General features: G+C 49.8%; 1 protein-coding gene and 2 long non-coding RNA genes across 3 annotated transcripts; 2 read left to right on the top strand and 1 right to left on the bottom strand.

The window, feature by feature from the left end:
• The first annotated feature begins 63,368 nt into the window (after nucleotides 1-63,368).
• LOC122385400 lies at nucleotides 63,369-65,908 on the top strand. The gene is made up of 2 exons (XR_006257197.1): nucleotides 63,369-63,657; nucleotides 65,604-65,908. It is a non-coding gene; the product is annotated as an uncharacterized LOC122385400 (long non-coding RNA).
• Nucleotides 65,909-69,143: 3,235 nt separating this feature from the next.
• On the top strand, nucleotides 69,144-71,504 carry LOC122385401. The gene is made up of 2 exons (XR_006257198.1): nucleotides 69,144-69,181; nucleotides 70,603-71,504. It is a non-coding gene; the product is annotated as an uncharacterized LOC122385401 (long non-coding RNA).
• A 31,131-nt stretch (nucleotides 71,505-102,635) lies between these two features.
• Nucleotides 102,636-124,072, bottom strand: LOC122385398. The gene is made up of 5 exons (XM_043373641.1): nucleotides 123,470-124,072; nucleotides 120,810-120,941; nucleotides 120,283-120,430; nucleotides 119,927-120,071; nucleotides 102,636-104,544 (listed from the first exon to the last, which is right to left on the bottom strand). Exons 1-5 carry the CDS (start codon nucleotides 123,822-123,824, stop codon nucleotides 104,431-104,433), a joined length of 894 nt encoding a protein of 297 aa, XP_043229576.1. The 5' UTR covers nucleotides 123,825-124,072; the 3' UTR covers nucleotides 102,636-104,430.
• Between the last annotated feature and the right edge of the window lie 20,107 nt (nucleotides 124,073-144,179).

Genomic DNA, 144,179 nt, shown 5'->3' with positions numbered 1-144,179 from the left:
CCCAATTACGGCCTTTGTGGCCACGCCGCCGGCGCACAAAGAGCTAGTTAGTAGTGACCGCACCGAGCTGGTGTTATTGTCGTGTGACGCATTGGCGCCGATCACCGGCTGATTGGACCGGGGCCCGATTAAATCGTCCGCCCCTCCCTCCCCCTGATTGGGTGCTGGGGGTCGCCGGCCGGGCGTCTTTGATGACCTATGTATTACCAGCAGACCCGCGCCGGTTGCTGGTGGGAATAAGTCCAGATAATCGCATCGGGGCAGTATGGAGTTTGTGCGTGTTCCAGTGCGCGGTGATTATGACGTGGTCGCTGATTAGGATCGCCGTACTCAAACCAAAGCACCTTCCTGACTTGCACAATGCACACCGCACAGTGGTATACCTGTCCCTCCTTTCTCACGCTCTGTGCCACTCGTGACCGTGTCATGACCCTCGCCCGGGGGTCGCCAGCCTGGAGTGGTCATCCATTTGCTCACATTATCACCGTCACCATCTACGGGGTGCTGTCATTCCCTCCATCGCGGGAGGCAGCGCGGCCGGCCCGGCGTGAGCCGCTTCGTAAGACAGTGACTGAAAGCAGCACCAGCGCCATGTCTTGAGAGAGTCGTGAACACTTCTGGGCTCTGGCCTAGGATAGAATACCTTATATGCCTGCAAAAAAGGCATGACTCGGGCGTGTGTTTGTTTGTTTGTTTGTTTGTTTGTTCGTTTGTTTGTTTGTTTGTTTTTTGCTACAACAGTTTAAATATTGCTTTAACCCTCGCCGGCACAGGCCATTTTGCGTCCTTCGACGGCACAAGGGGGGGGGTTGGTACGACCCCCCTCGCGTTTGGCCCCTGATCGAGCTAGAGCTTCGCGGAAAAAAACGAGCGTGTTGCCCGTCACGAGAGGAAGCCGATGATACCCAATTTTAAGGTCCTAGGTCATCGGGTGACCTTCCAGGTCAGGTCAATGACCCAAAAACCGGGAAAATCGGGACCTGTTAGAAAGTCGTAAAGTGTGGCTGCTATGTGGTTTTCCGGGGTGCTGATCACGAATATCGTGTTGGATTTGATCAGAGATGATGTTTTTAAGCATTTAGACCAGGTCGGGTCATGTCAGGTCAGGTCAACCGGTAGGGGTTGTGACGGGTATTCGTAATACGTGTCAACCGCCTCTGACAGCTTCGTAACATGTTACGAAGGCACCAAAACTACTTCGTAAATGTTCAAATGGTTGCTAAATTCGAATTCAGCTCCAAAAACTAGCCTAGAAACATGTAAAATTCGAAAAAGTGAATCGAGGTCACCCGAGGTCACCAAAGGTCAATGACCTGACCTGACCTTCAGGTGACCTTGACACCCACCCTAATGTATGGGAGCAACATCAAATCACATGTTTGAACGTTTGAAACCATGAAAAGCTTGCAAACGCGCGGCTAATGCGAGCCGACATATGCCGAATCGCGATTTCGGCCAAACATGGTCACGGAAAAGAGGTCACAGGTCAAAGGTCATTGGGGTCAGGGTCATGAAATTTTCAGGGAACGTGTAAAATTGATCAATGCGAGGGTGCTGAAAGTTTCGTCGCGATCGGCCGCTTTTTACGCGAGTTATTCGCGAAAAACCTTAGGGGGGTTGCATCAACCCCCCCCCCCCCCCCTGTGCCAGCGAGGGTTACAATGCGTAAACAGGTTTTTTGCTTGTATTCCTATTTTGCGTCGTATTACGTATACCTATTTGACGGCAATTTAGACTGTCGTTTGCACTAAATCTTTTGTGAGAAGAAAAATGAGAGAAATAACACTATACCCATTACCCACTGATAATTTTCCGGCCACAGCTCGCACGAGGACAGTTTTCATCCAGAGCGCCGGGCTCGTCCACCGCTGTACTACATATATTTTGTGTGCCGATACGGACGGACATAGGACGGTGCGGGTGAGGGAGCGGCACGACTGGCGGAGCGGTGCGCGGTGAGGGACCGCGGCACGTGGCCGTCCATCGGCCGTGATTTGGCGCCGCCCTATCGGCCGCTCACACGCACCTCACGGCACATTGGCTGGCCTAATCTGTCGGAAACAGCGGGCGGCGACACCCGCCTGAGGAACCACGCACTGACGACGAGCAAGGCTATCGGGTTTGTTAAAGTTATAGGGGCGAAATAACGCCAAAAACGTTTAGGAGGACCGAATTTCAGTGGAAAGGATCGACAACAGAAAATGAAGGACTTGCGTTATTTAGTATGTTTTGCCAATCATTATTCATGCAAACAATGACAGCGTCCGAGTGAAAATCATGACTCACCTTACAGCGAAAGCACCCATATATCAAGTCACAGCCTTTGCTGGAGCGGCTCCTGCGACCACGGTTTACATGGTGTCAGTTTATCCAAACACATGGGTTCACCCTTGAAGACCGACCGACACTACACCTCAGCTGAGTTCAGTCACAAGCTGCCGCAGCAACGAAATTGGGCTCTATTTAGCTTCGACTCAAATTAGCTTCATCTTTCGCAAACCTTTTCTGAAATCACATTCACCGCACTCTATTGCCGCAGCCCTAAAAACGGGCCTCGGCAGCGGCTCGTCACTGGACCCCACAAAACCTGCCCCCGGTCCCGGCCGGCTGCGCCCCTAGTTTGTCACGGCGCCGGCCTCTGAAACCCGACACCGGGATCTGTTTTCCCAGCCAAGTAGACCGTCGCCGCCCCCGTCGGCCGTCGGTAGCCGCGCGGGGCAGACAGCGTATCCACGGGGAGGGGCGGCGGGCCATCCGACCCCGCCCGGCCTGGGCTCAGATCGCGCCTCGCCGGCTCAGGTGTCCTTGCTGCTGCAGGAGGACCTCGTGTTCTACGGACTGCGGCACATGAAACCGCAGTCCGTGCTCGGCGCATGGCCGTTGAGGAGAGGATAGAATCACGGGTGCCTTTGATTAGCTTGATAATGATCCATGGATCTGCTGTTTTGGGTGATACCTCATGTTGTGTTTGTTGTGCTAAAATTTCTGGGAGTAAAAATTATCAATGCGGCTTAAAATCAACTCAACTTCAGCCCCACTATTAAGTTTTTCAGTTTGGGCGAAAGCGAGTGATAAGGCCTTACACGAGATCAAAGTGCAATGTACCTATATACTAGTGGTGTCAATTTCAGAAAACCTTTGTCCAAAGTCCGTCCAATGTCCAATGCTTACGTCGACTGTCCGTCCAAAAAATGTCCAAGCCAGCCATTTGTCCAAAGATGTCCGACACCTACGCAATAGTTAACACTCAACACTGTTATTTAATTTGCTTTTCATGTACCGTTACCAGCTCAAAAGTGCTAATCATATGGAAAGCTGAGCTTTCTAATAGCCAATCAATGTTAAACACGATTACTTTTTAAAAATGTTGAGGTGTAGCAAGCGATTGTCCAAAGTTGTCCAAAGCCTGCTGCCACTGTCCAACCGAATTCCGAATTGGACATTGGACAAAATCGGAATTCCGAAGATTCAAGTTCCGATTGACACCACTACTATATACGTCAAATTGGTATCTTTATATGGTAGAAGTTTCAAAAAGCATTCAGAGAAAACTTTGAAATGAAAATATTGTTTTATGTAGATATTTTAGTTAAGATAGATTGCATCTCTACCGGCAGTTCTCAACCCTGCAATGCCAAACTCTTCCTTGAAGGCGCCCACAATCCCTTTTCGGGACAGACGCCGTAAGCATTCTGGGTCATCCCTCTCTCCTCGCTGAAGGCAAGCAAATGATATGCTACTGCTAGAAAGCTTGGCATGTTTTATGCTCGCGCCGAGAACAATAGCTTGTAGGGACATCGGTTTTTGCCTCTGTTCCGTCTTTCCCCGTTCTGTTCCGCAGACACGAGTCTCCTCCATTTCCGTATCGGTCTCTTCATATTTATAACTACGCATCCGTTCCGGTTTCGTTTCCGCCTCCACCTCAGTCTTCTTCTCCGTTCCGTACCCATCTTTGTTTCTGTTGTCACTTTCTTCTTGGTCTTCACCTCTGTTTCCGTTTATGTCTCTCGCCTCCGTCTCCGTTTCCGTCTCCGTTTCCGTCTCCCCTTCGTCTTACACTGTCTCCCGAGAGGCACCAGCTTGATCGTGCTCCGCAAGATGCTGGGAAAAAATGGATACATGCGCCACAATTGTCGGGATTCCGAATATCCCAACTGCGCCGGGTGTGCAAAGGCCTTCTCGCGATGAGAGTCGGTCGTCGCTGAGACCAGCGACGTCCACCGGTCAACGCCAGCGGCGCACACAGCCGCTATCTGGGTTCGGAAGTGGCCAATACCCTAATTTTAGACAAATTTTAAAGCGTGATTTTCTCACATTTTCTGGTCGTAAATTGATCAGACTGTATAAAATATCATCCAGAAAAAAATATTACTCATTCTGGCACAGATTGGTGGGCTCCCATAGTACACCGTTTTGTTTTGCTCCGTGAGACCGAACTTGTGCTGCGATTTTCATGTAAATGTTGACGAGTCTCCTCATAATTCTTTGCTTGAAAATGCGTAAGTAAGATATCAGCTGAAAGGGGAAAAGGTGCGGAATCCATTGGTAACAAAAGTGCATCTAAAAAACTTCCCACTCAGTTATTGCTAATTGTTGCACACTTGCACAAAGCAGAAGGGCTTGAGGATTTCAATATTTACATAGGCCTACCAAAAAACGCACAGCGTGCTTCACATCGAGGCAACGTCCATAACATATACCGTACAATTGTGATTCATTTGCTGAAAAAATTAGGTCGGCATCACACTGCCGGCAAAAGTTATTGCAGTTCTAGTGACGCTAGGTCGCCGCCCGGCCGACCCCGGTCAGGTCGGCCGGGCGGCCGCCGTGCAGCTGACGTCCGTGCGGTTCGGCAGCTGACAAATCAGCTGCGAGAGAGGAGCGCGGTCCGTCTAATCGCCCCCGGCAGTTGCTTGTGCTGAGGGGTGCTCGACGCTCGTGTCGATTGCAATTGTTGGTTGTCGATTGTCGATTGACTTGTGGGTATACTTTCTGGTGACCAATAAATGTACGTCGTCTTAACTGAATGTAGTCAGATCAAATTCAATAAAGGAAAAAGACATCCAGCCAACAGAACATCGTAAGAATGTCCGATATGGTTGATAACATTCATCAGAGTTTTTGGGAGCAGCCATCGACCAGAATGAACCTTATTGGCTTTTGTATGTAACATTTGCATTGCTTTTGGAAAGTTTCAGTCAGATATCTTCAGAAATGGCAATGTTATCGGCTTTTGCATTTTACTATAGTCGGTTAATCACAATTTTCGATATTGCAAAAGCAATTTCAGTACGTTCTTGACATCGAAAACCAAAACGAATAGCATCATCGTGTTCCAAAGCTCAAATTGCATCCGATGCACATCTTTTTTGTTGAGAATGTTTAACTTCAAAATTTGACCTTTTTGACCTCGCCGTGACCTGACCTGCAATTGTCTGAACGCATGTTTCGCTAGAAAGTTTTGTGACCCCGTGTCGACGCACTGCCTATTCCGCCGGAGCTGAACGCTCCTGGACTGGACGAGTTCACTGTCCCACGAGGGCGGATAGCTACGCTCCTGCGAGAGCTGAGCTCACACAAGGCGTGCGGCCCCGATGGGCTCAGTGCTAGAATTTTGCACGAGTGTGCGATGGAATTGGCAACCCCTCTGGAGATCATTTGTTCTGTTTCTGTCAGGTCAGGGGTATTTCCTGCGGCCTGGAAACAGGCTAACGTGATTCCCGTCTATAAGAAGGGCTCCAGAAAGAGTCCCGACAACTATAGGCCTGTGTCGCTGTTACCGATCTGTGAAAAGATTTTGGAAAAGGTGGTTTCGGAGAGCTTGTTACCCGCCTGCTTACCTGCCCTGCCATCCTCCCAACACGGCTTCCTTCCAAACCGATCCTGCGTCTCCAACCTATCCTGTTTCCTTGATCACTGCTGGTCCTCGATTGCGAGAGGAAAGCAGACTGACGCAGTCTATACTGACTACTCTTCAGCTTTCACAAGCGTGAACCACACCCTACTCCTGCACAAGCTGCATCACTCCTTTGGCATATCTGGTGTCGCCTATGACTGGCTCTGCTCCTATCTCAGGAACCGGACACAGCGAGTAGTCCTCAATGGGAAACGCTCACAGTGGATTCCTGTCCAGTCGGGCGTCCCAGAGGGCAGCATCCTGGGCCCCTTACTGTTTGCGTGCTATGTGGCCGATATACCTAACCACATTGAGACCAACTGCATTGCTTATGCTGATGATCTCAAGCTTTACCACCGCATCAGCAGTCCCGCCGATGTCCTTTCCCTGCAGGCTGACCTTGACCGCCTCCACCTCTGGTCGAACACGTGGAGACTTCGTCTTAACCCATCTAAGTGTAAATTCATTTCTTTTACCCTTCGTACGTCACCTGTTGACGCTGTGTACAACTTGGATGGCCATTCGCTTGAAAGGTGTAGTCAGATCCGTGATCTAGGCGTAATATTAGACTCCAAGCTCACGTTTTGTCATCATGTCGATTACACCATGTCAAAGGCTAATCGGATGCTTGGGCTTCTCATGAGGAGCATGCAGATGCCGGACTGTCCTCGTGCGGCACGCTTCGAGTACACAGCGATGTTGAGCGTTTTTAACGCGCGTGTCAGGTCCGTCCTCCAGTACGGTAGCGTGGTTTGGAGTGGGGCCGCCGTAACCCATCTTGCACGATTGGAACGGCTACAGCACCGCTTCCTTATGTGGCTAGCGGCGAAGACCCAGAGACGCTGTCCCTCTCTAGACTATCGTGCCTTACTGCAGCATTTTAACACTGATTCCATTAAAGCTCATGATGATATCATTTTTAGATGCTTTTGCCGAAATGGACCATTAAAGATATATCGCATGACCTTAAAAATGTATACATTTCCTTCCATGACCTTTTCCATGACCTTTTGTGACCCATGACCTTTCCATGATCTTTTGTGACAGAGTTAGGTTTCGTTTGTCAGCTATTCCTATCAGAAGCCGTTTGAACTTTTAGTATTGAACGAGTTACCCGTCATCCGCGGATTACAATCAAAAATATTTTTTACGGCAATGATGCATGGATAAGCATGGATGCTCATACGTTCCCATATGTGACCTTACTGTTGACTGTACATACAATAAAAATTCCTTGTCAAAATGTCAACTGGTTAACGAGTTATCGCATTTTGGCCACTTCCGAACTCAAATAGCGGCTGTGTGCGGCGGCTCGGCGAGCACGGCGAGTTATAAGGCAGGCCCAGCTCCCAGCCGGCTCCACGAGACCAGAACACCAAACTGGCAGCCGGACCTAGATGGTAATGGGTAAGTGCTATACCGGTAACTGGATTATAGCACTTTCCAAATTTGCCAAACAGTTTGGTGTTCTGCTGATGGATTGCTGAACGACTTTGTCTCCTGTTGGCTCTCATCTACTCTCACCTCTGTCCAACACGTCCTTTCGATGTTCGCGTCCGCAGTGACACCGCTACCTCTGTTCCGCTCGGCCAAACAAGTCTCTCAGCTCGCCTGTCATCGTCGGCGCCCGAGTCCCCAGGCTCTGATGACGACCGCCACGCCATCACGTCATCAGGACACCGCCGCGGGACCGTCATCGGCGCCACCCTCCCCAGCCGCGGCGCAAAAACTCCCTCTCTGAGAGGATGGTGCCGGCCGCGACAGCCCGTGTCCGCTGCACGCACCGCGCCGAAACTATACTAGCTAAACTAAATAGTGCGACGAAAAAAATGGGGGCGTAAAACAACCTCCCCCCCCCCGCAACTCCGGGGTAATGGAGCTCGGCAGTTACTGACACTTGACGATCTATCGACTATTTATTGAGATTTTCCGATAAACCGTGTGATGTATCCCGACATCACATCATCATCTGTCAAACGCTAAAACACGCACCAAGTGAACATGTGATTTTCCCCAATCAAACGCCTTACCTAATTGTATATTAAATGCTATAAACATATTGGTCTCGTTATCTTCTGGTATAACTATAACAACATCCAATGAACTCCGAAACCAACTGTGCTCCAATTCCAGCTTCAACAACGCACGCAGGGCACAATCTCTTATTCCGACCGATTATTTCATCTCCCACCTCCGTCTTACACCAGTTTCTCCCGTTCTGAGGGACGGGGCGAAGGTGCAACAGTCGGCGCCTGTGCGCCAGGGTTCGTCGCCTGTGCGCCAGGGTTGGCCGCCTCGTGCGGTCACGGTGGCTAACCGACGGTCACGGCCGCTGGTCGGCGCGACTGTGAGTCGGGCAGCTCGGTAATTAATGGCCGCCGGGGAGCCCTCAGCCCGCAGAGCTGTCTGCTCAGAGAGCTATGTGGACTGGGAGAGGGAAGGGACAGAAGGGTGGCGGCATGGTCTGTCCAACTGATGATACATTGGGTCATCTTGCAGTGGTAGGTTACGGTCAGGTATGCTGCATAAAGGCTGTCCGATTCGTAGATCTGAGACATCAAAGTGGCCAGGTGTTGTCATGATATCTTTTAAGCCGTTAGACCAAAACACACACACAAAAGATGAGTATTTTTCATGGTAACTGGCGTTGCAAGCGTTGTAATTTGTTTGCTTTTTATTACCACAATTTATCTTAATTGATGACAACCTTGCCAAACATTTCCCCACACTCAAAGTGGGCGGGTGACCGTGGCACATCAGTTATCGGTGACGTGTTCCGTCTCTGACGCCAGCAACGCACCGTTAGCCGCACTCAGAAACAGAGCTGGTGCTCGGTTTCGGCTGCGGTTTTGGGGGCGGTTCGGTGGTTAATGGTCACCCACATCACCGCGCGAGCGCAGCGCATCGTGCGTCAGCTGACAGGACAGGAGACCAGCGAGACACCAGCAAACCCCCACTAGAAAACTACATCTGCGTCAGTTTTGTGTCCGCAATCAGAGCCACCGTCTGACTGCGTCCATGTCCCAAAATCTCGCCGCACTCTGCCCTCCCCGGACCTAGCCTCGTGTCCAGTTCCGATCGACTGGTGCCTGGTATTGAGCTGTGCTACCAGCGGCTATTAGCCACCGTCACCGCCGCCGCCGACCGGTTCGCCCGCGCTTCCTTAGGTCATCGGCCGGCCACGCCGAGAGGAGAAAAATGACCGCCCGGATGGGGGCCCGCCGCGTTTATCCGCAAGATCTGTCACCGACGTTTGAAAAAGGAAAAAGACGTCGGGAGAAACTGCTGCCGCGCTCCCCGCCGCGCCTGTTTGTGGGCGGCCACAAAGGCGGGGGCGGCTCAATGCGGTCCGCGCCGCGCCGGATGATTGTTGTATTGTCCGGGCGGCACGGGCCGGACGGGGGCCGGCCGATCCGAACGGACACGGGCGACACAGATAGACGCAGAGAAATAACCCCCTGTGTAACGGGTGACAGAGAAAAATGAACAGGGCTCTGAGGGATTCAAAGACGCGGGGCAGCGGCGCATCCCTTTATTGGAGTTTAGTGGCACCGGGAATGTTTTCCCATAGAGCTCGCGCAGTTGCTGGGAACTGAGCCCGTTCTAAATTGCTGGATAGATGTGGTATTCTATACGCACTTATGCAGGCATCTCGATTCAAACAACGTTACCCAAAGGCGAACGAAGCCTTCATTGTATAATAGTTCAGCAATGGAAAAGGCTACTTTCAAAAATACTACTTTATATATTACAAAATTGAATTATTTTCGTCGTGCTATTCCGACAAAGGAAGCAGAGACAGTGTGGCGCAACATCCACTCATAACGCTAAGTTCAGTCCTGTCGTGCCCACCTGACGTCGCCGCCGATAGTCAGAGACATGTCACCAGACTGACATGCGCAGCGTCGTATTGAATGCATCATAATCGACTAATCCAGGCGCCCTAATGCGGTGCGAGCGACTTTATCGAGTGTCATTTGAGCGAACGTCATTTGAGCGAACCATTTTCAGCGACTGGCAGCTTAGCGAATATCAAATTGAGCGATTATCAAATATAGCGATTACCAATTTAAGCGAAAGCTATGTTTCAGCGACATCTTTTTCGTCGACTACAGTTTGAGCGACTGTCATTTCAGCGAAACACTTCATCGTCCCGTAACGGTGTATTTTTTTGCGAACGTACGTACAACGAATGTTTCCGGAACTTTCATGGTTATCCGGAACTGGATGGCGGATGTCACGTTCAAAGTTCAGACATTAACCCGCGCCCGGCTGGGGGTCCTGGATTTCCACGCCCTGCTGGGGGGGGGTTGAACACCCCCCTTCTAACTCGGCTCCTGGGCCACGTAGCGATACGCGGAAGGCGGCGTTCGAATGAGCGTCAAAAATAATGAGGAAATCACTTTGGTCAATTTTTAGGGCAGGTCAAAGGTCAGGTCACCAGAGGTCATTGAAGGCAAAATTTCGCCGATTTCCAGGTCGAATGTCGACAATTTCCAAGAAGCCAACGCATAACTCGGGAACCAATAGAGCTACAGCGCCGCGGAAAAGCGCATTCGATAGCCCTATTAGCGCCCTTTCTGAGTAATTTCTCATATTTGACCTAACGTCAACGGTTTTGCCTGCAGGGGGCAAAAACTGCAAAAATAGCCGATTTTTTCGGAAACAGTTTTTCTGCAATAACTTTTGACCCAAGCCTTGTACGAGCTTACTTTTACCGGCATCGTGTTCCTCTCGTCAAGACGCATCGAATGAACTATAATTTGACCTTGAAAGGTCAAGTTGAAAATTTGACCTCAGGTCAAGGTCATGACCTGACCGGAAAGGGTCATGTTGCATATCAGTCGATCCGTATCGTCGAGCTGAACACATCTAAGGCGTTTTCATCGCTCTAGCATGCCTATCAAAAGTTATTTTCGAAAAACTGTTAGATACCATTCGTGACCTAGGATGACCTCAGGGCATAAACAGGGTTCACGGACACCATTTTCATGTTCAATGTGTCTAAACCACTTGTAATTCAGTGTTTGGGAGTGTTTATAATGTCTTTCGTCCAAAAGAGGCGCATTTCAATTTTCTCCCATTGACTTGTAATTGGGGAGGTCGCAAAATTGACCTGACCTTAGGTTATCGATATCAAAATTTTGAGATATACATTTTGTACATGCTATTGCTCTTAGCAATCGCTGAAAGTTTCAAAGCGATCGGTCACTCGGTGTAGCTATGACAGGCATTGAAACTTTTTATGAGGTGAAGTCACTTCGAGTGACCTGGTGACCTGACCTTGAATGACTTTGGTCTGAAATTTTCACAACATGTGTAGAATTGATGTATGATAAGGTGTACCAAAAACGGCGGCGCTCCGCGCCTCCGTTTTTGAGATATTCGCGAAAAACCACAAGGGGGTGTGTTCAAACACCCTCCCCCCAGCAGGGCGCGGGTTAAGCTCCAAATTTAATGCCACATTTCTAAAAAAAATTCCAGCGGTTCGATTTAACCCCCCCCCCTGCTGTTTGCCAAAAATGATGACCAAACGTATGTTCAGAGATTCATATTGCTTGTCCTGTTTTTTCGCGAAATTCCCCCGCTTGAATTTGGAGCAGTTCCCCATGTTGTACAATTTGTTCTTGCCCCAAGCAGCGTATACGAATTTCCAGATATTTGGTGAGGTCCCTGAAACATAGACTAGATCCCCTGTGCCGTCCCTCGAGTTTATTATTGGTCCTTGGCATTCCTTCCATCGTCCTATCACGTTCCACATTTCCAGATCAAGGTTGCAGAATGAGGCCAGATATTTTTGTGGTTTCCATTCTTAAAAGCAAATTTTTAATTTCCCGCGCGCAGCTTGAAACATGACACATACCAAGCGGGTATTCCAAGGGCAAGAATTTCCGAAAAGTAGCAAATGATTGACTTCCGTCGCGTTCTGTTTCGCTGTAACTGTGATCGCTCAATTGGTCCCCCATTGACCTCCACATATTCGCTCAATCTGGTTTCGCTGATTCTGGTCCTCGCTTAAGTTGATAATCGCTGTGATTGAATTCGCCGACTTGGCAATCGCTGAAAGAGTCAATCGCTTAAATTGATAATCGCTGAAAAGGATTCGCTCAAATGTCGTTCGCTGAAATGACGCTCGCTCAGGTGTCGCAGAACCGCCCTAATGCTTGCAGCATTGCATGACGTTTTCGCTGCTGACACGTGTCTTCTTCACAGTTACTGATATCGATTTGCTTGGAGGCATTCAGTTGCACGCTGTCAAGTGCCTTAGCCGGATGTTTCGAGACATATCAGTAAGCTATGCTTTTTATTTATGGAAAAAAATAAAAATGTACTTTTTTAATAGAAGGGCGTGCTAAACCATGTGGTCCTGCTGAAGTAGCCGCACTTATAACTAGATAAAAGTGCTTGCTGGCCACGTGGGCCCAGTCACCCTTCATCCCCCTGCCCGGTGCCCGTCACATGAGAGCCGTGCTAACTGCCGCCATCCACTGAAAAATCGCAGCAATTTCCTCCGATCGCGAGCCATGGCCGGACAATGCGGCTGTCCATTTTGATATATGGCCGGGAAAGAGGACAGGGGTGATATATGAATTTGGCGAGGTGCTGCCCGTTTGCCGGCCTCCGCCATTTGACCACGACTGGGCAATGGGCGGCACTGGACTTCTCATTAGGTAGTGACTTGTAAGTCACGATGTCGTATTCGTTCCTATAGCAGTAAGCAGTGTTGGTTTGGAAAAGTAAAAAAAAAACATCTTCTGTTCTTCTTATGCTGAAAACTCTCGTAGATAACATAAAACTCCCTGGTTGTGGTTTTGCTTTCGACGAACGGGTGGATGGGAAAACATAAACGATATCACCATTTACCTAACTTTACATAGCATTATCAGCCATCATTATATATTCGCATTTATTGTCACCGAAGCATGGTTGGCTAACCCCGTAAACTAGCAAAAGATAGGGTGAGTTGATGTAAATAGCAGGCAGCCCCCGTCCCTGTCCGCAGCTACCGAGCCAGTGATGGTTCTGCGAACACGCGTATGGAGCCCATCACTCACCGAACCTACATCAATGAGACCATTCTGTACCGCGGTCCCGGCTTTCCCAGACGCCCAGTTCATCTCTCGTCTGCCGGCTGTCATCGCTGTGTCTGACGGACCAGGAGACGGTGTCAGTAAATGTGATGTGGCACAGGGGACGCGTCAGACGCTCGACCCACCAGTATCGTCTGTTCTGCCGCAGGGGGAGAGGGAGACGGGGCGACGTGAGGGATATTCAGACTGCCCTGTCACAGACAAAACACTTGGTAATGTCGTGTCACAGACTGGAAACCCGCTAACTGGGCGCACAGTCTGTCTTATCACACACTAGGAATATTATTCTCCCCGTCACATGCTCTGCGCTCGCCGCTCAGACTGTCACGTCCAGTGGCGTATCCAGGATCTTGAAAAGGGGGAGGCCAAACCTGTTCAAGGGGCCCCACCCTTACCTTAGGGGCCCCAGTAGTGACGCACTTAACCCACGCCCAGGTGCGGTTCTTTGTCACTTTTACCATGTGAGAGAGCCTTTTTAAGCACACTCGGCAATCTAAAAAAGAAAAGAAAAACATGAAAAAGCCATCGACATCGACAGCTCTGTATGAAGTGTTGGTACAATTTATTTCAGCAGTAGGCATACAGTTTTTTTCTTTGGTCGGTGCCGGGGCCACTAAAGATTATCAAAAACAAAATGTTTTGTCAATTTTTTTACGATTGTAACATTTTTCAAAGGGCAGATGTCAATCTCTTAGTGTCTTGCGCTGGTTGAGGGCTGATACCCTTAACTTTAGCAGGGTCCGACTCGGGTTGAGCTCTGATCTAGACTCTGATGGCTCTATGTCGCCCACATTGGCTTCATTCCGGCATCTGAAGGCTCATTCTGGCCTCGGAAAGCCCAACACCGGCAACAGAGTGAACCACGCTGGCCTGCGGGCCCCATAATGGCCTCAGTAGACCCATGCTATGGCTGACCTCATACCCCCCCCCCGGCTCTTCGGAGTCTTTGAGTCAGTCTGAGGACCCTATACCGCTCTCGAACGCACGCCGGTCCCTAGAACCCCATGATGCCTCCCGAGGGTCCCACGCCGGCCTTTATAAGGGCCACTCCTACCTCAAGGGGCCCAAACATGCATAAGATCTGAAAAGTGGTTGCCGAGGCCCTCGAGGTGGCCTCTAATGGCCCGACGCCAGCCTATGAAGGCCCGCGCTGGCTTCTGAGGGCCCAGCACCAGTCTCTGAAGTCTGAAGTCAGATGACAGATGGCCCCACGCTGGCCGCAGATGGTTCACGCTGGTCACAGAGTGCCCAACACTGGCCTAAAAGGGCTCCGCATTGTCTTCGGAGGGCCCCAAGCTAGTCTCGGTGGCCAATGGGCCTCAATCTGACCTAAGAAAGCCCCATGTCGCTGGGCTACCCCACGCTGGACATAGACGGCCCCATGCTGGACATAGAGGGCAAACACTGGCCTTACAAGGCCTCACACTGGCCTTAGAAGGCCCCACATTGGCCTTAGAAGACCCCACAATGGCCTTAGAGGGCCCCACGCTGGCCTTAGAGGGCTGAGCGCTGGCTCCTTAAGGCTCTACACCAGCCTCAAAGGATCCCACGCTCAAGTATATGTAAGCTTCTTTATGGCCGCCAAAGCGACCTCTGAGGGCCCACGCCAGCCTCTGGGGGCTCGGCCTTGGCCTCTGAGGGCCTATGAGCGCCATCAAATGGCATTTCAAGATAGTTTGACGCAGTTTGACTTTAGTTATGCTTGGGCCAGTACTTTGGATGAGGCCCTGAAGATATCGTTTCTCTTGGGACACTCAAGCAGGCACGTAGTACGTACCCAGGATTTCGCCCAGGAGGGGGCCGCCTGCTCTCAAAGGGGCCCACGGGTCACCCGGATGCCGCTGTCAACCCAGGCAGGGGCGTTTCCAGAACCTTTCGATGAGGGGATTGGGCACAGTGGGTCCGGTCTCCCCTTGCAGACGGGCCTCTCTGTCCGTCTGTCTGCCTGTCTGTCTAAGTCCTGAGAAAATGTGCAAAATTGGCAGGTAAAAATATCATTTCTTGCTTGAGAAGTATGCATAAAATGCACGGTATTTTATGAGGAAGTGAAACGAGCGAGCGCCTCAGAGTCACCTGTGTTAGTCCCTCAGAGGTGTCGGTAAAAGGCTATCAGATGCGCTGGTGTGGGGTCCTCACAGGCGCCGTTGTGAGGGCCTTAGGGCTTAGAGACACTGGTGGGGGCCATCACTTAGGCGTGTGTGGGGCCCTGAAAGTTACTGGTGGCCCTTCATAGGCCGGCAAGGGACCCTCAGAGGTCGGTAAGAGGCCCTCAGAGTCGCTGGTAAGTGACCGTCAGATGCGCTGCATAGGGCCCTCGGAGGCGCCGGTGTGGGGCTCTCAGAGCCGCCGACGTAGGCCCTTAAAAGGCACTGGTGAGTGGTGTGGGGCCCTTAGAGGTGGCAGTGGAGGCCTCGCAGGCGCCGTTGTGAGGGCCCTCAGAAACACCGGTGTGGGCCGTGGGGCCATAGCAAACGGGTATGAGGCCCTTACAGCTGATCTCTCATTAGCCTTCAAGGACCCTCAGAGGCCGGCAAGGTCCCTCAGAACCTGGCGTGAGGCCCCTCTGGAGATAAGTGTGGCTACAGAAAAGCCCATGGGGTGTTCTCACAAGCCCTGTGGTCTCCTTTCCAGTTGAAGCGTTGCCAGCGCGGGCCCTCTGCCGCCAATTGGCACCGCAGGTCCTCTCGGGCCCGAGGGGACCCTAAACCCTATAACGGACACGTGCCCCCTCGCCCCTGGCCATACCATTGAATCCAAGTGATCACGGGCCGTTCAGGTAATCAGAGGCCTCTCAGATGACCAGGGGCCTTTCAATTGACCAGGGCCTTTCAATTGACCAGGGGTCTTTCAATTGACCAGGGGACCCTCTGAAAACCAGGGGACGGTTATACCAGGGGCTTCACGGGTAACTAAGGGCCTTAATGTGACTGCAGGGGCCCTTCATATAACCAGGTACTCCCCGGGTAAACATGGGCCCTTCAGGTGACCAGGGTTTCTTCAGACCACTGGCCAGGGGTCACCCAGGGGATCAGGGGCCCCTCAGGTAGCTAGGGGCCCTTTACATAACTAGGGGACCCTCAGGTAACCAGGGACCCCTCAGATAACCAGGGGTCCTTCATATACCAAGAGGCCCCACTGGTAACCAGGGGCCTCTCAGAAAATCAGGGGCTCTCAGGCAATCACGAGCCCCTTAGGTAATCAGGGGCCCCTCAGGTAAGCAGGGGCACCTCAGGAAACCAGGGGCCCCTCAAGTAACCATGGGCCCCTCAGATAACAAGGGCCACTCAGGTTATCAGGGCCCCCGTAGCCAGGGGCCCCTCAGGTAACCAGGAGTCCTTCAGATAACCAGGGACCAATCAGGTAGCCAGGGTCCCCTCAGATAACCAGGGGCCCCTCAGATAACCATGGGCCCCTCAGATAACCAGGGGCCACTCAGGTAACCAGGGGCCCCTCAGCTAATCAGGGACCCCTCAGGTGACCAGGGGGACCCTCAGGTAACCAGGGCGCCCCTCAGGGCCCCCATGGCCCCCCTTGGGTACGTCACTGCACTCAAGTGACCCAAAGGGCCCACTTGCATGTTTGATGCCAAAGGGGGAGGCCATGGCCTCTTGGCCTCCCCCCTGGATACGCCACTGGTCACGTCGCAGACTGGATAATCAACAACTGAGCACACAGCCTCCATGAAAAAAGATGGGGACATATACAGGTAGTTTTTCCTGTCACAAAATCTGTTCAGATGGCCCTGTCAGACTAGAAACACATACTGTCCCGTCACGGATTAACCACCACAGACTTCCCCGCGATAGACTACCCTGACACGGACTACCCCGTCACAGATTGGGGACACAGACTGTCCCGCCACAGACTGCCCGGTCACCGACTGCCCCGTCACAGACCGGTGACATAGACTACTTTATCACATACTGGGAGTGGGGACACAGACTGCCCCGCCACTGTCGGCGGCTGTCGGCTGCTCGATGATCATGTTTGCTCGTCGTTTGTTATTGCCGACACCCGCTCAGTCGCCGCCGACGCCTCCCGGGGCCGCCGGTGAGCCAGAGTCGCCACCGGCGCGACATGTCATCGCCGCTCGTCCCCAAACAGACACAGCGGGTCCGACGGGTGCAACTGGGGGCGGAGTGGGCCCCAGAGGCCGGCCCGACGCCCCGGCTGAGGACATCTGCGCCGAACACTTATCAAAACGACAGCTCCCAGGCGCCGCGCCCGTCTGGGGTGCCCTGCGGAGACGCACTGTGGGGAATATCGATGGAAACAAGGCTGACAAACGCACTTCAAAGGCACGGCGCCGCTTATGTAGCGAAATAAGAATTTGTGTGAGTTGGACAGAATGAATCATATGTAGAATACATGCATTGAATAAATATACAGGATTGTATGTGCATCAGAAAATTTCCTCCTAAGAGTTAACCCTCGCCCTGGCAGGGCATTTTTCATAACACGGCCTGGCAGGGGGGGGGGGTCGATGCGACCCCCCCCCTCGCGATTGGCTCCTATGGCACCTAGAAACACCAAATTTGGTAGGTAGGTGGGCCCTCTGGAGTTCTCGCCCCTGTGCAAATTTGGTTGCTCTAGGTCAATATTTAGGGGGGTTTTGGGGGGTATAAATGTAAAAATTTCGCTAAAAACAGGTCAAAAGTTTTTCGCTTATAACTTTTGATCTAATTAAGATAGAGCAAAAAGAAAAGCACCAGTGAACTCAGCACGTCAAGGCGCGTCGAATGGTATAGTTTTTAGCTTGCTTAAGTGTACTTAAAGTTTTTCTTAACCCTCGCCGGCCGAGGGGGGGGGGCGGGTGCCGCCCCCCATAGGGTTTTTTCGCGATAGCTCCGAACACGCTGGCGATAGAGAGCTGAAACTTGGCATACCTGACCTTTGATCCAAGCCGCATCTTTTGACACCAACCGCATTTTTGGGTCAGGTCAGGTCACTGACCTATGACGTCATAAGTGAACCTCTGCACGGTCTTCAGATGTCGCAACTTCGCAACGCCCTCACTGCCAGAGGAGATGTCACAGGGAAATGAAACTTGCAGGATCTAGTATCCATTATGAGTCTCACAACTTGTATATCTCAGATTTTTCCTAAAGGTCATATGAGGTCAGGTCATTTTCGTGACCTCACCATTATAAGTCAATGGGGAAAAATTCAAACTGCTATTCTGGCGCCGGGAACGATCTCCAACTATCTCAAGCACACAGAATCGTGATTTGATGCACTCCTTGCAAGGTTAGATGAGTCACGTTTGCAATGTTGACCTTCCGTGACGTCATTTATGACGTCATCAAGGTCATATTAGTTTTTCGTCAATAACTCCCGATCAAATTGAGCTAGCGAGTCGGGAAAGCCACCAATGGACTCAGGAAGACCTGCCGAATCGAATGATATGCGACATGACCTCTTTCGACCAACTTCGTGACCTGGGGGTGCTGACCTGACCTTGACCTGAGGTCAACACCCCAAGTTGACCTGACCCGGACAAAAAGTATATCATTCGACGCGCCTGATCAAGGCGAACACGATGCTGCCAAAATCGCGGCTCTGCGGCCGTTTTTTGCGAAGTTATTCACCAAAAACTGAACCGTACCCTGGGGCACTTGACCTGACCTCAGAGGTCACCGGTTGACCTAGGACCTTAAAATCGGGTACCAATCTCTGCGTCTCGTAACGGCGCACACGCTCGTTTTTTTCCGCGACGCGCTAGCTCCACCAGGGGCGAAACGGCGAGGGGGGGGGGTCGTACCCGCCCCCCCCCCTCGGCCGGCGCGTATGTAGAAAACCAATAGGTCCGGCGAGGGTTAAATTTTAAGTAAACTTAACTTAATAAATTAAGTTCAAGTTAACCAAATTGCATCATATTGCATATCATTCGATTCGGCTGATCACCAGGAACACAATGATACCATTTTTAAGCTCTAGCGTCATTATGTGCCAAGTTATTGGCAAAAACGTCATTTGACCTCAGTTGACCTCATTTGACCTGACCCATGGATAAGTACACCAAACAAAGAAGCACCATGTGACCTGCTGTTAAGTACTGTGGTTTCAAAGCACAAAAGTGATAAAACGAAGCGGATATCTCCAGTATTTTCCGAATTTAGTATTTTCCCATAGGCTTAACATTACGACGTAATGACCTCTAACTGACCTCAGGTCAGTGACCTCAAAAAACCCGAACTATATGTTATACAACTCGGTGAACTTAGCACATCCTGAAAGTTTGAAGGAAATCAGTCAAAAACTGTGAGTTGGACAGGTGCAAAAAGAAAATTGAAATTTGACCATGACCTTGTACCGGTTTTTCTGACCTGGTGACCTGACCCAAGGTCACCCGGACCTGAAATTTTCAGGTCATATGTAAAAAGGTTGCCCCATAGGCTGTGCCAAATTTGGCGGCGCTGCGCGCCGCCGTTTTTACGCTATCTTCGAAAAACCTTAGGGGGGGGTCGCATCGACCCCCCCCCCCCTGCCAGGGCGAGGGTTAAGACGGACTTGTTTTGCCAAGCCAATCAGCCTAATGCTGCCCAGTGTTTTGCTTCTGTTCTCCTTTATCTCTTCCTCCATGGTAACAGCCCTTGTTGATGTAAATGTGGACCGCGATAAGGGAGCAGTGACCAGGGTGGAGCACCGTCCCCTGTCAGCGGTCGGCACAGTTAGCGTGTATCTCACTAGCAGTCCACCAAGCCGTAATGGAGAGCGGTGGCGACGGTAGCGGGCTAGAGATTAGCGGCGGCAGTGAATATACTATGGACACTTTTTATTCCCTTGAAATGTGAATAAAGGAAGGCTGGTGAAACAAAGCAAGTGATAAATTGATCAAAATAATGAGAACAAAATGAAACTTTTTGACAACCTTCCTAGCATCTCATGCTGATCCTCGTTACGTGACCTCCAGGGAGCGAAGAGAAGGGGATGAGAGTGATTCACTCGTCTTACATCAGGGCTTAGAAAACCGCTACCCTCAGTTGGCCACCGGAGTGCCAGTCTCTTGTGCCTTGTGCCATTGCCACTGCGTTGACACACACCATCAACCAGCAGCGGCTCAATCCCCGGCCCTCTGTGCCCCGGCTGTACACGCGGCTGACCCACTGAACGCCAATCGTTCCCCGCAGGCCGGCCCGGCTCTACAGGCCGGCCCGGCTCGGTGGACGCTCTGAACTGAGCGCAGCCGAGCCGACACCCATCTGCCATAACGCTAATTGACGCCGCCAAATGTGTTCCGGCGGCGCCCTGACGAACTGCCTCTGATGGATGGGCGCCGGAATTAACTGCGCCGGGATTAAAGGTAGTGTGCCAGCTTTCTTGGACCATATGGAGTTAATGACCCGGATAAGGAGAACCGGATTTTTAGAACTTATCCATACCTTCAAAACTTATGGAAACGTCTTAAATTCTTCAAATTTTGAGTACCCCAGTGCGAAATTCGCCCCGACGGGTTGTCGGTCGTACCCCAACCACATTTCACACCACTATGAACAATAAATGCACACACTAAAATCGCTATTACCGATAGGCTCATCCAATCAAGTTTCGATAAACCCGTTCATCATCATCTCCTGCGGTTTCGAACACGCCTGTTAGGTGGCTTCTGATGCTCGTCGAGGTCGGAATTTCCAAATACGCGTGGTGCGTCGGGCCGCGCGCTCTGACTTCGGCCAAGAAAAATGCGTCAGCTGATCATTGTCATTTCTGCCACTTGCGTGTGGTGTAATGGGGTCATAACTTAAGAGACGGCTGTTTCATATCAATTATTTTACATAAAATCATATTTCAAACCACAAATTAATGTTCGACAGCCAAATTTAAGAAACAATACCAATACAGGCTTACAGTTTAAGGCTCGACATTGTGTTGTCTACGATTAGACACATAGGCGTAGGAACAGGGGGGGCCAGGTGGGCAAGTGCCCACCCACTTTTCGAGGTGGGGGGGCCAACCATGTGTTTTGGCCCACCCACTTTTTACTCGAGGCCCCTCTTCTCGATTTGAGAGGACGTCGTCACCTTCCAGAATAAACAAACTCGGTAAAAATAAGTTCCACGAATCCCCACGCACGGACTCCAAGGGGCCGTGATGGATCCAAGGAGGCCCTCTGTTCATACTTGTCAGTCGAAGCCCCTGAGACTGATGGCCTGAGAGGCCCTAGTGGATCTGAGGAGGCCCCAATATCCACGCTGGTCTGGGGAGGCCCCTAACACTGGCGGTCTGGGAGGCCTCTCTATCCACACTAGTCAGAGGTCTGAGACTGGTGGTCTGGGAGACCCCTCCATCCACACTAGTCAGAATAAATTTAGGCCCCTGACACTGGCGGTCTAGCCGAGGCCCCCTACCCTCACTAGTCAGAGGAGGCCCCTCTATCCTCAATAGTCATAAGAGGCCCCTGGGACTGATGGTCTGGGAGGCCTATCCATCTACACAGTAGTCAGAGGAGGCCCCTGAGACTGATGACCTGAGAGGCCCTTATAATCACACCAGGCAGAAGAGGCCCATGATACTGATGGACTGAGAGGCCCTTCTATTTATACTGGCCACAGGAGACCCCCAAAACTTTCGGTCTGGGAGGTCCCTCAATCCGGCACCAGTCAGAAGAGTCCCCTGAGACTGATGGCCTGGGAAGCCCTTATATTCACACTAGGCAGAGGAGGCCCCTGAGACTGATGGTATGAGAGGCCCTCATATTCACACCAGTCAGAAGAGGCCCCCGAGGCTGATGGCTGTGAGGCCCTTCTGTTCATATAACTGGCCACTGGAGGCCCCTGAAACCGGTGGTCTGGGAGGGCCCTCTATCCACACTAGTCAGAAGAGGCCCCTGAGACCGATGGTCTGAGAGGCTCTTATATTCATACTGGCCACAAGAGGCCCCTGAGACTGATAGTCAGAGAGGTCCACTCCTAATGAATCTGAGGGGGCCCTCTATCCACATTTACACTTTTCTAGGGAGGCCCCCGAGACTGATGGTCTGAGAGGCCCTTTTATTTATACGGTCCACAGGAGCCCCCTATGATTAATGGTCTGAGAGGCTCTTCTATTTATACTAACCAGAGGAGGCCCCTAGGATTGATGGTCTAACAGGCCCTTCTATTTATACTAGCCAGAGGAGGCCCATGAGACTGATGGTCTGAGAGTCCCTTCTATTCAAACTAGGCAGATGAGGCCCCTGAGAATGATAGTCCGAAGAGCCATGCGGCGGCAACTGGCCGTGGCCATATTTCGGCTCGGTAGGGCCCCACAGAGCTCATGAGAGCACCTCAAGGGCTCCTAAGTAGACACGCTTATCCCCACGTGCCACGCCGGCTTCTGAAGGCTCCTTGTAGGCATCTAAGGGCCCTTTCCGGCCTCTAACGGCTCCACCCGCCTGTGATGGCTCAACACCAGTGTTTATGAGCGCCACACAGCGGCGCCTTTGAGGGTCATACTAGTGTCTCTTAGGGCCCTATATCGGTGGCTCTGGGGGCCCCACCACTGGCGGATCCAGACTTGCGCTTTGGGGGGGGGGGCCAACTCATGCAGGAGCCAAACCTAGGGTACCCCCAAATCCTGTTTTCTCATCGGATTTAGGCCACTTATTTTTCGTCACAGCCCTGACACTATGAATATTTTTTTAAACTAAAAATAAAAATATATAAATGGTAGCCCACCCGACCCATGCCTTTATATTACTTTGTAAACACTTTCCATTGCTTTTGTCGACCAGTTAACCCGCTTCGAGTCAGTGCTTGGGTCCCTTTGCGGGCCGGGAGGTGGTAAAACGGGAGGTGGTCTAACTCGGCTCCTGGGCCAGGCACTGATTGAACTGTGCTTCATTATCGCTTGGGGGAGGGGGCAAACGGGCCACTTTAGGCCTCTGGGAAGGGGGCATGGCCCTAAATGCCCCCTCCCTGGATCCGCCAGTGTAAGAGACCATTGGAGCTGCAGTTGAGTACCTCAGACGTCAGGGTACGTCCTCAGATGTATAGGACTCGCATGGAGACCTCTTATGCTATAGTGGACTGAAAGGACCCAAAGGAGCCTGTCTAGGGCTCCCGGAGATAGACGTGGGCCCTCAGAAGCCCGCCAGAGCCCCCAATGAGGGATAAGTGAGGGATACCAAGTGCCTGCAATTGCATATTGCATAAGCCATAGCGCCATTACAAATCAATATAATATGTACCAGTGGCAGATCCAAGGGGGGCCACATGGGTCATGACCCCCCTTAGTGCCCGGGGGCACCACAGGCCTGTCAGGGGCACCACCGGCCTAGCAGGGGCACCACCAGCCCGCCAGGGGCACCACAGGCCTAACAAGGGCACCACGGGCCTGTGAGGGGCCCCACAGGCTTGTCAGGGGCACTCCAGGTCTGTCAGGGACACCAGAGACCTGCCAGGGGCGCCGCCGGCCTCGCAGGGGCACCATGGGCCTGTCAGGGGCACCACAGTCCTGTCAGGGCCCAGGGGCACCAGCGGCCTAGCAGGGGCACCACAGGCCTGCCAGGGGCACCACCGGTCTAGCAGGGGCACCACCGGCCTCGCAGGGGCACCATGGGCCTGTCAGGGGCCCCACCGACCTCGCAGGGGTACCACCGGCCTCGCAGGCATCACGGCATCACGCAGGGGCACCTTGGGCCTGTCGGGGGCATCACGGGCCTGTTGGGGGCACTTTAGGCTTGTCAGGGGCACCACAGTCCTGCCAGGTCCCAGGGGCATCAGCAGCCTAGCAGGGGCACCCTAGGCCCGCCAGAGGCACCACAGGCCTGCCAGGGTCCAGGGGCACCACAGACCTACCAAGGGCACCACGGGTCTGTCAGGGGCACCTCAGGCTCCCGTGCCCCCCCCCCCGGATCCGCCAGTGATGCCACACCACGCGAAACACCGCCAACTCCCAGCTACCACGCCTTAAACACGTGCCAACAAGTCTTTTTTGAAGGTCGACTCCACTCGCGCAACTTTTGACTGACCCTCACTGCTACCATATTGCTTCCATATACTGCTGTGGAAAGCTTTACTTCACCAAGTGGCTAAAAACCTCCATCAAGGTATATTTTCTTAGCAATTTTTCTTACGTTTTGGGGGGGGGCCAAACAGGCCACTTTAGGCCTTTGGGGGGGGGCATGGCCCCCGTGGCCCCCCCCCTGGATCCGCCAGTGGGCCCCACACCGGCGCCTCTGTGGGCCACCACACCTGTGCAGTGTGCATCTCAAGGCTCTATAGGTACATCTGAAGGACCCACATCGACACCTCTGAGGGCCCCAGACCAGTATCTCGGAGCTCGGAAGGCCCCACACCGGTGACTCTGAGGACTCACCGGCTCCTGAGAGCACCATGTTGATGTCTAACGGCTCCACAAGGCCACTGAAGGCGCCACACAAGCTCTCACTGAGCTCTTATGTCCATGTACCGGCCTCTGAGGGATTTAAGCCAGCGCATTCATAGCTCCACACCAGCAATTGTAAGGGCTTCACACTGAAGTATCTGAGGGTTCCACACCGGTGTCTCTAAGGGCCACATACTGGCATCTCTGAGGGCCCCATACCGGCGTCTCCGAGGGTCCACATCTGGCGGGCACCCATCAGCGACTGAAGGTCCCACACTGTCGACTCCGAGAGCCCCATCTGCGTCTGGGAGCACCATGCCGTCTCTAAGAACCACAGCGGCTCCTCCGTACGAAAGATGGGCGTCTCCATGCCAAAGGGGAGCGGTTCTGAGACAGTGGGGCACCTACGTGCAATAGAGGGGCGCCTATGAAGCCCATAGGGACGCCTCAATGCGAAAGAGGGGCGCCTCTGAGGCCTACATATATGGGCGTCCACATGCAATAGAGGTCTGCAAATTGCAATTGATCAATGCCATGGGGGTGCATTCATAAGAAACAGGGGCGCCGGCATGGCAAAGAGAGGTGCCTTCAAGTGTCCATAAAAGAGAGACGCCTATGATAAGCGCACATTGTATGCGACAATGGGGCGACTGTGGGACATATATGGGATGTCTCTGATGACTATACATAGGGCGCTGATATGCCAAAGAGGGCGCCTATGAAGCTAATGGGGGCACCTGGGGAACGAGGAAGACATTTGTGTAAGGGTTTTCAGGGGTCATGCGCCGTTTGCGGCAAATACATTCTAAAAAAAATCGGAGGGGAATAAGTTTTAAAAATGGTGCGGACTTTCTGCACTGTTCGCTTAAGCGGTTACGCCCCTAGGTATATCTGCCCGATCTCAGAAGCTAGATTTGGAGGTCATACTTGAAAGCAGCCAGCAGGACGAGGCAAAAGTTGGAGGCCCCTGAAAATAGGAGGCCCCCTGGAAAAGGAGGCCCCTTGATAGGGTGGCCCACCCACTTTTCATGACGTTCCTACGCCCATGATTAGACAGCTGATAACTCATTCCCGTACGTCGTATGGTCGTAACACGGCACTATTCCAGGCCCATTTTTGATTTTTTTTTTGCGATATTAGGTAAAAACAGAAGCTTCTTATCCTAGGAAAAATAAAACGGGAAATCTTTCAAAGGTGGCACACTACCTTTAATGGTCTCCTATCGACGGCCAATCGACCGGGAATGCCGCGGTGTGGGCTACTGAACTGACACCGGGCTGGACAGCTGTAACAGGGCGCTGTAGCTCGAAATTGTCGTTAGTTGTTCGTTGTTTGCCTACTTATATTGAATTCATGTATTAGGTATTATCTCACTCGTAGTGCAAAAATACACTGTTTATCGTTAATGTATCGTTCAAGACCGAATTTAAAGCGTAGTCGACGCTTAACAACTATGGAATTGTTTTATGCATAGTGTAACATAGCCAAATAGTGGTGAGATCGCCCTTCCGAATCCAACTCGTTTACGATACAGCCTCCCCTCGGCTCACGCTCGGTCCGTCAGACCGTCTGCAGAGTCGGGGGCTAAACCCCAGGAGACAGTGCGCAGCCCTGTGTAACACCGGAGGCAGACGCGCCCCACGACGGCTGCGCAACCCGGCCAGCCAGCTCCGGCGGAGTAAAACTCCCCTCCGCGTGCCCCAGGGACCCGCCTCATCTCGACAGGCAGGGGCTCCGGAGAGCGGAGAGGAGCACATGTTTGGTGCTCCGGTGCGGTGGGACGCAGCGGAGGCAGCGGCCGCGCAGGAGCCGCCAAAACCCATATACTCTCAGTGAGCTCCCGCATGCCCAAAATGATTCAAACAGCCGCTCGAGTCAGCTCCGGAAGGCATTTCGAATCCCCAACTAGGTAACTTTATCAGTGTTTGTCGGACTTATGGTCATCTATAGCAGGGAATCATGTTTTGCAAATTGCACCGACCTAAAATACGCCTCTCGGACATTTTATCCTTAGCTTCCTTTGTGCCAAGCTTCCTTCTTAGCATCTGAAAAAAAAATAACCATAGTGGCATGATGGTTTACTGTCGTGAACCAGCCATGTACGCATATTCAGTCGTGGTTGGACAGCGTGATTGACTGGTGTGTGCCAATTTCCAATCGCGACTGAAGCTCCATCAATCATCCTACTGTCCGCGTGTGTATTAGCCCGCCCCAATTACCTCGACCGGGGATGAACTAAGCTGCCCCCCCCCCCCCCTCAGGCCACTGTCACTAAATGGACCAGCCGGACGATCAATTTTGGTGGATTTAGCACGAATACGTAATAACTGAGTCATATGTGCTCGGCCCCTCGTGAAGCAGTCCGAACTAGAAAATCCACTCACCGGAATATTAGACGCATTGACGTAATCCCTAATGAACGTGATTGACGACATAGCTACTTTCGTCGGTGAATCATAAGAAGTGACTGTTGGCTATTCGAGCCAACTTTTGAACACATAGGTAGTTGATAATTAGCATATGCTAGTTTTTGTAAGCGGGATGTGTTTTGGCCCAAAACGTTGATAAGCTGTTACTAAAAAAAATCAAAACGGCTCGATTTTGCTATGATGGTAACAATTCGAGTTGTCTTTAACAATAGGTACATAAAAATGATAATGTATTATCCACTACTTACCTATAATAGCTGTGCTCCGTCAGTTATCTATACTGCGTGACCCGCCTGGCCCATGACTAACCTATCCACTTTTACGCTTTACCTGATACTGAATTCGCAACGTCACAAGGCAAACAAAAACACCTTCACAATAGCAGTATCTTTATTTCTCTTTCGCCCAAAGACCTCTTTGACCCTCCACCCACGTCCCACACCTATCGGTATCACCCCTTCGCCGGGCCGGTCGGTACGCCTCCATGTGACAAGGTAGGTGATAAGAGGACAATCCCCTGTGTACCCCACCCAAACACGTCAGGCTGCTGGCCAGCGCCGCGGAAGAACCGTCACCCGCGCCACAATCGGCCCCCGCGCACCTGGTGTTTTTGCTGCACGCGCGCGCGCGCTATCTTTACAGGTGTGTGCCGTGGACGACGTTTGCTGGAAAGCACTCCCTCCACGCCCCCAAAACGAACACACTGACTGGAGCCGAAAACACGAGCTGAAAGGCTCTAGGGCCGCGCTGGGCGCGGTCACCGCCGGTAACTGAGCCGTCTTATATAGGTGTGTGTGAGCGGGGTACCGACGGCCTTTGTAGCGCCGAGCGAGTAGCTCTTCGCTTTTGACTTCCTCGGGCGCAGTAACAGCGGTCGCTGGGCAGTGGCGAGAAGGTGACAGCGGCGGCGGCGCCGCGTTTTTAGCGCTCCGTCTGCGGCCGCTGAGAGAACCGAGTGTTTGTGTTGGGAGGGCGCTGTTTAGCGCGCTGACAAGCTCGGATCATCCGGCGTTACTGCGTGAGCCCGGCGCCTGCCCTCCTCACTACCGACCCGAGAGGATTGCGCGGGCAGGATTGGAACGGCCTGGATGTGCGCCAATTGCCCCCACAGAAACACAATTTTCCTGGACACAGTAGTGTCACGGCGGTGGGAGTCGATCCAGATATGTTGCCCAGACGTAGGTATCGACGTAGGAAAATCACGGCATTAAAACCGCTTGTTAATACGATTCGAACACCCTTTGAACTCTTTGGTTGATCTGCCCCTCTAGCTCACCATTCACATATATTTGTCCTTAAACTGCTGAAATGTAAATACCGAGGCTGCGCGCCTGCCGTTGCTGCCCAGACGTTGCTCTCTCGATGACGTCATTGGTGCACTGGTGATCTGGAGGCGGCGACCTCTGATCAGTGGTCCCCGGGGGATGGGGGGGGTGAGGTGTGTGTCAGGACCACGGACCGCTACAGATATACATTACACTGGAGTCTGGACCTGCCCGCTCCCCGGGGAAAATGGTCCCGTTCGGTGGCCTGAGACAGCCGCTGGCGAGCGCATTTTCATGGACGACATGCGACGACCACTGTCCCAGAGTGTTTCCAGGTCACTCATTGGTCGCGATTGCCTGAGTTGTGTCGAGAATCAAAAGCTTTTAGGGTCGTGTGAGCACTGTTTGACAGCAATTATATAAAATGCCATGGCTTCTGTTAGCTGTCACGAAACAATGTCCCATAGACGATAAGAAGTTGTCAACATGGATTATTATTATTATTATTATTATATCGTTTATTCCACTAACCACGATCATCGGGTGGGCGTTACAGTGGAACATTGCCAATTCCAACACATCTGTTCATGCAGTAAACAATGATGGTTGGTACGTTTAACGGTACACTGCAGGGCACATACAAGTACATTCGCACACATATGGGTGAAACGTGGTCATCAGTTGTCAGTGTTTGCTTTTGCTAGGAGGTACTTTTTCAATTCAAATTTTGAGGCATTCCTCATTCTAGTGGGCAAACTATTCCACAATTTAGAGCCATGATATGACAGTGAATATTTCATAAAATCTGTTCGCGGAGCAACCAGATCTAGGTTCTCCGACTGTCTTGTCTCACGGTCAGATCTTCTAGTTATAAAGAGCGAGGATATCAATGGTGTTGTAATCTCCGGAAAAAGCAGACACTGACGAATTATATTCAATGCAGCAATGTCATGTTCGAAGGCTAAGTCTCTTCGCCATGCCACATTCGCACTCTCACGACCCGTGATACGCCGAGCAAATTTTACAATTTTAGTTAATAAAGCGTACGAAAGGCCATATTTACTTTAATGCGAAATATTACATTAAACTAAATGAAATTAAAGATAAGCTACCCGACGTTTCGCTTATATTTGCTTAGTCATGGGCGATCTAACACATTTCACAAATCATACATTTTTTGAATGCATTCGAAAAATATTACAAAGTATTAAACAGTTTATCAAAAACATCTCCCCGAAGGGAAATTCGGCGATCGATCGATAGAGTTTCTTTATGTCGTTTTCTTTTTAACTCGTTCTGCTATGCTCGTATGTAACTTGAAAAATCCTTGTGATACGTTCGTGGCTTTTTCAGTTCGGATGTATGCCGCCTCGATCAGCCACCTCTCGGTTTTCTTAAGGTCGCTGTGTAGGGCTTCGGCACCATTCCAGTTCGGTAAATGTCCCTCTTTATCAGCGTGCATCACGATAGCCTTCGTCTCCCTGTGGTTGCATAAATCGTTCCTATGTTCCCGAATTCTAGTTTTAAGACCCCTCCCCGTTTCACCATAATACGCCCTATCACATTTGCTACACGGAATTTTGTATACTATGCTGTCTTCGTTTGATGTCTTGATTTTCTTTTTCTTTAGCATTTGTCCTATCTTCTTGCCCCCTGATGTGACCATCCTGATTTCTGGAGACAGTTGCTGACTGACACTGTCTACCTGTTTGCTGTGAGGAACAACGAGCATTGTTCTTGTTTCATCTTTCTTCTCTTCGTTTGTCTCATTCTCATCTTTCCGTCTATCTGCCCTCTTCTTTATCTCCCACGCTTTGCGTTTCAGGTCGATTATCAGGGCCTCTGGAAATTTTAGCTTTATGAAAGTTCTTGTGATATATTCCAGTTCATCCTTGATGTACTCTGGTGAGCAAATTCGGTAAGCTCTCAAGAAGAATCCGATCACTATACCAGTCTTTGTTCTCTGGCTATGTCTTGAAAAATAATGCACAAAATCATCCTTGTTTGTGGGCTTTCGGTAGACTGAGAATTTTATATCATGATCATATCTCCTTATGATCACGTCCAAGAATGGAAGCATGCCTTCCCTCTCTTCTTCCACCGTCAGTTGTATGGCCGGCTCAACACCATTGAGCCGCTTCAGCAAGTCTTTGACATCACACTCTATCGGAACAAATGCTAATATATCATCTACGTATCTGTACATGTTGACGTTGTCACCAAGAATGGCTGAATAGTGCTCCTTTTCAATCAGCTCCATGTACAGATTTGCTAACACAGCACTTAATGGCGACCCCATTGCTAAGCCATTTATCTGTACATACTCCTCTCCTTGGAACTCGAAGTTACCGAACTTGATGCAGAGTTCGACCAGTTTAATGTAGTCATCTTTGGAGACGGGTAGCTGGATATCATCCGAAAGTTCTAAAACTTCCCTGAGGGCTCGCATAGCCCCATCAATAGAGACGTTCGTAAATAACGACTTCACGTCGAGGCTTATCATTTTCTTTCCAGTGAGGTCTATGGTTTTGAGTCTTTCCAAAAAATATCGGTCGAATTTCTCAGGTGTGTATCACTCAGTCTCCCCAGACATTGAGTGAGCGGCTTCGCCAGATGCTTGGCCAGCCTGTGCGGCGCGCTGCCTATGCCAGATGTTATCGGGCACATCGGTACGTCTTTTTTGTGTGTTTTGGGCTGACCTCGCATAGATGGGGGCGTCGGCTTCTCTTCCAAAAGATACTGTAGCTTTTTCCCCGAGTCTGTCTGTCGCATAACCTTCCTTGCTTGTTTGGTAAACGTGTCCGACTGTTTGTTACACGTTCCCTTTTGTACGTTCTTGTAAGTGTCACTATCTTGTAAAAGTAACTTCATTTTACTTTCGTAATCTTTAGTGTTCATCACTACTACACCGCCGCCCTTGTCTGCTGTTGTTATGATAATGTTGGGGTCGTTTCTGAGAACTTCTAGTGCCTTTGAAAATCTCTTTGGAATAGCTTGTTCTTGGTCGCTAGCTAGTGCTACCATGCAAGCCGTGACACCTTGCTTAAAACCCTTTTCTATATCTGACTCGTCATATCTATGATTCTTTATCACAAAATCTTGTAGGTTCTTGTTCGACCCTCCTGTGTCAAATTTTAGACCAAGTGATAGGACTGCGGTTTCCGTTTGGGTCAGTATACGGTCAGATAGATTAGTGATTAATGAGCTATTGCCAGCTTTATTCCAATCACTCGATGAACACAACGTGTTCAGTTTTCTTTCCAAATTGGCTTTATGTTCAATTGACTCTGTTTTCAGTTGACGTTTCAAGTGTTCTGGAAGCGTAATGCTTGAAACACTGTTTTTCAGCAGAATGATCTTGTCTTTTAAGCTTTTGATGGCATCCTCCAGGTATGCTCTGGCTGCGGCAGTGAATGGATGCTCCTTTGATCTCAGTTGAATCGGTGCCGATTTCGGGAGCACTTGTTCTTCTTTACATCTTTGTAAAAACTCTAGTCTTTCGATCGTTCGATTTCGTTTAGATTCAGAGTAAAATGTTCTACGTACTTCGAAAGGCTCTTCCGTAACACTTGACATGTTGAAGTTTTATTTGAGACAATTGTTAATAAAGCGTACGAAAGGCCATATTTACTTTAATGCGAAATATTACATTAAACTAAATGAAATTAAAGATAAGCTACCCGACGTTTCGCTTATATTTGCTTAGTCATGGGCGATCTAACACATTTCACAAATCATACATTTTTTGAATGCATTCGAAAAATATTACAAAGTATTAAACAGTTTATCAAAAACATCTCCCCGAAGGGAAATTCGGCGATCGATCGATAGAGTTTCTTTATGTCGTTTTCTTTTTAACTCGTTCTGCTATGCTCGTATGTAACTTGAAAAATCCTTGTGATACGTTCGTGGCTTTTTCAGTTCGGATGTATGCCGCCTCGATCAGCCACCTCTCGGTTTTCTTAAGGTCGCTGTGTAGGGCTTCGGCACCATTCCAGTTCGGTAAATGTCCCTCTTTATCAGCGTGCATCACGATAGCCTTCGTCTCCCTGTGGTTGCGTAAATCGTTCCTATGTTCCCGAATTCTAGTTTTAAGACCCCTCCCCGTTTCACCATAATACGCCCTATCACATTTGCTACACGGAATTTTGTATACTATGCTGTCTTCGTTTGATGTCTTGATTTTCTTTTTCTTTAGCATTTGTCCTATCTTCTTGCCCCCTGATATATATATAGTGGGCAAGTATAGTGATCGGATTCTTCTTGAGAGCTTACCGAATTTGCTCACCAGAGTACATCAAGGATGAACTGGAATATATCACAAGAACTTTCATAAAGCTAAAATTTCCAGAGGCCCTGATAATCGACCTGAAACGCAAAGCGTGGGAGATAAAGAAGAGGGCAGATAGACGGAAAGATGAGAATGAGACAAACGAAGAGAAGAAAGATGAAACAAGAACAATGCTCGTTGTTCCTCACAGCAAACAGGTAGACAGTGTCAGTCAGCAACTGTCTCCAGAAATCAGGATGGTCACTAGGGTGTGTCATACTAAGGGTTTTTCTCTTTGATCTTGAGGAGACAGCGATTTTTTATGGCCTATGGTATCATGAAATTGATTTATCAGCACCAGAACACTTTGCATGCGTTAATTGAGTGCCGCGAACGATTTTTAGCGGATGGGCCCGAATCGACCTAATCTACCCCAGCGACATCTGTAATGACGGTTTTTGTTGGTGGCGCCACCTAGGACAACCGCGTATTTGATGTGACTGATAGTTGACGTACTTCAGTTTTCCTACGACGGACATACAAATAAAATAAGAAAACAAGTTTCTTTTCCTAAAAATGAGTTCATGGGACATTTAATTCTTTTTACGTACATCATCTCTTGTCCAATTAAAAATAATGTTGTTTTACGAGTGTTTTGTTTAATGCGACTGGTAAATATCCTACTTTCTATTTTAATTACCTTCTTCTAAACGAATTTATTGCGTTAGCAGAAGCACGCAATAAACAAATATTGGATACAATATTCGTTCTGTGTGAGGGATATATGGGGAAAAAAGGTGTCGTTTTGCGTGTGTTATAGCATAAGTGCGGCACAGCTGATCTCCGATGCCGAAAACCAGATCTAAAACAGAACATTATGTGTTGGGTCCCAGGTCGGGAGAGGGACCCTGAGACTGACAGAGGCCCTCAAGTCGATAGAGGACCTCCCCAGGTGGGGAGACGCCCCCTCCCGATTGGTGTAGGGCCCTTTGGACGAACAAAGAGCCCCTCAGGCTGACGGAATGCCCTCTCGGTCCAAAAAGGGCCCCTCGCGCAAATAGCGGTTCCTTTACACTAACAGAGGACCCTTCAGATGTTAGTCAGAGAGCCCCATCATGAGCTCACCTCAGAGGGCAGCTTTGAGCGCCCGACAGCAAGCCTCGCTTCGTTGGGTGCTCCGGAAGCCCGGGCTACCTTGCTGCTGATATACGCTGAATTTGACCTGAGTTTGATGATGACTTGGCTATGACTGTGAATTCCCCTCTAACTAACCTGCCCCAGTGGACTTGGACACTTTCCCCAAGCGTGTATGAATGTTATGAACGTAATGGATGTGTGAGCGTGCTGATAAATTGGGTGGGCTTTCAGTAGTGGGCCGTCACCACTGATTGCAGTGTTGACTACTTTGCTTCTTTTTCGTTCCCCTAGTTCGTACCTATGGCTTTCTCCCTTCTGCTTTTGTGTGTGTTACATTTCATTTCCTAGCAGGGAGTGCCGCGACTTGCAGTTTTGAGTTATTCTGGTGTTAACGTAAGTTTCTGTGTGTCGCTGGGAAAGAGGGAGGGGGCACTCCTGGTCACCTGATAACGGGTGGCGGCATAGAAAAAAAAACTCGACGCGTTCAGAGGGCCCCTCAGTAGCTAAGAGGACCCCCGTCAAGCGATCAGGGGCCCTTTCATGCACTCAGAGGGTTTTACTGTAGCTCAGAAGGCCCACGTCAAGCAATCAGGATTCAGGGGTCCCTTCATGCGTTCAGAGGGCCCTATCGTCTAATCAGAGGGCCTTTCTGCAGTTTAGAGGACCCCTGGCAATAAGTCAGGGCCCCTTTATTCGCTCAGAGGGCTTTTCTGCAGTTCAAGGGGCCCCTGGCAAGCAATCAGGGTTTATGCGCTCAGGAGCTCTTCTGTTGCTCAGAGAGCCCCCGTCAAGTGATCAGCGGTCCCTTCGTGCGTTCAGAGGGCCTTTCTGTGGTTCAGAGGGCCCCTGCCAAGCGATCAGGGGGCCCTTAATGCAATCAGAGGGTTTTTCTGTAGCTCAGAGGGCACCCGTCAAGCGATCAGGCGGCCCCTTCATACTTTCAGAGGACCCTTCCGTGTACTCAGAGGGCCTTTCTTTAGTTTAGAGGGCACCCGTCAAGCTATCAGGGGCCTCTTCACTAGCTCTGAAGAGTGTCCCTCGGACTTCAACCAAACTATAAGAAATAAATATTAAATAAAAATTTAAAAAGAGGCCGATCAAAAAGTCATCACTACACGCTGCAGCGCCAAGGCCTACCGTATCCCACCATTCAACTGTGCTATTGTCAAACTGCATTATATTGCGCAAATTTGCATTTGATTTATCTGTTAAATAACCCGCTAAGCTGACTGTGCAACGTGCGTATTTGACAAACTTTCGTAGTGCCCATTCCACCACACGCGTCTTACACTGTTACATCGCTTCTAGCAACAAACAAATCAGCATCCTGTCAGAATCGTTCGTGTGGGGTTACGGACAAAAGTACGTATCGCTAAAGTACGTAGGACAAAAGTACGTAAGCAAAAGTACGTAGGATTAAAGTACGTATCGCAGAAGTACGTACAGTATAAAGTACGTATGGACAAAAGTACGTCAGGGACAAAAGTACGTATCGCAGAAGTACGTACAGTATAAAGTACATATGGACAAAAGTACGTCAGGGACAAAAGTACGTATCGCAGAAGTACGTACAGTATAAAGTACGTATGGACAAAAGTACGTCAGGGACAAAAGAACGTATCGCAGAAGTACGTACAGTATAAAGTACGTATGGACAAAAGTACGTCAGGGACAAAAGTACGTATAGCTAATGTACGTAGGGTAAAAAGTACGTATGGACAAAAGTACGTCAGGGACAAAAGTACGTATCGCAGAAGTACGTAGGGTATAAAGTACGTATGGACAAAAGTACGTCACGGACTTTTGTACGTATAGCTAATGTACGTAGGGTAAAAAGTACGTATGGACAAAAGTACGTCACGGACAAAAGTACGTATGGCAGAAGTACGTAAGGGTATAAAGTACGTAAACGTATGGACAAAAGTACGTCACGTACAAAAGTACATATAGCAAATGTACGTAGGGTATAATGAAGGATAAAGACGCAAGGTAAAGACCTTGGGCAAGACGCCCCAGATAATCTATTTTGCTACATAGGCCTACCAGGCCTACCTAAATTTTGTGCTACATCACCTGGAAGGCCAAATTTGTGCTCAATGTGTTCTTTGGACATTTTACTTTAAATTCCACCCCTCAAATTCATTCACTTATGATCGGACTCCCAGCTAGGAAGTGATTTGTGAAGCAACTGCAAATGGGACATTTTGCCCCAACCCCAGGGCAAAACGCCCCACGGCCTGAGGCAAGAAGCCCCATGCTCTAGAGTCTAGCTTAAAGATTAAACATGGTAGTTGGCTAAATCTTATATGAGAGATCCGTTAGACCGCTGGAGGCACGGCACTGAACTTGAAGTTAGCACCTTCCATCCTATCAGGTGTTCAGCTATGACACTATTGTATGAGCAGGTTTTTCACGAGCCTCATAAGGCCAAATAATAAATTATTGCAATGCAAATCAGTTAACACTTAACAATACACTTCCTTTGCCATACAGTTGCTGAGAAAAATACATATAAATGCATAGAAACTTGCTGTTCGCCAGCTACCGAACATTAGGAAGTGGGTAGTCCGAACAACACATGAGGTAAAACGCCCCATGGGGCTTTTTGCCCCGCGACCTACTGGGGCGTTTTACCCCATCATGTAGTTCGGTCAGCGAACAACGCCTTGCGCTCCAGCAAGACATAATTTAACACGAACCAACCCGGCATTATAAGCGTTAGACAATTTAGTTGTTCAAAATACATAAAAGTCGTTAACCTGATGTGGACTACAAAAGAACGCGAGGATGCATAATCAGATGACCAAACATAAAAATCACTAAAAAACAACACATTTTTGGCTATATCTCCCTAGAGAGTTATCACAATTTCTTTCCAGCTCATATAATGATCATATAGTGCACGTTTAACAGAAGAGAGGAGTGAGGACCTTTCCCCAGAACCCTGTCAGTTCCGAGAGATATCGGTGAGGCCGCCAGGCGTTTTACCTCGGCGGGGCGACTTGCCCCGGTCTACCGTACGTGTGGACCAAGTACGTCACGAACAAAAGTACGTATAGCAAATGTACGTAGGGTATAAAGTACGTACCCCACCCATGGGGTAAGTTGATCAATGTGTAATACCTTTCTTATTCTTTATTTAATGAGCATTTGTTACAAGGCATAGCAAAATTTCTCGATGAGTAAATGGGCGAAAGGAACAAAGCTATATTATTTGGTACCTATATGAATTTATCATGAGTTCCCTATAGTATGGCAACAGGGCAGCAATAAAGAAAAAGCGGCTCAACTTACACTACTATACCCTACTTCTAGCATACGTAGTTATATACACTACGTACTTTGGCATACGAACCGTACGTACTTTTGGCATACGTACTTTTTACACTACGTACTTTTTCATACGAACTTTTGCGTACGAACATTTGCGTACGTACTTTTGGCATACGTACTTTATACACTACGTACTTTTGCAAACGTACTTTTGCGTACGAACATTTGCGTACGTACTTTTGGCATACGTACTTTATACACTACGTACTTTTGCATACGAACTGTTCATGAGAAACGTTCAGTTCACCCGTTCGATGCGGAAATGTTCGTGCGTGCTCGTGATCGTTCACTCGTTTTCGTACTCGTTCTCTCTCGTCACCCGGAGGACCATAAAGTTATTGTTCATATATGAAAAAGTCTATTCTTGATTGAAACGGAAACGGTTAAAATGCACAAAATACGGCGGTCACAAATGCGGTTCACTGAATCGTTCTCGTAGGGCCACGTTGGCCGCGTTGTACGTAAGGCCACGTCGGCCACGTCGTGCACCGGGCCGTCGCGCACCGGTGGAGTCCCGTCGAAGACTGTCAGGCCCCCGTCCCGTCTCAGCCCTCGTGGTACGCACAACACGTGGGCATGAGAACCAGGACAGGGGCCAGATGACACATATGTGAGCGGCGTGGCGCGGCGGACCGACCGCCGCGCTCCGAGCGCCGGCCGTCTTTGCGAAGATATCAAAAATGCCTATTTGCTCGCTAACACGAACTTTTGCGTACGAACATTTGCGTACGTACTTTTGGCATACGTACTTTTTACACTACGTACTTTTGCATACGTACTTTTGCGTACGCACATTTGCGTACGTACTTTTGGCATACGTACTTTATGCACTACGTACTTTTTCATACGTACTTTTGCGTACGAACATTTGCGTACGTACTTTTGACATACGTACTTTATGCACTACGTACTTTTGCATACGTACTTTTACGTACGAACATTTGCGTACGTACTTTTGGCATACGAACTTTAGCGCCTACGTATATTTGCGTACGAACATTTGCATACGTACTTTTGTCCTACGTACTTTAGCGATACGTACTTTAGTCCTAAAATCGTTCGTGTGCGACTGCATTGCCTAATGTCAGGTCGACTATGGCGCCACCTATGTAACTAAAGCTTTCAGAACGGCCGCTACTGTATAAGCTGAGGGCGCTAGTATCGCCAGAAAGGGACCAAGTCGGCGAACAATTTTGCCTCGCGGGACTCAGTTTTTCATTTTTGACTGGTAATTTTCGAAGCAATCGTCTTGCCATGCTATTGGGCCATAAAATATAACTGTCTCCACTTGATTCTTTGTGGTCGACACACCCTAATGGTCACATCAGGGGGCAAGAAGATAGGACAAATGCTAAAGAAAAAGAAAATCAAGACATCAAACGAAGACAGCATAGTATACAAAATTCCGTGTAGCAAATGTGATAGGGCGTATTATGGTGAAACGGGGAGGGGTCTTAAAACTAGAATTCGGGAACATAGGAACGATTTACGCAACCACAGGGAGACGAAGGCTATCGTGATGCACGCTGATAAAGAGGGACATTTACCGAACTGGAATGGTGCCGAAGCCCTACACAGCGACCTTAAGAAAACCGAGAGGTGGCTGATCGAGGCGGCATACATCCGAACTGAAAAAGCCACGAACGTATCACAAGGATTTTTCAAGTTACATACTAGCATAGCAGAACGAGTTAAAAAGAAAACGACATAAAGAAACTCTATCGATCGATCGCCGAATTTCCCTTCGGGGAGATGTTTTTGATAAACTGTTCAATACTTTGTAATATTTTTCGAATGCATTCAAAAAATGTATGATTTGTGAAATGTGTTAGATCGCCCATGACTAAGCAAATATAAGCGAAACGTCGGGTAGCTTATCTTTAATTTCATTTAGTTTAATGTAATATTTCGCATTAAAGTAAATATGGCCTTTCGTACGCTTTATTAACAATTGTCTCAAATAAAACTTCAACATGTCAAGTGTTACGGAAGAGCCTTTCGAAGTACGTAGAACATTTTACTCTGAATCTAAACGAAATCGAACGATCGAAAGACTAGAGTTTTTACAAAGATGTAAAGAAGAACAAGTGCTCCCGAAATCGGCACCGATTCAACTGAGATCAAAGGAGCATCCATTCACTGCCGCAGCCAGAGCATACCTGGAGGATGCCATCAAAAGCTTAAAAGACAAGATCATTCTGCTGAAAAACAGTGTTTCAAGCATTACGCTTCCAGAACACTTGAAACGTCAACTGAAAACAGAGTCAATTGAACATAAAGCCAATTTGGAAAGAAAACTGAACACGTTGTGTTCATCGAGTGATTGGAATAAAGCTGGCAATAGCTCATTAATCACTAATCTATCTGACCGTATACTGACCCAAACGGAAACCGCAGTCCTATCACTTGGTCTAAAATTTGACACAGGAGGGTCGAACAAGAACCTACAAGATTTTGTGATAAAGAATCATAGATATGACGAGTCAGATATAGAAAAGGGTTTTAAGCAAGGTGTCACGGCTTGCATGGTAGCACTAGCTAGCGACCAAGAACAAGCTATTCCAAAGAGATTTTCAAAGGCACTAGAAGTTCTCAGAAACGACCCCAACATTATCATAACAACAGCAGACAAGGGCGGCGGTGTAGTAGTGATGAACACTAAAGATTACGAAAGTAAAATGAAGTTACTTTTACAAGATAGTGACACTTACAAGAACGTACAAAAGGGAACGTGTAACAAACAGTCGGACACGTTTACCAAACAAGCAAGGAAGGTTATGCGACAGACAGACTCGGGGAAAAAGCTACAGTATCTTTTGGAAGAGAAGCCGACGCCCCCATCTATGCGAGGTCAGCCCAAAACACACAAAAAAGACGTACCGATGCGCCCGATAACATCTGGCATAGGCAGCGCGCCGCACAGGCTGGCCAAGCATCTGGCGAAGCCGCTCACTCAATGTCTGGGGAGACTGAGTGATACACACCTGAGAAATTCGACCGATCTTTTGGAAAGACTCAAAACCATAGACCTCACTGGAAAGAAAATGATAAGCCTCGACGTGAAGTCGTTATTTACGAACGTCTCTATTGATGGGGCTATGCGAGCCCTCAGGGAAGTTTTAGAACTTTCGGATGATATCCAGCTACCCGTCTCCAAAGATGACTACATTAAACTGGTCGAACTCTGCATCAAGTTCGGTAACTTCGAGTTCCAAGGAGAGGAGTATGTACAGATAAATGGCTTAGCAATGGGGTCGCCATTAAGTGCTGTGTTAGCAAATCTGTACATGGAGCTGATTGAAAAGGAGCACTATTCAGCCATTCTTGGTGACAACGTCAACATGTACAGATACGTAGATGATATATTAGCATTTGTTCCGATAGAGTGTGATGTCAAAGACTTGCTGAAGCGGCTCAATGGTGTTGAGCCGGCCATACAACTGACGGTGGAAGAAGAGAGGGAAGGCATGCTTCCATTCTTGGACGTGATCATAAGGAGATATGATCATGATATAAAATTCTCAGTATACCGAAAGCCCACAAACAAGGATGATTTTGTGCATTATTTTTCAAGACATAGCCAGAGAACAAAGACTGGTATAGTGATCGGATTCTTCTTGAGAGCTTACCGAATTTGCTCACCAGAGTACATCAAGGATGAACTGGAATATATCACAAGAACTTTCATAAAGCTAAAATTTCCAGAGGCCCTGATAATCGACCTGAAACGCAAAGCGTGGGAGATAAAGAAGAGGGCAGATAGACGGAAAGATGAGAATGAGACAAACGAAGAGAAGAAAGATGAAACAAGAACAATGCTCGTTGTTCCTCACAGCAAACAGGTAGACAGTGTCAGTCAGCAACTGTCTCCAGAAATCAGGATGGTCACATCAGGGGGCAAGAAGATAGGACAAATGCTAAAGAAAAAGAAAATCAAGACATCAAACGAAGACAGCATAGTATACAAAATTCCGTGTAGCAAATGTGATAGGGCGTATTATGGTGAAACGGGGAGGGGTCTTAAAACTAGAATTCGGGAACATAGGAACGATTTACGCAACCACAGGGAGACGAAGGCTATCGTGATGCACGCTGATAAAGAGGGACATTTACCGAACTGGAATGGTGCCGAAGCCCTACACAGCGACCTTAAGAAAACCGAGAGGTGGCTGATCGAGGCGGCATACATCCGAACTGAAAAAGCCACGAACGTATCACAAGGATTTTTCAAGTTACATACGAGCATAGCAGAACGAGTTAAAAAGAAAACGACATAAAGAAACTCTATCGATCGATCGCCGAATTTCCCTTCGGGGAGATGTTTTTGATAAACTGTTTAATACTTTGTAATATTTTTCGAATGCATTCAAAAAATGTATGATTTGTGAAATGTGTTAGATCGCCCATGACTAAGCAAATATAAGCGAAACGTCGGGTAGCTTATCTTTAATTTCATTTAGTTTAATGTAATATTTCGCATTAAAGTAAATATGGCCTTTCGTACGCTTTATTAACAATTGTCTCAAATAATTACAATTTTAGATATCCTTTTCCCCTGTGTCAAGCCACAATTTCCCCATACAGAAATACAGAAACGGATATGTGGAAGAACTAACGAATTAACAAGCAGTGCAATAGTTTTCAAGGGCATAATGTGACGCAAGTGACTCAGGCGTATCAGCATGCCTATGCATTTGCCAACGACAGTGTCGATATGGCTACTCCACGTAAGACAGCTGTCTAAAGTAACGCCCAAACTAATTAGAGACGGCTTAACTTGTACCACAGTATCAAATACATGTACACTCTTCAAATTAATCTTTTTCAAAACACATCTAGTGCCAAAAACAGTGACTTGTGATTTGGCAGCATTTACAGAAAGGCGGTTCCGGGAGAACCACACCCCAAGCCTTTGAAGAAGGGTCTGAAGGCGACCTATCACAGCATCTAGTTCGTTTGGTGGTCCCGTAACCATCACCTGAGTGTCATCGGCGTATTGAATTATTGATCCTGATTCAGACGCAACGGTGGGTAAATCATTCATGTACAAGTTAAACAACATCGGACCCAACACACTTCCCTGTGGAACACCTGACAGCACATCACCCTTCGCATCATTACAACCCCTCACATACTGGCGCCTACCAGAAAGATAGCTTTTGAACCATGGGTGTTCAATGCCATAGTGTGAGAGTTTCGCTAGCAATATACGATGATCTACACAATCAAACGCCTTGCTCAGATCTAGCGATACCAGAATGCAAATGTTCCCCTTATCAATAGAAGCCCTGATGGATTCCGTCAATGCAATCAGGGCATGTTCAACGGAATAGCGTGGTCGGAAACCAAACTGATTTTCTGACAACACATCGCAGTCATCTAGGTACGTACTTAGCTGAAGAGAGACAAGTCTCTCGAGAATTTTGGAAGCGACGCTTAAAAGGGATATAGGTCTAAAGCTAGACGCCTCCTTTGGGTCACCTTTTCCCTTGTAAATGGGAACTACTTCCGCTATTTTCCAACAGGATGGCAAAGTACCGCTGGTGATGGATGAGTTAAACACTCGTAGAAGCGATCCAAGAAGCCTGGAAGAGAAAGACTTGAATAAAAAAGCAGGGAGTCTATCTGGCCCACATGACGTGTGTGATTTTAAGGATCTAATAACTAAGCGTAATTCGTCCAATGTTGCTGGGCGAAGGTCGAATCTAGTTGATAGTACTCTTAGGGGACCAAAAAACACCTCACCTGTACATGCACTGATATTTACTTTGCTAGCGAGGTTTCCACCTACTGAGCAGAAGAAATCATTGAATGAACGTGCCGTGTTTTCGTCCAATGGCTGGGCGACTTTAGATTTGCCAAGCGTTGCATTTATTAGATTCCAGGTGTCTCTGCTGGACCTATGCGATCTGATACTAGACTCAAATTTTGCTCGTCGTTCAAAGCAAATGACTTTTTTAACCTCACGGCGCATATCCTTATAGAGGGTGATATCGGACTGAGCGTTGGTGCGTCTCGAAACACGTAACTGGGCCGTCGTTAGGCGGATAAGTTGCCTGGCGGCAGCTGAAATTCCAAATCCGGATTTGTGCTTAAGTGATACAGTTACAAACGGAGCATGACGATCAATGACTGGAATGACTGCTTCTGTCCAGCATTTCCAACCCTCGCCGGGATCAGAAACATCAACCCCGGGGGCCCAGGGTATCGCGTCATGCAGGTCTCTGCAGAAGGATTGGAAATCAATATTTTTCCATCTGCGGAACGTTATTGGAAACGGTTTCAACTTTTTCCTCTTAACTTTCATTTTGACTATTACTAAGTTATGATCAGATACGATACAATCTTCGGAAGTGCACCCTGTTACAAAAGAAAAATCACTTACAAGAACAATGTCAATGAGAGTCGATGAAGAACTAGCAATACGGGTCGGCAGTTGCACACACTGATGCATTCCAGTATTGCCAATGAGAGTTAGTAGTTGTCGAACATGTGGGAGGCTCGGTCGCAAGAGGTCACAATTCAAGTCTCCGCATAAAACGACCTGCTTGCCCTCCGACAGCAAGGTCTGGACTGACAGCTCTAGTGCTTCGAGATCCTGTTTTATACAGTCATATATAGGTGGTCTATACACACAACCAACAACCAATGTCCGGTTGTGTCCACATTGTACGCTTACCCAAATTAATTCAAGACGCCCAGATTGTGACATTTTAGGGCCGGTGATTTTACTGAAAGTCAGATCACTGCGACAGTAAATGGCCACACCGCCACCTTTGCGTCCCCGATCAGCTCTGCCAGCTATCGTTAACCCTCGCCCGTATTGGTGTTTTTCCAGCCGAGAACGTATAAAGGGGGGTCCGTTGGACCCCCCCCCCCTTGCCGTTTCGCCCCTGATCGAGCTAGAGCTTCGCAGAAAAAACGAGCGTGTTGCCCGTGACGAGAGGAAGCCGATGATACCTAATTTTAAGGTCCTAGGTCATTGGTTGACCTTGCAGGTCAGGTCAATGACCCAAAAGTCGGGAAAATCGGGACCTGTTAGAACGTCGTAAAGTGTGGCTGCTACGGGGTTTTTCGGGGTGCTGATCACGAATATCATGTTAGTTTTGATCACAGATGATGTCTTCATGCATTTAGTCCGGGTCGGGTCAGGTCAGGTCAGGTCAACCAGTAGGGGTCCTGCCGGGTATTCCTAGTAGGTGTCAACCGCCTCTGATAGCTTCGTAACATGTTAGGAAGGCACCAAAACTACTTCGTAAATGTTCAAATGGTTGCTAAATTCGAATTCAGCTGCAAAAACTGACCTAGAAACATGTAAAACTCGAAAAAGTGTACCGAGGTCATCAAAGGTCAATGACCTGACTTGACCTTCAGGTGACCTTGACACCCACTCTAACGCATGGGGGCAACATCATATCACATGTTTGAACGCTTGAAACCACGAAAAGACTGCAAACGCGCGGCTAATGCGAGCCGACATACGCCGAATCGCGATTCCGGCCAAACATGGTCTCGAAAAGTAGGTCACAGGTCAAAGGTCATTGGGGTCAGGGTCATGAAATTTTCAGAGTAGATGTAAAATTGATTAACGCGAGGGTACTGAAAGTTTCGTCGCGATCGGCCGCTTTTTACGCGAGTTATTCGCGAAAAACCATGGGGGGGGGTCCGTTCGACCCCCCCCCCCTATACGGGCGAGGGGGGGGGGGTCGCGATGGGGACATTTGGCTCACCCTTCCTTAGCCATGTCTCAGTAAAGCACATGACATCGATTTGGTGACGTTTAACATAGTCAGACACAAGGTCGGCTGAGGGTGTCAGTGACCTGACATTCAGATTGCCGATCGATAGCCCATATTTGGAAGTAGGTATGTACATGGTGCGAGACGTTAAAATTAGCTGAGCAGGTGTCGCTACAATCAGTCACACTATTGGAAGGCCTCAGTCTAAAAAACCGTTTACCTCGCTCGACAGCATCTGCCAGACGTTTCTACACCCTGCTCTGTTCAAATTCAATCTGGACCTGTCTAAACCATTGTGGGCACACTCATTGAGTCTTGGTCGCAGGTCAATAAAACGAACACCTTCGCTGACGCACATTCTTTCGAGTTCATCATTCAAATGACTGCGTTTCATGGTGAGAAAGTTCTCTGTCGCATTTATGTCCTGAGGCACCGAGCATATCACAATGTCTCTTACCTTTTTGACTTGTTTGGCGGCCCTGATTACCTCGACTATGCAGTCAAGCGTATACTCCACGCTGTGCCGCGACAGATCATTTCCTCCCAGATGAAGGACGAGGTCAGCGGTTATCGCTCTGCAGCCGGCCACAGCGCCGTGAAGAGCAGACAGGGCGCTGCGAGCAGTTCCTCCCCGGATGCTGTCGAACACTACCTGAGCTCCAAGAAGAAACTCGTCTCTGGCCGCCGCGGCAATACGGCGCACGTTTTGACAGCCGAGCATGACTGCACCAACGCGCGGGACCGTATTGGTTCTGGTGTCCATGCCTCTTTTCCGCAGACTGGAAACTGGTCGGGTCTTTCGATCATCAGCAGAGGGTGATTGCGAAGCTGTTTTGACCACCGGCTTCTTCGTTTCTTTCGTTGCGCTGGATGCCGGTCTCGCAGACGATCGGTCGGGGGGAGTCGTCTGGGTTCGGTGAGGAGTCGAATAGGGACACACATTCGAAGTCATCGACGCAGGTGCTACATGCTTGCCATCTCCTGACGTGCCTGCTAGCATCATCATCATGCTGTTCACTTGTTTTGTAAGCTGATCAATTTGGAGCTGGCTGAGTCGAATTGCTTCCATTACGTCCATTAACCCTCGCCCGTATAGGGGGGGGTCGAACGGACCCCCCCCCATGGTTTTTCGCGAATAACTCGCGTAAAAAGCGGCCGATCGTGACGAAACTTTCAGTACCCTCGCGTTCATCAATTTTACATCTACCCTGAAAATTTCATGACCCTGACCCAAATGACCTTTGACCTGTGACCTACTTTTCGAGACCATGTTTGGCCGGAATCGCGATTCGGCGTATGTCGGCTCGCATTAGCCGCGCGTTTGCAGTCTTTTCGTGGTTTCAAGCGTTCAAACATGTGATATGATGTTGCCCCCATGCATTAGGGTGGGTGTCAAGGTCACCTGAAGGTCAGGTCAGGTCATTGACCTTTGATGACCTCGGTTCACTTTTTCGAGTTTTACATGTTTCTAGGCCAGTTTTTAGAGCTGAATTCGAATTTAGCAACCATATGAACATTTACGAAGTAGTTTTGGTGCCTTCGTAACATGTTACGAAGCTGTCAGAGGCGGTTGCCACCTACTACGAACACCCTTACTGGTTGACCTGACCTGACCTGACCCGACCCGGCCTAAATGCATGAAGACATCATTTGTGATCAAAACTAACATGATATTCGTGATCAGCACCCCGAAAAACCCCATAGCAGCCACACTTTACGACGTTCTAACAGGTCCCGATTTTCCCGACTTTTGGGTCATTGACCTGACCTGCAAGGTCAACCAATGACCTAGGACCTTAAAATTGGGTATCAGCGGCTTCCTCTCGTCACGGGCAACACGCTCGTTTTTTCCGCGAAGCTCTAGCTCGATCAGGGGCGAAACGGCAAGTGGGGGGGTCCAACGGACCCCCCCCCCCCCCCCTTATACGTTCGCGGCTGGAAAAACACCAATACGGGCGAGGGTTAACGTTACGCCAGAGAAGGATGGGCCAGCAGGATGTTCATTCGAGGAATCAGGGCCCGGGTTCTGCTCCACACCTCCTATGACGAGAAGGGTGAGGATCAAGGCTATCCCCAGTGCAATGGAATTATGTTGAAATGATCTTGTTGATTTTGGTTTTAACCTTGCACGAATGTAGAACATTCCGATTCTCAGTCGGTAAGCTTGGTTGTCAATCATTGGCTTGATTTGAATACTTCAGTTCACAATGGACGATATCGAAGTAGAGGATCACAGTGTCGGGCGTCACGATTGCCGCGCGAAAAATCGACTAAAATTCCGAGTGGCGCTGGAGCTATCAAAAAGCGAAAATTGTGGAAAAATAGGTTTTTATAATTCACCTATATCTTCTAGTTCCTTCTAGTTCACAAGTTTTCCACTTGGCCACTGGTAGAAAGATTACTTATCTTTCAAATGAATGCACTTTCAAGCTTAAGCGACGCTAAATATCATAATGTTTAGCATAAATCACGGAGCCTTCAGGGCACTGGTCGTCCCAACCGACGATGTTGATATGTGATATGTGATACATACCTACTCAACCTGTCTCACGTCACATATTACTAAACTATTTAACATTTAGCTAATATTGGCCGCAACCAAATTCAAAAGTGTGTGAAGCAAATGCTTCCTCGAGAAGCTCGCCATAAATTACACGCATCGTTGTCTGCAGCGTGCATTTGTTCGTTTGAGTTATTAGCAGCATTCCATGGCCACATAAGCGTAGGAACCATGGGTGCAAGGGTGCAGCTGCACCCACAATATTTATCCAGTGGGTGCAGACAATGTATTCTGCACCCACAATAATCTGAACCAAAAACCCCTTTTTCATCAACACTACTTCCCATGCAGCACGGCAAATTCAGGATATGTTGCCTACTATCCATCTTTCGAAGCATTTGCTACTGTGATCAGTGATGGTCTTCAAAACTTACATTTGTGCTGAAAAAAGGGAAATGGAGCATGTGATTGAACACATACCGAACCGATGACCCACTGTCAAAAATTTTAGCCCGATATCTTCGAAAATGGCTAAGTTGGCCGCTTTTACTTTTTGCGGTAGTCAATATTGACAATATTAGCCCTCGAATGTGTGCAGCGTTTTCCAGCTTCTAATGTGTAGGGGGAGGGGGAGGGGGGTCGGTCGGACCCCCTGCCGTTCGGCCCCTGATCAAGCTAGAGCTTCGCGGAAAAAACGAGGGTGTTGTTCGCAGGGCTGCGGAGTCGATGGATTTTCGGCGACTCCGACTCCGACTCAGACTCCGGCTTTCAAAAACCAGCTCCGACTCCGACTCCGACTCCGGGCAGAATTGTCGACTCCGACCGACTCCAACTCCCGACTCCGACTCCGCAGACCTAGCAGGGCTGCGTAGTCGACAGATTTTCGGTGACTCCGACTCCGACTCCGGCTCGGGTTTCTAAAATCGACTCCGACTCCGACTCCGACTCCGGGCACAACTGTCGACTCCGACCGACTCCGACTCCGACTCCGACTCCGACTCCGCAGCCCTGGTTGTTCGTGACGAGAGGAAGCCGATGATACCCAATTTTAAGGTCCTAGGTCATTGGTTGACCTTCCAGGTCAGGTCAATATTCCAAAAGTCGGGAAAATCGGGACCTGCTAGAACTGCGTAAAGTGAAGCTGTTATCGGGTTTTTCGGGGTGCTGATCACGAATATCTGATGTTAGTTTTGATCACAGATGATTTCTTCATGCATTTAGGCCAGATCGGGTCAGGTCAGGTCAGGTCAACCATTAGGCGTCCTACCGGCTATCCATAGTAGGTGTCAACTACCAGTGACTGACGGCGTCGTAGCATGTCACGAAAGCACTAAAACTACTTCGTAAACGTTCAAATGGATGCTTAATTCGAAATCAGCCCGAAAAACTACCCTATAAACATGTAAAACTCGAAAAAGTGATCCGAGGTCATCAAAAGTTCAATGACCTGACCTGACCTTCAGGTGACCTTCACACCCACCGTGATGCATGATGGGACGAACATCATTTCACATGTTTCGACGTCTACAATCACAAAAAGACTGGAAACGCGCGGATAATGTGAGCTGACATACGCCAAATCGCGATTCCGGCCGAACATGGTCTCGAGAATCAGGTCACAGGTCAAAGGTCTTTTGGGTCAGGGTCATAAAATTTTTAGAGTAGGTGTAAAACTGATCAACTCGAGGGTACTAAAAGTTTCGTCGCGATCGGCCGCTTTTTGCGCGAGTTATTTGCGAACAACCATGGGGGGGGTTCGTCCGACCCCCTACACATGCGAGGGTCAATGCTTCTAAATACACTTATCGGTTGGTACCTTTTCGACATGGTACACCCTCAAAGCTCGCAACGAGCCTTCGCTCGGGTGTCGCCCCCCCCCCCCGCTTCACCGGCCATGGCTGGATTTCTGCACCCATGCACCCACAATGTTCCAGCCGTTCCTACGCCCATGCATGGCCAGCGCGACGCTGGCTCTGTTACTAAATTATCGTCGCCGAGGCCTCTGGCGGGAGCGTTCACCGGTCCGTGTTTATTCTCTGGGCGTCATTCATCATCTGTGACGTCATAAATCGCACCGAACAATCCACATGTGTCTGCGCAGTCGACAAACACAGGGACACGCAGGGCGGTGGCCCCCTCCCCGCCTAAAGAGACAGTAGGCGGGGTGGGCGGCGGTCTCTCCCTCCCCGCCTAGAGAGAGTAGGTGGGGTGGGAGGCGGCCCCTCCCTCCCCGCCTAAAGAGACAGCAGACGGGTGGGCGGCGGCCCCTCCCTCCCCGCCTAAAGAGACAGCAGACGGTTGGGCGGCGGCCCCTCCCTCCCCGCCTAAAGAGTCAGTGGACGGTTGGGCGGCGGCCCCTCCCTCCCCGCCTAAAGAGTCAGTAGACGGTTGGGCGGCGGCCCCTCCCTCCCCGCCTAAAGAGACATTGGACGGTTGGGCGGCGGCCCCTCCCTCCCCGCCTAAAGAGTCAGTAGACGGTTGGGCGGCGGCCCCTCCCTCCCCGCCTAAAGAGACATTGGACGGTTGGGTGGCGGTCCCTACCTTCCCGTCTATAGAGACAGTAAGAGGCGGGGTGGGCGGCGGTCGCTCTCTGCCTGGGTGGTAGGCGGGGCCATGGCGGGGTGGCCCACCCCTGAGTTCAGCTGTGTCGGTCACCAGCCTGTCTCCGTCAGGACGAGTCCATCAGGCCCTGTGTCTCCCCCCGGTCCCGCCCTGAGCCCTCTGAACGCACCACCGCGCCGCTCTCAGACCGGTGAGAAATGACTGCACCAGGACTTATGTTCGGCGACGTGTCGCGACTTGTTTATTTGACCGCAACGGTGCGGAGGTCAGCTGGCTTTGTAATCGATTACCGTCTTAGGGTATACAATAAACACAGTGGCTCTGGCCCCGCGATGGGTCAAAATCAACAAAACATGACTTTGAAGGTGAAATAGTAATTTTTGGTCCCGTTGTAAAACGATGTAAATATCACATGTAGGTATTGAGTTGACTGTAAGTGAAATCCGACCTCGTATCCCTAGCCCTTGCGTAGATGATTTCGACATCCATGGGAACATGTCACGCTTCTTATAGATAGGTGATCGGAATGATTTTATTGAGAACATTGTTCAGCTTGTCAATTTCTGTTCCACATTTGCGGTTTTTCGCAGATATCTCAAAAATGGCATCGCGGAGCGCCGCCATTAGGCGGCACACCCGTTGATGCATTTTTTGCACATATTGTAAAAAATAATATTTAAGTCGCTCAAGGTCAGACCTCCAGGTCATCCCTACTGACCTCACCAGTCACCTCAGAAAAAGTTAGAATGTTCGTCATATAGCTACGCCGAGTGAACGATCACTTTGACTAGCTTTTAGCGAATGATGAGAAAAACAGTATGTATGTATGAAATGTACATCTCGGTAATTTTTTATCTGTGACCTAGCGTAAGGTCAATTTTGCGACCTCTCCATCATGAGTAAATGGGAGAAAATTGGAAGGCACCCATTTTGGACGAATGTCATTCTAAACACTCTCAAAGGCTACAGGTAGAAATGACACCCTGAATTGGAAAATTGCACCCTTGACCCCTCCTGATGTCCACATATTTTTTCGCTATAACCTGGTCACGAAAAGAGGCATCGATCTAAAATTTGGTATGTGAATAGAAGTTGTAGGGGATATCACATATATTCCGGTTTTTCGAATATCGATTTTTTTGGCTATTAAATTAACCCGCGCACCGACGGGGGTCTGCGCCAACTTCGCACCGACGGGGGGGGCGGATGACCGCTCCCCCTGAGATCTCCCCCCCCCCCCGTGATCCTCTCGTCAATCCGCATCGAATGATATATATGTTGACCTCGAAAGGTCAAGGTCAAAGGTTGACCTCAGGTCACGTGACCTCGAGGTCATCATGTATATCATTCGATGCGTCTTGAAGAGCTGAACACAATGAGACCATCCGCGCGGCTGTATCTTGTTCCTGTACGGAGTTATTGGCAAAAAAACCTTTGGCGACCTTTGATGACGTCACATGACCTTACAGCTGCCCAACAGCAAAACAGACCTCAAGGTAGTGAAGGTTGATCGTATATGAAGTCATGTATGGTATATGGGGCCATTCCGACCCGTTTTAGTGGTAAAAACAGGGAGTTGATTTTTCCCCCATTGACTTATAATGGGGAGGTCGCCAAATTGACCTGACCTTAGGTCACCGACATCAAATTTCCGAGATATACAAATTGTAGCTACTAATGACCTTATAACATCCTGCGACTTTCAAAGGCCTCCGACATCTACTGTAGCTCTGGCACGGTGACAAAGTTGCAAGAAAGTGACTTGAGGTTGGGTCATTCAAAGTGACCTGGTGACCTGACCTTAAAAGTTAGGAGGTTCAAACTTGCACACCATGTGTAAAATTGATGAGAGAATAGTCGTACCAAATTTCGCGGCGGTAACGCCGCGGTTTTCCCGCTATCCGCGAAAAACCTCAGGGGGGGGGGGCAGATATCCGCCCCCCGTCGGTGCGCGGGTTAAAAAAGATGTTTTTTTTTTGGAGGGGGGTTAAAATTCCTAAACCTCGAATTTTAGAGATAGCAGTTTTGTAGGCCCTATAGTAATTTTACACCTTTCATGTCTTGAACGTTTTGCTGTACCTATCTTCAAAGCTGTAAGCGTGATAGGTCTTCCCGCGAAACCTGTTTGGTAAATTATTTATTTAGCATTGCTCTCATATGTGTAACCTGTAGTGTAACATTCCCGAATATATTCGCACTCCATACGTAGCATTGGCATCTAACATTTTACGGTAGTTCTTCCCCGAATCACTCCGCCGTCAGGGGGTAGTGACCCGATGACATGACTCATTTGCCGCCCGGGTCTGAAATGGGTCCCGGAGGACGACGGGAGCGACGGGGGTCGCGGTGACGCTCCGACACAGACTCTCTATTATCAGCACCCCTGCACGGGGAGCCGCCGGGGCCGCCGCCTTTTTCCATTGTAATTGGATGAAGTGAAACATCGTAATTTACTGTCGCACCTCCCCTGCTCCAGGTCTCGTTTTACAATGGTGCAATCAGTTGGGCGACTCTACATCTCTACAGAGATGTCTGTGCGCCGGGCCGGAAAGGGCTTCAGTGGCTGACACCGCGACTGAGATCGACGGGTGCACCGTTAGCGGCGGTTATGGATTCAGCTTCTGAACTCCCCATATATCCACGCACTGGTAGAGATGTAGTTTGACGATTGATATCAGCAACGAAAGTGTGGCAACCGTTCGTGTCATATTGATAATGCGTAATGAAGACCCAATCCTGCGACCGGTTACACCAGGCCTGATTTACCTACGTCTTTCGTGGCAAAGGAGAGCTGTCTCACAGTTCAGACGACCCCTGACTCGGACCCCTCGGCGCTCGGCGGGCGACTCCCCAACATACGACCACATGCAGCGAACCGTGCCCGTGCGGGGCAGTCTCCGCTGCAGGAGAAGCGGCGCTCACCATAGGTCATGGGGAGGGAGAGGGGATGTAGACGGAGTGCAGCGGCAGAGAGGAGAGCTGACTGGAAACTCCTGACAGAGAGGACAACTTGTCCGAGCGTCTCTGGTGACCAATGGAGGGGAAATTATTGATTGGGGGAGTCGGGTGACATGACCGGACGACTGTGTGTGGGTTTAGCCTTTACGCATTTCATGCTCTTTTATGTAGTCGACCGCGGGTCTCCGAATCCCTGCTTTCAGTAGAAAACAAGCTCGTTCCATAGTGCGCTGGCCTTGTATTAGAGCTGACGCTAAACGGAGCAATGCAGAGCGGTTTCCGAAAATACGGCCTAACTACGAGATGCCGAAAACCACCAATCTAATAAATAGACAGGCAACCAATATACATTCCATAAATAATCAGAAAATAGCTGCACGGATAACTAGTTCCGCAATAATAGCTCACTGACCTACACGGTGCGGCTTGCGGCCCTCCAAATGTCGGGCGGTTGAATCGCTGCTGCAGTACCGTTACCGGGCAGAGTGTGCTGCGCACGGCCAACTGGCCACCTTTACCAGCGGCTCTGGAGCCGAGTGCCGACTCCAGAGCCGCCTGGCCGAGTGGCAGCAGCGTTCAGGCGGGTGTCGGGCACGCCGTCTCCTGCGCCTGCTGAAACTGAGACATGATCATGTAGGACGTGTACACGATGTTGAGCACGGCAAGCGCCAGCGGCCGGTGCAGTCGGAACAGGCCCAGGTCGCCGGCCGTGGCCAGGTCGCGCTCCAGCTCGGCCAGGTAGCGGCGCCGCTGCCGGTCGGCCGGGCCGGCCGGGCGCGTCTCCAGGCGCAGCAGGCGGCGCTGCGCGTCACCCAGCGGCTGCAGGAGCTGCTGGCCGGCCTCGGCGGGCGCCAGCAGCACCATGACTGCAGCCAGCGCCTGCAGAGCCGGCGGCGCGACACGCAGCAGCGGCTGGCCGCGGCCGCTGGTCACGGTGTACGTCACGCCCCAGAGCAGCAGACAGGTGGAGGTGATGGCCGTGAGAAGGGCCGCCGTCATGACGGAGGTGACGGCCGCGCCGCCGGCCGAGAGCAGCTGGCGGTGCGCGTCCACCAGCCGCTGGTGCTGCGCGCGCAGCTGCCGCAGCCGCTCGGCCAGCTGCGGCTGCTCGGGGTGCAGCTGGCGCAGCTGCTCGTGCACGCAGCGCAGACCGGCGGCGCAGAGGAGGCTGATCAGCAGCAGCTGCCCGGATACCATGACGTAGCTGACGCTCATGACGAACCGGCCGGGCGCCAGCAGCAGGTGCCAACCGCAGTGACGCAGACCCAGCACCGCCGGACAGCCCGTCCCGCGCCTCAGCAGGTCCAGGGCCGCCTCCACAGCAGCGAGCAGAGACAGCAGCGCCAGCAGGCCGACCAACAGACGGCGGAAACGGCGCATCCGCGACGCAAATGTGGCCGATTCCACGGCGATCGCTGCAGAGACGGATTGCAGCTGACTGAGAACGTCCCTGACCTTCCGTCCTGTGACACCGGCGTTCAGGAAAACGGCCGTGACGCGGAGGAGCGTGCCCAGGCCGTACCCCTCGGTCTGTACGAAAGCCTTGAACGGACCGCGCTTCTGGGAGAGCTCCGACAGAACGGAGAGGTACGGAATCGTGTGGGCGATCACACTGACCAGGAGGGCGGCGTTCAGAAGGACAGCGTACGCCCGCCAGAGCCTGCCGGCCCAGGCCGCCCTCCCCGACTCCGTGCTGACGTTCAGCTGTCCCAGGAGGCGCTGGAAGCCGACCAGTGGCGAGATGGCGCTGAGAAACACCTGGTCCGACTGCTTGGACTGACCTGACTGGACTGGCAGGACGGACATGCTGGAGCTGAGCTGGAGATCTCTCAAAGATACCTCCCTAGGACGGCTGTCCACTGCACACGGACCTGCGGTGACGTCTAGTGACTGGCTCAGAGCCAGTGCAGCTTTCAGCTCGGATATGTCAGTGGGAGAGCTGTGGTCGGCCTAGTGAGCTCGCGGTCCTTCAGCGGCCGCGTCAGACGGCGTCTGAGGCTGCCCGGCGATCGTAAGGTAAGGAGCTTCGGTCGCACGGCGCCTCTGGGAAGGCCAACATTGACCGGCCAAAGTGTATGTAAACGGACGTCACTGATCATTAGTGCCATACGTAAGGCATCCTTTTGAAAGGCTCCATAGTGGTGATGCTGCCAGCCGTAGCTGGGCGTAGAATGGAAGTAACGAGGCATGTTTCCTGGACAGGCATTACCTTTTCATCAATAGACTGGTATCAACTACCTTCATGTTGTGGTGCATTAATGATAGGCGAATAGAATGAAGTGCACGGTATATGCTCATGTCTATGGAAACGTGGTGTAGCGCTATGTCCGTCAATGTTGGTATATTATAGTACCTCTGGCCAAAAAAATGTTAAATGTACAGAGCATTGATTGCCTAAGGACGACAAGTTATTGGCAGGCCAAGGAATGATGCTATCGACTGTGTTCCATACATTTACTGTGTAGGGGCTCAACTTTGAATTGATGCGAGCTGCTGTAATTTTCTCATGGCTTTTATTCATGTGTCGTGCTGCTGGACTGGGCCCCATCTGTAGGGCCCTGCCAATTCACTCACCTTCATCAATATATCAATAGAAAAACAATTCTAACGAATAGGTAGTGTTTGTCTTTTCACACAACCTGCCGTTACCTTTATGATAGGACATGCTACTATTCAGTCGTTTATTCAGACTATATATTTAGTTAGTTAGTTAGTAGTTAGTTAGTAGTTAGTTAACCCGTGCCCCGCTGGGGGTCATGGATTTCTACCTGGGGAGGGGAGGGGGTATTTGAACGCCACCCCCTTCTAACTCGGCTCCTGAGCCACGTAGCGATACGGGGAAGGCAGCTTCGAAAGAGTGTAAAAAATAATGAGGAAATTACTTTGATCACTTTTTTGGTCAGGCCAAAGATTAAGTCATCAGATTGAAGACCAATTTTCGCCGATTTCCAGGTCGAATGTCAACAATTTTCAACAAGCCGACGCATAGCTCGGAAACTGATAGAGCTACACCGCCTTTGAAAGGCACATTTCATAGCCCTTTAACGGAGCTTCTCTAAATATTTTTCTCAGATTTACTTACATTATTTATTTACTTCTCAGAATCGCCGACGGGATGGCCCATTTATTGACGAAATCATTTTTTAAAATCTGTACATAAATGCACAGTAACACTCGAACGCAAATCATACACATCGTTTACACACTAACATTAAAATCCTGACACAAGCTAAAGGGAATGTAGGCATGCAAAATCGATGTAAAGGTAAAATGACTGTTAACCTTCCAGGCAGTGGGGGGGGGACATTTTTTGCCCCCCCCCCCCTCCTTTAGTTTTTCGATATATCTCGAGAACCGCTGCGCCGATCGTCACCAAACTTTCAGTACCCTCCCGTGAATAGCTATTGAACATTTTGACCAATTTTTTTTCCAAAGGCTAAGATAGGTTGGACGCTAATGACGTCAGAGTGACGTCATTTCTGCCATTTTCGACCCAAAAAAAGGTTTCTCAAGAAGAGGTGTCAGGCCTACAGCTTTAGAGATACAGAAAAATGTTTCAACGTAAAAGGTGCAAAATTTAAAGGGCTACAAAGCTGCTATCTCGGATTTTTCAATTTGTTGGATTTTGACCCCAAAAAAACAAAAATAGATTTTTTGAGTAAAATAACCGAAAAATCCAAAACAAATTTTAAAATTCCAAAAGAAAACGGAATAAAAGTGATAGTCCCTACCGCCTTCTATCTAAATACCAAATTTGAGATCGATACCTCTTTTTTTTGGCCAAGTTATAGCGAAAAAAACTGTTCAAAATTTATGACGTCAAATTTGCAAACTCAATTTTTAGCCATTTTAGACCTCGGAGCGCAAAACAAAGACCACCATTAGACTCCCCGTAACCAGCTGCGTCGAATCAATACCCATTTTATGCAAAAATATCAACTTTGAAATTTGACCTTTTTTGACCTGACCTTGACCTGACCACCAGAAAGTGACCTAAACCGTACCTGATGGTCTTATAACCAACACCATTGAGTTGGAAATGAAAATTGGCCATTAAAACAGGCATCGCACAACCTTAGTAAAGTTGGGTTCATGTGGTGACCCTTGGTGACCTTTGGTGACCTGACCTGTAACCTGACCTGGTATGACCAGTGACCTCTAATAGCAACATATGTACTAGACAACTGACGCCCTATCGCTGATTTTCAACAAAATGCGTTTTACTCGGTGTTATAGCGCGAAGCCCCGTGAACGGTGAAACATTTTATCTTTGACCTGACCTGTGACGTCATCGGTGACGCCGAGGTCAATGAAAGTTGGTTTCCTTCGACAAATTTGACAGGGCTATCGAACGCCGTTTGAATTTTCCGCATCCGTCTAGTGGTTTCGGATATATGGGGGGGGCAAAAAATGCCCCCCCCCCCCCACACCGCGCGGAAGGTGGCCGGGAGGCCCATCGCCTGCCGGGTTAAGAGGAATATGTAGGGGAGAGTGGGGTAAGATGCCCAGGGTGGGAAAGACGCCCCACCCCCTCTAGCGGCGAAACAAAGAATCGAACCGGGAAATTAATGCTCTTAGCGTAAAGCGGAAGCCTGCCTTGTTAACTGCACAAAAATTTGCGAAGCTCAGTTGGGCAACGGCTGACTGGTGATTGCATGTTTTTTATTTGCTGCTTTCAAAAAATAATTTGGTGTCCAAACATTGTAAATATCAAAGAAAGTAGATAATTTTTGCGTCCCTTGCTATAGTCGTGATACATTAGCATGCGTATTGCGTATACTGTGTCCCAAACAGTTTGTTTCAGGTTGTAGTTTTATGGCTAACAAATTGTACTGATTTGATGTTACTTCGGTACCTTGGGGTAAGATGCCCCCTGTCCTGATGGGGAAAGACGCCCCCCTAAATCCGTAGGCTGTCCTTCAAGCAGCCCGTCAAATCATTTATCACATACTTGTGATGAGACACAAAAGCCGATCTGGGACTATTGAGAGTCCAGTACGGTCGGGTGCTCCCCATGCCGGTCTCTCGGCACACACAGCGACTTTTTGGGCGGCATCTAACTCTGAGAGCCCTCACGACGGCCTCTGTGGGCCCCATTATTGGCTCCAGGGTCCCTCACGACATCCTTTGAGGGCTCCCACGTTGGCTCCACGGGCCACGCTGGCATCTGAGGTCCCCACGATGGGCTCGAGGGCCCTCAAGCATCATGAAGACCTATAAGGGCCCCACAGTGGTCTCCGAACGCCACCACGGAGGCTTGTTTGGCTGCGCTGGACTATGATAGCCCTAACGATGACCTCTGAAGCCCCTTACGACTACTTTTGAGGGCCCTTACGATGACGTTTGGTGTCTTTTGCAGGCTCGAAGGGACTACTGATTCGTTCAGGCAATTCACGTGCCCATTTATGTCACTTATAGTGCAGGGGGCATCTTCCCCAACGCCAGGGGGCGTCTTTCCCACCCTGTGGGGTAAGATGCCCCATTTCACTTCTTCAGGAAAATGCTTAATAGCAAAAAGAGTTATAATATTTCAGGCACGAAAGAGTGATATTTTTGGAGAAAAATGATGTCGGCTTCCGTTGAAACTCCAAGTTTTTGCTTTCCGATCGTCATTTTCGAATAATATATGACATAGTAAAACCCTGGGCATCTTTCTTCACTCTCCCCTACTAAAAAGTTATTAAAAATTTACTCAAGAACAATGGAAGGAGTAGATGATGGATATAGGACTCAACCTACCGTCAACGGTTTTGCCTTCAGGGTGCAAACATTGCAAAAAAAATGCTATTTTTGCGGAAATATTTTTTCTGCAATAACTTTTGAATCAAATCCTGCACGAGCTTACTTTTACCGGCATCGTTTTACTCTTGTCAAGGCGCATCGAACGAGCTATAATTTGACCTCGAAACAATTATATGAAAGAAAAACATTGACCTTTTTCCTCGAATCTATAGCAAAATTAATGAAAAATCACCTTTTTATTTACGTGATATTTCGGCCAACAGACCATTATCAAACGAAAGAAAGAACAATGTAGAAGACAAAAACGGTTACAGCAGACAAACGGCAGCCTATTTTCATATTTCGAAATTCATCTCGCGGTATTTGTTTACATAAGACTTCAATGGAAGAACATCCTTGGTTATGCTAAGATGTTTCCGATGTACCGTACACACATACATAAAACGAGCGATAAAAAAACGAGACAAAATCAGGACATATAACTCATCATAACACTTTTTGAATATTCGATACGATCGATGACTCGAATTCACACGCTGCATACGCTATCTTACACACTTATATCCCGCGCCCTGCTGGGGGGGGGGTGTTTGAACACCCCCCCCCCTTGTGGTTTTTCGCGAATATCTCAAAAACGGCGGCGCGGAGCGCCGCCGTTTTTGGTACACCTTATCACACATCAATTCTACACATGTTGTGAAAATTTCAGACCAAGGTCATTCAAGGTCAGGTCACCAGGTCACTTGAAGTGACCTCACCTCATAAAAAGTTTCAATGTCTGTCATAGCTACGCCGAGTGACCGATTGCTTTGAAACTTTCAGCGATTGCTAAGAGCAATAGCATGTACAAAATGTATATCTCAGAATTTTGATATCGGTGACCTAAGGTCAGGTCAATTTTGCGACCTCCCCATTATAAGTCAATGGGAGAAAATTGAAATGCGCCGCTTTTGGACAAAAGACATTATAAACACTCCCAAACACCGAATTACAAGTGGTTTAGACACACTGAACATGAAAATGGTGTCCATGACCCTTGTTTATGCCCTGAGGTCATCTTAGGTCACGAATGGTATCTAACAGTTTTTCGCAAATAACTTTTGATAGAGGCATGCTAGAGCGATGAAAACGCCTTAGATGTGTTCAGCTCGACGATACGGATCGACTGATATGCAACATGACCCTTTCCGGTCAGGTCATGACCTTGACCTGAGGTCAAATTTTCAAGTTGACCTTTCAAGGTCAATTTATAGTTCATTCGATGCGTCTTGACGAGAGGAACACAATGCCGGTAAAAGTAAGCTCGTACAAGGCTTGGGTCAAAAGTTATTGCAGAAAAACTGTTTCCGAAAAAATCGGCTATTTTTGCAATTTTTGCCCCCTGCAGGCAAAACCGTTGACGTTAGGTCAAATCTGAGAGAATTACTCAGAAAGGGCTTTAATAGGGCTATCGAATGCGCTTTTCCGCGGCGCTGTAGCTCTATTGGTTCTCGAGTTATGCGTTGGCTTCTTGGAAATTTTCGACATTCGACCTGGAAATCGGCGACATTTTGCCTTCAATGACCTCTGGTGACCTGACCTTTGACCTGACCAAAAAATTGACCGAAGTGATTTCGTCATTATTTTTGACGCTCTTTCGAACGCCGCCTTCCGCGTATCGCTACGTGGCCCAGGAGCCGAGTTACAAGGGGGGGTGTTCAAACACCCCCCCCCCAGCAGGGCGTGGAAATCCAGGACCCCCAGCCGGGCGCGGGATATGATAGGCCAAGACACAAGACGTTCGTTCAGGGAGGGCTCCGAATCTCTGATAGTGATGGACTCTGATATCTTTCTGTCTGGGTAGTCCAGAGCCTGGTGCAGTATCTCCACCGTAAGTGGTAGATCCGCCCCTCTGTCTAATGACAGCTGACCGTGAGCCACTCTAAAGTGGTCTCCGAGGGGGGTGTCGGGAGTCGCACTCAGCATGCTCCTCACATGCTCGTTAAAACGCAGTCTGACAGGACGTTTGCTCTCTCCCACATACACCGCCGGCTGTTCCTTGCAGAGAGTACACGTGATCCTGTAAACCACATTTTTGGTCGTGCATCTCCCTGCTAAACCACACTTACAGCAGTAGCACCCGCGACTGGCACCCGGACAGAGAGGAGGTGAGAAGGCTGACCTGACTAGCGCGTTTTTCAGTTTGTTTTTGTTTCGCCAAGCAAGTCGGATGTTCATTCCCGACCTGCGCACCACACCTTTCACCCGGCTCAATAATTTCTCGTCCACATATGGTAGAGTCAAGAAGCCATCTACATTCTCTTTTGTAGAACCCCGTTTAGTGCCCCCAGCTTTCGCTTCCCTTAGAGTTCTCCTAAGCACGTTTTCAGGGTACCCGTTGCTAGAAAGGAGATTCCACATTTTTGTCACGCTCTTTTCTTCCCTGTCCTTATTCGACGATACTGCTATGGCCCTTCTAAACTGGTTCCTAGCCATGCTAATTTTGGTCGAGGACGGATGAGCTGAAGAGAAATGAAGCACTATGCCCGAGTTGGTAGGCTTAATGTACAGTTCAGTGGCCAGAAATGTGATGTCATTGTCAGAAACGACAGAGACCAGGGTATCTAGGTATGGGAGCCCCGAGTCCTGCTTCGTGAACTCCATCGTGAATTTTACTGTAGGATGAAGTGAGTTCAAATACGCTAGGAAATCTTTCAGGGCTTCCTCCCCGTGGGTCCAGATTCCCCCGCACTCAAAACTTTTTTACTACCTCCTCGAGGGTTCATTTTCATCAAACCAGCAAGATAAGAGTATATTGAAAGGGTAACTCTTTGCTACCATTATGTGCATAGTAACGGTACGTGGTTGATATGAACTTATTCGCCAACGAAGAGTATTATTACCATGCAAATATCAATATTACTCTCGCGATCCAGAACATCACGAAAACTCTTTCCTTCTGGGTATCGTGACTCGTGTACAGATAGTCGTTTCATGCGTGGATCTTGTTTACCCTCGTGAAGATGATATTTGAAATGGAATCACTCAGCCAATCAGAAACGAGATCGGCTGTTTGCGGTTTGAAGGCCGCGCGCATCTGTCAGTTTTCGGCCGTTGGTCTCCGAGAGCGGATGTGAGCAGTGTCGGTGCCGCGCGGCGTGGCCGTTGGTGATTGTGCTTGTGTGCTGTTCATCGCCTATAGAGCCTCTGTGGACATTTTATTGTAAGTACCGATGTGCTAGAGCATTGCATGCCGTTGAGTGGTGCTAATTTGACCTGGTTAACAGGACCCCGTGCACGGCCACGTGGCCTAGGTTGTGAGTACGTACATCAATTTTGTTGTGATGCTACAAGTTTATGCATTTTGTTGGTGACTTTGAAAAAGCCTTGCACTGTAGTGATCCAGTCTCATTATCTCACGCAGACGGGCGACCACCCAGGAACGCCGTCGCTCTCTTCAAATATTGTGCGCTGTGCCTTATCCAATATGAGGGCGCTGAATGTCTTGTATTCACATTCAAAGTGCATTCAAGTTGTATCGTGGTGTTTATTTACCGCTTGTGCATTGCTAAACGCTTCGTATAAATTCGTATGCATAAGTGAAGAGTCTCACAATGTTCATGGCTGGTGTGCCCCTCGTATTGTTTGTACGGAAGCCAAATATACATTATAGCTGTTCACACGAGCGGTTGTCGGCCGCCAGCTAAGCCATCTAGATGGCCTGGGCAATGGCGGTCTCAGGCACTTTACAGTTGGTGTCAGTTCAGCACTGTGTTAACCCGCGCCCTGCTGGGGGGGGGGGTGTTTGAACACCCCCCCTGTGGTTTTTCGCAAATATCTCAAAAACGGCGGCGCGGAGCGCCGCCGTTTTTGGTACACCTTATCATACATCAATTCTACACATGTTGTGAAAATTTCAGACCAAGGTCATTCAAGGTCAGGTCACCAGGTCACTCGAAGTGACCTCACCTCATAAAAAGTTTCAATGTCTGTCATAGCTACACCGAGTGACCGATCGCTTTGAAACTTTCAGCGATTGCTAAGAGCATTAGCATGTACAAAATGTATATCTCAGAATTTTGATATCGATGACCTAAGGTCAGGTCAATTTTGCGACCTCACCATTATAAGTCAATGGGAGAAAATCGAAATGCGCCTGTTTTGGACGAAAGACATTATAAACACTCCCAAACACTGAATTACAAGTGGTTTAGACACACTGAACATGAAAATGGTGTCTGTGACCCCTGTTTATGCCCTGAGGTCATCTTAGGTCACGAATGGTATCTAACAGTTTTTCGCAAATAACTTTTGATAGAGGCATGCTAGAGCGATGTAAACGCCTTAGATGTGTTCAGCTCGACGATACGGATCGACTGATATGCAACATGACCCTTTCCGGTCAGGTCATGACCTTGACCTGAGGTCAAATTTTCAAGTTGACCTTTCAAGGTCAAATTATAGTTCGTTCGATGCGTCTTGACGAGAGGAACACGATGCCGGTAAAAGTAAGCTCGTACAATGCTTGGGTCAAAAGTTATTGCAGAAAAACTGTTTCCGAAAAAATCGGCTATTTTTGCAGTTTTTGCCCCCTGCAGGCAAAACCGTTGACGTTAGGTCAAATCTGAGAAAATTACTCAGAAAGGGCGTTAATAGGGCTATCGAATGCGCTTTTCCGCGGCGCTGTAGCTCTATTGGTTCCCGAGTTATGCGTTGGCTTCTTGGAAATTTTCGACATTCGACCTGGAAATCGGCGAAAATTTGCCTTCAATGACCTCTGGTGACCTGACCTTTGACCTGACCAAAAAATTGACCGAAGTGATTTCCTCATTATTTTTGACGCTCTTTCGAACGCCGCCTTCCGCGTATCGCTACGTGGCCCAGGAGCCGAGTTAGAAGGGGGGGGTGTTCAAACACCCCCCCCCCCCAGCAGGGCGTGGAAATCCAGGACCCCCAGCCGGGCGCGGGTTAATGGGTATATACCTGGGCTCGCCTCTGTTGGCCATCTCGGTGGCCTATGGCAGCCCACATATGGCAGCCTCTGGCCATCTCTACATAGCTGTTCACACGAGCGGTTGTCGGCCGCCAGCTAAGCCATCTAGATGGCCTGGGCAATGGCGGTCTCAGGCACTTTACAGTTGGTGTCAGTTCAGCACTGTGTTAATGGGTATAAGCCTGGGCTCGCCTCTGTTGGCCATCTCGGTGGCCTATGGCAGCCCACATATGGCAGCCTCTGGCCATCTCCCTTGGAGATGGCTTCGGCTGGCCGAGGCGCCCGAGCGGCGCCGGCGTCGGTGAGCTATGAGCTATGGGGCCCGGGTAGCGGCTACTGCGCATGCGCACTGCACACCATCCCCCACTCGCAACGCAGCGCAGCGGTTCCGGACTACGGCGTCGACGATTACGAATTTAGTGAGAAACGGTTGATTATTCTTCTACTTCAATAAAGGTAAGCTCTATAAGGTAAATTGAGATGGCAAAAATTATGAGAGCCACATTTCTCCCATGTTTCTTTTTCGTATATCATGTTAATTGTTCATTGAGGGCTTATGAATTTGCCGCAGTTCTCTGGTATAGGTTAAATGCACAAAGGTAAAACCATGGATGGGATAATAAGATGAGATGAGTGTTATCTCATCCATGGTAAAACTGTATTAAGCTTGCAAAAAATGTCATTAGGTGAAAAGTTGTTAAATATTGCACTTTCAGATCATTGGTCAGTCCATCAGTGCTAAACGAAGTAATGCTCTTGTCAAAGATTTGGTTAGGTTGAGGTGCTGATAAATAGGATCACGTCAATCATGATGCATACAGTGTAGATATTCATAATAGATTCTATTTTTGCAAAATTTCAGCCCTGAATATTAATTGGCCCTCACTAAGAAGTCAGATGATAAGCGACTGGACTTACCAGGCTGGCTTATTGCCATAGGCGGCGGAATGGGGAGGGCACCGGGGCACCGTGCCCCCCTTTGTTTTTGGCATTTTAACATTAGCCCTATGGGCATTGCGTGAAAAGAATGGGACCAAAAGTCCGTAGTGCCCCCCTTAAAGGAAATAGTTCACTTTTTAACATGGGTTTTGAACTGGAATAGCAGTTCCGTAGCCTGGGCTGAGACGAGCATAAATCAGGAGCTTTTACAGCCCAACGATCACCCTAGGCAAAGATATTCTATTTCTCGTCCCGAAAAAGGTGTCTTGCGTTGAGGATGTGTGCCTTGCATATATTCGCATCCAGTATGAAAAGAGCATGGGTACCGAAAATTCTTCAGAAACTAGAGAAATTATCTACGAGAACTGTAGAGAAATTCTCGTACTGATCAATAAGGACATTCAGCAGCAGCAGATCGCCCAAATGCCGGTGGCCGCGATCATTTCTCTAGTTTCTGAAGAATTTTCGGGACCCATGCTCTTTTCATACTGGATCGCCTGTGCCTTACAGAAACTGAAAAGTTCTTCTTATTATCAAAATATAGAAAATAATCTTTTGTTATAAATAGGTTTTATTTTCTTTGCTGATCATTTTGAACATAAAAAATCATAAATCCATTGCAAAAAAAATAATTTCGTGAAAGTGAACTATTTCCTTTAATTGAAGGTGTTCCGCCGCTACTGCTTAGTGCTACTGGAGTTGGGTGGTGGGATTTTTTAGATGATGTTGTCAGATGTATTTAACCAGATGATCAAAAATCATAAACAATATTACAGTGATGATGCAGGATTTTTTCAGTCATTACTTTTGTTGATTCACTTTCCTTTTGATAAGTACGTGCTCCCAGATCTTGTCACATTACAGACCCGTCATCACTGATGTTACGGTTGAAAACTTGTAGGTATGTTGGGTGTCATTTTTCTAGCTTGAAGGGTGCTGATGAAAAAGGGAGCCTGGCTTCAATATTTTGAGCTTGAAATATTTCATGCATGTGAACTTCTATGGAGTAATGATTTTTGTTCTTGAATTATAACTGCATGACTCATGCACAACACTTGTGATGTGACATGATAAAAGTGTTGTGATAAAATGCAGCACTCAATTAAATGAAAAAAGATAATTTATCAGGTATCTCAATCAGACTAGAAATGTGCATGGATCTGTGTGATGTCCATTGATCTCGTAGCATCTGTAAGCAATCTGAGGATTTGGATCCATGCTTTCAGATTATCACATGCTGGAGATAACTATTTCCCATGTATATGATCTTATGGAATTGAACAACAAACCAAAGAGAGGTATTTATTGTTCAAGTGGATCCTAAGGTTGTGAGTGAATACAACCATAATTATGCATGTGCATCAAGTTTCTAACATTTCCCCCCCCCCTCCCCATGGCCCATTCATTTGTCACATTCTGGCTTAATGGTGTATCTGATAAATATGTCGCCTTTCTTATTTCAGTACAACGATCCAGAAGACGTTGTACCTGCCGAGTAACGGAGTCAACCGCAGGCTGCCTGCCAGTCGGCGACGGATCAGCTGCACGGGACACCGCTGCACGAAATGAACGATGGCGAGTGGTGACGACCCGCCACCCGGACCGTCAAAGGGAAAGCGACCATCGTTGTTCCAACGGCGACAGACGAACTTTGGGCTGCTCTAGAGGCGCAGGCGCTCGTCGAGTGTTACATGGCCTTATGTGCAGCTGTCTGGGTCAATCGACCTCCTCTAATTCGGCGTCAGCGCCCGTGCCGAGCTGCTGGATGGGCCGGCCACTGGAGCATGTCAGCCCAATACCTCCACCGTATCGGCCGCCGGCCGACCGCCGCCTGCCCCGGCTGCGTGGACGCCGGCTGTCCGGCCGCCCGGTGCCTGGTGTGCGAGGAGGAGGCGGACACCCCGCAACACGTCCTGCTGCGCTGCCCGTGCCTCTGCGGGGCCCGCCTCCTCGCCATGGGCAACATTTACGGACGTCCCACCGACTTGTACGGGACGACGTGGTGGCGGCCTTGGCCGCCGGCTTTCGGTCCTTCCAGAGCCGAACGACTACGCCCCGGTGACGGGGCCGAGGGGAATACTACAACAACAGCTGCTGGATGCAGGCGATCATTAGCTGCGATAGCTTATATGTCTCCAAAAAAATGGTGAATGAACTTGGTGAATAATTAAGTTAAGAGGTTTGCGTGACACCGAGATCGACTGTAGAAATAGCCCTAATTGAACAGTTACTTTTCTTCGGTGTCGAGCCGTACGTGTTGCAGTCGTTTATGACGGTGTACCGCGTAAGCAGCAGGGTTGGCAAGGGGTGGCAAAAACTGGTTTTTGCCAGTGGTTTTAACCGGTTTAAACCGGCTGGCAGAAACCCTGGTGGCAAAAACTGGCAATAACTGGCAAAAACTCAGGTAGTCAAGACTTGCAATTTTTCTGGTTAGCAATTGATTTGAAATGTACAAATGCATTTCTGGGTGTTTAAGAGACGCGCAGTATGCCTCATTAGTTACCCGGGCTGCAATGTCTATGCATGTCGGTAGACATCCGTCAGACAATGCATTTCCGAAGAATCTTGGCATTTCCATGCATCACGGTTAGGGTGCTACCTACTGCAGGTGCACACGTGTAGGGGTCGCTTTCGACCAGATCTCGAGAATGGCTCTGCCGATTGCACTCAAATTTGGAACACCGTTACAGACAGATTAGTATGGGTGTCGCAGATAAGTCAGTCGGGGTCAACTTTCTACGAGCGCACGTGTGGGATGACACTTCCAGTTCTCGAGAACGGCTGCGTCGATTGAGCTCAAATTTGGTACTAATACCGTTAGTAACCAGCGAGTATGGGTGCCGTGCACAAATCAGTGGCAGGCACCCCTTCACACTTCTGCGTGTGCAGGAATCACTCTTGCACTGGCTCATTTGTCGCCCCAAAAAGACGTACTGGTTACTAATGGAAAGCGGGAAGCCCATAAAAATGTTTTTATTGTATGAAACACTTGTCGAATGGTCAATATGTCACTTCTTTTTGAAAGCATATAACTTTCACTGAATCCCCCTTAGAATGTTTCCAATTCAAATGCATGTCTAGGCAAAGCATTGTAATGGTTTTGAGTTTTTGCCAGTTTTTGCCACTTTTTGCCGGTTAAAACCGGTTTAAACCGGCAAATGGCATAAACTAGTTTTTGCCGGCAAAAATGCCAACCCTGGTAAGCAGTTTCTAAGATGTTCTCAACGGGCTGCGTGCTTCCAGCTGTCTGAGTGGAGTGCCACGTTACGTCAATGGGTCGTTTAAGTGTCCGCTGTCAGTGCTTTGCCGGTGAAAGGGGTACACCTCTGTGTTGTGGCGGACGGAGTGTTTTCACGGATAATGTGCGGTGATATGTGATACTGGTCAAATACAAAGTTATTTTTGCTCACTTTCACCCACTAATTATGTTCACCCCGATCTGCAGACTACTGTAATTGCCAATGAATGCGACACACACTGCGTTGAATTATAGAGCTCGTAGAGGCCGCGGCGGTATGGTAGCTGTTGTTTTGTTGCCGAGGTCGGTTGGCTGGATTGTGGCTGTCGGGGCAGTTTGCCTAATTCAATTCGGTCTACGAATCGCACTATCACCCCCCCCTCCCACCCCCCCCCCCCCCACCCAGTACATCTTCCACCGCGCCTATCCCGGCCCGGCTAGCCCCTGGTGGAAGACACTAGCGCGCCCCTGGTAGTGGCAATTGCGGCCCTCGGCCGTCCTTCCAAGGAAGCCGTTCGATGCCGGCGACCTCCGCCATAGGATCCTCCTCGTCCCCGGGCTCCCTCTCGACGATTATTCGCCGCTTGTCTTCGTCCACATCGTTCTGCGACGGACTGTTGGGCATCGTGTTCTCGCATGACGGCGGAGGCGCTGTATGCTACTAGAGAGCGGCCGCTGCAGCCCGATGACCGGTCATTTTCAGCATAATCGTGGAAAGTACAGCGCGAACGGCGCTTCTCAGTTCTCCGCTGACCTGCCGGCCCGGCGTCCGGTCACCTGGCCGCCGACGTCTTTTCGAGCCGGTAGGGCCGTCGATATGACCAAACATAACATACCGCGGGGCGCGCTGTTCCAGAGCCTAACATGGGTCACGAGCACGGCACGATATTTAGCCCATAGAGATAGTTAATATCACGGATACCAACATCCTTGAAACGATGTTCGTGCCTGGTGGTTAAGATTGGTAGCGGTGATGGATAGCAACTTTGAAATCTGTCGACTCTACTAAGTTGTTTGCGATCACTGGGGAAACAGAGCCAGTGCGCTACTGCATGCAGTGTTTTTTGTTGTTCATTGTTTGATAAGCCTAGAGCATCAATTAAAACGTTTTTCATCATGATTTGTGGTCAATTTGTGGCCCACACTGCCTTTCTGAATTCCTGCAGCTCTACCACTCTGCGCCGTCGAGCCGGTTAGTATATAACTAGTAGAGAATCTGGTGGATAATATGGTATATTGATTTTAGTGTGAAATCGTAACAAAGTTGATGTAAAATGGCAGCGTAATCAATTTTAAACGCTATTTTGTATGGAAAAATATAGCAAATTTCTTATTATTTGGTGAAATAAGTTGATTCAAGTAACTACCTAGTTCCGACTGAAAACGGCTATGTGGTAGATACTAGAAATGGCCAAGGTGAGCTAACAGGCCGATAAGTGCTCTTGTGAACAGGGGATGGCTTCGGCTGGCCGAGGCGCCCGAGCGGCGCCGGCGTCGGTGAGCTATGAGCTATGGGGCCCGGGTAGCGGCTACTGCGCATGCGCACTGCACACCATCCCCCACTCGCAGCGCAGCGCAGTGATTCCGGACTACGGCGTCGACGATTACGAATTTACCCCGCGTTCGATGTCTCTCGGACGGCGAAGATTCTACGCCGTCCGGCCAATCACGTTTCATAACCGCAGCCGAGCCCCCGCTGACCTTGGACGGGATTGGCCGGACGACAAAGAATCTTTGCCGTCCAGGAGACATCGAACGCCGCCTTAGTGAGAAACGGTTGATTATTCTTCTACTTCAATAAAGGTAAGCTCTATAGGGTAAATTGAGATGGCAAAAATTATGAGAGCCACATTTCTTCATGTTTCTTTTTCGTATATCATGTTAATTGTTGATTGAGGGCTTATGAATTTGCCGCAGTTCTCTGGTATAGGTTAAATGCACAAAGGTAAAACCATGGATGGGATAATAAGATGAGATGAGTGTTATCTCATCCATGGTAAAACTGTATTAAGCTTGCAAAAAATGCTATTAGGTGAAAAGTTGTTAAATATTGCACTTTCAGATCATTGGTCAGTCCATCAGTGATAAACGAAGTAATGCTCTTGTCAAAGATTTGGTTAGGTTGAGGTGCTGATAAATAGGGGCACGTCAATCATGATGCATACAGTGTAGATATTCATAATGGATTCTATTTTTGCAAAATTTCAGCCCTGAATATTAATTGGCCCTCACTAAGAAGTCAGATGATAAGCGACTGGACTTACCAGGCTGGCTTATTGCCATAGGCGGTGGAACGGGGAGGGCACCGGGGCACCGTGCCCCCCTTTGTTTTTGGCATTTTAACATTAGCCCTATGGGCGTTGCATGGAAAGAATGGGACCAAAAGTCGGTAGTGCCCCTCTTAATTGAAGGTGTTCCGCCGCTACTGCTTAGTGCTACTGGAGTTGGGTGGTGGGATTTTTTAGATGATGTTGTGGGATGTATTTAACCAGATGATCAAAAAGCATAAACAATATTACAGTGATGATGCAGGATTTTTTTTCAGTCATTACTTTTGTTGCTTCACTTTCCTTTTGATAAGTACATGCTCCCAGGTCTTGTCACATTACAGACCAGTCATCACTGACGTTACGTTACAGTTTGAAAACTTGTAGGTATGTTGGGTGTCATTTTTCTGGCTTGAAGGGTGCTGATGAAAAAGGGAGCCTGGCTTTAATATTTTGAGCTTGAAATATTTCATGCATGTGAACTTCTATGGAGTTATGATTTTTGTTCTTGAATTATAACTGCATGACTAATGCACAACACTTGTGATGTGACATGATAAAAGTGTTGTGATAAAATGCAGCAATCAATTAAATGAAAAAGATAATTTATCAGGTATCTCAATCAGACTAGAAATGTGCATGGATCTGTGTGATGTCCCTTGATCTCGTAGCATCTGTAAGCAATCTGAGGATTTGGATCCATGCTTTCAGATTATTACATGCTGGAGATAACTATTTCCCATGTATATGATCTTATGGAATTGAACAACAAACTGAAGAGAGATATTTATTGTTCAAGTGGATCCTAAGGTTGTGAGTGAATACAACCATAATTATGCATGTGCATCAAGTTTCTAACATTTTCCCATCCACCCCCCCCCCTCCCCATGGCCCATTCATTTGTCACATTCTGGTTTAATGGTGTATCTGATAAATATGTCGCCTTTCTTATTTCAGTACAACGATCCAGAAGACGCTGTACCTGCCGAGTAACGAAGTCAACCGCAGGCTGCCTGCCAGTCGGCGACGGATCAGCTGCACGGGTCACCGCTGCACGGAATGAACGATGGCGAGTGGTGACGACCCGCCACCCGGACCGTCAAAGGGAATGCGACCATCGCTGTTCCAACGGCGACAGACGAACTTTGGGTTGCTCTAGAGGCGCAGGCGCTCGTCGAGTGTTACATAGCCTTATGTGCAGCTGTCTGGGTCAATCGACCTCCTCTAATTCGGCGTCAGCGCCCGTGCCGAGCTGCTGGATGGGCCGGCCACTGGAGCATGTCAGCCCAATACCTCCACCGTATCGGCCGCCGGGCGACCGCCGCCTGCCCCGGCTGCGCGACCGCCGCCTGCCCCGGCTGCGCGGACACTGGCTGTCCGGCCGCCCGGTGCCTGGTGTGCGAGGAGGAGGCGGACACCCCGCAACACGTCCTGCTGCGCTGCCCGTGCCTCTGCGGGGCCCGCCTCCTCGCCATGGGCAACATTTACGGACGCCCCACCGACTTGAGACGGGACGGCGTGGTGGCGGCCTTGGCCGCCGGCTTTCGGTCCTTCCAGAGCCGAACGACTACGCCCCGGTGACGGGGCCGAGGGGAATACAACAACAACAGCTGCTGGATGCAGGCGATCATTAGCTGCGATAGCTTATATGTCTCCAAAAAAATGGTGAATGAACTTGGTGAATAATTAAGTTTAGAGGTTTGCGTGACACCGAGATCGACTGTAGAAATAGCCCTAATTGAACAGTTACCTATTCTTCGGTGTCGAGCCGTACGTGTTGCAGTCGTTTATGACGGTGTACCGCCTAAGCAGTTTCTAAGATGTTCTCAACGGGCTGCGTGCTTCCAGCTGTCTGAGTGGAGTGCCACGTTACGTCAATGGGTCGTTTGTTCGTCCGCTGTCAGTGCTTTGCCGGTGAAAGGGGTACGCCTCTGTGTTGTGGCGGACGGAGTGTTTTCACGGATAATGTGCGGTGATATGTGATACTGATCAAATACAAAGTCTATTTATTTTTGCTCACTTTCACCCACTAATTATGTTCACCCCGATCTGCAGACTACTGTAATTGCCAATGAATGCGACACACACTGCGTTGAATTATAGAGCTCGTAGAGGCCGCGGCGGTATGGTAGCTGTTTTATTGCCGAGGTCGGTTGGCTGGATTGTGGCTGTCGGGGCAGTTTGCCTAACTCAATTCGGTCTACGAATCGCACTATCACCCCCCCCCCCCCCCCACCCAGTACATCTTCCACCGCGCCTATCCCGGCCCGGCTAGCCCCTGGTGGAAGACACTAACGCGCCCCTGGTAGTGGCCATTGCGGCCCTCGGCCGTCCTTCCAAGGAAGCCGTTCGATGCCGGCGACCTCCGCAACTGGATCCTCCTCGTCCCCGGGCTCCCTCTCGACGATTATTCGCCGCTTGTCTTCGTCCACATCGTTCTGTGACGGACTGTCGGGCATCGTGTTCTCGCATGACGGCGGAGGCGCTGTATGCTACTAGAGAGCGGCTGCTGCAGCCCGATGACCGGTCATTTTCAGCATAATCGTGGAAAGTACAGCGCGAACGGCGCTTCTCAGTTCTCCGCTGACCTGCCGGCCCGGCGTCCGGTCACCTGGCCGCCGACGTCTTTTCGAGCCGGTAGGGCCGTCGATATGACCAAACATAACATACCGCGGGGCGCGCTGTTCCAGAGCCTAACGTGGGTCACGAGCACGGCACGATATTTAGGTAGCCCATAGAGATAGTTAATATCACGGATACCAACATCCTTGAAACGATGTTCGTGCCGGTAGCGGTGATGGATAGCAACTTTGAAATCTGTCGACTCTACTAAGTTGTTCGCGAATCGCGATCACTGGGGAAAACAGACCCAGTGCGCTACTGCATGCAATGTTTTTTGTTCTTCATTCTTTGATAAGCCTAGAGCATCAATTAAAACGTTTTTCATCATGATTTGTGGTCAATTTGTGGCCCATACTGCCTTTCTGAATTCCTGCAGCTCTACCACTCGGCGCCGTCGAGCCGGTTAGTGTATAACTAGTAGGGAATCTGGTTGATAATATGGTATATTGATTTTAGTGTGAAATCGTAACAAAGTTGATGTAAAATGGCAGCGTAATCAATTTTAAACGCTATTTTGTATGAAAAAATATAGCAAATTTCTTATTATTTGGTGAAATAAGTTGATTCAAGTAACTACCTAGTTCCGACTGAAAATGGCTATGTGGTAGATACTAGAAATGGCCAAGGTGAGCTAACAGGCCGATAAGTGCTCTTGTGAACAGGGTTATTGTTGCTCTTGAAGCATGTTTTTTAGTTGGTGAGCTCCGGTTAACAGAAGCTTCGTGAAGCTTCTGAAGCAAGCGTCTGTGAGTCTGTTACCATCCTCTGAGGGGTTTACACTAAAGGAAAGAGTAAACATTACCATGTGACAAAGGGTAGGCCAGAAGAATATGCTCTCTGTAGGAGGGTAAAGCACAGAGTAGATGATGCGTTACTCCCTAGAAAAGGGTTCCGTTTAAGATTTACCCTTTCAAAGAGTGTAACCCAAAAAATGTTACACTCTAGACAAGAGTAAATCAAAAGAGTTTACCATTCAGAAGATGGTAAAAAACGTCTGTGTGTCATGTTACCCCTCCCTGGCGAGTTTACTCTTCATGAAAGAGTAAAATTTACCATCTGGAAGGTGGTAAAAAACGTCTGTGTGTCAAGCTACCATGCTATGGCGGGTTTACCCTTCAGGAAATGGTAAAAAAGTTTTCAGTGCGTAATCATCAATGTATCGCAAGAGCAGGTCGGGCTTATGTAGCCTCCCTGTTTTGTAAAGCCAGTCTTTCCAGCCTGTCTAGGAAGAGGATAGCAACGGGAGGGGCGCAAGGGTTACCCATCGCGATTCCCACTTTCTGTTTGTAGAAATCTTTGTCAAAGCAAAAGACGTTATTCCTCAGACACTGGTCCAGGAGTGTGCATACGTCATCGGGTGTCAAACCGAACATGTTGATATCAGTAACATGCTCCTGCAACTTTTCCCGAACAGCCTCCACTGCCTCATCTAAAGGAATGGAACCATACAGGTTTACTACGTCTATGCTGAAAAATATGATGTCACTTGGCATCGTGTGTTGTCGCTGGTAGTCAGCGAGATGGTCCAAAAAATGTTTGGTGTCCCGTAGGTGAGTAGGCACATATCTCAGCAATTGGCTCAAAACACGTTCAACGAGACAAGATGTTTTCTCTGTTGGGCCTCCACAAGCTGAAATCACGGGACGAAGAGGGACCCCCGGTTTATGATCTTTGGGAAGCCCGTAAAACAAGGGGATACGGCTATGGTTAGGTGTTAGGTCATGAATGACATTGTCATCAAGCTTGTTACTGGTAACCTGCTTTAGGGTACGTTTAGTCAAGGCCTCTACCCTGGGAACTGGATTTCTTTTCAGTTGTTCGTAGTTGGATCGATCTCCTAAAATGTTGTTAGCTTTCTCAACATAGTCAGTTTTGTCAAGTATCACAAAACCCTTACATTTATCGCTAGGTTTTAAGATAATGGCATCATCTTTTTTTAGCGTTCTCAAAGCCGACATCTCATCCTGGGTGACATTGACATGATCTGTTTTGTGGTGCTTATAGGTACGGAGTAAATCATCTTTAAGCTGTTTCAGGTTTCTCTCTGCCTGATTATTTGTCGGGGGAGGAATCCGTTTGTCCAAGTCGGGAAAACGGAAGGTCAAGTTTGGTTCGTCATTTTGTGACCGATGCGTACCGGTTGTCGCTGACCCCTGGGCGCCTGCAGAAGCTGACGGTGCTCGCTGGGTGTCGGATGGAGCTCCTGGTGCCTGTTGTGCATCTGTAGAGACCGATTGCGTCCGCTGGATAGCATCGGTGTCGACTGAAGGTCCCGGTGCCTCTTGGGCCCCGGCTGGAGCTGACAGTGCCTGCTGGAGGGCGCCGACACCGACTGGAGCTGACGGCGTACGCTGGGACGCGACTGGGGCTGACGGTGTCTGCTGGACCCCAACTCGAACTGGCAGTGTCCTCTGGAGGGCGCTGGAACCGACTGGAGCCGGAGCTGACGGTGTCTTCTGAAGGACGCCGGCACCGACTGGGGCTGACGGTGTCCTCTGGAGGGCGCTGGAACCGACTGGAGCTGTAGTTGACGGTGTCTGCTGGAGGGCGCCGGCACCGACCTGAGCTGACGGTGTCCTCTGGAGGGCGCCGGAACCAACTGGAGCTGGAGCTGACGGTGTCTGCTGGAGGGCGCCGGTACCGACTCGAACTGACGGTGTCCTCTGGAGGGCGCTGGAACCGACTGGAGCCGGAGCTGACGGTGTCTTCTGAAGGACGCCGGCACCGACTGGGGCTGACGGTGTCCTCTGAAGGGCGCTGGAAACGACTGGAGCTGTAGCTGACGGTGTCTGCTGGAGGGCGCCGGCACCGACCTGAGCTGACGGTGTCCTCTGGAGGGCGCCGGAACCAACTGGAGCTGTAACTGACGGTGTCTGCTGGAGGGCGCCGGCACCAACTGGAGCTGACGGTGTCCTCTGGAGGGCGCTGGAACCAACTGGAGCTGGAGCTGACGTTGTCTGCTGGAGGGCGCCGGCACCGACTAGAGCTGACGGTGCTCCCTGAGCCACAACTGGAGCTGACGGTAGTCTGGCTCGTGCTTGTCTAACTATCTCATCCTTCCATCTCTTACCGTAAGCAAATCTTTCAATAGCCTTCTCAACATCAACCAGAATCTTCTTGGTGACATCCTGCGTTATGGCAAAGTTGGGTCCCTTGGCCAGCAGCTTCATGCCTGATTCACATATTGGGCGAGACGACAAGTTGTTCACCCGAGGAGCTGTGTCTTGGGTTTCAACATTAATACTATCGAGCCCATTGTTGACCGCAGGCCAGTGCTCGTCCAAACTTTAAAGAACCCAGAAAAGTTAGCGAAAACGGAGCTACAAATTGAATTCCTTGTAGCATGCAGACAGTCGGGTGTTACTCCAAGATTCATCAGCGATAGCATGAGACCAGTTAATACAGTGTTTGAGAAGAACAGCACAGTACAGCAATCATGTGAAAAGTTTATGAAATCTCTACTCAACGAAGCCATTTCCGAAGCTTTCCGACGAAGGGCTTTTCTAAAACGTGAAAGAGATAGGCTATTCGATCGTATTCGAGGATTTTTTGACGCGGACAAGTTTATTTGGGTATGCCGCACATGCGTACGAGTGTTTGACCTGACCATCGCGGAGAACAGACCTCGTCTCATGAACAAATATGACCGTCTCAAGCGAGAGGCTCATGACAAACTCGTGTTGATGACAACCGTTGAAACCCAAGACACAGCTCCTCGGGTGAACAACTTGTCGTCTCGCCCAATATGTGAATCAGGCATGAAGCTGCTGGCCAAGGGACCCAACTTTGCCATAACGCAGGATGTCACCAAGAAGATTCTGGTTGATGTTGAGAAGGCTATTGAAAGATTTGCTTACGGTAAGAGATGGAAGGATGAGATAGTTAGACAAGCACGAGCCAGACTACCGTCAGCTCCAGTTGTGGCTCAGGGAGCACCGTCAGCTCTAGTCGGTGCCGGCGCCCTCCAGCAGACAACGTCAGCTCCAGCTCCAGTTGGTTCCAGCGCCCTCCAGAGGACACCGTCAGCTCCAGTTGGTGCCGGCGCCCTCCAGCAGACACCGTCAGCTACAGCTCCAGTTGGTTCCGGCGCCCTCCAGAGGACACCGTCAGCTCATGTCGGTGCCGGCGCCCTCCAGCAGACACCGTCAGCTACAGCTCCAGTCGTTTCCAGCGCCCTTCAGAGGACACCGTCAGCCCCAGTCGGTGCCGGCGTCCTTCAGAAGACACTGTCAGCTCCGGCTCCAGTCGGTTCCAGCGCCCTCCAGAGGACACCGTCAGTTCGAGTCGGTACCGGCGCCCTCCAGCAGACACCGTCAGCTCCGGCTCCAGTCGGTTCCAGCGCCCTCCAGAGGACACCGTCAGCCCCAGTCGGTGCCGGCGTCCTTCAGAAGACACCGTCAGCTCCGGCTCCAGTCGGTTCCAGCGCCCTCCAGAGGACACCGTCAGTTCGAGTCGGTACCGGCGCCCTCCAGCAGACACCGTCAGCTCCAGCTCCAGTTGGTTCCGGCGCCCTCCAGAGGACACCGTCAGCTCAGGTCGGTGCCGGCGCCCTCCAGCAGACACCGTCAGCTACAGCTCCAGTCGGTTCCATCGCCCTCCAGATGACACCGTCAGCCCCAGTCGGTGCCGGCGTCCTTCAGAAGACACCGTCAGCTCCGGCTCCAGTCGGTTCCAGCGCCCTCCAGAGGACACCGTCTGTTCGAGTCGGTACCGGCGCCCTCCAGCAGACACCGTCAGCTCCAGCTCCAGTTGGTTCCGGCGCCCTCCAGAGGACACCGTCAGCTCTAGTCGGTGCCGGCGCCCTCCAGCAGACACCGTCAGCTACAGCTCCAGTTGGTTCCAGCGCCCTCCAGAGGACACCGTCAGCCCCAGTCGGTGCCGGCGTCCTTCAGAAGACACCGTCAGCTCCGGCTCCAGTCGGTTCCAGCGCCCTCCAGAGGACACCGTCAGTTCGAGTCGGTACCGGCGCCCTCCAGCAGACACCGTCAGCTCCAGCTCCAGTTGGTTCCGGCGCCCTCCAGAGGACACCGTCAGCTCAGGTCGGTGCCGGCGCCCTCCAGCAGACACCGTCAGCTCCGGCTCCAGTCGGTTCCAGCGCCCTCCAGAGGACACCGTCAGCCCCAGTCGGTGCCGGCGTCCTTCAGAAGACACCGTCAGCTCCGGCTCCAGTCGGTTCCAGCGCCCTCCAGAGGACACCGTCAGTTCGAGTCGGTACCGGCGCCCTCCAGCAGACACCGTCAGCTCCGGCTCCAGTCGGTTCCAGCGCCCTCCAGAGGACACCGTCAGCTCAGGTCGGTGCCGGCGCCCTCCAGCAGACACCGTCAGCTACAGCTCCAGTCGGTTCCAGCGCCCTCCAGAGGACACCGTCAGCCCCAGTCGGTGCCGGCGTCCTTCAGAAGACACCGTCAGCTCCGGCTCCAGTCGGTTCCAGCGCCCTCCAGAGGACACCGTCAGTTCGAGTCGGTACCGGCGCCCTCCAGCAGACACCGTCAGCTCCAGCTCCAGTTGGTTCCGGCGCCCTCCAGAGGACACCGTCAGCTCTAGTCGGTGCCGGCGCCCTCCAGCAGACACCGTCAGCTACAGCTCCAGTCGGTTCCAGCGCCCTCCAGAGGACACCGTCAGCCCCAGTCGGTGCCGGCGTCCTTCAGAAGACACCGTCAGCTCCGGCTCCAGTCGGTTCCAGCGCCCTCCAGAGGACACCGTCAGTTCGAGTCGGTACCGGCGCCCTCCAGCAGACACCGTCAGCTCCAGCTCCAGTTGGTTCCGGCGCCCTCCAGAGGACACCGTCAGCTCAGGTCGGTGCCGGCGCCCTCCAGCAGACACCGTCAGCTACAGCTCCAGTCGGTTCCAGCGCCCTCCAGAGGACACCGTCAGCCCCAGTCGGTGCCGGCGTCCTTCAGAAGACACCGTCAGCTCCGGCTCCAGTCGGTTCCAGCGCCCTCCAGAGGACACCGTCAGTTCGAGTCGGTACCGGCGCCCTCCAGCAGACACCGTCAGCTCCGGCTCCAGTCGGTTCCAGCGCCCTCCAGAGGACACCGTCAGCTCAGGTCGGTGCCGGCGCCCTCCAGCAGACACCGTCAGCTACAGCTCCAGTCGGTTCCAGCGCCCTCCAGAGGACACCGTCAGCCCCAGTCGGTGCCGGCGTCCTTCAGAAGACACCGTCAGCTCCGGCTCCAGTCGGTTCCAGCGCCCTCCAGAGGACACCGTCAGCCCCAGTCGGTGCCGGCGTCCTTCAGAAGACACCGTCAGCTCCGGCTCCAGTCGGTTCCAGCGCCCTCCAGAGGACACCGTCAGTTCGAGTCGGTACCGGCGCCCTCCAGCAGACACCGTCAGCTCCGGCTCCAGTCGGTTCCAGCGCCCTCCAGAGGACACTGCCAGTTCGAGTCGGGGTCCAGCAGACACCGTCAGCCCCAGTCGCGTCCCAGCGTACGCCGTCAGCTCCAGTCGGTGTCGGCGCCCTCCAGCAGGCACTGTCAGCTCCAGCCGGGGCCCAAGAGGCACCGGGACCTTCAGTCGACACCGGTGCTATCCAGCGGACGCAATCGGTCTCTACAGATGCACAACAGGCACCAGGAGCTCCATCCGACACCCAGCGAGCACCGTCAGCTTCTGCAGGCGCCCAGGGGTCAGCGACAACCGGTACGCATCGGTCACAAAATGACGAACCAAACTTGACCTTCCGTTTTCCCGACTTGGACAAACGGATTCCTCCCCCGACAAATAATCAGGCAGAGAGAAACCTGAAACAGCTTAAAGATGATTTACTCCGTACCTATAAGCACCACAAAACAGATCATGTCAATGTCACCCAGGATGAGATGTCGGCTTTGAGAACGCTAAAAAAAGATGATGCCATTATCTTAAAACCTAGCGATAAATGTAAGGGTTTTGTGATACTTGACAAAACTGACTATGTTGAGAAAGCTAACAACATTTTAGGAGATCGATCCAACTACGAACAACTGAAAAGAAATCCAGTTCCCAGGGTAGAGGCCTTGACTAAACGTACCCTAAAGCAGGTTACCAGTAACAAGCTTGATGACAATGTCATTCATGACCTAACACCTAACCATAGCCGTATCCCCTTGTTTTACGGGCTTCCCAAAGATCATAAACCGGGGGTCCCTCTTCGTCCCGTGATTTCAGCTTGTGGAGGCCCAACAGAGAAAACATCTTGTCTCGTTGAACGTGTTTTGAGCCAATTGCTGAGATATGTGCCTACTCATCTACGGGATACCAAACATTTTTTGGACCATCTCGCTGACTACCAGCGACAACACACGATGCCAAGTGACATCATATTTTTCAGCATAGACGTAGTAAACCTGTATGGTTCCATTCCTTTAGATGAGGCAGTGGAGGCTGTTCGGGAAAAGTTGCAGGAGCATGTTACTGATATCAACATGTTCGGTTTGACACCCGATGACGTATGCACACTCCTGGACCAGTGTCTGAGGAATAACGTCTTTTGCTTTGACAAAGATTTCTACAAACAGAAAGTGGGAATCGCGATGGGTAACCCTTGCGCCCCTCCCGTTGCTATCCTCTTCCTAGACAGGCTGGAAAGACTGGCTTTACAAAACAGGGAGGCTACATAAGCCCGACCTGCTCTTGCGATACATTGATGATTACGGGGGAATCTGGACCCACGGGGAGGAAGCCCTGAAAGATTTCCTAGCGTATTTGAACTCACTTCATCCTACAGTAAAATTCACGATGGAGTTCACGAAGCAGGACTCGGGGCTCCCATACCTAGATACCCTGGTCTCTGTCGTTTCTGACAATGACATCACATTTCTGGCCACTGAACTGTACATTAAGCCTACCAACTCGGGCATAGTGCTTCATTTCTCTTCAGCTCATCCGTCCTCGACCAAAATTAGCATGGCTAGGAACCAGTTTAGAAGGGCCATAGCAGTATCGTCGAATAAGGACAGGGAAGAAAAGAGCGTGACAAAAATGTGGAATCTCCTTTCTAGCAACGGGTACCCTGAAAACGTGCTTAGGAGAACTCTAAGGGAAGCGAAAGCTGGGGGCACTAAACGGGGTTCTACAAAAGAGAATGTAGATGGCTTCTTGACTCTACCATATGTGGACGAGAAATTATTGAGCCGGGTGAAAGGTGTGGTGCGCAGGTCGGGAATGAACATCCGACTTGCTTGGCGAAACAAAAACAAACTGAAAAACGCGCTAGTCAGGTCAGCCTTCTCACCTCCTCTCTGTCCGGGTGCCAGTCGCGGGTGCTACTGCTGTAAGTGTGGCTTAGCAGGGAGATGCACGACCAAAAATGTGGTTTACAGGATCACGTGTACTCTCTGCAAGGAACAGCCGGCGGTGTATGTGGGAGAGAGCAAACGTCCTGTCAGACTGCGTTTTAACGAGCATGTGAGGAACATGCTGAGTGCGACTCCCGACACCCCCCTCGGAGACCACTTTAGAGTGGCTCACGGTCAGCTGTCATTAGACAGAGGGGCGGATCTACCACTTACGGTGGAGATACTGCACCAGGCTCTGGACTACCCAGACAGAAAGATATCAGAGTCCATCACTATCAGAGATTCGGAGTTTTTCATGACCTTGAACGAGCTCCCTGAACGAACGTCTTGTGTCTTGGCCTATCATATAAGTGTGTAAGATAGCGTATGCAGCGTGTGAATTCGAGTCATCGATCGTATCGAATATTCAAAAAGTGTTATGATGAGTTATATGTCCTGATTTTGTCTCGTTTTTTTATCGCTCGTTTTATGTATGTGTGTACGGTACATCGGAAACATCTTAGCATAACCAAGGATGTTCTTCCATTGAAGTCTTATGTAAACAAATACCGCGAGATGAATTTCGAAATATGAAAATAGGCTGCCGTCTGTCTGCTGTAACCAATGTCTTGTACATTGTTCTTTCTTTCGTTTGATAATGGTCTGTTGGCCGAAATATCACGTAAATAAAAAGGTGATTTTTCATTAATTTTGCTATAGATTCGAGGAAAAAGGTCAATGTTTTTCTTTCATATAATTGTATCTATCATGTTCCTCACCAGAGCACTGGCAAACATTAACCCGCGCCCCACTGGGGTCTGCGTATAACACGCCCTACTGGGGGGGGGGGGGGCTATTCATAGCCCCCCCTCCTAACTCCGAAACTACTGGGCCGATCGTCAAAATTCAAACGGCATCTGATAGCCCCGGAAAAACTGTCGAGCGAAACCTAATTTCATTGACCTCGAGGTCACCGATGACGTCACAGGTCAGGTCAAAGTAAAAATTATTAGCATTTTGGCTTCTTCACGTTTTGGGCTCTGGCCGCCGTCTTACAAGTCAGATCAGGCTCATTTTTGGTTCACACACTCGTGAACAGATGCTCTAGATACTCTGAGGGTACCAAACTTGTACTTTGATTTTCAGGTCAAGGTCAGGTCATCACAGGTCACGAAAATATGATATCATCCGTCGGTCACGTGACACATGTTTCATGGTCCATTTAGGTCAGAGATTTCGAATTTGATGTCGTTTGTGTCATTCGAGGTCATTTTGAGTCAAATTTAGCTCAGGTCAGGTCACTTTCAGGTCAAAAAAGGTCAAATTTTGAAGTTAAAATTTTTCAACAAAAAAGGTGTCTATTGGATGCAGTTTGAGCTCAGGAACACGATGGTGCTATTTATATTGGCGTACAATGTCAAATTCATGCTGAAAAATTGATTTGAAAAATTAATAATTGTTAATTTTTTGCAATAATGCGTATAACTTGGCCATTTTTGAAGATATTTAGCTAAAACTTGCTAGAGTTAGTCATAATAATGCGTTCTATGACATATATTCCGGTTTTTTTCGAAAAATCAAAAACATTTTGAAACAAATGTAAAAATATAAATTTTGAGTTTTATTATATAAAATTTTCGAAATTTTCAAAATTTCGAAAATCCGAAATAGCAGTTTGACAGTGCAGTCTATTCTGAGTCCTCTCATGCAAAGAAATTGGATCTAGCTTAAAAACTGAGCTCTTGGGAGCGATTGCCGTGGTTCAATGTTTTGCTTCGAAATCGGCCGAACATGACGTCACTCTGACGTCATTTCCGGCCGACCTATGGTAGGTACGAAGTTCAAATTTTGACACAAGGTGTCAAATTGATGCAGCCGAAGGTACTGAAAGTTTGGCGTTGATACGTCAAGCGGTTTGGAAGTTATTGCAGAAAAACGGGAGGGGGGGGGGCTATAAATAGCCCCCCCCCCAGTGGGGCGCGGGTTAATACTTTTGACCTCGAAAGGTCAACTTGAAAGTTTAACCTCAGGTCAAGGTCATGACCTAACCGATAAGGGTCATGCTGCATATCAGTCGATCCGTATCGTCGAGCTGATTACATCTAATGCGTTTTTATCGCTCTAGTGCGCCTCTATCAAATGTTATTCGCAAAAAAAAAACTTTTAGGTAGGTTCATACATACGGGAACCCGCAGTTGCTGCTGTACAGTAACTCTGAGTAAATTGTCCCAGCACCCTCACAGGGAACAACGATAAGCTGCCAGAGGGCACGCACAGAAAACCTCAGCTGCTCTTGTAAGTACAGGGACCAGCAGTCGATATCAATGTTATCGGTTGTTACTGGACAAGACAGACGGTTAGACTTGGGGTTCGTGTACAGTAGCAACTGTGAGTCCCCGTAACCTTCGTGACCTGAGATGACCTCAGGGGCATAAACAGGGGTCACGGGCGCCATTTTCCAGTTCAGTGTGCCATGGTTGCTTGTTAGTCAGTGTTTAAAGGGACCCTCCCACCTGAACATTAGATTTGAGTTGAGATAGCCAAAATGGGGTCCCTGGCTCACAATTACCGGTTTAGGCACTCACAACATCGAGAAATGCCTTAACTCGAAAATATTGAACTTCAAAATTGCAGCATTTTGATTCAGAGGGGCTAATGCAAAGGAATACCCCTCTGAATGTGTGACGTCAGCGCAGATATCTAACGATTTTTAAATGTTTGACTAAAACGTTTTGTAACACGCGGTGGTATATGCTGCTTTGCGCGCAACAAATGCCGCACTTTCAAATAAAGTCGCTATAGGAACAGCGGAGATCCCAAAAAGTAAACAAAAGTAAGAGTCTAATATCTTGAAAACCGGTGAATATTTTTCGATGAAATTTGGTAGATATTCGTTTTTGCTCTTTCTGAACCGAGCGACATCACTTTCATGCCAATTCATTAACTTTTTTGAAGGCGGGAGGGTCCCTTTAAGCATGCTAAGAAATAAGAATCACGTTTGTCCAAAAAAAAGGCGCCTTTCAAATTTCAATTTACTCTCATTGACTTAGGCCTAATAGAAAGGTCGCTAAAATTGACCTGACCTTAGGTCACCGATATCGAAATTCCGAGATGAACATTTTGTACAAGCTATTGCTCTTATTTACTATGAGCGTCGATACAGTTTTTCATTGCACTTCTCTTTTCTAAACCTAGAAAATATTCTGAAGATTTTTGAAGACGCAGAGCGTGGGTTAACCCTCGCCCTGGCAGGGCATTTTTCATAACACGGCCTGGCAGGGGGGGGGTCGATGCGACCCCCCCCTCGCGATTGGCTCCTATGGCACTTAGAAACACCAAATTTGGTAGGTAGGTGGGCCCCCGGAGTTCTCGCCCCTGTGCAAATTTGGTTGCTCTAGGTCAATATTTAGGGGGGTTTTGGGGGGTATAAATGTAAAAATTTCGCTAAAAACAGGTCAAAAGTTTTTCGCTTATAACTTTTGATCTAATTAAGATAGAGCAAAAAGAAAAGCACCAGTGAACTCAGCACGTCAAGGCGCGTCGAATGATATACTTTTTAGCTTGCTTAAGTGTACTTAAAGTTTTTCTTAATTTTTAAGTAAACTTTAATTAATCAATTAAGTTCAACTTAACCAAATTGCATCATATCGCATATCATTCGATTCGGCTGATCACCAGGAACACAATGACACCATTTTTTAAGCTCTAGCGTCATTATGTGCCAAGTTATTGGCAAAAACGTCATTTGACCTCAGTTGACCTCATTTGACCTGACCCATGGATAAGTACACCAAACAAAGAAGCACCAAGTGACCTGCTGTTAAGCACTGTGGTTTCAAAGCACAAAAGTGATAGAACGAAGCGGATATCTCCAGTATTTTCCGAATTTAGTATTTTCCCATAGGCTTAACATTACGACGTAATGACCTGGCTCTAACTGACCTCAGGTCAGTGACCTCAAAAAACCCGAACTATATGTTATACAACTCGGTGAACTTAGCACACCCTGAAAGTTTGAAGGAAATCAGTCCAAAACTGTGAGCTGGACAGGTGCATAAAGAAAGTTGAAATTTGACCATGACCTTGTACCGGTTTTTCTGACCTGGTGACCTGACCCAAGGTCACCCGGACCTGAAATTTTCAGGTCATGTGTAAAAAGGTTGCCCCATAAGCTGTGCCAAATTTGGCGGCGCTGCGCGCCGCCGTTTTTACGCTATCTTCGAAAAACCTTAGGGGGGGGTCGCATCGACCCCCCCCCTGCCAGGGCGAGGGTTAACCCGCGACCGCCTGGGGGGGGGGTCGGATCCGACCCCCCCTCCGTTTTTCTTGAATAACTCATGAACCACTTTCGCTATCTACTTGAAACTTGGCATACCTTCTCCCCCACCAATTTGACGTCTCCTGTGCAATTTTTAAGATTTTTTTTCAATTTTTTTTTTTGAGATATGTCGATTTTAGTGATGCAACTACATGGCGTTATTAGTCAAAAAGTGGTAAATGTTTAAAAAATCGCCAAAAATCAGGGTTTAAAGCAAATTGCAAATTAACCCTCGCCGGACCTATTGGTTTTCTACATACGCGCCGGCCGAGGGAGGGGGGCGGGTACGACCCCCCCCCCTCGCCGTTTCGCCCCTGGTGGAGCTAGCGCGTCGCGGAAAAAACGAGCGTGTGCGCCGTTACAAGACGCAGAGATTGGTACCCGGTTTTAAGGTCCTAGGTCAACCGGTGACCTCTGAGGTCAGGTCAAGTGCCCCAGGGTACGGTTCAGTTTTTGGTGAATAACTTCGCAAAAAACGGCCGCAGAGCCGCGATTTTGGCAGCATCGTGTTTGCCTCCTTCAGGCGCGTCGAATGATATACTTTTTGTTCGGGTCAGGTCACCTTGGGGTGTTGACCTCAGGTCAAGGTCAGGTCAGCACCCCCAGGTCACGAAGCTGGTCGAAAGAGGTCATGTCGCATGTCATTCGATTCGGCAGGTCTTCCTGAGTCCATTGGTGGCTTTCTCGACTCGCTAGCTCAATTTGATCGAGAGTTATTGACGAAAAACTAATATGACCTTGATGACGTCATAAATGACGTCACGCAAGGTCAACATTGCAAAAGTGACGCATCTAACCTTGCAAAGAGTGCATCAAATCACGATTCTGTGTGCTTGAGATAGTTGGAGATCGTTCCCGGCGCCAGAATAGCAGTTTTCATTTTTCCCCATTGACTTATAATGGTGAGGTCACGAAAATGACCTGACCTCATATGACCTTTAGGAAAAATCCGAGATATACAAGTTGTGAGACTCATGGATACTAGATCCTGCAAGTTTCATTTCCCTGTGACATCTCCTCTGGCAGTGAGGGCGTTGCGAAGTTGCGACATCTGAAGACCGTGCAGGGGTTCACTTATGACGTCATAGGTCAGTGACCTGACCTGACCCAAAAATGCGGTTGGTGTCAAAAGATGCGGCTTGGATCAAAGGTCAGGTATGCCAAGTTTCAACTCTCTATCGCCAGCGTGTTCGGAGCTATCGCGAAAAAACCCTATGGGGGGGCGGCACCCCCCCCCCCCCTAGGCCGGCGAGGGTTAAAGGAAATAGTTCACTTTTTAACATGGGTTTTGAACTGGAATAGCAGTTCCGTAGCTTGGGCTGAGACGAGCATAAATCAGGAGCTTTTACAGCCCAACGATCACCCTAGGCAAAGATATTCTATTTCTCGTCCCGAAAAAGGTGTCTTGCGTTGAGGATGTGTGCCTTGCATATATTTCCATCCAGTATGAAAAGAGCATGGGTCCCGAAAATTATTCAGAAACTAGAGAAATTATCTACGAGAACTCTACAGAAATTCTCGTACTGATCAATTAGGACATTCAGGGGAACATTATCAGATCGAGCAGATCGCCCAAATGCCGGTGGCTGCGATAATTTCTAGTTTCTGAAGAATTTTCGGGACCCATGCTCTTTTCATACTGGATCGCGTGTGCCTTACAGAAACTGAAAAGTTCTTCCTATATCAAAATATAGAAAATAATTTTTTGTTATAAAAAGGTTTTATTTTCTTTGCTGATCATTTTGAACATAAAAATCATAAATCCGTTGCAAAAAAAAAAATTCGTGAAAGTGAACTATTTCCTTTAAGGACATGAAAAGACGCAGCTCAACGAGTTCTTTAAAATGGCTATCTCGGAATTTCCATAAAATGCGTTTTTCACCCCTCAAAATTCAAAAAACTATATTTTTTGGAAAACAGCTAATCAAATCTAAAATTTTGGGAATTTCCAAAAAACCGGAATATATCTTGTAGAGCTCTATTAGAACATTAGATGCCCCAAATTTTAACTTTCTATCTTGATTTTTGACCCCCAAATTGTAAAAAATAGCTCCAACATGCATAGGGCATGGTGACGTCATAAGCATTTTCGCGAATTAGAGGCACTTCTGAACATTGTATGTGAAAACAAATGGCACCACTAGATTCCTGGGAGAAAGCTCGTCTAGAAAAATGCATTTTTATGTCAAAAATAAAAAGTTAAAAAATTGATTTTTTTCTTAGCCCTCGCTTAGTTATGTATGGTATAAACGATTTTTTATCCAGGCTGTCGGACCCACACGGCGTCCCCGACAGTGTAGGCGCTGTCCGTGCCCTCTGGACCGCTGCCGTCCGATGGATCACCACCAGTGCCAGTGACTGTCCTCACGCTGTCCCTGACCGAGTACCGGTAGATCTGTCCGGCTGGTGTCGTAGCCGAGCTCTGTCCGTCCTGAGGTGTTACGTTGTAAAGATGCACGGCATCGCCAACGGTGCACCCTGTTCTTGCGGCTATGACCTTCACGGTCCGATGATTCCTCTCTACCACACCATTTCCACTTGGGCGGTAGACGGCGCGGAACCTCAGCCGAATTTTCCACTTTGCCGCGAACACTGCAAACGCCCGACTGCGAAAGGCGGTATCATTATCCGCCAGGATCTCTTCTGGAGCTCCACGTTCATTGAAAATTCGATGCAGCTCTTCAATGACGTGCGCTGAATCTGCCCTTCGAAGCAATCTCCACAAACTGAACCTCGAAGGACCGCAGTCGACCACTGACAGGTACAGACTGCGCTGGTGGTGCGTGACGTCAATCGCCAGCCTAGTCCAGGACTCGTTCACCTCCAGCTTCCCAGGCTTCCACTTAACTGGTGCTGGGTCGATAGACCTGCATGCGTCACAGTGGGACACGACAGCACGCGCCTCTCTCCTCGTAATGTTCGGAGAAATCTCGCGCCGAGCGAAGAACAGCGTTCTCCGTACTCCAGGATGGCCTGCGCGGGTGTGCACCTCGCGAACCGCTGCTCGCCGTCCTCTTTCTTCGTCCTCGGTCCCATCTGCCTCGACGCCATCGCCGCCATCACCGCTCGTGCTGGAGCTATCTTCATCACCGCTGGTGCACTCAGCATTCACCGCAGCACCACACGCCCCAGCGGACTCTCCGTTCAGTGGACCGCGCAGCCACTGAGCGGGAACCCGGCTGAGGCAGTCCGCTTTGTTGTCCGCCGACTTCACCAGAGTCACTGTCAGATGCAGGTTGAATTCGGCCACCAACTGCTTGACTATGTCGACTCGGCGCCGTATCAGCATTTTCCCGTGGGCCTTAGTGCGGAGACGTGCTCGGCTACTTAATGCATCGTCGAGCCAGCGATGAACAGTGGCAGAGTCCGTTTTCAGCTCGATGACTCGCATGCCCCAGGCGATAGCTAGATTGATGCCTCGCAGGGCGGCATCGAGCTCTGCCATATTTATGTGAGTCGTCTCATCCTTTCGAAGCCAGCATCCGTCTTCGATGATGTTTCCATCTTGCGTCTCCAGAGCGATTCCCGCCGCCACAGAGGAGGCGTCCGTCCACACGACAGCACTGTCTCCACTGACGTGCCAGTGACCTCGCGCTGGATCATCATTCACCATCCGCTCAGCCACGTACATCATCTGCTCGCGCAGCTCTGGATCGTCGGTAACATCGTCCCAGTGGTGAGTCACAGCATTGACTCGACGTTTCAGCCAGGCCGCTGCCGGCCTCAGCCAGCCGCACACTGGCATGTGCGCCACCAGACGTCCGCACCAGGAGAACACAGCGCGGCGTGTCATGACGTCAGGAGGGGCACCGACTGCGTTATCCCGAGTCCAGTGGAGATCACCGTCTCCTGCGACACCAACCCACAGGCCCAGCAGCCGTGCTCCGTCCTGGACTCTCTCTGGAGGCTTGCACTCCAGGCCGTACTTAGAGAAGTGCTCCACTACACGATCGGCCGTAACAATGTCCTCATCGACACACAGGTCGTCCACATACGGTATTGTGGCGCGCTCCGCATCGGCGTCTTGGCTGAGAACCGCTTGCACCACCTTCTTCATCATCAGATGATTGCATCCCCCTCTGATGTCAAGTTCTGTGGGAAGCCGACTACGCCGCCCACTCCACCAGGCCTTGAAGATGAATTGGTGGTGGACACGCCCGATTTCTCAGTACGGTTTGATGCCGACCAACGAGCGTGGACGATGTCGTGGAAGTGGGAAGATGGAGCTGAGCCAGCCAGTCTATCCAGCAGTGTGCCTGAGTATGCCATGTCAGCAGAAGCCAGGCAGGAATTTGAAGCCGAACTTCAGACTTGGATAGACAATGGATGGCTAATTCCATACGATCGGCCGTAACAATGTCCTCATCGACACACAGGTCGTCCACATACGGTATTGTGGCGCGCTCCGCATCGGCGTCTTGGCTGAGAACCGCTTGCACCACCTTCTTCATCATCAGCGGGGCCACGTTCAATCCGAACTCGACCCTCGTCAACGCATAACGCCGTCCGCCGACAATCACGGTCTGAAATGGCCAAAGGCGCTGGTCTGTGCGAATCTGCAGGTAAGCTCGCTTCAAATCCACCACGGCGAGATTCTTACCGTGGCGGCGCCACCTCCGCAGCGTGTCTGTGCAGACGTCGGCCTCTGCTGTGTGCGCAGGTACGTGGCTGTTCAACTGACGGTAGTCCAGACAGGGTCGCACCTTGCACTTACTGCCCTGCTCCACAGCCATCAGCGGCAACAGTCCACGGGGAGGGCCATAGACGGACTGATCGTATGGAATTAGCCATCCATTGTCTATCCAAGTCTGAAGTTCGGCTTCAAATTCCTGCCTGGCTTCTGCTGACATGGCATACTCAGGCACACTGCTGGATAGACTGGCTGGCTCAGCTCCATCTTCCCACTTCCACGACATCGTCCACGCTCGTTGGTCGGCATCAAACCGTACTGAGAAATCGGGCGTGTCCACCACCAATTCATCTTCAAGGCCTGGTGGAGTGGGCGGCGTAGTCGGCTTCCCACAGAACTTGACATCAGAGGGGGATGCAATCATCACGCCACCCAGAGCCGAGATGGCGGGCACTCCGAGTACCATCTCGACACCCATCGGTTTGTCATCAAGAACCAGCACAGAAACATTCGCCGACTGCCCGGAACACGTTCTCAGCTGCACAGTTCCAACCCCACTGGAGAAAAACGGGTCTCCACTCATCGACGTTACCGCTGTTCTCTGAGGCCGCCACGCCTCACACACAGACTTGTAAACCAGGTTCTCTGTGCAGCCAGAATCCACCAGAGCTCGGCACCTGTGCCCGTCAACAGTCAGGTCTACGACCGGCAGAGCGCCACCCGTCACTGCGCGGGAGATGACGCCGGCGCTGAGACACCATCTCCCACGCCGTTTCCCGAACGGACGGGGCACCGAGACGCCAAATGGTTGGGTTCGCCGCACACCCAGCACCGTCTTGTCACACGTCTCGCAGCTCTAGATGGCTCAGCCGTCGTTTCGTGATTGTTTCTCTGTGCCCGCGTGATGCGCTCTCCTGCCGCCGCGGCTGCCATCGCCGGGTCATTCTTCACGGCCCGTCGGGCACTGCTCAAGGCGCTCTCGATGCTCAGGTCCTGCACTCGATAGCTGGCGCCGATTGCTTCACGCACGTATAGTGGAAGACCAGAGATAAAAGAGCACAGAAGGGTCCGATCTGAAACACCTCCAAAAAGTGTGGACAGTCGCCGGAGGTCTGCCAGGAAAACATCCACTGCTTCACCTGGTCTGAGCTTCCTAGCCACAAACTCTTCATACGCCCCAAGGGGATCTGGCGCAAACGCAGACTGCAGTGCGTCCTTCACCGACTCGTACGACGTTCGATCTCTCGCTGGCAACTGTGCATAAACAGTGAATGCATCACCTTTCAACTTCAGAGGCAGGATCCTCATAATATCACTGCCCTGCAGCTCGCACAGTATTTCAGTTCGGTTCAGCCACCGTACGACGTCTTCCTTGCCGGAATAATCATCGATCGCATCGATATACTCGTCATCGTTAGCTTTACGTTTCTTTGGAGCCATTTTACCACCCGTATATACAAGGAAAAAATGCCGAAATAGCTTGTAATATAAAATATAAATAGAATATAAAAGACGGTTAACTTTCTTCAAAAACCGACTGTCTTTATTCTCTCCAAATCTGCACATCAAATTTTCCATCAGCGTGTTTTTGCGCGAGATAAAATTACTATGCGTTCCGTCAATTACATAAAATACAAATAGAGTGAGGCACCATCAAACAGCTTTCAATGCACACTAATCACAAGCACATTGACTTGGGGTCACATATAACCATTACCATCGGATTCGGCGTGAAAAATAAGCCATAAAACATGTGTCGCACGCCCATGTAGCAGAAAGTGAAAACCGTGACCTTTCGTGACCTGACCTGACCTTGACCCGTACTTAGTATGACCCCTATACGCACATGGTACCTTCACTAGGCCTTTGCGATCATTTTTGGTGAGTTTCGAGCAGCAGCTATCGATTCCGCTGTCCGTAAGCCTAATCATGCAAAACCCCTGAATTTGACCTTTGACCTGACCTTGACCCGAAAGTTGACCTCAATCTTAAAATCTCAAGAGTGCTTTGGGAAGGTCTCGTAGAGACCTTTCGAACGCCGCCTCGCGGGGCTCGATACGACCATTGGTTCTCGAGATAACAGGGGGCATATTCTGTCGCTGGAATCGTCCTGCAGATATAAGCTGCTTCAGGCCCAATCAGGCCAGATCAGGCCCAATCAGGCCAGATCAGGCCCAATCGGGCGTTCAGGATGAATTTGGTCGAGGCCTGATCAGGCCGTATCGGACTGGATGGCGTAGCCAGCTTCACTTAAGTTTTTTTTTTGTGGGGGAAGGGAGGGCTTCTCATAGCTTTGAAAATTGATAGGAATCGGCTTGTATTGGCTATTTCTGGACTGCTCAGACTCTATTGATGCTAATGATATGCATAAAAGGTCTATTAGTACCTGATTGTTCCAGTTGGCAGTTACAGCCGTTTTACTTTGTAGATACCTACTCTCATGCACGGAGAAGCAACTTCGTAAGCAATGTATTTTTTTTTTAATGCGGCGGGAATTCACGGTACTGAAATTCAAACATCTCTAACTTTTGAAATAGTGCGGGCCGAGCTTAGCTTTTACGATATTCGTAATGAGGAACATGTAATGTGTCCGCATACAAATTTTGACGAAAATCGGAGGGGCTCTCCGAATGACCTTGAAATTCCGTAACTCTGTGACTCTGTAACTTGAAAAATATGGCGGGCCGAGCTTAACTTTTATGATATTTGTAATGAGGAGGATGTAATATGTCCGTATACCAATTTTGACGGAAATCGCAGGGGCTCACCCAAATGACCTTGAAATTCAAACCTCCGTAACTTCGTAAATATGGCGGGCCGAGCTTAAATTTTGTGATATTCGTAATGAGGAACATCTAGAGTGTCCGTACACAAATTTTGACGGAAATCGCAGGGGCTCTCCCGAATGACCTTGAAATTCAAACATCCGTAACTTCGTAAATATGGCGGGCCGAGCTTAGATTTTGGGTGCATCGTAATCAGGACGTTACGTACTATCCACTGACCAAGTTTGGTCCAAATCGTAGGGGCTCACCTGATTCCGAATCTTAGATTATAGATTAGGATTCAATTACATCTAACTTGACGACCGTCGGGAATTCCGCATTGTCATCGTTTATTCAGTTGGAGTAGGTATTGAGTACCTACTACTTTGCACTTCCTCGCGTGCGGGGCTCAACTAACATGCTCGGTCGTTTGTCGGCCAAAAGACGTCTTACTGGTGTAATCGTTTTAAATAATGCAACATTATGATCATATTTCTTTTAACAAAAAATCATTTAAAAAAAAAAATTTATTAAAAATCAAATAAGTGATAAAACAGAACCTGACTGTTCTAATGTCTTTAAATGTACTGCGCAGACCATTGCCAGTTGCCACACTAAAAAGGACATGATAAGGATTGACTCAACGGATCTCCGAGAAATAGCATACACACATACCTACAGAGTATGCACATACCTAACGCTGGCCCGTATCGACTACAAGCCGTACATGCTTAACCTGATTATTCAGGCCGGTACTATGCCCTGCGATTTTGAGCTCACCAGTTTTTGCCAGGGACATGTACTTATTGAGAAGATAATTGGGACTCTTCGCCGAACGCTTAACTACAGAACGCTAGGTATGTTCCTATGTAAATCATTACGTAAAATTCTGGGACACGGCTCATATGAGCATGTATTGACCGATGTGCGGCGGTATATCTCAGTGCGCAGGTCGGGTGTCTGTCATCAGTTCATCTGCCCGGTCGGACTACCGACTGGGCGGTGGCCAGACGCACCGTCACCATGTCGCCGAGCGCTGCCGGCCGTCCGGACACGGTCCACAACCTGACCTGCCCGCCGGAGGCGGACGGGCTGCGCTGCTACCGGGGGGACCCCTCGCTGCTGGTGTGCTCCTCCATACACGGCGACCACGGCGCCGCCCTCCTGTTCTCCAGTCTGATCACCCTGACCTCGGTCATCGTACCCCTGGCCGTCGCCCTCAACCTGACCGTGGTCGTGGTCGTGCTGCTGAACCGCAAACTGCACACCATCATCAACGTGCTGGTCGTGGTGCTCGGCATCAACAACGTGGCCTGGACGGGGCTCCCCATCCTTCTGACGGTGCAGGCCAAAGTCGTCCACCCCGCCCTGTGCTCCCTGCGAGCCGTCATCTTCATCGTCACCAGGGGCGTCAGCTTCACGGTCATCATCACCATCACCGTGCTGCGCTACATGATGGTGGTGCGGAACCGCAGCTATCCGGCCAGCCGGCGCAACGTGCTCGCCTTCGTCTGCATCTGCGTCCTGCCGGCCGTCGTCAAGTGGCTGATCCGCAGGGGCCACCAGGTCTCGGCCTGCCGCCCGATCGTTGCCCGAAACCCCGACGGGTTCATCATCATCGCCCGCTTCGAGAAGGCGTTTGACGTGCTCACGAGCGTCATCGCCACCGTGGAGTACGGGGGAGGGCTCGGCGTTCTGATGTTTAGCTACATTGGAATTCTGACGATCTCCGTCAGATCCAGACGGCGAGTTCAGGAGGACAGCGCGCCCCGCGGCAGATGGGCAGATCGAGCTGCCAAAAACCTGCACCTGAAGAACTCGAGAGCTTCTGAAAGTGATCAAAATCACCGATTAACCATGCGAAGGCCTACCAGACGATGGCTGCGATCTGACTCATTGGAATCTGACAGCGGCGGTTTAGGATCGTCCAGGCTCAGAGCTCCCATGAAATCAACTGCAAACGAGGGGATATCTTCTGTTCAGGGGACAGGATACGTGAATAGGAACAAAGCGTGCACCTCCTTAGCAACTCTAAGCGCCGAACAATGCAGGGCATCAGGCAGCAGAAATGCACCAAACGAAGACAAAGTGACAGCTACTCAGCCTTTACCCCAACACAATGCCTCGAAGCCCCAGACGATGAAGAGCGTTACCTTCGCTTCGTGCGGTCACTTGGCGACAGACGATACCTCAGCCCCGTCCGTCTCCCAGCTCAGAGAGTCCACATCCTCCTCCGCAGGACAGCCACAGGTCGAGCCGAGCCCTGGCGCCGCGGAGGTGGTGCTCCAGCCGTCCAGACTCCTCAGCAGGTGCTCTGTGCGGAGAGCCGGCGCCCGGCGGCCGCGCGTGCCCGTCGGCCGCGTGGACGTGGTCACCATGTTCTCGATGACAGTGCTGATCGCCACCCTGTTCGTCGTCATCTTCCCGTACGTCCTGAGCATCGGATTCATCAACCGGAGGGCGGCGTGTGTGATGACTGCCGAGGGCCGCCTCCTGGTCTTCATCATCAACGTGTGCAGCATGGGCTTCGGCGCCGTCGTGGGCCCCGTCGTGCTCGTTTTGTTTAGCGTTGACTTCCGCCAGGCTTTCTGGAGCACGTGCGGACGGGGAGTGTCTCGGGGTCGTTCGAGGCAACACTAAAGGCGGCCGGAGCTGAGTTAAATATCTCTGTGGGAGTCAAAAGTAGCCCAAATTTCTTGAGGCCGCAGTATCGTTGTGATGAGATATTTAACTCAATGCCTCTAAAAAACTTATTTTGCACATGGGTCCTGGTAGGCCTGTAGTGTTCCTGACAACTGCCAACGAGAGGCTGGTGGTGTCCCTACAGGCCCATTTGGTGCCCTTGCGAGGCCGGTGGTGCGGAGGCCGGTGCCCGTGCGAGGCCGGTGTGAGGCTGGTGCCCTTGTGAGACAGCCTCAGGCTCGGCCTGAGGCTGTCCTGCGGAGGAGGATGTGGCCTCTTTCAGCTGGGAGACGGACGGCGCTGAGGTATCGTCTGTCGCCAAGTGACCGCACGAAGCGAAGGCCTGTGGTGATGCCCTTGGCAGGCCTGTGGTGCCCCTTCTAGGTTGCTGGTGTCCTTGGGCTCTGACAGGACTGTGGTGCCCGTGACAAGCCTGAAGTACCCCCGACTGGCACTTGGTGCACCTGACAGGCCCAATGTGTCCCTGCAAGGCTGCTGGTGCCCTTGCCAGGCCTGTGGTGCCTCTGTTAGACCTGCATGGTGTCCCTCGCAATTCCATGACTCGCGGCGCCCGGTAGGGGAGGGGGTGTGGGCTGGAGAGCAAAATGTTGCGGCACCACCTTTTGCTCCTAAAATGTTGTCGATATTCCGTAACCACGATTGCAAAATGGGAATCTTGAAACAAGCTCCACAGGATTGCTAAATGCTATTGATTTATCGATGCGTTCGATGTATTATGAATAACCCACTAAAAATAGTACGATATTATTGGTAACGTATGGAATGTGAAGGCCCCAAACTCCAAAGAGGAGTTTGGCATAAGGGCCAGGGGGCACACCCAGCCGTGAGAGGCACACCTATGCCTGTGACGCCCCAATGTTTTTTTTTTTGCCCATGGTAGTCGCACTCATAATTGTGCATTTCTTGATATAATTGTGGGCATGAAAATTTTCGTAGTTGGTGGATAACATTACGTCATAAATATTCCTAGTTTTTATATCTCGGACTTTTTGTATAAAGTGACCTAAGCATGGGTGAATTTGTATATCATTGGGGGTACTTCAGCACCCCAAACGCTAGATTCAGCACCCCAATAAGACTTGAGCAACCCAACAGGGGCACCCCACAGGTCACAGCAGCACATGCACGGGACGGTTTTTCGTAGAATATTTTGCGATTAACTGGCTTTATGCTACAATCATTTACCTGTACAACACTATTCTATACGATTATTTACTTTACGAACTTAACGTTACGATCCTTTGTCGTACGTTCTTTTACAACATGCGATCTTTATCTTACCATCATTTTCCTACGATCTTTTTCATACGATCCATTGCTTTACGATCTTTTGCTTACGATCTTTGGTCGTACGATCTTTTGCGACATACGATCTTCATCTTACGATCATTTTCCTACGAGCTTTTTCATACGATCCATTGCTTTACGATCTTTTGTTTGCGATCTTTTGTCGTGCGATCTTTAACAATATACGATATTTATCTAACGATCATTCTCCTACTATCATTTTCCATACGATCGTTTCTCTTACGATCTTTTGTCACGTAGGTAATCGTTAACTTCAGCGACGTGCGCGCAGGGGTCTAACGGACCTCTCATATATTCGCCAACTACCATGTTTAATTTGTAATCTAGAGTACAGGGCTTTCTGCCCCCGGCCGGGGGCCTTTTGACCTGGGTGAGGGGCAAATTACCCTATTTGCAGTTGTTTCATAAATTACTTCCTAGCTGGTAGCCCGATCGCCATTGAATGAATTCGAGAGGTGGAATTCAAAGTAAAATGTCCAAAGAACCTACTGAGCACAAATGTGACCTTTCAGGTGGTGTGGAACAAAAGTAAATTATTACAAAAAAAAAATGAATCAGCTAGGCCGCATGCTACTCTCCGGTACCTAAGTTTATTTGCATCATGCGCGCGCTTGAGTTATTACCGCCATCCTGACAAACCATGACTCATATTCTAATGCACGTGCCCGAAATCGGAGTCAAGGCAGTTTATAGACGACTATGAATTCGACTCCGATTTCTTGCTCGTTGTGCAGCTCCGACTCCAACACCGAAATCAAGCCTGAAAGAAAGTTCGGGTGAATTCTCTTTGTAAATTCGTGCTGCAAAAGGGAGTAAATATGCTACCTTATTTTAGCTACGTGGTGCTATTTTTCGAACTCTCTTGTCACTGATGTGACAAATAAATCAGATGGTAACCTCTGATGCAATACCCTAGGCCTGTAGGCTTCTGGCAGGTGGGTGGGTAGAACCTAATCCTAAGATGTTTCCAGTTTCAACTAAATCAACAAGTCATCACTTCGAGCTACGGCAGATAGAAAGCGATAGAAGTAATTTGAGCGATATTTTATAGACAAACGACATTCGACGAGGCTGAATCGGACGATGAAGGATGCAGCTCCTTTTTGTAGCGTTTACCGTTCCTCCTACCATCTACCCGAGCCGACCTTCTTGCTACCTGGTGGCAAAAGCTGGCAACCACTAGTTTGAATAGGTGTCGCTGTAATCGGTCAGACAGTGAATTCAGACTGCTGCCACCCAGTGCAGCTGTCCAGTGGTTTTCGCATGCGATAGGATGAGCAATAAAGGATAAACGATAATAATCGCTGTTAAGTAAAGCGGTTATCATTATCGTTCATCGCTAAATTTTCAAAATTATCGCTCATCCACTTACAGTGGCGGATCCAGGGGGGGGGGGGGGGCAAAATGGGCATTTGCCCCCCCCCAAACGGCATAATTTTAACATTACGCCTATGGACGATGCATGGAAAGAATCGATAAATTGTTATGGTTTGCCTCCCCCCCCCAAAAAAAAAAAAACTGAGCTGGATCCGCCTCCCTCCTCCCATCCCGCACCGGAGCTCGAGAGCCACCTCCCTGGAAGAAGCATGAGGTACTTTTAGTTTGAACAGCGCCAATAGATGTCACTACCAAGATGCGCCTGAAGCTATACTGCACCGCAGTGACTGCCGACTGGCGCAACTAAACTGCAGCGTGCTTGAAAATGGATGTTCGCTGTTCCATTGCAGCTGAGAGTGTAGTGTATGTACAAGTGCAACTATACGGATAGTTTGCAACAAACACAACACTTCTCATCGGTTACTTTTTGCTATTGAAACAGCTCTATTCAATTGAGCAAGTCCACATAGCTCAGTTGGTAGAGCTCCCGATAGGCGGTGGTGGGAGCTCGGGGTGGAGTCCCTGCGGCGCTCGATGAATGAGACTCGACTGATGCTCGTGGTTAGTGGGTGCAGCCACATCCTGCTCAACTCAGTTCGATGGCTTTCCATTTTCATTGTTTTTTATTTCGAATGCCCAGCCAGAAGGATTTCAAACACTTGATGGGCACCTGGGGCATTCCACGACAAATCGACCAAAAAAATCGCGAAATAACACCCTACCTCTCCAATTTTAATGAAATTTCGGCTATGTGGTTATCTAGCCCGGCGATTCGTTTTGTGACATTTTCAATCACATCCGTCGAATACTTTGGGAGATATTGCCCCAGGCAACTTAATGACTAGCATAAAAACTATAAATTTCATCCGCGGATATTTCGCTAAATACTCATAAGATTCATATAAAACTGCATATCCCCACAATTGGAATTAAACAAAGATTTGTGTGATATCAATTATTTTGGAAAATTTTCGATTTTTATTTTTTTTACATATGATTTATTTGTAAAAATCAAATTTTGAGAATGTGGCCATCTTTTTTTGCAATTTATTTTTGCAGTAAAAGTCTTCTCAACGCATTGCCATTGAATGATGAAAATATTAAAAAGGTGTTTTTCCTCTTAAGGTCGCTATACAACATTAAATTTCGTCGTACAGTGGAAAAAATAACAATTACTGTCAACTGGTCCGAACTGAGAACGGTCAAATGTGATTGAGAGCTCATTGCAACTCTGTTAATTTTTTCTAAAGAGACTTAGGACACCTACGCAAGCTAAGCTAGGTCCCAAATAGTCAAAGACGTCATAATGACGTATTGTTCTCAAGAGAGCGAGGTTAAACCGCATGTGGCCGTGGGAGCGAGTACTATCCGCCTCTGACGGTTTTCTCATCACTGCTAGGGACGCAATGGCGATAGAGCGCTGAAAGTTATTATAACTTATCTTCGATTTAGCTTGTGACACCAAACGAACTTTATATAGGGTCACTTCACTGAACTATTACGTCAAATAAGTAAGTCTATGTAATGTTAAAAATGTCGCAAGAGCGAAATGCCCTCATTGCCAACAATTATTTACGAGGAGAATGTACTTCACGCATTCTTTGCTAGGTCCGATGTTTCAGTTTTGCTCCTGGACCTTGCGTGACGACATAAAAACGGAACGTCATTCGTGACGTCACTAAGGCTGTTTGATGGGATAATTTTTCGTCAATTGATTCCAAACAAAATGAGGGCATTGAGGGAAGGGTCATCAATGTAGGTACTCAAAATCATCTCAATCGACCAGATTCGTAACCTGAACGACTTCGTTCTGACCTTGACCTGAAGTAAGCACGTTAAGCTGAGCTTTCCAAAATATCAGCACACCATTCTACCCGGCGGAGCATCATAAACACGATGGTGCCAGATAAGTGTCAGGTACTGAAATGACGGTGCTGCGACCATTTGGGGATTTATTGACAGAAAATTAATCCCTGGTTCAGGGCATTTGACCTGACCACAGAGGTCACCAGTTGACTGTAATGATATAACTGTATTTGGAAGAGGTCAGCTTAAGGTGTTTTCCTCAGGTCGAAGTCACATCAAAACCGCTGAGGTCAAGATGAGCTGGTCAAATGAGGCCATGTATCAGCCGTTTTCATGGCGGATGTCAGACGAATCTAGCCAAATCTGTTTTACTGTATAGCTATTTTCATAACGTAATTTTGTTCAAATGTTTGATTTAAAAGGAACGTCTGATAATATGATAAATAAGGTCAATAAGCAACTAGTGCAACCCAAGCTAAAGCAATTGAGAATCAACTATGAACCAAATTTGACCAAATCGCATCAACTATCAGTAAATGTGTGTTAGATACTTGTCGTGAAAGCAGCTATTTTAGGGATATGATTAGGTTCAGCAGGGTTCCGTGAGTTCACGCACTGGTGGCTTATTCGACTCGCGAGATTAATTCCAATCAAGGTTATTGACAAAAAGAAAAACGATGACCTAAAACGACCATACAAAGTACCTACTAGCAATTAGCATAGGTATACGACGTCATGGAAGGTCCCGAAGAATCACCCTCTGCAAAGTGTATGGAATCACGATTACAGGTGTTTGATAATTGATGACAGGCTTCGTTCGTTTCCGGCATCAAAATAATAGTTTCAATGTTTCAATATTTCCCATTGACTTGTAATAGTGAAGTCACGTGGCCAGCTTGACCTCGGGTGAAAGTTAAAGTTGGAGGAATTGATGTGAAATCTCAAGAGCCGTTACTATATGCCGTTACTTAAGTTTCATCCCCTGCAAAAGGCTCACTGAGGGCGCTGTAAAGCTGCAACTTTTTGCATCGTTCCGATATTTATTTGTGCTGTCATAGGTCAGTAAGCTGACCTCAGCCTCAAAATTCTGTTGGCGTAAAAAAATCCGGCTTAAGTCAATGCTCAGGTAGGTAGGAAGGTATGTCAATTTCAGCTCTCCAGCCTTACAGCGTTGCAAACGATCTCGAGAAAACCGTTGGGGCTGCACATCAAACCTTCGGCCAGGTGGAAATAAAAATGCTATGGAAGTGAATGTTAGTGAAACATGGAGCATCCCAAGCCACTTAATACCTTGAAATACATTAATCCAAAACGTTTGAGATGCTTCCAGTTCCAGGCATTCTTCTTCCAGTTCCGTGCTTCTATGCTCAGGATACAGAAATCCTTCTCCTCCACGCCGCAACCCCCCTCCGGGCTGGACAGGCAACTTTATCTCATGCGGGCTGCTCCCTTGGAGCGGCACCGCTGCTCCCGAGGGAGCGCACAATCCCGGCCAGTTTTCACGTCGGTACTTGTAATTTTGTTATCTGCACCCTCTCTGACCTGGTCACGCCCCAGGCAATTGCAATGAATTGCTTCCAAATGCCGCACTTTTGTCTGCATATATTTTGTGTGTGGCATATTCAATAAGCAAACTCACTGAAAGCCCATTATTACATGGACAGAGCGAACTTCATGCGATTACTAGGGTGAGCCTTCTCCTCATTTGACCCTAACACAGCCTCGGCTGTTATGAGCGTTTACACGCCGATAACTCAAAAAGTTACCGGTCGATTTTCTTTTTTCTTTCACTATACGAGAGAATATACATTTGTGAGTATGTATGGTGAATTTCTAGTTAATCCAACAATAAATATGGCAGTTGGAAGCCTGCGAAGGGTAAGATGTCGCCGGCTGAGGCGGGATCGGCCGACGCGAGAAACGCGGCAATCACAATTTTGTGTTTACACACTCATAACTCAAGTTGTTACCGACCTATTTTCAAAATTATTGAACCATAGGATTGCCTGTACATTTCTCAGTCTTCTCACAAAATTTGACGCCAATCGAATATAATCAGCGCCGGAGCGCGATGTAAAGACGGAACCGTCCCGCCCCGGCACAGTCTACGATTCAGGCGGCGCGTAACGGCTAGCGCCGGCCGCCGCGCCGCCGCGGCGGCAGGATATTTGACTTTACACCGCTATTACTAGAAAAGTTGTGATCCAATTTTCTTATTTCTTGCACGAGGAGATCCGCAGTTCAATTTTGGACAGGTAGTCAAAACTTCACATTAATATTATGTTTGCGGCGCGAGTTATTGGCGAAAAACAGGAGGGGTGGGCGAAATCCCCCTTCCACTGCTCGTGTTAATATTGCCGTAAATAAAAAATTATATAAAAAGTTCAAGGCAAAACACCTCTCCAAATTTTTGTACATCTAATTTTCATATCCAGAGGCATCTTTTGGCATAATCTTTTTGGCAAAAATTTAATGGCCACATTTTGAAAATAAAAAATAAAAAATGTATTAATTAAAAAATTGTTGAGATTTTGAAAATTTTCAAAATATTTTGATTGATTATTTTTCTTCAGTCAATGAGAATTTCAATGATATACATATTAATGTAAGTTACAGACCATATCTTTATATAATGTGAGTCAAGAAGAGGGTTACTCTGTGCATTTTGAAAAATGCCACTGGCTATAACTCGTAAACTGTTTGTAGTATAACGCTGAAAATAGGAGATTAAGAATCTACGGTACAGATAACCCCCTAGACGCAATTTCATCAAAATCTGAGAGGTAGGGTGTTATGGCTTGGTCGATCTGTCATGGAACGCCCCACCTACAGATGCACTAAATGTTAGATTCCTTGAAAATGTGTTGAAAAAAGCACAACATAGTGAAATGCTTATATTTCCTCCACGACAAACACCAACCGGAGATACAAAACGGCGCAAAAGCAACATAACATTGGCTGGTGATCACGAACGAATCACCGAACGCTCACTGATAGTGCGGCCATAATCCGTCTGCGTCCGATCGCAGCGTCTCCGGGCCGCTACGGGCCGTAGCCGGCCGGAGTCGCCCTGTCCCGGCTCCCTGCGCCGTCCGTCCGACACGGCGCCGCCGTATACCGGGGTGACGGGCCGTACCCGGCGGGCGGTACCGTACCCGGCGGGCCGTACCCGGCGGGCGGTACCGTACCGGGGTGACGGGCCGTACCCGGCGGGCGGTACTGTACCGGGGTGACGGGCCGTACCCGGCGGGCGGCGCAGCGCCGGCAGACGGCGTAGGAGCCGGCCGACGCCCTCTGTCTCTGACACAGCCGCGATGATCGGCGTCTGTACCAGTCAGACACCTCCACCAGGCTCACACGCCCCGACAAAACAGCAGACGGTAAATCAGACCGGCGACGAGCGCAGAAAATAGCGCGCAACAAAACGCTCGACGTAACAAACGTGCGAGGCTTCTGTGCGGAGCGGAGACTAGCGTAAACAAACTCGAAAAGAAGCCGTGCTGGTATGGACTGCAGAGTGCAGATGCCTGCGGCACGATGGTAGTGTATGTGTGTGAGGAGACGGAAGAGGGGACGTGTCTGTGTGGGTGAAGGGACGGAGGCGGGTGTCCCATGGCTCAGCGAGCTCCCGTCGCCAGCCTCACGTCACCAGATACAACGAGGGGTGCGGTACAAACATTACGCAGGCATTCGTTGGACGGGATCGTTTGATAGAGGACATTTGACGGGCTAGTGGCTGGACGGGATCGTTTGACAGCACTGGACATTGACGGGCTAGTGGCTGGACGGGATCGTTTGGTAGCGCTGGACATTGACGGATTCTAGGCTGGGCGTGATCGTGTGGTTGCACTGAACATTGACGGAACATTGGCGGCTACTGATCAACACGTAAGGCGGTATCTCACTGTAAGACGAGCATGGACGGACGGGCGACATGCGAAAGAGATCCGTTACTGAGCCAGGAGCCGAGGATAATCTGTAAATACGACACCTGGACTAAAGTGAGCAACGATTACACCTTGCTGTCCATGTCATACTTCTCAGATGTGTAGAGAATACGGACAATAAATTAAAATGATTTAGCTCAGATAAACCTTAATCTGAATCAGATTTATATTAAAAACATATATTTAATAAGTACAGCTCACATCATGGGTGATGACTAGATCACATATTGTAAAAGAGGACATATCTTTATCATGACTAGATCTTTCAGAACTACCACGAATTTTGGCTGTTTTGTGGAAAAAGACAAACTGAAAGAGCACTCATCTTACAGCATAAAGTTTGACCGGAAAAAAAAATATTTGTGACAACATGCAAACCGCTACATGTGAGAGATCCATGCCATTGGTGCGGGTGAAAAACTGTCTCACATCTAAGTGCAGGCCGGTGAAACAGATCTACTCTAATGACTACCCACTACCGCGACGGGAGCTTAAATAGCATATTCAACGCTCTCCACAAAGCACACGCACCGTCACGTCGAGATGTCTTACAAAATAGAGTTTTTTGAGCCACAAATCTCCGGCGGACGGCTCGATTACCGACAGTGCGCTCTGAAAATATGGCTCGCATCTCATCCTATTTACAGCGATCACGTTTGTACTTGCACATAACACTTGATATTCGATATGGACGGATTCGATAGGGCCTTAGTCCTCCGGGCTGGACGGATCTGATAAATACACACACGCAACAGCACACACGAAACTCACGCAAAGGGCACATCGCACAGATCACAACTGACTGATCTGGATTCGTAAAGCACAGTTCACACCGCACAGGACCCAGTGCACAGCTGAGCCACTCGCCAGCTCAGCTCACACAAACTCACTGAGTCCCTCGCCAGCTCAGCTCACACAAACTCACTAAGTACCTCACCGGCTCAGCTCACACACACTCGCGACTCGCTCGCCACCCCAGCTCCGGTCGGTGTGACGTCACCTCTGAGTGACGTGACGTCACACTCCGGTGATTATCAGCCGACTGACGCGGTGCTCAGAGCTTCATCACCAGCTGCGACAGGACACTGGAGTAGTTGTGTTCGACGCTCAGTGAGGGCAGGCAGATGGTCTCTCGGCCGCCGCCGGGGATCTGCACCACCGAGAGAATCTGAGGACAGGGGACAGAACACTGGGTCAGTCACTAAATACCACACCACCGAGAGATTCTGAGGACAGGGGGACACGGGACTGACACAACATCACCGAGATAATCTGAGGACAGGGGACACGGGACTATGTCAGTCACTAAACACCACACAACCGAGATAATCTGAGGACAAGGGGATACGGGACTATGTCAGTCACTAAACACCACACCACCGAGAGAATCTGAGGACAGGGAGACACAGGACTGGGTCAGTCACCACGGCGAGAAGCTGCCCGCAGGACACGGCAGTATGGGTTAGTCACCATGGAGAGAATCTCAAATCTACCGCAGGACACGGCACTCTGGATCCGTCACCACAGAGTCCATTGTTACACCATGATACAGAGAGTTAAGTACAAGAACAGCTCTTACGTCGCTTCGGCTCTCCGGTCACGGCAGACGGCGCGACGTTGTGGCAATTAAAAACCTCATTGCTCAAAATTACTTTATACACACGGCAAGGCGAGCGAGAAGACACGGAAAAGGCTAGCTAACGCATTGGGAATGAGAACTATTAACACTGAAAACCAAAATGAATCTCCTGATGCCCTGATCATTGAAGTCTATACCCCAATTATTCCCTTTTGATCTCTTCATTATACCTATGGGGTATATTCATGGAATCGCAATTGGCTTCATATTCCCATGATATTCCCCCGTCCTCCATGAATTATTGATTCTCTTAATAAGCTCTTGATATCACCCTGTGAGAACCATATTATGCCATTGATACCCCAAATGATTCTGCATGATTCCGTGCGCATAAGATGCTGTTGATACCCCAGTCGCTGATAGTTATGCCTTTATGATTCTCTATCTATTCTTGCAATATACCCTTTCATTGCCCAGAGGGTATCTTGCCGGAATCACAGGGAGGCTCATATTCCCTTGAGATGCTTTCATATTCTTCTGTTATGCTTCCTTTGCCTGATTCTTTCAAAATACTCTTGATATCACCCGAGTAGAACCATATTATTCCTCAATGATTCTTCGTTGGAAGCATCAGGAACGCGCCAAAGGTCCGCCATTTTTCTCCGCCATTTCCGGTGATCAGTGAATAGCGGTGTTGGGTGCTGTGTGGTTGCGACTGCGAGTGGTGCCATTTTTAGGCTGGAATTGAGCCTTATTGAGGGTGAGTACCATCCTTAGCAGGAACTCATATGACGATGAAATGTTTCGATATCGTGGTCGAAGAAACAGTGGTGACCAGCGCCCAGTGCCTTGAAGAGGCACTCCTTCTCTTCGGGGCTGCCCACTACGTCTTCAACCAGAAAGTGTCCCGTGCATCGCGCTCCACGATGTGGTTTATCGTCCACGACATCATGGGGCTGCCTGCAGAGTCAACAGCGACGGCGGACGCGCTGAAAAATCTGTCGGTGCTGACAGCAAAGTGTGCCCGCGCAGTGAGGTAAGCCCAGGGGCGGAGTGGAGACGGAGTGATGGACGGAGATGATGGAGACGGACGTGATGGCCCGCCCCACAGGGAAAGGGGTCACGGTCACAAGCGGCATGGGCGGGCCTGTTGACATCCTGTGTCAGCCCCTGGGCTACGTTGTCGGACTTTCTTGAGGTCAGGGAGGGGGAACTTGTAGGAGCCACACGCTCAACTTTCGTTGTGTAGCAAAGGTGGGAAAAACCACGCCATTTGAAGGGGCACCGGTTGTTTTGCGACTCCTTCGTAAGAGGGAACGGTCATCGTAGAAGAGCCAGCGGCGCTTCTCGTGTGTCATGTGTTTTTTTACAGCCTGGATCTCAACATGTGATATGGCATTTGTTATATGAGGCGTGTGCGTGACGTATGTTTAATATGGATAGTGCAAATTGAATGTCTCTTGGCAACTAGGAAGCTGAGATTTTTAAATGAATGCAGAGGCAGTTGTCTTTCCAATCAATACAGTACGTTTTTCTCATACATACAAGCGTATCGTGGTTGCTGTTGGTGTGGCTGAGCGTCGATGACATGGGCGGATCCAGGAAATTCAGAGGAAGGGCGAAGGTGGTTACATAAATGGCGTCTCTTACCCTTGTGTGGGTAAAGAAATCAGTGCGCTAGGTATCTCATGGGCATCTCACGAGGAATAGCATGACCCCGCGAGCCCATCCCTTGATCCGCCACTGCGGAACGAAGCATCAATGGGGTATATACATAGAGAGCATCAAAGGATCATCAATGTGGTGTATAGAGAGCATCAAATCAGCATCAATGGGGTATATAGAGAGCATCAATGGGGTATGTAGAGAGCATCAAAGGAGCATCAATGGGGTATATAGAGAGCATCAAAGGAGCATCAATGGGGTTTAGAGCAAGCATCAAAGGAGCATCAATGGGGTATATAGATAGCATCAAAGGAGCATAGATCGGGTTTAAACGGAGCATCCGAACTATGCTAGGGGGCATCAAAGGGGCATAGAGGAGAATCAGGGGGAATACACTAGGCATTTCGTAAGAATAATGGAGGCATAACCAGATAATCATTTTGATTCCACTTAGCCATCCAACAGGCATATTAGGGTAATAATGTTGGGATATTGGGGGTATCTAAGGCCAAAAAGGTGCTACTTAAAGTATATTACGGGAATAATTGGGGTTTCGTTTTAGACCATTCTCCTAATATCACCCCCCCCCCCGGAATCATTTTAGTTTTCAGTGAATTGAAGTGAGCCCGACAATCGTAAAGATACAATAAACTGTGACATGCATGACACTGCAGCCGTAAGCCCCCATCTGACGATAGTGGTATGCCGCTTCGCTTTCGTAACGACATGCTAACGGCTGAGGAGCAGAGCCCTGTTCCGTATCCAGGTCAGGTTTGCGCGAAGTCAAACAGGTATACTGCTACTGAGCACGAAAATCAATACTACGCTGGTTCAGGAATGGCTTGTAGTACTTGCAAACAGAGTAGGTGTTCTTGGCCCTGGTCTAGGTATGTACATACAGTCGATGGGCTAGCCATACATAGGTACACTTTCATGCAGCACGAGTGAAAATGATGGGTCAGTGAACTGACGAACTCATATGCTCAGGTACTCAGAACTCTGGTACATAATTCGCCTGCGCTCCAGACGATCACGTGTATCCTAGAACTTCAGTGGTACGTAACCGCATTGTCCCTGCATCAAAATATCAGGCTGCACAGTGTCACACTACGCATTTGCCATTCATGGATTTACTATAAATATACGTGTTGCAGTGTCCCACAGGTCGGGCCCCAGACTATCTATCGAACCACCTGCCAGCGGCGAGTCGCCCGGTTCGCTCCCCACTACACCCCGGCGGCTCTCCCCTCCCCCTCTGCCGCTGCGCGGGCTCCGACAGCACCCCCGCTAATCCGGTGTTGTCGTGATCGACGGTCGTCGGCGGCCATGCCACCGACTCGTTACCGACGCTACCGATCGTTGTCGGAGGCCGGGGCGACATTGGACTGAAACACCTGATCGGTCGGCGGCCGGGACGACAACACTATAGACTGCTCAGATCAGTCACCGGCCGGGGCGGCAACACTAGAGACTGGGCTGCTCAACGGACAGAGAGCCGATCGGTCACCGGCCGGCTTGACAACATCAGAAACTGAGCTGCTCAACGAGAGCTGATTGTGTCGGAGATCGTCTCGACACTGTAGACTGTCTCAGTGTGGACCACCCGGGGGGTAGCAGCTATTTAGGAACTATCCAACTCAATGTTAAGCTCCCGGAGGTCGCCTTTTAACCTTCGCCCCAGTGGGGGGGGGGCATATGTTACCACCCTGTCGCGTTTTTTGCGTATAAATAAAAAACCGCGGCGCGTAGCGCCGCGCCGCTTGGCATAGCTTTTTGTACATCAATTTTGGACAATGTGTGAAATTTTTGACCCCAGGTCATGTCAGGTCAGGTCACCAGGTCAAGTTAACTGACCAAGCCTAAAAAAAAGTTTGCAATCATGTCCAGCCTGCAGTGTTTGTCAGAAAGGTTTGAAACTTGGTGGATTGCATGCTGTTATGGGCGCCTACAATTTGTATATCTCGGATTTTTTATATCCGTGACCTAAGGTCAGGTCAGTGGCGTGACCTTTCCATTACAAGTCAATGGAGAAAAATGAAAATGCCTCTAGATCCGTGTGTACGCATCGGAACAGTCTAAATATTTCAGAATCACAATGATGTAGTCCACTCGTGATGACCAAGGTGTCATTTTTGCTGATAGCCTCTAGACAGGTCATCCGAGGTCACTTGAGGCTACAAACAGTTTTTTGCCAATAACTCGCGATTGGAAAGAGATAGAACGCTGGGGATGGTCTCATTGTGTTTTTCTTGTTGAGACGCATCGACTGATATGCAACATGACCTTTTCCGGTCAGGTCATGACCTTGACCTGAGGTCAAAGTTTCAAGTTGACCTTTCAAGGTCAAATTATAGTTCATTCGACGCGTCTCGGCGAGAGGAACACGATTATGGCAATAGAAATGTCGTGGCTTTTTGTAGTCGAAAGTAATTGTCGAAAAACACTTTTCGTAAAAACAGCTATTTTTGGAGTTTTTGCCCTCTGGAGGCTAAACTGTTGACCTGGGGTCAATATTGATAATGACCTTTTCAAAAGAAGAGTTCAAAAGCTATCGTTTGCTGTTCCATGCGTTTTTCTAGCTACCATAGTTCCTGAGATAGCGGCATGTTTTCTGAAAAATATAATGACAATTGGCAAATTTTGACCTTTGATGACCTCTGGTGACCCCAATATTGCTTTAAGGTGAAAAATGACCGAAATACTTTCAAACGTACGCATTGAGAGCTATTGACTGCTTTTTACCGCGTCTTTCTAGCCCTCTTAGTTTTTGAGTTAGAGGGGGGTGGTAACATATGCCCCCCCTCACTAGGGCGAAGTTGGCTGAGACCGCCACTGGGGCGCGGGTTAAACTGATCCTTCATGCTCAGTGTCACCCAAAAATGTCGCACGATATCGTTCAGCAGACTGCTGGTCACGAAAATGATCATCGATCGTTCTCAAAACTCGTCGCGCTGATCGCGAGCCAGTCGCAGGTCCCAACACTAAGGTAGCGGAAACACCCGATCTTATCATTGTAGCATAGTCGAACCGGATTAATAAAGTTTCGATCCATCCTATCTCCCTGTTCATCGTCCAGCAGACCTCTCTCGCTGAGGGCCATCTCGTACACCTCCAGTCTCCACCCTCGCCGTCTGAGCCGGCGCGCCGTGGGGACTTTTGCGATCCTAGCACGACAAAGTGGCAAATACGAGTATTTTGATTTCCACTTTATTTATATTCTTTCTACGCAGAATTGTCCAGTGTATCCGAATCCGACCTTAAATCGCTTTATAAATGATGACTTATACATCAAAATACGTCACAAAGTGAAGGGTTGAGCTCACTAGCACCGTGCACCTAAGATAAGGCGAAAAATTACGTGACAAGGGAACGCCTGCTCACTCGTTTAATCAAGCACCAATTCGATGTTGCGACATGTTTTTATAATCTGTATTTAATGAGGAATACGAGCATATGCATAAAAATTTCGAAAAATAATCCAAAGGTATGATTTTTGAATGAAATACAAAAACTGTTAATATGCCACTCGTCTCGGAGATTTGACTCGGCAAATCATAGCCTTACAAAGTGAGTTACGCGGTGTTACGTGTGGAAACACATATCAAAATATTCTCCCATAAATTCTGCATTGGAATCAACTCTTATCTTTTGCCCAATTTTGCCCCAACAGCTACTACGAGGCATCAAAGCAGAAGATGTCGCGTGGCTCCCAGCGCTCCGCCGCGCTGCCCGGCGCCGTGGCGGTCAGCTGACTGCGGCGTACCGCCGCAGGAGTTACGTGTGGAAACACATATCAAAATATTCTCCCATAAATTCTGCATTGGAATCAGCTCTTATCTTTTGCCCAATTTTGCCCAAACAGCTACTACGAGACATCAAAGCAGAAGATGTCGCGTGGCTCCCAGTGCTCCGCCGCGCTGCCCGGCGCCGCGGCGGTCAGCTGACTGCGGCGTACCGCCGCAGGAGTAAAGTCGTGCTAGGAGGGGCCAAGTCCCCACAGTGCGGCGTATGATTCACCAGCGCGGGACGCATGACTCATCCGAGCAGCTCAACACTCAAAAGCCCGAAGGAGCACGAGTCTCGCGGCTCTACCGAGGAGCTCAGGCAGCGTGCTCGATACTAGAGGCGGCCGGCGACCCCGGCCGGGCAGAGACAGCTCGATGTAGCGACCCGCGGCCTCCTCACGGACCGGGGAGGGGCGCCGACTGCCGCCGCTGCTGCTGCACTATTTATACAGGAGCACGGTCAATGGTAGCACGGGGCGCGGTCCCTCGAGCTGCGGCCATCGACGGGCGTGTAGGTACCGAAACTGCCCAATCATCAGCCCGGTAATGGTACCGCTGGACACGGACCGGAGAGGAACACCGTGATCACACGGACCTAACGACAGACCGACAGACCAGGCAGTAGCGCTAGCGAGCCACCAGACCCAGCCGGCCCGCAGATCAGAGAGCAACGAGACGGCAGCCCAGCCGGCCGGCCGACCAGCCAACACACTGACTAACAGCAATCAGACAGGCACCTGCAGCTAACCGACCAGTCACAATGCCTATCCAACCAGATAGCCAGGCAGCCAGACAACTAGCCATGCTATCGAATTCAACATGCTTTCAGTCAATCATTCTGGTCAGCAATCCGACTGACTGACCGTCCTGACCAGCCAGCAAACAAACAGACAGACCGACGGACCGACCGACTGACGGACTGACGGACGGATCGACTCACTAATCGACCGAGGCGACCAACATACCAACGGACGGACCAATCGACCGACGCACCGACCGACCGACCGATATACCGACCGCGCATGCCAACTGACCGATCATTCCGCACACCTACCGGCCAATCATTCCGCATACCTACCGGTTAATGACCACAGTCGTGCATTAATTGCTAACCAGCGTCGGTTGCGCCCGTCCGCCTGAGCAGGACAGGGGCAGGGCAGCCCTATCGGTCGATCGACGTACTGTCGACACTGACAGAGTACCGTTGGCGACGGGGATCCCATTGAGTGACGTCAAAGGGCATAAGTCGTGATGATTAGAGATCAGTGTTCACCTTACACAGTTCTCATTAGAGTACAGACAATGTCTTTCATTATCTCGAGCTTTACTTCTCCAGAGATATGTCTTTTTCAGAGCTGTGGAGGCACCACATCAACTCAGCGGCATCACGGCCGGTGCTGACGGCTCAGCAGTCAGTCGTAGAACCTGTGCCTGTATGTACAGAACATGATAAGAACTAGTGGTGTCAATCGGTTACCGAAAATTTCGGTTACCGAAAAGATATGCTGACCGATTTGGTAATCGGTCGGTCAGGCCCCCCAAAAATCGGACACTTTCGGTCACCCTGCCAGTGAAACCATTTTCAAAAAGAGAAAGTATTCCATTTTTGCCTAGTTAAAATGAAATTTATTGGGATGTTAATGATAGAGTTGCAAAATTTTCCCCAAATGCCAAATGCCACATTTTGGCAGCTTCATTAGCCATCCCACCCAGCAGGCAGCAGTGAGCAGCCACCCATCACCATTGTCCAACCACAACTACAAGCAGGCTGATTTTGACTCAGTTGGCAACACAAGTACACACAATTTTGAAACTCTATTCCAGTCTAACTGTTAAAATTTCACCTGTAATCAGGGGCGTCGCCGACGGGGGGGTCGGGGGGTCGTGACCCCCCCACTCTTGAAAACTGGGGGTGTCGACCCCCCCACTTTTTGCGATGCTGAGTATGCTTTTTTAGCTTTTATGTCAGTGAAGCAGGCGTCAGCAACACCAACAAATACATCAGATTCAAAATCGCTTCAAGAGCTCCCTAAAGCCAATTAGCCAATTACCTAAAGGTCAATTAGCTGTGGGCGGGGAACACCAGCACAACAATGTTTTTAAGTAGCATCCATCCTAGTACCTTTTTATCCCTCAAAGGATTGAACGCGCCAAAACTGCCCCGAGCGTTCGTCTGATCGTTTAAAAAAAAATGGTCGCAGTCGATTCGTCGGATCAGTACCTAATTACAAAACTACAAACTAGCCTCAGCCCCATGGCTACCGTCACAACTAGCTGTACAGTGCACATGTAGGGGAAAGGGAGTCAGATGGAACCGTCTCGGGCTTTCGCAAAGAAGTCGCGCAAAAAGGAGCCGATTGCAACAAAACTTCCGGTGCGCTCGAGTTAATCACCTACTTAAAATAAATCGATATCCCTGATTCAAATAAAGATGACCTTAGTTCACTTTTTCATAACGTGCTTTTAATTGATATAAGGGTAGTTTTTGGAGCTGATTTTGAACTTAAGCGCCCATCTAAACATTTAAGAAGTAGTTGTGTTGCTTATTCATATAGCATGCTAGGAAGCAATCGGTGGTGGTCATCCACTATTAGGTACTGGTCGATCTGACCTGACCTGATCTACCCCAAATGCATGGAGTCATCATCTTCGTTCAAACTAAGATAACATTCGTAATCAGAACCTCGAAAAACCATCACAACTTACATTCGTTAAGTTCTAGCAGGTCCCGAGTTTCTCTACTTATTGGCGATGACCTGAGTCCTGAGATGACCCGAAAACTTGTAAATGGGTATCATCGGCTTTCTCTCGTCACGGGCAGCATGCTCTTTTTTTCCGCAAACCTGTAGATCGATCAGGGGTCGAAAGCATGCCTCAGCGTTAGTTTAGTATACGTTATACGTTAGCGACTGGGAAACCACCAATAGAAGGGCTACAGTGAAGCAGAAAACTATTCGATAGCTCTTTTAACGCTCTTTCGCTAGCTTCGCGTTAGATTTCATCTCAGGTCTATGTTTGGCCCATAAGAAGGGACGCCATTTAATTGCGTCCCAGAAAAGCTATTTCTGGCACCTAAAAGCTGACTCGCCCCAAAATTGGTCCTCAGCACCTATTTGGTGGATACCAACACCAATAATGGAAAATGACCTTAATTAGCTGTTTCTGGCACCTATTCATCGGTACGCCTTACTCTTTTTTCTGAATCTGGCACCTAAATGCTGAGCGTAGCACCAATCTAGTAGAAAAATGAACTACTGGCTGGTAGAATCATGTTGTTCTGGTATAATGACCCCTGGAGTCTAGCCTAAAGGTTGCCAGTGCAGCTACACTCTAAGACAGCCCCGTAGTGATCTCAGCATTGTATATGACGTTTAAGTAAGCAAATAATATTGATTTGTTTGAAAAAACAATGTCATTTAAATATTTGAAAGTATTTATTTGTAATGCTTAAAGGGAAACATTTTTGTGAGTAATTGTCTCCATTTTGACCATTAAAACGGGTATTGTATTTTTTTGACGTCATCAAATAGCTCCAAAAAAGAAATGTAATGTTTTCATTCCGTTCAAGGCCGCTGAAGAAACGCGGGATCTTGCGTGGGACATTATCCGTTGTTTGCCGCGCAGAGTTGTGCCGTGGTTGTGCCTTTTTCATCCGTTTCTTACTTATGTCATATGTGTGCATGAAGCTTTGATTTTGTTTTTGGTTATTGTGTGGCCGGTCAGTCAAACGCCCCTGTAGAAACCGGATGCTGCGTTTGATCGAGATGGAGTCAGACGATGATTGCAGAAAGCTAATAATATTGAAAAGAGGGCCAGTTGAGTGGCATGTCTGTTCAGAGTTGAGATTTTGCTTTACTCCAGTTTATGACCTGAGAGCCTGGCTGGAAGTGACGGATCCAAACTTTTCACGTTAAAATGGCTGAGGGTGCAATAATCTCTAGTCTCTACATAGCGGGCTGGTATAGGAGCGTCTTGCTATGCTGCACCATAGCTGGCTAGTGGTTCTCTTTTGGCTAGAAATGGCATTAACCATTATCTCCACTGGCAAAAATGGCACTTGACATCACCGAATGCAACGTTCATGTTGTTAGGATACATAAAATCAGGAAGATTACGCGTATTAGGTAGGCAAACGTGGAATAAAATAGGTGCTGGATGTTTTGGTTTTGGTGCTGAATCAGCAAACAGCAAATACGGAGTTCAACTAGACGATCTGGCAACTTTAGGCTGTGTGGAAGCAATTAGGTGCCAGATTCAGATTTTAGGGTCGAATAAGCATTTTGGGGCTGATCAGCAATTAGGTGCTAGAAACAGCTTTTTAGGGACCAGAAACAAATATTCCCCCATAAGAAGGCAAACAGCTAACTGGACAGATTCTGCCGAAACATCTGCTTTGCAATAACTTTCGATTCCGTGAATTTGTATGGTATGTACATATGTTGTCTTGTCACCACCGTCTTGATCTCTTTGAGACGCGTCACATGAGTTAAAATTTGACCATTCAGAATTAACGTTAAAACGACCTCAGGTCAACGTTATGTCCTGATCGAAAAAGGACCTCCTGCTGCATATGAATGGATCCGTGTTGTTGAGCTGAACAGTGAACACCTTCCAGGTGCTGTCATCGCTCTACCGCGTCTTCGTCAAAAGTTGTAGGAAAAAAAAGCTGGTGGCCATCGATGGACATTTCCACTAATGACCTTTCGAGTCATCACTCGCCATAAGTTGTACCCTGTCCCTGGCAATGATGAGCTGATTTGTCATGGCTCCAAAGATATTTTGCGTTTCTGACGAACTTTTTCAAAGCAGGAGGCACTCGTGCTTTTTCTAATTTCTCATTATTTTCTAATGATGAGGTCACGTATTTGACCTGCCTTCACATCATAGATGTAAATCCTCAGTTAGAATCATGAATTGTTGACACGTATAACCCCATACATTAGGTACCTTTACACTACAGTCTACCAAATTTCGAAGTTATGGGAGAAAAGCTACAAGAATGGCGAGAGGGGAAAGTTTTTATAGAGGTATACCGTATAACTGAACAGTGAACTTGACATGGCGACCTTAAGTGACCAGTGATAATTTTTACGCAAGTGATGTAGGTAGGTATACCTACCTAATAGGTTATACCAAATTTGGTCGGCGCGCATTTGTTACACACGCACACACACACACATACGCACGCACAAAACTGGGAAGTGTGGCAAAAAAAACACCCCTACCCATCGGGTGAAGACTAGAAACCCGACCCCCCCCCCCCCCCCACTCAAAAATCCGTGGCGACGCCCCTGCCTGTAATCAAAGAAGTATTGCCTACAAATCATTATACAGTCATCAAAAATGCAAGGACAAAAATAACTTGAATTACTGAAATGTGTTTCTGAAGACTGGACAGTTAGCACTTAGCACTTAGCAGTGATCACATTTACATTTCACATGTGTATACTATTCCACATTCTCCTTAAATATTGCAGGTACCAACCAAATGTTTGAAATATAGATGACAACAACACAAAAACATAGGAATCTTGACAAAAAACTACAGATTCGGCCCATGTCCGATTTCTGGGCCCTGTTTCACCGGTGATAGCAGCACGCTGCTTTTACACGTGTCAAATTGGGTTTCCATGGAAACATCAACAGGCCCATTGCTCCAACACTACCACAAGTGTGACGTCAGCTCGCGCAATTTGATAGCAGCGTGGTAGCAGCGTCCCGTGAAACACCGCCCTGGAATCTTCCACATTCCAAACACAAGGAAGGATTTCGAAACAGATGCGCCATAACAGAGACTTTAAACCAGCTGATTAAGTTGCTGCAAAAAAAGTTTTGGATTGTTACATGCTGCCTCGTGAATTATTTTATTGATGTAAATGATCCAGCACGATATTGAATTCTAATGAAATCAACATTGTGAGTGTAACTCACTAAAAGAAAATTAATTTCCCTTCAATAATTCGACCAAAAGGGCATATCAATAAATATTACGTCATCATCATACATCTTTTCGTTAGGGAAGAGAGGATCTTAAAAGTCAATCCTTGGTTCTTCTATTACTTTTTGCGCCACTTTGGCGCCACTTCGTATTAATTTTGTCTGCATATTTTGTTTTCTTGTAAAGATAAGACAAACAAGAGATAAGACAAAGTGCCTGTTTAATGAATTTTCATTTCATTTTTGGGACAAAATTCATGCTCAGAGCTACCTAATACCTGCCTTTTCAGCTGGATTTTCAGTGTCAAATTCTTTTTAGAGTATCTCAGACCACATCTCAAGACTCAAGGCAAGTTTCAAAGCAGTTTTGATGTGTTTTGTGGTGTTTTGATTCCGCCTTTTCTCCTAGGGAATGTTGTCATGAACATACCTATTACCAACCATTTGACTTACTAATTGATCGTGCCTTTTCAACATGAATGAGCATTCTTCCTTACATAGACCACAGTAGATTCTTGACAATTCTAATTAACCAAATCTGTGAAATGCTGAGGTCCATGTGTTGCTACCCTCAGCAATGTAACTTCTACCACAAAACGTATCTTGCAGGGGCTAAGAATTGACTGAACTTGGACTGAAATGTCATTTCCCATTATTTTCCATCAGAATTTACCAAATATTTTAATTTTGGGGTAGGGGAGAGCGGGGTCAAATGTAACACGGGGCAATTGTAACAGTGTTAATAATTCATAAAGTTACCAATAGAATGAGCTGATGTTAAGACTGAAAATGCGTAATTCTATACTGCCTTTCCCAACGGAGTATGAAGCGAAAGTGCCGGGTATGTCGATGGCTGTGCACAGTAATGTGTTTTTGAGTGCATTTTGTAAATTTTTATACCGTTATATTTGATTAGCTCATTCCCGCCATTGAAAAGATATCGACTTCAGACTTTGTGTAAGCGTTGGCAGGCTTGTTGCCCATAAATTGAAAGCATTAAATGCTGTACATGCAAAATCTTTATGCGCCAGTTTCGTCTAAAATATGTCAAGGCGCGACGGGGACAATTGTAACATTTTTGCAGGGGTCAAATGTAACAGGTTATAGGTCAGTGGCCACTATGTCAAAGTCGTCAAAGTTTCAAGGGAGATGAAACATTGCTAGAATTAAGAGAACTGTAAGTTTTGTCGCAATCGGCAGCTTTTTACGTGATTTATTTGCGAAAAACCGAGGGAGAGGAGGTCCATCCAACCCCTGTATAAATGCGAGGTTTTAAGCCTTTTTCCTGAGAAGAACCGTCTCTACCAAGTCTGGGAAGATGAACAAGTGTTCAATACTTTTGTTAAATCAAAGTTTTGGGAAAAATTGTGTCGCTGTAGCCTGTAAATTAGCATGTTACAATTGTCCCCGGGTGGTGTTACTTTTGACCCCGTATCTGGGGGGAATTGTAACAGATGAATTGACTTTTTCGGACAACAATTTTGACCCCAAAAATAAGTTATTTCGGAAATGTTTTAACAACATTTTAAAGACAAAACATCATAGTTTCTGAAAATAAAAGAAAGAGTTTTATATCTGCAAACGTGTTTGCACCAGATGATAAAATGCAAAAAATGTTACAATTAACCCCGTTCTCCCCTAGAGTAATAGCAAATAGAATTTCGGTCAAATTTCGGTCAAATTTTGGCTTGGGATGTTATCGGTCGGTATTTGGTCGGAAATTTTTCCCAAATTTTGGTTTCGGTCGGTATCGGTCAGACATTTTTTGGAAAATGACATCACTAATAAGAACCCAGCTGTTCGTACCAGCACCCGCACAATGAACCACAGAACCAGCCCAGCTTGCCGAGCCGGCGCCCGCCCGTTCACCGGCAGCTGATCGGCCTTGGCAGTGGCGGTGACACCACCTGCGCTCAGAGCACGGGCCAGCCGGTCGGCTGGTAGGCGCACTGACAGACGTACTGACGGGGGCACGGGTGGGGGTGGGCGCTGCTTCCGGCCGGTACGATCGGCACCGCACGCCACACGGGGGTCAGTCACCCTGGATCAGCACCTGGTGCTACCGACATATCGCCAGTGCGGGGTACCGCGGGAACACACCGTGCCGGTACCGGTACCGATGACACACCGACAGAGCGGAGTAGTACCGCGGGGTGGGAGCACACCGTGTCGGTACCAATGTCGCAGACAGACAGACAGTGTGGTGTGGAGTACACCGTGTCGGTACCAATGTCGCAGACAGACAGACAGCGCAGGGTACACCGTGTCGGTACGTATGTACCAACTACCAATGTTGCAGACAGACTGACAGTGCGGGGTACACCCCGTCGGTACCGCTACCGGTAATGCAGACACACGGTAATGCACACGCTGTGGGCTCCAGGACCACAGCGTGTGTGATGGGCGCTGGGTCTCCGATCGGTCCAGAATTCCAGACGTTCGGGCCCGTCCCACCAGCGGTCTCCGTGGCGTGACGGTGGGCGTTGCAGGCGGCGGCAGAACAGACACCACTAATGACCAGTCCGGAGCCCGCCAACAGAGAGGTCGCACCGCGCGACGGCCTGTCACGTGACCAGATCGCGCTGTCGGGCAGTGATGAGGGGACAGATGGGGACTCACACGATTCGGCTTACTCTGTTTACTGGCCTATGTGCCGCGGCCGGCGGTGGCTGGCCCGGTACCACTCTGTACTGACCTGCGTGCCGCGGCCGGCGGCCGGCGTGCCCGGCTGCCTGGTCCAGTACCTCAGTCTGTACTGTTGATCCGGTACCTCTGCTGTACTGTACTGTTCCCGTACCTCTGTTTGTTGTAATCTGTACTGACCTGCGTGCCGCGGCCGGCGGCCGGCGTGCCCGGCTGGCTGGTCCGGTACCTCTATCTGTACTGGCCCGGTACCTCTGTCTGTACTCTGTACTCTGTACTGACCTGCGTGCCCCGGCCGGCGGTGGCTGGCCCGGTACCTCCGTCTGTACTCTGTACTGACCTGCGTGCCGCGGCCGGCGGTCGGCGGTGGCTGGCCCGGTATCTCTGTCTGTCTGTGGTACTGTTTGTGGTCTGTCTGTGGTCTGTCTGTACTGACCTGCGTGCCCCGGCCGGCGGCCGGCGTGCCCGGCTGGCTGGTCCGGTACCTCAGTCTGTCCGTACTGACCTGATACAGTACCTCTGTCTGTACTGACCTGCGTGCCGCGGCCGGCGGCTAGCGTGCCCGGCTGGCTGGTCCGGTACCTCAGTCTGTACTGTTCCGGTACCTCTGTCTGTCCGTACTGACCTGATACAGTACCTCTGTCTGTACTGACCTGCGTGCCGCGGCCGGCGGCCGGCGTGCCCGGCTGCCTGGTCCAGTACCTCAGTCTGTACTGTTCCGGTACCTCTGTCTGTCTGTGGTACTGTCTGTGGTACTGTCTGTGGTCTGTCTGTACTGACCTGCGTGCCGCGGCCGGCGGCCGGCGTGCCCGGCTGCCTGGTCCAGTACCTCAGTCTGTACTGTTCCGGTACCTCTGTCTGTTGTACTCTGTAGTCTGTACTGGCCCGGTACCTCTGTCTGTACTGGCCCGGTACCTCTGTTTGTTGTAATCTGTACTGACCTGCGTGCCGCGGCCGGCGGCCGGCGTGCCCGGCTGGCTGGTTCGCTCCGGCAACAGCGGAAGGATGGGGTCGGACGCAGCGCTCGACATGTACGGGTCGTCATCCAGAGAGACGCGCGGCAGCGTGGACGTCACCTTCTTCGGCCTGCCGAAAACACGGGACGGACGGTGTCAGCGTGGGGCAGATGTATGCGTGGGACGAAATTAGGTACCTACACCCGTGTACACAAAAACAAATCACCTGAGAATTAGCAGCTGGTTTTGCAGTTTTTCTTTTTTAGTTGAGAATAAGCTCGTTATAACATGTGTCTACTCCACCGTCTGCCCTCATGTCTGTCGCCTCGACTTCTGCTGACCTGCCGCGTTTGACGATGGCCACGCGGCGCCGCTGAACGCTCGGGTCCACGCCGTCGAACAGCGAGAACAGCAGGTCCGTGTTGCCGACGGTGAGGCTGCGGGTACGCTCGCGGTCCGAGCGGTCCGGCGGAGTGATGGGCCGCACGTCTGCCGGCGACCGGGCAGAGCGGGCGTTACCGTACAGAGCACAAACACACCAGGGCACTCCGGTCAGAGCGGGCGTCAGCGACCGGGGGGAGCGGGCGTCAGCACACGGGACAGAGCGAGGCGTCAGCGACCGAGGACAGTGGGGCGTCAATGCATTGGGTAGAGCGGGGCGTCGGCGACCGAGGAGAGCGGACGTTACCGTACAGAGTACAGACCCGACCTGGGAGATCTGGAAACGGGGGCGTCAATGCAGAAAGCTAGCGGGGCATCGAGCAGCAGTGCATATAGCTATGGCAAACGAAAACAGCTCTTGGTTTTACCGAGCTGAGCCCCGCCGACTGCGACCCACCGCAGTCCACCTGGCCGCCCCCACACTCACCGCTGAGGTCCTGCGAGTCCCTGGCCGTGGTGACCAGCGGCGGCAGGGCGGCGCTGCTCGGAGCCGTGCTGTTGGTGTTGGGTTGCTGCCAGAACGACTGCGGCAGCGCCCTCAGCTTCATCGGCAGCGGCTCTGCGCAGAAACACCGACAGGGAAATCAGCGGGGAGGAGCGCCGGCGACCAACACAGGCAGAGACACCAGCGGCCTACGCACGGTCAGAGGCACTGGTGGGTCAACTCAACCATCACACAGCTAGAAACACCGGAGGTCGACACAGAAACACCTGAGGCCACCGCACAGTCAAAGACACGTCCAGCTAGTCACTCAATACAAAGACACCAGCGAGCGGCCTACGCGCGGTTAGAAACACCGGCGGCCCACCTACGGTCAGAAAACGACACACGTAAACATGGAATGTTATTAATGCACCCCGGTCGATCAACATCCGCATTCTGGGGCGATGAAAGTTTCACTCATCAGCCCGAGCCCCGATTTATTGCCATTTTCACCGATGGTTTGCAGTGATGGAGCCGAGAGCTGACGGCGTACCGTGCCGATTGATCCTGACATTGGACACGCTCGCGCGTGTTTGTCATATTTCAGCGGCGTCCCCCTCCCCGAGTGCACGGCGCGATGTGGGGGGGGGGGGGTGCAGCGGGGCACTGTATCGGCGGCCGGACAATAACCGGCATCACATGCGAGCTCGGCGGCGACTATCGACCCCTGCGCGGCGGCACGGCACGCGGCGACAAACTGTCCGGCCAGGTGAGGCGGTCCGGCCGGTCCGCGGGCGGACGGGCGCCGAGAGGGCCGGAAGCACGGGACGCTGCAGCTGGGGCAGGACCCGACGCCAGCGGGACTCCGGGCGTCTCTGCGCCGGACAGTGCTGATGGGTGTAATTTTACAGCGCACCGCTGACAACCCCACGCATTGGCGTGAATTCGGGGATTGCTGGTAGCGAGAGAAATGATTCATGGAAAGTCGAGAAATCGAGAATGCCTGGGTGACCTTATATAACGGTAATTTGCCATTCAGGGCTACTGCGCGGCGGGACACTGCAGCGGCTCCTTTCTGCTGCGTAGTGCATGGCTGTTAGCAAAGTCCCATTGCTGACTCAGAACCAACAACAAGCGCTCCCTGGGGATCGGAGGTCGCGTGCACGGTGACATTTTGTTATGTAAAGGGACCGAGTCTGTCATGCAAATTGTAGCTGGGTCACGTTGCTCGTACAAATAGACTGGAACGATTAACTAGCCGTACCAGCCCTAAATTGGATACCTAGCAGTCCAGTCCATGTGTGTGCCAATACCGCTATACTTGGGTTCCAGACTCGGGACACGACGTTGTCTGAAGGGCCCATTTTGACAAGTTCATCCATCATCCCAACTCGGTCAAAGTTTGTGATGGAGCGCCATCAGAGGCTGTCATTGTCTTGCCGTTTCCAAAATCTAGCTAGGTACACGTATGACGGGCGCCCTAAGCTTCTCACCGGTATCAAAAGCAGTGAGACGAGACTGAGACAGACATTCCCATCTTCAGATGAATTATACTTTTCCACGGCCGTTGAATTCAGTGAACTCCGCGGACGTCTCTTCATTCGATATCACATTTCCAAAATGTCACCTTACCAGATTATATAAATTATATAGAACGTGTTATATGCACAATAGTTCAAAAAAATGCTAAGATTATTCAAAATTGCTCAATATAGCACCGGTTTAAGCATTGTAATCGCACAAACTAATGTGGACCCGTTCAGTCGCTATGGCAAGTCAACTGAGAAAATGCTCTGAACAATGAGCAGCGACAGAGCTGAGAAAGACAGACTGACTGACTAACTGACAAACTGATAGACAGACCGACAGCCAGGTATGCTGACAAACAGACAGACCGATAAACAGACACGCCCACAAAACACACGATTGTCCGGCCTGTCTATTGTGGCTGGCAGCTGATAGGCCTTCTCGATTTCTAATCACCATCAGGCAGCCCTCCAAAGGAACATTTACTAACGGATGGATCGTTATTATATTACATTCTGCTTATTCTGTGTCCTGTTGATGTCCAATCCAAGGTAAGTGTGCTGTATCTGATAGCCAGAATATGACTTCAGGCCACGTAACCTGAAGGAGCGCTCGCCGCTCACAACGCTAACGATGAAAAAATATACAGCAAGACTTACAAACGAGAATTGAGAAGAGGATGCTGAAAGAGGTGGAAGGACGAAAGGGAGAGAAAGAAGGAAGGAGGAAAGGTGAGAAAGAGAGGGAGATTCGTTGGGAGGATTACAGTGATGAAAGGGAAGGGTTAGGCGAGGAGAATTATACGGGAAGTAGGGTAGTGGAAGCGGAAGAAGGAGAGAAAGATAGCAAGAGCATGAAATGGGGATGGAGAAGAGAAATAAGAGACAATGTAAAAAGGACAGAGAAGAGAGAAAGAGAGAGGAGAGAGAGCGAGAGCGAGAGAGAGAGAGAGAGATAGAGAGAGAGAGAGAGAGAGAGAGAGAGAGAGAGAGAGAGAGAGAGAGAGAGAGAGAGAGAGAGAGAGAGAGAGAGAGAGACGGAGGCGGAGACGGAAACGGAAAAGGAGACGGAAACGGAGACAGAAACGGAGACGGAGACGAGACGGAGAAGGGAGAACCCAACGCACTTCGACTCACCTCGTTTGTACCGACTTTTAGGGGTCAAGAGAACAGACTCGTGGTCGTCGCTGACTTCCGCCTGCTCACACAGTGCCACCTGGTTCTTCTTCTTCTTCGGCTGCGTCTTCGGTCGAGCACCAGAGGTTTCCCGAGCACCTGGCCATAGGCCTGACCCTGGAGGAGGCTGGGAAGCGCGCAACTCCTCCAGCGCTTGCTCGCTGCAGACGCTGATGGTGCTGACGCTCCCAGGTGAGCCCACTGATTCATAGCCAGTGTCTGAAGTGTCATGTTTGCTGTCTGCCGTCCGTCCCACGTCCTCCTCATCACTCGAAGCGTTATTCGATGCTGTGGATGGCTTGCGCTTACCACTCATAATTCACCAAAGGTGCACGACAAAAAAGCCGGCACCAAACGTCAAGAACCGGACGAAACCGTCATGGTTCGAGACGAAGAAGCACGATAAATCGATTCCACACATCCGGGTCGGCTCAGCCCTACTAGAATCTCACTGTCACATTATACGGCCCCACTTCGGTATCACAAAAGCATTTCAAAGCGCAGTACACTATCTAGCGCACCTCACTCAACCACGCACCAGCCACGTTTACAGGGCCAGCTGCTCATAGCAACGGAGAGTTCTTTTGTTTACGATCAGCTCACCTGGTTGCTAGGCGTGACGTCACAATCGCCCGGCCCAGCCGCCTGGCTGGCTGGCGCCTGGCGGGCAGGTGACGCGGCATGCGCCGCTGGCGAGCGGCCAATTACACTCGCCCGGCGTGAGCGGCACATTACCTAGAAGTGCCTGTGCTTAGACGTCGAAATCTTCAAAATTTCTGCGAATTCAGTGAAACGTAAACACGGTTCAGCCGGCCCGCCCATCATCGTTTCAGAATCAGAGCTTAGTCTGGCCCTGTGACACGAAAAGTTACATTGCTCCTGACCCTCGGGGTTATTCTCGGGTCGCCGCTGGCGGCACGGCTCAATCGATTATGGTATTCCAAGAAGCCGACGGCATCGAGCGCTTGGGATTCGCATATAAATTGCTAGCAATGCACATTGAGAGCTGACATCGATAAGGGGTGATTCATCGCTAATCTGCGAAAGACATGGGCACCCGGTGGCATAAGACTGAGAAATGAGCAGATGTTGAGGCTTGTGCTGCGGGTGGATTCGATCCTACCATATTGAGATAAATTATGTAGCAGTGGCGCGTGAACCGGGGGCTAACGGGGGCTGAGCCCCTCCAGCTTTTCGGCTGGGGGGGGGACTCGCAATGTATTTGACCCCCCCCCCCAGCTGGAGGAATCGAAATCGGAAATCTACCAACATAATTTCATAGATTCATGCATAGGCGCGGGAACCGGGGGAGGGGGCAGTGGGGGAAGCTTGCCCCCACAACTCTGCGGCCGTGGGGGCGGTGCCCCACAGGCCACAACTTTTCATGAGGCCAGGAACCTTTGGGTGCAGCTTGTCTACCCCAAATTAGGGGTCGTGGGTCACAATATAATTCACAATATAATTACCTATTATTTTTCACTTACATGCTTTCTTCCGTTAACGGAAGAAAGCATGTAAGTGAAAAATCCTCTTTCACTATCTCGGCAACTCATTTGGCAGATTAAAACCTTTACTCCAGGTTGCCAAAACGGTAGTTTTTACACTCAGCTGAGACGGAATACCTCACTTTTTTTGCAAATATTTTCGTTTTTTTTCGATGAAAAGGCAAAGGTCTGAAAGATAAGTGGCCCAGAGGCCAGAGGTAGAGATCTCGGGGGTCGGGGGGGGGGGGGGGTCAGGACCCCCCTGAAAGCGAATTACTGCTATGCAAGTCAATGGTACTGCATCCAGCCCGCCTCTGCAGCTGCCCGGCCTGGACCCCCCCCCCCCCTGACATTTCGACAGATCTCCACCCCTGAAGTGGCCTAAAACCGGTGAGAAAACTAGATTTGGGGGTACCCTAGGTTGATCTCTATTATTCTCTATTATGGTTCAGCCCCCCCCCCCCCCAACAGTCTGGAAGAAGTTCCCGCGTTACTGTGTAGGTGCATATAATTAAGTCATTTTAATATAATTAGTTACCTTTAGTAGCGTTTCAATAAGTGGCACGCAACAGAAATTTCAGGATCATGGTGTTTTACCTATCATTTCTGGCTTTGGTATCTGTTAAGTCGATTTGACTTGGTAGCTCTTAAACGTAGTTAAGACCATTTTAAACATATCTACGTAGGTACCTACCTTTATGAGGCCTGCCCTAGAAATGGACTTGTGAAGCATTATCGAAAGCAATTTCCTAGACCATGGCCTTCAAAAGATAATCAAGATAAAGATGTGATATAAAGACCTTGTCAGAACTGGTCCTATGAGAATTTGACGCTTTCATGGCGGCACATTTGGTCACATTTGGCCCGATTCGGTCCTATAAACCTCATCGGCCGAGGAGGGGGGGTGCCGCCCCCGATAGTTTTTTTTTTTTCGCGATAGATCCGAACAGCTGGCGATAGAGAGCTGAAACTTAGCATACCTGATCTTTGATTCAAGCCGGATCTTTTGACAACAGCTGCATTTTCGGGTCAGGTCAGGTCACTGACCTATGACGTCATAAGTGAACCTCTGCACGGTCTTCAGATGTCGCAGCTTCGCAACGCCCTCACTGCCAGAGGAGCTTTCACATGGAAATGAAGCTTGCAGGATCTAATATCCATTACGAGTCTCACAACTTGTTTATCTCGGACTTTTCGTTAAGGTCATATGAGTTCATGTCATTTTCGTGACCTCACCATTATAAGTCAATGGGGAAAAATGAAAACTGCTATTTGCCGTCGGGAACGATCTCCAACTATCTCAAGCACACAGAATCGAGATTTGATGAACTCCTTGCAAGGCTACATGCGTCACTTTTGCAATGTTGACCTTGTGTGACGTCATTTATGACGTCACTAGGTTCATATTAATTTTTCGTCAATAACTCCCGATCTAATTGAGCTAGCCAGTCGAGAAAGCCACCAATGGACTCAGGAAGACCTGTCAAATCGAATGATATGCGACATGACCTACTTCGACCAATTTCGTGACCCAAGGGCGCTGACCTGACCGTGACCTGAGGTCAACACCGTAAGTTGACCTCATCCAAACAAAAGGTGCATCATTCGACGCGCCTGAGCGAGGCGAGCACGATGCTGCCAAAATCGCGGCTCTGCAGCCGTTTTTTTGCGACGTTATTAACCAAAAATGGAACCGTTCTTTGGGGCACTTGACCTGACCTCAGAGGTCACCGGTTGACCTAGGACCTTAAAATTGGATATCAATATCTGCGTCTCGTAACGGCGCACACGCTCGTTTTTCCGCGACGCGCTAGCTCCACCAGTGCAAGTGGCGAAACGGCGAGGGGGTCGTACCGGTCGTACCCGCCCCCCCCCTCGGCCGGCACGTATGTAGAAAACGGTGCGAGCGACTTTAGCGAGTGTCATTTGAGCGAACGTCATTTGAGCGAACCATTTTCAGCGAATGGCAATTCAGCGATTATCAAGTTCAGCGATTATCAAACAAAGCGATTATCAATTTTAGCGAAAACTATGTTTCAGCGACATCTATTTCGTCGACTACAATTTGAGCGACTGTCAGTTCAGCGAAACACTTCATCATTCTGTAACGGTGTATTTTTTGTTTTACTTTTGCGAGCGTATACGTACGAATGTTTCCGGAATTTCTCATGGTTATCCGGAACTGGATGGCGGATGTCATGTTCAAAGGTCAGACATTGAGCTCCAGATTTAATGCTACATTTCTCAAAAATTCCAATGGTTTAATTAATTTCACCCCCTGCTCTTTGCTTATAATGGTGACCAAACGTTTGTTCAGATATTCATATTGCTTATGCTGTTTTTTCGCGAATTTCCCCCGCTTGAATTTGGACCAGTTCCCCGTGTTGTAAAATTTGTTCTTGCCCCAAGCACCTTTACGAAATTCCAGATATTAGGGTGAGGTCCCTGAAACATAGACTGGATTCCCCCGTGCGCAGCTTGAACCATGACACATACCGAACGGGCATTCCAATGGCAAGCATTTCCGAAAAGTAGCAAATGATTGACTTTCGTCGAGTTCGGTTTCGCTGTAACTGTACTCGCTCAATTGGTCTCTCATTGAACAACATATATTCGCTCAATCTGGTTTCGCTGATTCTGGTCCTCGCTAAAGTTGATAATCGCTGTGATTAAATTCGCCGACTTGACAATCGCTGTAAAAGTCAATCGCTTAAATTGATAATCGCTGAAAATGTTTCGCTCAGTTGTCGTTCGCTGAAATGACGCTCGCTCAGGTATCGCAGAACCTGTAGAAAACCAATACGTCCGGCGAGGGTGAATTATTCACGTTTTGAACATCAGTAGAAAAGTGATTTCAAAAGACTAAATCCCGACTACGGGCCGTCGGAAACGTCCATAGTGCGTACGTATATAAGTACGTGACGCTAAAAATGCGCCGATCGCCGGAGCAAGGTAGAGGTAGGGGAGAGTGGGGTAATTTGGCCGGTGGTGTAAATTGGCCGCCCCCACCTGTACGAAAGCTGATAAAAGTGAATGAAATATTTTTAGTCTCTATTCATTTGTCATCGGCAGAACTAACTCGAGAACAAATGTCAAAACTTTCCCCCTCTTAGTTTTATTCAAAATTAATGAAAGGTGAATTTCGTTAGAAAGTGGTAACTTTTACTTCCGTTTAAAAATTTGTATAACATGTAGTATTTGGGCTGTAAACGAATTCCAACATTATAGCGCCATTTTTGAGGGTGTTCAGCGGTACCAAGAACAATTTCATCTAGTTCTGTACAGCCATGACGACTTTATAGACAAAAATTTTCAGAATGGCAATGTGGGGTTATTTGGCCGGGACTAGCGGGGCAACTTGGCCGGTGCGCTCAGAGTCACTATGCTGGGACGGCCGAGTTGTCATGGTCAATTATACCATAAAGGACATAATTCATGACCAACTTTGACTACCTTGATGCCATATTTCCTATTGGACAGCTGTAAGGGCATGTGACGTCATCAAAGGTTACCTAACGCTTTTTTGCTAATAAATACTTACAGAAAAAAGATACAGCCGCGCAAATGGTGTCATTGTGTTCAGCTCGTCAAGACGAATCGAATGATATACATGATGACCTTGAACTCACGCAACCTTGAGGTCAAGCGACCTGAGGTAACGTGACCTGAAGTCAACCTTTGACCTTGACCTCTCGAGGTCAACACATACATGTTTCGATGCGGAATGACGAGAGAATTACGATGGTACTTTTAGTTTTGGCCTAGCTTGATTACTTCAAAAGCTATTCGTAAAAAAACTGTCATCGCATCTAGAGCCGCTATTTTGACTATTTTCGACCCCTGTGACGGCTGAGTCAACCTCCAAAATGCTTCAAATGCGTCGTAGGACACGCGTCATTGCTGAATGTAAAGCTGACTCGCCTATAACAAAAATCATGGCCTCAAACTAACACCGGCCAAATTGCCCCACACCCCCGGCCAAATAACCCTGCTAGTGGGGCAATTTGGCCGCTTTGCAGACCTTTGTAATACGCCACAATTTCAATATAAGTAGCTACTCTATCATTTCAAGTTTACTGTCCAAGAAAGTAAACTGTATGCCACACCTGTCAGCGTTGAGAAAATGCAGAAATGTGCAGTTGATTTTTAGTTACATCGTTTTGTAAAAAAAGCGGCCAAATTACCCCACTCTCCCCTAAAGCTAATTCCAGGCTACCAAATTACGCTTCAAGTCCGACCGTTTGGCCTGGCTATCAGTTTGTTACTGATTTAGTACCAGCCGCGATTGAAGTTGAAAGCGCACAGACATCGGATCCACTCCAAGCAGCATTGATTATACGCCTGTAGAGTGCTAACGACCACACGACCTTTGCCTCCTGTTACTTATGCCCGTAAACATTAGAGGCGCTGGTTATAAACGGTCGGCTGCTCCCTGGGCTGCTCCGAAGCCAGCGCAGTTTGCACGTCGTCGGTCCAGCGGACAGCACGCAGCCTGCTCAGATGCCGCCCGGGTCCGCCCTGCTGCTGTCTCTGGCTCTCCTGAGTCGCGTGACGACCTCGCACGGCTCCGCCCCAACTACGGTCGACCACGTCGTGTCCGGTCTCGCCGAGGTCTGCACCGCGGGAGTACGGGATGCTGTTCAGCACGAGGTCAGAGAAACGGCCAACCAGGCGGTGAGTCAGCTCAGGAGCGGTCAGCGGGAGCTGAACGCCACCCTGCACCGGCTGCAGGATCAGCTGGCGTCCCTGCAGCCGGCCGCCGCGCAGTGCCCGGACGGCTGGAGACGCCACCAGGACAGCTGCTACCTGGTGACGCCCCACCAGACCACCTGGATGGCCGCGCACCACGTCTGTGCCGCGCTCGACCGGCGCGCGCGGCTGGCCTCCGTGCACCCCGGCTCGGCGGCGTTCCTGAAAAGCCTGGCCAAGTCGTACCGGGCCGACCAGCTGATCTGGATCGGCCTGGCGCGTCTGAGCGCCGGGGGCAGCTGGTCGTGGAGCGACGGGTCGCCCGTGGACTTCGCCGACTGGGACGGGGGCCAGCCCAATAACGCCAAGGGCGTGGAGGACTGCGCACATTTCGGCGGAGGTGCGAGGTCTGCGGAGAAACGGTGGCATGACAACAGCTGTACCCGCATGTATCTCGCCATGTGCCAGATCAATCTGATCTGAGATAAACAGACAGCAACGTGCTGAAAGAGAGCAGTGTTACGTGTTGACGTGCTGACTGAACAAACGCTGGCTTTTAGATGCGATACTGAAAAGGCTGTTGCATGACATATAATTCAATCAAACTGTACGACAATTTGAACGTTGAAAGCTGACTGAATAAACAATGCAGTGTCGTCGATCATCCCTTGACAATTTAGGTCATTTCTAAGCATCGTCTCTCGATATTGTGGCATGATATTGTGGTATATTGTGGTATATTGTGGCCTCTCACACACATCTCTCGATATTCATTTTCTCACTGTTGCGAAGATAAAGTGTTTTAGTTATATGTATCAATAGCTGATACATATGTGTCTCAAACACATCATTCTCATTCCCTATCGAGGTACAAAGTTCATGAAATAAGTGGTGGGAAGGATCGTCCCCTCTTATTCCTTTATTCGTTTGTGTTGGGATGTGCACACTGCACTGTGCAGTGTGCCCCATGTGCAGGGTATATGTTACCCGTGGATACCCGGCGGGGCAGCTCTTCAGACAGGCTTATCAGCTTAGACAAAAACCTGACAGAGCCTTGCTTGACCTTATTCCTTTGAACAAACTTCTTTTCTACTTTCTAGCAGGTTAGGTCCAAGATTTATTGGGTGGGGCCACTTGTCAGACCATGTTCTGCCTAGCCCGAAATACGCTATTTCGTGCTATTTTTTATGTATTGAAATCGATAATAATAATTTATGCATGCCTACCTAAAGGGGTTGGAACCTTGGAAAGTTATACATAACAAAGTGTTGGTATTTAGGTAAAAAAAAAATATAGTAGCTGATGTGTTTTCAGAGAGTGATTTTTCTCTCCGAGGCCCGAGCCCAACAGCTGAGACGATGTCTTTATGAAAACATTACAAAGGACGGTCAATTAAAACCTTTGAAGTGTTTCTGAGTCATCCAGTTGTAAGTACATGGGTGATATCACCCTCCATTAGCAGTGCCAGTACGTGGTCGGTACGATTAGTTTTCTCGCGTCATGCATCTTTGTTTGTTTACCAAGGGTCCGTCGCTCGCAGAGCGGACTGACCTGGAGGAGGCCGCCGACGGTGCCGAGTTGTGGGAACTGCAGCTGACTGGGGCAAAACCTGACCGCCAGACCAGAGCTACAGTTCGCGCCGACCCCTTGAGACTCTAATTTTCGAGATTGTTTTTGAGTGCGTGGAAGAATTTCAACCAAATTAAGTGAATGGCCACTTCAAGACCTGCCGAAACTTTTACCATCTAGATATTTTGTCGTCATTTCAATATTTCCGGCTCTTCTCATTGACTCGTTATATTAAATTCCGAGCAAGATTTTCACCCGGTGTGTCAAGGCTATCAATTGCCACTTGTCAGTCTGTGATAGGTACGTCACTCATGACGTCACAGCTAATGGCCTCTATGGTCTTGGCCAAGTCTTGGCCTGCGGCGGTTTCGGGCCGGCGCGTGCGGTCAATCGCGCTGTGAAAGGGAGCCGGGAAGGTCGGGCGGTGCCGAACGCCGCGCCGGTGGAGTCATGGATGAATGCTTGTAGCTTTGAACAAATATTATATAATATATCGACATTTATTCCACTCGCCGTATTACGCTATCCACTAGAACGTTTATTTCTGAACGGGTTATTGGAACTTACTTGCTAGTCGATTTATTCTATTCATAGTTGCAGATTTTAACGATCTCATGTGTGCACCTACGAACAAATCACCGTCAAAATGATCACTATGTTGCGGGCCAAGTGCGAAGGCTAGTCCATTCGCGAATGGCCTAGTCCAAGTGCGATAACGCACTTGGACTAGGCCGTTTGCGAATGGACTAGTCCATGTGCGTTATTGCAGTTGGCCTAGGCCGTTTGCGAATGGACGGGCGTTTATGCTCCCAGTCCAAGTGCGAAGTCAGGCCAAGTGCGAAATATCCAGCAAAGTGACGTCAACTTGGCAAGTCAACTTGGCATGTGCAAAGTCCCGTGTGAAATGATGCTTGCAAAGTATTGGTAACTCAACCGGAAAATGCTTACACAGTCATGCTGAGGTCGCCTCTTCTTTACCTCACCCCACCCTTGCGTTCACCCCTTGGAAACATTGTCTGACGATGAATTTCATGAGCCTTGCAATGTAATGGTGAAGTGAAACAAACTCAACTCAAGAACACACTGATCCAGTGCGACACTTATTTATTATTGCAGGCCACCCCTTTATTACATCTACTGATGCATGTCACTCCAGCCTTGATACATTTACCATACGACCAAGGTCAGGTCGGGTCATCAGCGGGGAGCCCGGAGCACGGTACTTATGGTCTCCGCACACCACGCGACTCTCCGCTGTTCGAAGGTCACGGGGAAATTTGACCTCCCCAGATCCAGATCGGTGGCCGAAGCCTGGCCAGCGGCAACACGTTGCTATAAATTCCGCGTTGTGCAGGGTTCAGCGGAAAGTCGCATCCCGAATGGACCAGGTGTGTGGAGACCTTAACCCAGAGTTGCGCCAGCTCGCAGATCTGTTCCGGAGAACAAACTAAACATATAGACGCAGTGGCGTCGCCACGGATTTTCGACTAGGGGATCTGGTCGGACGGTCAGTCAAAGTAATCCCCACCAAATACTGAAAACTCCTCGGATTTAGACAATTTTATTTTGAGAATGCACCAAAATCGTTTTTAAAATATTTTATTTTATTCTTGATCGATTTTCGTGGCCAAAAGTGTGTGTGGGGGGGAGGGGGGGGGGGGGGGCGTCGGACCGGCATATTTTCAAGAATGTGTGTGTGTGTGGGGGGGGGGGGGGTCCGGACCCCTCCGACCCCCCCCCCCGTCGGCGACGCCCCTGCATCGACCAGCGGTCCCCCATTCATTCGGAATCGTACCCCAATCCGAGGATCCATGCTTCCGGCGGCTAAGAGCAACGCCACAAACCCGTCCGTTCGCAAACGGCCTAGGCCATTCGCGAATGGCCGGCCATTCGCAAACGGACTAGTCCGTTTGCAAACGGACCGCCATTCGCAAACGGCCTAGTCCATTCGCGAATGGACTAGTCCGTTCGCAAACGGACTAGCCTTCGCACTTGGCCCGTAACAACTATATAGCGCCTGAGGTTTGGTGAACTCGACCACGCTTTACAATCAAACATCACATTAGCACACCGATGAAGAACAATGATTACCAAAAATGTCCGGTACTACATATATCGTCCGGGTAGGTGAGATTCTGAACACTGCAGAGAGACACTGGAAGTGGATTATCTTCCAGAGTCCACCTAAGTTCCTGTTGATCCTCAGTGACCCACCTGAGCAGGCCGCTGACACACTCAGGCCAATATCAAACATTTGAAACACACAGTCCCTGGTCGCAGATATATCTCCGCCAGCTCAGACAGCTAGCGTAAATCATCTCTCGGGACTCGGACCACTATCCACTCATTCGCCCATTCAAACATCGTTCGCAGATCGGCCTCGAACAATGCAATTACGACCGTTTAACATAACCTAATAGTAGGTAAAAAAATTGTCCTATTGATGGCTCATAAAGACAGGTCATCTCATTATACATAGCAATAAGTACGAGACATCCACAAGCACACGTCACGTTCGTTAGACCGTTGACATCATGTGAGCTGATTCTAGCTCGTTAATAACGGACCCAGAGCTCGTACACATGGACACCGATCAGCGAGTCTCCATGGCGTTCTGCATAAAATGTTCCACGACAGAACAGGGCAGTCGGACGCAGCTCAGTGACATTAGTTTACCGGCCAAGCTCATACTGCACGAACGGAGCCATCCCCGGGAAGAAGACGGCTGCTGACGTCACGGGACAGAGGCTGTAGGCGGCTTCCAGCGGGGTGGGGACGGACGTCCCTGCACCGACCGCGGGCTGGACGGCACTGGCCGAGACGGCAGCGGGCTCCAGCGCAGGGCGGTACGGCGCCGGCGGAGCTGCCGCAGCCCCCCTGACCGCCAGTTCGGCAGTCCGCGCCGGCCCCGAACCATGGCGCTGCCTCTGCCGACGGAGAGAGCCGCGTCATCACATGGCTGAGACATGTTGAGCGTGTTGTAAGTAAGTACGGAATACGGATGTGATTTTCATTACATTCTGTGTAGGTACCTATTTCTGTCTCTCTAAAATTTTGGACGAATGTATGTACGGTACACAATTATAGCTATGGCCTATTCTGTCACCCCTAATGCTCAATGAAAATGAACACATCTATACAGCGCTCAATCAAAAATAATACCTATAATATAGGTACGACGGATTTTGACTTCGGGGGTGAAATAGATCGTCAGGTATTATCTGTCCCGTCCTCCTTACCTGCAAACGTTTTTCGGCCAGGCAGAAGGTGCAGACCACTCTGCCGCTGCCCGGTCCGGTCTCTCGCATGCACGGACTGCTGACGTTTCCTGGGGGAGAAAAAGGGGGCAGTGAATACAAAGCCACATTATGTGTGTGTGCGTGTGCGTGTGCGCGTGTGTGCGTGTGTGCGTGTGTGTGTGCGTGCGTGCGTGCGTGCGTGTGCGTGTGCGTGTGCGTGTGCGTGGGCGTGGGCGTGGGCGTGGGCGTGGGCGTGGGCGTGGCCGTGGCCGTTGGTGTTAGGCCATATGTCATCCTTTTGAAGTCAAATTTATTTACAGGCTAGCGCACTGGTGGATCGAGAAAGGCGGTCTTGGAGGCTGGCGGCTGCGGGGGCATATCCCCAAAAGTTGTATCCAAATTCCAAAAACAAATCGAATTTCGACGACTCCTTACGCCTTGCTATGCAGTTTAACCCGCGACCTGGTGGGGGGGGGGGGGGCTATTTTTTGCCCCCACTCCAGACTTTTCGATATATCTCCAGAACCGCTGGGCCGATCGTCACCAAACTTTCAGTACCCACCCGGACATCAATTTTACATATGGTGACCAAAAATTTTCCAAAGGCTATGATAGGTTGGCCGGAAATGACGTCAGAGTGACGTCATGTTCTGCGTTTTCGACCCAAAAAAGGGTTTCGCGGGAAGAGCTGTCAGGCCTATAGCTTTGCAAATACAGAAAAATAATCAGCACATAAAAACTGTAAAATTGACAGGGCTACAAAACTGCTATCTCGGATTTTTGAAATTTTTGGATTTTGACCCCCAAAAATCAAAATAATTTTTTTTTGATAATGATCGAAGAATCCAAAAAGTTTTTTGAATTTCGCAAAAACCGGAATATATGTGATAGTCCATACCGCCTTCCATCCACATACCAAATTTGAGATTGATACCTCTTTTTTTGGCGAAGTTATAGCGAAAAAACTGTTCAAAATTGATGACGTCAAATTTTCAAACTCAATTTTTAGCAATTCTAGACCCCGAAGCGCAAAACAAAGACCACCATTAGACTCCCCGTGACGAGCTGCATCGAATCAATACCCATTTTATGCAAAACTATCAACTTTAAAATTTGACCTTTTTTGGCCTGACCTTGACCTGACCTTGACCTAAACTTCACCAGAAAGTGACCTAAGCCGTACATGATAGTCTTATAACCAGCACCATTCATGTAACCTGACCTGTCACCCTTAGTGACCTGACCTGTGACGTGACCTGGTATTGTCAGTGACCTCTAATAGCAACATATCTACTAGGCAACTGACGCCCTATCGCTGATTCTCGACAAAATGCGTTTTCCTCGGTGTTATAGCGCATTCCCTAGAAGACCCGTGAACGGTGAAACATTTCATCTTTGACCTGACCTGTGACGTCATCGGTGACCCCGAGGTCAATGAAATTTGGTTTCCTTCGACAAATTTGACAGGCCTTTCGAACGCCGTTTGAATTTTGCGAATCCGTCCAGTAGTTTCGGAGATACGAGGGGGGGGGGCAAAAAATAGCCCCCCCCCCACCAGGTCGCGTTTTAAACAGACCCCACCAGGGCGCGGGTTAAAGCAAGCTTTTACTAAAATGCTTATTTTTTATTATATTCTCGAAAACTGCAAATTTTCGTACACTTCGGGCGCTGCATTGGGGGAGGGGGGGGGGGGAATTTGCCCCATGGGCCCCTGGACCCACCAGTGCAGGGCTGGTGCCTATACACAGAAGTGGCTACTACCTACACCAAACGATACAGGACACCTATCAAGCTACAACTAAGCAGACCGTGTGTTTTAGCAAAAAGTGCTATATTCTCGCTAGTCGCTATTCTAATCTTTAGCAGGCCTGCGCCCAGAGCACGTTATGTGACAGTTAGCACACGAAAACTAGGATAGGTGCTTGGTGCTGTGCTTCTCCTTCTCCACTGATGGACCGCGCATATGTAGACCGCTGCATTTTATCGTGTGTTAGGTATATTCTTATGGCAGTGATTTAAGAGTCAAAAGTACCTACGTATTTTTAAGTTCTTGATGAGCAGTTTCAAGGTCAAATGTTTAAAAATGTAAATAAACACATTGTAAGGTGTTTATATGGCTCTTATGTTGATGTGTTTTTATTGCATTTTCCGGTGCTATACTTCATTATACGAATGGTAAGAGTCATACATTTTGTATAATTCATCCTAATTCATCCTAAAAGTATTGAAAAACAACTTTTTATTGTGTACACCTGGTTTAGAGATTTAGATTGACGAACAAAGTCAACCACATTGTCCTATCATTTCAATTTATGTCTCTCGGCTTATTAGCCCTGTTTTCGCCTCCTTTTCAATGAATGTATGTTATTTTACTGTTATAAATTATGTTGCTTGTTTTGCGACGGCTGTTGGGTGCATTGGCGATGAGTGTAGACAATTCAAATTGCAGTCGCAGAATTGACAGATTGAGATGGGCGTCACCGCGCAATGACAACGCGTTTCATCCTTGGCAGTTACCCCATCGACCGAAATTAAATTTTGGCTTCTAGGTGCTACCGACTGTGGACTGGTCCGAGCCGTCCGGTCCCGGCGACGATCCGTCCGAGGGCGGCCCGGAGGACACGGACAGCTCGCGCCAGGCGCCGTCCGTGCTCAGCCTGGCGTACGGCTGCGGCCGGCTGGCGGCGGCGCTCTACGAGCCGCTCAGCATGACGGCGCGCCTGCTGCGCGACACGCCCGACCCGCCGCCGCACTTTGTCCAGCTGCGCGCCCTGCTTGGCCAGCTGCGGCCTGACCAGGTCAGAGACGCTGCCGCGGCTCCGCGGCCCAGGTCACGGCAAGGTAGTTCGATTCCTGGGCGCAGTGAAATGATCGGAATAGCGCAGTGACCTGAGTTGAAACCAGGTCAATGACCTGGCCTGGCCTGACCTTGGGGTGACCTTGACACCCACCCTAATGCATGGGACCAACACCGAACACGCCGAATCGCGATTCCGGCCAAACATGGTCTCGAAAAGTAGGTCACAGGTCAGAGGTCCTTTGGGTCAGGGTCATGAAATTTTCAGGGTAGGTCTAAAATTGATTGTTGCGAAGGTACTGAGTTTCGTCGCGATAGGCCGCTTTTTACGCGAGTTATTCGGGAAAAACCGGGGGATCCGTTCGACTCCCCCCCCCCATACGAGCGAGGGTTAACCCGCGCCCCAGTGGCGGTCTCAGCCAACTTCGCCCTAGTGTGTGTGTGTGTGTGGGGGGGGGGGGCATATGTTACCACCCACCTCTAACTCAAAAACTAAGAGGGCTAGAAAGACGCGGTAAAAAGCAATCGATAGCTCTCAATGCGTACGTTTGAAAGTATTTCGGTCATTTTTCATCTAAGAGCAATATTGGGGTCACTGGAGGTCATCAAAGGTCATAATTTGCCAAATGTCATTATATTTTTCAGAAAACATGCACTTATCTCAGGAACTATGATAGCTAAAAAACGCATGGAAAAACAATCGATAGCTCTTGAACTCTTCTTTTGATAAGGTCATCATCAAAATTGACCTCAGGTCGACGGTTTAGCCTCCAGAGGGCAAAAACTCCAAAAATAGCTGTTTTTCCGAAGTGTTTTCGACAATAACTTTTGACCAGGGATGCGGAGCCGTGGAAATTTCAGACGGCTCCGGCTCCGGAGAAAAAAATCGGCTCCGGCTCCGGCTCCGGCTCCGGGTGAAATGTCATGGCGGCTCCGGCTCCGGCTCCGGCTCCGAGTAAAATGATCCGGCTCCGGCGGCTCCGGCTCCGGCTTCTTCTCAGTACATCCCCTATGCGATCAATTAAATACGGGTGGAAGAAAAAAGGCGATGGGATTGGTACACATTGCTTCTGTATTTGTATAACAAGGCTATTTTGAATACCACATTGTTTTACGCCTTGTACTGTCAAACCGAACTAGGTAAATAATTGTTTCCTCTTAAGAAAAGGAGCCGTAGTCGCCTCTTTTTTGACGGCTACGTCTCTGGCTCCGGCTCCGGCTCCGGGCTATACCTATTGTTTCACGGCTCCGGCTCCGGCTCCGGCTCCGCATCCCTGCTTTTGACTAAAAAAAAAGCCGCGACATTTCTATTGCCAGAATCGTGTTCCTCTCACCGAGACGCGTTGAATGAATTATAATTTGACCTTGAAGGGTCAACTTGAAAATTTGACCTCAGGTCAAGGTCATGACCTGACCGGAAAAGGTCATGTTGCATATCATTCAATGCGTCTCAACAAGACAAACATAATGAGGCCATTCCCAGCGTCCTATCTCTTTCCAATCGAGAGTTATTTGCAAAAATCTGTTCATAGCTTCAAATGACCTCGGATGACCTGACTAGAGGCTATCAGCAAAAAAGACACCATGATCGTCACGGGTGGTCCAAATCATTGTGATTCTGAAATATTTGGACTGTTCCTACGCGAACACAAGGATCTAGAGGCATTTCCATTTTTTTCCATTGACTTAAAATGGTAAGGTCACGCCACTGGCCTGACCTTAGGTCACGGATATAAAAAAAATCCGAGATATACAAATTGTAGGCACTCATACCATCATGCAATCCACCAAGTTTCAAACCTTTCTGACAAACACTGCAGGCTGGAGGGGATTGCAAACTTTATTTTAGGCTTGGTCAGTTAACTTGACCTGGTGACCTGACCTGACATAACCTGGGGTCAAAAATTTCACACATTGTCCAAAATTGATGTACAAAAAGCTACCCCAAGCGGCGCGGCGCTATGCGCCGCGGTTTTTTATTTACACGCAAAAAACGCGACAGGGTGGACGTAACATATGCCCCCCCCCCCCCACTGGGGCGAAGGTTAAGCGTTCTTTCTTTCAAGCCGTCCCCCACACCTCCATAGGATCAAAATTCGTTTGTGCACCAACATGCACGCGTGCAAGACTGGAACCGGCGGGGCTGAAATGTTCAGAGCGCGCGCGGCCGCAGATGACTCCCGCTGGAGGGTTACAGCCAGACACAAAGTGGCACCACAATCGCCAGCAGGGGTCTCGGCGCACACTGCTAATTGTTGGGGGGGGGGACAGGGCAGGGCAGGTGCTCACTTCCCACGGGCCACCTGCGCCCGAAGCCCGCACTGTCGCCTGACGCGGCGTGACGTCACCGTGCAGTGACGTCATCTCGATAGCACTGGGTGAGGGTGGTCTGGTAATTGCAGGTTGGAATGCATTGACGTTTTGGGAATTTGGAGGTCGTGCCCATGGACATTAGTTAACGCTCCGAAAGCTGAGTCTGTTTACAAATGTCTGCCTCTTTGCAAGTTGACAGTCTCCAGACTCCTGGCCGCGAAAATTCATATATGAGGTGGTTGCGGTGGAGACTTTTCTAAATACATATGCATTACAAAACGTTTACGCTTCAAGGCAGGTTTGTTTTTACTTGATGTTCATTTCCCAATGAGTGGAATATCTTTACGATTTCAAACCCTGTATGGCTATAACATAACATAGAATTCCATTACACAGTAACAAGTGATGCATTCGATGCGAGGTTTTACAAAGCGCGTTAGCTCCGTGGTCGCCTTTTCAGAGTGACCACGGGAGGCAGTGCTGGTAACCGTTCCCGGGTCAGTGGTCGGTAGTCAGCGGTCAGTGGTCAGTGGTCGGTAGTCGGTGGTCGGTAGTCGGTGGTCGGTAGTCGGTGGTCAGTGGTAAGTAGTCAGTGGTAAGTAGTCAGTGGTAAGTAGTCAGTGGTAAGTAGTCAGTAGTCGGTAGTCAGTGGTCGACCAGTCTGGCAGGTCAGTGACCGTGCGGCGTACACGCTGCACGCTGAGGCGCACCACACCGCTGGTCAGCTGGTCCGGAGCCGGCTGATGGCACACCACACCGCTGGTCGGCTGGTCCGCAGCCGGCTGATGGCACACCACACCGCTGGTCGGCTGGTCCGCAGCCGGCTGATGGCACACCACACCGCTGGTCGGCTGGTCCGCAGCCGGCTGATGGCACACCACACCGCTGGTCGGCCGGTCCGGAGCCGGCTGATGGCACGCCGCCGGTCGGCCGGTCCAGAGCCGGCTGATGGCACACCGCTGGTCGGCCGGTCCGGAGCCGGATGTTGGCACACTGCTGGTCAGCTGGTCCGGAGTCGGCTGCTGTCCCCGCTCCACCGACCGACGGGCGGATGTCCGCCGTCCGCCCGGTGTCCGGTCACCTGCCGCCGCTCTCTCCCCGTGTCTGACTGGCGCCGCGGTACCGCTAGTCGTGTGCCGCCACGCACCATGCCCGCCCGCCGGCCCCGGCGGCGGCTCCAGCTGGCCGGGGGGACTGGACTGGGGGGTCACCGACCGGTGCAGAGGGCCGTCTGGACTGAGTGGCCACAGCTGTCAGCTGAAATGACCGCACTACCGCAGAGATTTGAGTACTGGATGGAATCAAATTTATTGGCTCGTGCCGCTCATGATAATAACTATGGTTGTGACATTGAGGGCTCAAAGGTATGTATTGTATTGTATTGTATTGAACAACCATGAGCGATCCACATTCTGAAAGTGCGTGGCGATTACTGCTCAGTGGGGAACGTTTGCATTTGCGTTTGTGAACAAAGTGCAAGTGTAAAGAAGGTATTTGATAAAAAGCCAGCGGGACGGTTTCGTTAGCTTGAAAGGCCATTAGATAAGCGTATCACTGATGGTATGAAATGTGGGCAAATTGATGTTAAATGTAGCCGTTATCCGATAGTCTAGTTTCACTGAATGTCCCTGAAGTCCATAAACTAGCAGTGTATGGATACCTGACGGCTGACGGTGGACTTAGTTTTTTTTTTTTTTGCGCACTTCGTGCTCGGAGTGAAAGGAATGAGACGAAGACCGAAGTCGCCGGCTGCAAAGTTCACCGAAGCTATGCGGCGCAGCCGTTCTACGAACCCCGCATTACTGACTACGGCGCGGTACTGAATACCCCCTTCCGCCGGTGGTAAGTCGAGCTATGACGGGCCATCATCCACCCGTCCGACCCCCTCTGCCGGCGGCTGACCCCCGTCCGACCCCCTCTGCGGCGGCTGACCTCCGTCCGACCCCCGTCCCCGCCGGCAGGTCATCACCAGCGGCCGGCAGGACGAGCGGCTGCTGGCCGTGCTCTCCGAGCTGCTGGCCGCCGACCCGCGCGACGACGACCAGACGCCGCTGCAGCTGCAGCCGGCCGGCGACTACCGCGCCGACAGCTGCCGCCACCGCGTGCTGGCCGTCCAGCTGCCGGCAGAGACCTCTGACGACGAGCAGGCGCACTACAACTTCATCACCAGCCGCGTCGACTTCGCTCAGACGACCATGGTGCGGGCGTTCGGCGGCCTGCTGCGCTACCTGGACCGCCGGCCGCTGGAAACGCTCAGCCGGCAGCCGGTGATGCGCATCGAGAACCTCTCGCTGGAGGATGCCATGTACGTCAGCAGCGGCGCGTTCCGCACCCTGCAGGTGTTCGCCGCCGATCGGCATCCGTCCTCCTTCAAGGCCGAGACGACGCGCGAGGGTCTGAGCGTGTTCGCCGTGCTCAACAAGTGCTGCTCGCCGCTGGGCGTGGCCCAGCTGCGCCGCATGCTGATGCAGCCGCTCACCAGCCGGCGGCGCATCGAGGCGCGCCTGGACGCGGTGGAGTTTTTCACTCGGCCCGCTAATGAGGACGTGGTGACCTCGCTGCAGACGTGTCTGCGCCGCGTGCGCAACCTGACGCCGCTGCTCAGCCGGATGCGGAATGCGCGCGGCCTGAGCGGCGACTGGCGCACCCTGTACGACACGCTGCACGGCGGCGTGGTGGCTGCCGAGGTGTGTCGCGACCTGCCGGCCGGCGTGGCGGTGTTCGGCCGGGCGGCCGGCGCCGACTGCGCCGCCGTCCAGCGACTGCTGCACACACTCCACCAGACGGTCAACCTGGCCGAGACGCGCGAGCTGCGCCGCTTCACCGTCCACCTGGGCCTGGACGACACGCTGGACGCCCACAAGCGGGCGTACGCGGCGCTGCCGGAGCTGCTATCGGCCGAGATGGCCGCCGAGCAGGCCGCGCTGCCCGACCAGATCCAGACGTGCAGCATGGTCTTCCTGCCGCAGGTCGGCTTCCTGGTCATGGTGGACGAGTGGCGGGAGCCGCTGACGCGCGAGCAGCAGCGCGACCTGCCCGGCCTGCGCTTCCAGTTCGAGGACCGCGGCCGCGTGCTGTACAAGTCGGCGCGCTGCGACGCTCTGGATGAGAGCGTCGGAGACGTGGCCACCGCCATCCGAGACAGGGAGACGCAGGTATTTAATGCGGGGGGGGGGGGGGGAGAGACGGACAGGCACACGACGACAGAAGGTCAGGAACTGACGTGCTTGTTCTCTCTTATTATATCATCGAGATGTTGGTCTTGCTCTGATGCTGTTTATTTTGTGGTGTGGCACACTGCACAGTAATGGTGACGGAACAGCGACTGGTGTGCCGTTAAGTATGTACTGCTCCTACTCTTACTGTTACGGTACAGTGCCCACCCACAGGTAAATACGCTGCACCTCTTGGCGCAGGTGATGTTACAGTACTGGTGCTCTCCTATAGGTAATGGTGCGCTGGTGACGTTACTGTGGTGCTCTCTGCCGCAGTTCATTGTGCGTCTCTCGGCGCAGTTGGCGGTGTTACTGGCTGTACAGTGGTGCTCTCTGACAGGTGATGCATGAAGGCGTGTCTCTCGGCACTGGTGGTGGTGTGACTGTACTGGTGCTCTGCCGCAGGTGATGGTGCGTCTCTCTGCGCTGGTGGTGGTGTAACTGTACTGGTGCTCTGCTGCAGGTGATGGTGCGTCTCTCGGCGCTAGTGGTGGCCGCAGCGGAGGAGATTCACCAGCTGTGCAGTCTATGTGGGGAACTGGACGCCCTCATGGCCCTGGCCAAGGCAGCCAACGAGTTCGGGTACGTCCGACCCCGGGTAAGTGAGACTGAGTGAGTGAGTGAGTGAGTGAGTGAGTGAGTGAGTGAGTGAGTGAGTGAGTGACAGTGAGTGAGTGAGTGAGTGAGGAAGGAGGAGGAGAGTGAGAGATAAGTGGGGAGAAAATAGGTTTTAGCATATGTTAAGTGTTGTTAACATAAGTCAACGTAACGTTGAAAACTAGACAGCGATGCGTTTGAAACAACTTCAATTTAAAATCAGTGATCTCAAGTCAATAGGAAGTTATTGATAAAACAGACAGGACCGACACAGCAGCGTATGCCGCCCTGCTGACGGCTGCCCGGTCCGGCTGTGACCGCAGTTTGTCGACGAGAACGTGCTGGAGCTGCAGCGCAGCCGGCACCCGCTGCTGGAGCTGTGCGCCGACCTGGTGGTGCCCAACGACTTCAGCAGCGGCCGGCAGCCGCACCGCGACCGCCTCAAGCTGGTGACAGGCGCCAACGGCGCCGGCAAGTCGGTCTACCTGCGCCAGGTGGCGCTGGCCGTGCTGATGGCGCAGGCCGGCTCGTTCGTGGCGGCCGACGCGGCGCGGCTGGGCGTGCAGCGCGCCCTCTTCACCGTGGCGCCGCCAGCGCTGACCGGCACCGGCGGCGACGCGGCGGCCGGCGGCGGCTGCGGCTCCGCCTTCCTGGCCGAGCTGCGCCAGCTCTGCGCCGCCGTGGCCGAGAGCGGCGAGCGCGCGCTGCTCGCTGTGGACGAGTTCGGCGGCGGCACGCTGGCAGAGGACGGCGCCGCCCTGCTGGCCG

Source organism: Amphibalanus amphitrite, unplaced genomic scaffold, assembly GCF_019059575.1.
Source record: "Amphibalanus amphitrite isolate SeventyFive unplaced genomic scaffold, NRLGWU_Aamphi_draft 000218F_arrow, whole genome shotgun sequence".
Lineage (NCBI taxonomy): Eukaryota > Metazoa > Arthropoda > Thecostraca > Balanomorpha > Balanidae > Amphibalanus > Amphibalanus amphitrite.
The sequence above is the reverse complement of the archived record's forward strand: the minus strand, read 5'-3'. Positions and strand labels throughout refer to the sequence as shown.

Bases quoted from the DNA above. Each gene is read 5' to 3' on its own strand.
- LOC122385398 (XM_043373641.1), bottom strand. From the start codon at position 123,824: ATGAGTGGTAAGCGCAAGCCATCCACAGCATCGAATAACGCTTCGAGT. The intron at 120,431-120,809 runs GTGAGTGTGGGG...GGTCGCCGGCAG, and splicing joins GGACTCGCAGGACCTCAGCG to ACGTGCGGCCCATCACTCCG. The intron at 120,072-120,282 runs GTCAGCAGAAGT...TGTTTTCGGCAG, and splicing joins GCCATCGTCAAACGCGGCAG to GCCGAAGAAGGTGACGTCCA.